Raw genomic sequence first — 144,179 nt, 5'->3', positions numbered from 1 at the left:
CACTCCTCTAATGGCTTACAAACACCAAGAAGCAAAAGGATAATTTGGAGAGAGGTTGTAGGCACAAAATCGGCTCTAGGAACTCCTTAGGGTTTTTAGTAGCCGATTTATGTAGCCCTTGGGGTGTTTAAATACTTGAGTTGCTAGGGTTACAGCTTGAAACCCTAATTGGATAACTTAGGCCTTAAGTAGTCCAAGGATCCTTCTAGAATAAGGATTAGACGAATCTAAGGAGTCCATACACCTTAATTTCATCCACCCTGTGATCCATAAGGATCCACAACCCAAAACCAACTATCACACAATTGACAGTTACAATCCCCTTTATTTAATTAATCTCTTTTCATAATAAAATTAATTCTTAATTAATTATTGTCCAATATTAATTAACCTATATGATTTCTCCTTTAATATATTAATCATATTATATATTAATAAATCATAATAACCTCTTTATTTATAAATCATCCTATCATGTTGCTTTAGTGAAGGCAACCCAAAAGGACCATGCACAACCGGGTCAAGTATTACCAAATATAGTTACGGGCTTAGAAACTAATCCAACAACTTTGTCTTAATATCATTTATATCATCCTCAAATTCACATACACATACACTTATATATATATATATATATATATATATATATATATATTGTAACATCATAAAAATCATAGTAAAAATTTTCATTTTCAAAACCATATAATAACTCATAAGTCATACAAAACATGTGTTCCAAAAGCCATAGTCATGAATCAGAGTATGTAACATCCTGTTTCGAGAAGTTTCTTGTTTTGAGATTATAAATAATAAATGGATCAAGTAGAGGCCTTGGGCTTCAATGGAATAGGGTTTAGACCTTATTGGATGTGGATAATATTGGTTATGTGTTCCAAGCTCTTGGTTTGTGTTTTGGAGTCTAAGGGTAAAATGGAAAAAATGATGTTTCAGGTTTCTTTCATGAATCAATGATTTCAGTTCGGTGTGTTTAAAGTTAAATGTAATTAGATAGAGTTGTGAGGCTCCTCAATACATTTCCGTTCATATAAAAACACTGAATACGGAATTGAAACGAAGAAGTTATGATTGTTTGAAGTTAGAGTCAAATTGGGTGAAAACCTGTTCTAACGGGGTGAGAAGTAATTCTCACGACATGAGAGTCCTCATGAGGTGAGAATATATTCTCACGACATGAGAAAATGTGCAACCCAAAGCCCATGGAATGTTTAGGGTTTTCAAGGTATTTAAAGGTAAGGATTCATGTTTTAGGGTATTTTCTTAGCCTCCATCATATGTGGAACCTCTTAGGAGAAACCCTAATCTCTATTTCAATATTTGAGCCTCCCCTTTCACCTCTCATCAATTTTTGGAGTGTTTGGTGGTTTTGGAGCAATGTTTTCATGCAAGATTGATCCTTAAAGCTTGGTAATTGAAGATCTCAACTTTCATATACCTTCTAGACCTCTGTAAGTTATAAAGTTCCAAGCTTTATTCCATTTCATCTTTGGATCTAAGTGTATTTGGTGTTTTGGTACATTTTAATGAGTTTTGAGTGAGAACTCGGAATAAAGTTTGCAAGTTTATTACTCTCCAAGGCCTCAAGAACATTGTATGTTTCAGATATGGACTCCGAAACCTTTTGATAAGTTTAGAATGTTTTCATGGACCTCTTGGACTACGAAAATTTTGATCTTTTGCCTTCCCTTTCAGCCATGCAAGTTATCTTGGTTATTTAGGTCATTTTAGGCTATTAAAGTTTTAGATATTGGAAGCTTAAGACATTATTATGGATAAAGTTGGAAACTTTATCCATCTATACATGATGTTGATTTAGATCTGAAGGTTGGAGACTTGGACTTAATGGATTTAGCTAGAAATATGCATTCTTGGTCCTTTAGAGACTCAAAGATTAGATCTTGGTTGTTTGGACCATCCTAATGGATAAATTTGGAAACTTTATCCATTATGAAGCTAATTAGGAACTAGATATGATGTTATGAGACTTAGTCTGAAGTGATTAAGCACTTAATGAGGATTTTGACTTGCTAATAAGAAGTCACAACGTGACATAAGATGTATCACGACGTGACAATGGACAAAATCGCGATTGTTTTGTCGTTTCATTATCACGACGTGACCAAGGAATGGTCACGACGTGATGTTGACTTTGACTAAGCTGACCATTAACTTTTTGACAAGTTTGACTTTTGGGAAAACTTGGGTAGAATTGAGTATTTGACTAAGGATTGGTCTTTGGGTTGGTTGTTCAGATGTTGAGGTAGCTGTTGGGCTTCTGTTGAGTAGTTCAGGTGAGTCTTATCACTATAATTGACTGTATGGGAGTATATATGTGTTGACTAACTGGGTCTTATTTGCTGTTACTATGTGTACTAATACTCCGGGTAGTCTCTAGGGTTGCTGATAACCCATAGGGCATGGTGTTTGTCTACTGAGACTTCGAGTAGTCATAGCTATTATTTGTGTTGTGTTGTATGTGATATTTGGGGAACTCACTAAACTTTGTCCTTATAGTCGAGGATTAAATATTTTGTAGGTACTTATCGGATTGAAAAGGTGGGACTGTACACACACATTAACAAATTATGATTTGAGATTCCGTATTATCTTCTTATTAACTCTGATTTTGGAATAATGGTTTATGAATAAATGGTTGTAACTTTATTAAGAAGGGATGTTATATTATTTTAAAATGATAAAAATAAGCCCGGGCTTTTGGGATGTTTCAAGTAATGGTATCGAAGTTAGGGCATGGGTCGACGTGTTCGACAGGGACGTCAAACCCTATAATGGGGGGGTGAAGGTGGGTTGCACATGATCCCACATCGGCTTGGAATGAGGACAGAACATTTCCTTTGTAAGGTCCAAAAACGGATCTTACCAGAGATCAAAAGCAAACACAATCACACAAAGCAAATAGAAACACAGAGAAATAACAAACCAAGCTTGCACACGTTTTATAGCTATAAACGTCTGGTACAACTTGGTGGGAACCGTGAATACAAAAGGCATCAACAACCAAAAACATCTGACAAACCCACTATTTATACACCTCAAGACCGAGAAGAGTTAACGGCTGTAAACTCTTTTACAACCGTAAACTATAGTTAATGCTAGCTACCAACACATCCCTATCATTAAACTGCAAAACCTAGACCAAACCACTAAACTAAGCCTCCCCAATCAGTCTGCTGCTATCTTAAATCTGCTGAAGCGATCCAGAATATTATTTCTCTCTGATGTTCTCTCTGAAGATTCTCAAGCTGAAAGCGCCATCTTTCAAGAATCAGTACAAGAAGCCTCCTCACCCAATGTGCGTTCAATGCCACATTCTGAAGAAAAGCTCAAGGGCTCAAGATGAAGTCATTCATGGAAGATTCATATGTTCATCCTGATGCTGTGAAAAAATCGAAGGTTAAAGCTGAAGCCAAGCTCCCAATGAAGATTAACAAGAAGAGCCAGATATTTTTTTTAGGGGATCTTGTTGTGTCATTTAGAAAAGAAAGTTATAAACCAAGGGGGATATTGTTGGGTCAAAAATATGGTTTATACTTTACTTTTCTAGAAAAATGTATTTTTGTGTCTTGGACCGTAAACAACTTGGTGTTTACGGCCATGTTTAGGGCCGTAAACCCATTTACGGCCCATGTCCACCAAGCCCATGTTCCCTTTGTATAAATATAGGTGTTAGGGTGTGAGGAACTGATTGATGTACACGAAGAGAGTTTACGACCAGAGAGAAGAGAGAAACTAGAGAACATTTTTTGTGTGAATCTTTTGTATCTGAAACTTTAATTCTAATCAATTCATACAAAGATTCATATTATTCTTCTTCTCCTTCTCTTCTATTTGATCTGACATCATCCGTTTGATTGAGATTCCGTACCATCAAACGGATATGATTGATACACAGGCAAATTAAGGACTTACATCCTTATAAGGGGTGTCAATACCTTCCTTGTCACAACGCATTTTAAAGCCGTGAGGGCAACAAATTCCATAAGAACTCTGTAGTTAAGTATGCCTAAGCGAGAGCAATTAAGGGATGGGTGACCCCCTGGGAAGTTTCCTTATAAGGATTTTCCAAGGTGTGGAATTGGAAGGAAAACGAAACATTTCCTTATAAGGGGTGTCGATACCTTCCTTGTCACAACACATTTAAATTCATGAGAGCAGCAGATCCCATAAGAACTCTGTAGTTAAGCGTGCGCGACCAAGATCAATTCATGGATGGATGACCCCCTAGGAAATTTTCGTGTCAGGAGACAAAAGCGGACAATATTATGATATGTGTGTCAGATGGGGATGTTATAGAGTATCCCAAAATCATTTTATTAATATAATATTTGAGGATGATGTGCATAATCATGCCTTTGCCCTGCCCCTATCATCTGAAGTACATGAAACCGTAAAATAAAACTATAAGCCAAAGCTTAGTGAGTTTCCCTCAATATACCACACAAAACTAAACAGATAACAACATGCATATATGAGTCTTCATCGTGACTGGACCTCCTCCCAAGGCCTACAACCTATCTGGACCGCTCTGCGGTCCTAGGACCTGACTGGACCGCCTCGCAAGGCCTATAGTCTATCCAGAATGCCCCAATATATTGGCCTTCAGCAAAAAGCATGACCACCTCAACCCAAGCATCACAATATATCGACATATACACATAATCAAATAAAAAATAATAACCAACAAATTAGGTATCCATATAAATCTACCTACTATCCAATTCCTACAACATACCATATTCCTTATACCAAGATACATACAAATCTAGAGGGCCGACATTGGTGACTTCGATCCCCGAGTACAGTGAGGAAAAACTCACCTCAATGCCCAAAAGATAGTTGAACTGACCATTGCTCCAAATATCGGCTCTACATGTCACCTAAACATCAAACAGGGACCAAGCCTCAATCTACCACTCAAATTACCCCATTTAACCTAAAGTCAAACTTGGTCAAAGTCAACAATCAACAGTCAAAAAGTCAAAAGTTAAAAGTCAACATCAGCCAGGTTACGCCATGTGTAACAACTCTACGCCTTGCGTAGAGCATAAAATCATTTTTATAGGGTAAAACAAGGCTAAGCGCTGCGTAGCCAAAAGTACACCATGCGTACTAATGCTGAAGCCAAACTTTCCATTAAGAGCTTAATACAGAAGGACACCACGTCTAACTCGCAGATGTTGTCTAAATAAATGTCCTAAGTGATAAAGTTCCAAACTTTATGCAATTGCATTGCTTATCAAGGCTCAAGAACAAACCCTAAACTCATAACAACTTTTATGGGCCAAAACTCATGCATAGATGGTTAGGAATGGCCAAAACCACATTTTATGACTTAATACCCTCAAATACACCTAGCACTCTACAAGATCTAGAACAACTCACACTCAAATGGACTAATTTGAGGGACAAAAAGGAGATAACTTTAACACTAAAAATAGATCTAACAATGGAAGCATAAATGTACAAACTTTATACCTTCTAGAGGTGAATGAAGGGAAATGACTTCCAGATCCAAGGCCGATTCAAGCTTCCAAGCAACTCCACGACCTTCTTCTTTCTTCAAAATCACCCAAAAAACACTTTTTAAGCTCACAATGCACCAAAAATGGATTTAGGATTTCCAGGGAGACGTTTGGGAGAATGGAGGCTGAGGATGTAAGGGTTTCATGAAAGTTTAAGTCCTTAAATAGGGCTCACAACCCCAAAATTAGGGTTTGGGATCTGGCCAAGTACGCCATGCGTACTAAGATCTACGCCTTGTGTACTAAGATCTACGCCCTGTGTAGATCATTGAAGCCTCGACTCTAAGATTCATTCTACGTAGTACGTAGAAGGCTATCTATGCCCCGCGTAGATCAAAATTCAACATTTCATTTTAGAAGATAACGAAAGGAATTTGCCTGCAAGGATCGGGTGTTATATATATATATATATATATATATATATATATATATATATATATAGTTAATCTCTTACGGACATGGCTCCCCATGTGGTTCTAAATTGGTCAGAGTAGTCAATATGAGTTGTCATTTTCAAAACACGGGGTTCGGAGACGTGTCATCTGCAATCTTGAACGAATGTAAAGTTCATGTGGTTTTGAATTGCTTGCCTGTGACATGCTTCGAAAGATCTCCTTTTGAATCATTGTGATATCATATGCCTCTCTGGTTTCTAGATCTTTATGTAGGTATGAAACTATGGTGGTGAACATATGGCAACAAATGTCGATCGAGTTGCTTAGTTGGTTATCATACGAGCTACTCTCAACTCTAATAACTTATTCATACTTACTTGGGACATGACCATTAAATATGTAACATTAGTTTTGCTGCAAGATAAGGATGAACAATTAGTACCAAATCCCGATCCCATATCGGTACCGAATTTAAACATATGAAATAGTACTCGGTACTCTAAAATCGTAAAATTCGGGATTCGGTACCATCAAAACTGATGCTAGTACCAGAAACTGATACCATTCTAGGTAATGTTAGCTCAATTCATTACTCGGTATTGAGTTTCCACCTATTTCAGTACTATGGATTCTTGGGTCGCTTTTGACTCCATCCCATGTCCATCCATACTGCAAGATAAAACCATGCATTACTAATAGCTCGTTGTCTTTTTAACATAATTCCTTTGTAATTTAAGAAAAACTAAAGCTATGTTTGGTATGCCAAAACTAACTTATAATCTAATTTATTTTTCGAGTTTTTTAAGTTTGTTATGTTTGACAAACCAAAAAAATACTTATAGCAAACCTATACACTATAACTTAAAAGACAAAATTGCAAAAATGGTCCCTATGGTATGCATATTTTATGAGGTTTGGTCCAAACCTCGACTTTTTAGGGTCCATGGTCCTTTTAGTCAGGTTTGTATGTGAAAATGGTCCCCCGACTAAACTCCCATTACATTGCTGCTGTTAACCCCATCATGTACCTCCTACGCGAGGACATTTTTGTCTTTTCAAGTTTTAGGGACCATTTTTGCAGATGGAAAATATATTATACCCTTTAAATGTACCCATCGTTGCTATCTTCCCCAACGTTTTCCTCAACGACTTTTTTCTTCCCCTTCTTCTTGTGCTCTTACACAAGTATCGGTGAAAAACGATACCAAATTTCACAACAAAAGCAATTTCTTGCATTGCGATGAAGACACCAACTTGAAGCTCAACATCATCATCATCATAATCCACTTTGTTCTTGCTTATCTCATACTCAACATCATCAGTATCAGTAGGCAACTCAAATTGGCAAATATGGCATGTGTTACGAATGTTTAACCATGGCAGGATGCAGTCACCATGGTTAAAGCAGGATGCAGTCACCATGGTTAAAGCTTGTTGTGCTTTGAAATACATAACCCAAATCTATAATGCCTTTAAGTGAATGTTTCTGAAAATCATGAGAGCGTAAGTATAGAGAATTTGAGTAACTACAAATAGATATGAGGATTTGAAGATTGGACCTTCAAGAAATCGAGATATAAAGATCCATTCTCAAATCACCCCTTCACCAATGGTTAATCTGCTCTGAAAACTTTGTGGATGGAGAAGATGAACCTCCTGAAAACCCATAACCATCTTCTTCCTAATTCACTTGCACTCAAGCCACGCATACCTTTGATAGATAAAACACATACACATGGAGTTTGAGATGGAAACAAGGAGAGACCCTTTTATTTCAATTAAAAAAAGAACTTTTATTTCAGTTATATTAATGGTGGTGTATAAACCCAGTTAAAAAATGTTTCAACTGCCATCGCTATTAATTATGCTCTTTTTCATTGACCTTGATGCCTGAGTATGAGAGAGAAGCGAGGAGAGCATGAGTAAGTCGATAAGTAAAGACTGTCATTTTTTTGTTCATTAGCTAGATCTCACCGTATCTTTTCACATTTTCCCATTCGTTTGCTGCTTCATCTCGATCATCTTCAGCCTCTAGATCGTTTGTGTTATGAACTAGTTCAACATATTCATGGCGAGGGGCATAATGGTAACTTGATGAAGCTTCTTGAAGATTTAAGTCTCGATATCTCTAAATTAAACTTCAAACTGATTGTTGTGACCCACTTCTGCTACTTGCTGTTGTGGGTTTTGGTTCTTCAAATTTTATGTTGTTATCATCGTCTCTTTCGTGTCTCCTACCAGAACTTTCATTAGATTTGGATTTGGAAGCAGGAGGACTACCTCTTATAGGGTTAACAGTTTCCACAAATTGACCAATTAAACCATCGAATTCAACTATGTAAACAAAACCCTCACCTCCTTCAGTTTCAAATTCGAGGTCTCTTTCTAGGTTGTTGACAGCTAGAAGGATCTCCCATTCCAAAACCGCAACGGCTGCGTCTCCTTCTGATGAAATTTCAGATGAAACGTAAATCTCTCCGATTCTATCAATCACGGAACTCACTCTGTCTCTCTCGTCAACCCTAGAAGTCGCTTCTGCGTCTTCAGATTCGATTCAGTGGGTTGAAATCTATCATTAACTTAACCTAATTCTTATGTATTGGAGTCCGATTCAATTCCAACGACTCTTAAACAGCCGCCGTTAAACTTGAAAGGGTATAAGATATTTTCAAAGGGTATGATATTTTCCATATGCAAAAATGCTTCCTAAAACTTGAAAAAACGAAAATGCCCTCCTCACATGGGAGACACGTGATGGATTTAACAGCAGCAATTTAACGGGAGTTAAGTCGGGGGATCATTTCCACATACAAACCAGGCCAAAAGAACCATGAACCTTAAAAAGTCGAGGTTTAGATAAAACCTTGAGAAAATATGCATACCGCAGGACCATTTTTGCAATTTTGTCAATTTAAAATAACTACTCTAACTAACATTTCTACGAGTTTATTAAACTTTTTTTTTTTAAATTCTTTTAAATATAATAATTATTAATTATAAAAAATTCGATCTAATCTTTTTTTCGTTATTATACTCCATATTTAGTTTGATCAAAAATCATTTTTTAACCGCCGAGCATTAGTCCAACCAAGCACAAAGGGCCTTGAGAAAAAAAAGATCAAACAAAAAGCCCCATAAACATAGTAAAATCCTAATGGCATCATCCATGGCGCCCGCTCTATCTTCGTCCCTCTGCTCAACCCCTCAAAAATCATCAATCATCACTTTCTTACCTTCATTTCAGACGTCCATTTCCCTCCAATTTAACTTCAAATTCCGCAAACCCATATCCAAATTCAAGCAGAAGAACACCATCACCCTATCGGCAATCACCTGTTTGAAATCAGGAAATATATATGCAGCAGAAGAAACGAATTCAAGTTTCGCTGTCACTGCGCCATCTTTAGCCGAATCAAATGGTCAACGAAACTGGATTGTAGTAGTTAAGGCTCCTCCTTCGCAACAAGCTGTTTCTAAACCAGATGTTATTGATTATTATGTCAAAATTTTGGAGAGGGTTTTGGGCAGGTGGGTTTGTTCTATTCCCTCTTTCGAACAAGCCCCTTTTTCTTTTTGGCTTTGAATGGGTTTCAAAATTGATGTTGCTTCTATAAATTTCCCAGATGCAATGCTGTGTATTGCGTTCATAAATCAATTCAAATTTGATTTTTTAGAAACCATGCTTGATATCAAAATTCAAACTTCAAAGTGTAGCTCACTCAGTTTCTTTGTTTCTGTTTTTGTTCTTCTGTTGAATCAAATAGTGAGAAGGAGGCTCAAGGCTGCATATACAATGCTTCTTGCGACACCCATTTTAGTTTCTGCTGCGATATGGACGAAGAAACTTCCCAAAAGCTCGCATGTACCCTCTTTCCTAATTCAACTCAAACAAATTTACAATTAGAAAATGTTGAATTCTTATACTATCGTATCAATATTCTAAAACAATGAAGAACAAGAAAGAAAAATATTTTCTTATTTGTGTTCAATCACAGGTTTGCCAGAGGTATTATCAATCAAACCCGATCCAGATTTCAACTCTGTACAAAAGGGTTATAGCAATGAAAAGACTGAATCGAATTCCTTCAATAAAATCTTATCTCCATTATTTCCTTCCCAAAGCTCAAAGCATTGGCTTGTTCGTGTAGAGATGCCAGCATCAGGAGTCTTAACTAGGGCACACTTAGTTGATTATTATACTCAGATACTAACCAAAGTTTTGGGAAAGTATGTATTTATATTTTTCTTGCAAAAATGATACCTTTTTTTTTTGCTTTATTTGGCCTTATAATCTTTAATTTGATTTTAATAAAACAGTGAGAAGGATGCACAGATGTGTATATATCATATTTCCTTACACTCTGACTATGGATTCTGTTGTGAACTCAATGATGAGTATGCAAAGGAATTATCCAGTAAGTTATCTTGTAAATTCATGTTACAATATTTGTTTTTTTCTTCTTGTAAATTACAAGTTTGTTGCAGGTGTTCCTGGTGTTATATCTGTTAGACCAGATGAGTCTTTCGATTCAGATGATAAAGATTATAGAGGTATTATAATATCTTTCATATTTTGGTTTTCTTTTTTCAATTTATGTTATATTAATTCTTGATTGTTTGTCACATATCAATCTATAATCATTTTCAGATTACAATATTCAAGATTCCTCGTTAACAAATCAACCAACAAATATCAAAACAAAGAAGCTTTTTGTAACTGGTAGGTCACATATTTTATAGAAATGTTATCAAATGTAGTTATTATTAAAGGCAAATTGTAGATAATAACAACATATTATAGGCAATATATTTTCTTTTACTCATAATATCAATCTACTTACATTCTTTACAATTGACAGGTCTGTCGTTCTATACATCTGAGAAAACATTACGTGCAGCATTTGAAGGTTTTGGAGAGCTTGTTGAGGGTAATTATGTCATTTCACTCTGAACATGAAACATAATTGATACTTGATAGTTATAGTGTTATACTCATATCTATAACAATCTAATTGGTTAATTCATGTTACAGTTAAAATTATAATGGACAAGATCTCAAAAAGGTCAAAAGGTTTTGCATTTATTGAGTATACTACTGAGGAAGCTGCAAGTGCAGCTCTTAAAGAAATGAATGGCAAGGTAACGAATTAAAAATACATGACTCATTTTTTAGAGTTTGATTTAATTATTTAAAGCAATTATTTAACTTGTTTTTATTTCTATGTACAGATTATAAATGGTTGGATGATAGTTGTTGATGTTGCCAAAACAAACCCACCAAAGTACAGCAGAGGGCGTCCTATACCACCACAGTAATGTCTGTTATAGGGGTAGAATCGTCAAATTTCCAAGTTATATATATATTTTTTGGTATTGTTGTCGAGTCTTCTTACTTTTATTAGTAGAGTTGAGTTGCATGATAATAGCAGAATGTTGGTGGACGTGTGACGTGTCTTGTTAGTGTTATAGGATGATGTAGTGATAGTTACACGAAACTGTAAATTAGAGGAGATAATGTTTACATGGTTTTACAATTTTGTGATTGGAATTATTATAATATGGTTAGAGATTGGGTAGTATGTCAAAAAGGAAAAAAAAAAAAGTGAAAATTACATGAATGGTCCCTATGGTTTAGGGTAATTTGTGCATTTGACCTCTAACTTATTTTATTTTATTATTTTTTTAACTCGGAAGAGTCCATATTTTTGTTTTTGTTACGCACTTGGTCCCTGTCTTACCTAAAAATATTTTTTTCACTTGATTTTTCAATTTATTTAAATAAACACCCCAAACTCATCTCCACCTTACCGTACTTATACTATAATTGTTTCCTACTAAATTAATAGTATTTTTAGGTAAAATAAGGACCAAACACGTAACAGAAACAAATAGTAGGGACCAAGCGCGTAAAAAAACACATAATAGAGACCTTCCGAGTTAAAAAATAAGTTAGGGATCAAAAGCGCAAATTATCCAAAACGATAGGGACCACTAATTTACTTAAAAGAAAAGTAGTTTTTTTTTATAGGATAATGACTTAAAAGGATAATATACTTTATATATTTGGTCACATTTTGCCCCTTCAACTTGTTTACCTGTACACATTCAGTCCTTACGACCGACTATTCAAAGTAAGCCGGGAAAATGACTTAACAGGGTAGTATATTTATTATTTTGTACACATTTAGTATTGATCAGGGCCGGTCCTGAAAAATGAAATATTCTTAAAGGCTCAGGACGAACAAGAAAAAAGGGCCCTTGTTTTTATTATAATTTTGTATTTTTAAATAAAAATATATAATAAAAAAATTAGGTTCTGTGCAGCTGCCCACTTTGCCCTCCCTCTAAGCCCCCCATGGTATTGATTTTATATATATATATATATATATATATATATATATATATATATATATATATATATATATATATATATATATATATATATATATATATATATTCAAAGTAAGCCGGAAAAATGACTTAACATGGTAATATATTTATTATTTTGTACACATTTAGTATTGATATATATATATATATATATATATATATATATATATATATATATATATATATATATATATATATATATATATATATATATGGGTAAAGTGAATATACCTAACAACCTTATATAAACTTAGGTACCTAACCTCATCAAACTATGTTATTTTGCATTAAATTTTCATTGCAATTATCCAAAGTTCTTAAACTTCATACCTAGGGGGTGTTTATATATATATATATATATATATATATATATATATATATATATATATATATATATATATATATATATATATATATATATATGGGTAAAGTGAATATACCTAACAACCTTATATAAGCTTAGGTATCTAACCTCATCAAACTACGTTATTTTGCATTAAATTTTCATTGCAATCATCCAAAGTTCTTAAACTTCATACCTAGGGGGTGTTTGGGATTGCGGTTGAAAAGTGCTTATTTGCTTATTGGCTTTTGAAAAGCTAATAAGCCAAAAAAAGTGTTTGGCAAACTCAAAAGCACTTTTCAGAATGGCTTTTCCATAAGCTTCAATAAACACTTTTTAATAAGCATGGAAAACGTGGCTTTTATTCAATTCTATTTCCTACTAAAATTTAATATCAATACATATCGATTGAAGGCAAACGGGCAACAAGCTGCGCCAAAAAAAGTGGCTTTTTGAAACTACTTATAGCTTTTCAGCCAAAATAACTTCAAAAAGCACTTTTTAAGCCAAACACTTTTTAACTTATTGACTTATTGGCTTTTTTTACGGTAAAAGCTAATCCAAACACTTTTTAAAAAACTCTTTTTACCACCACTATAAGCAAATAAACACTTTTATCTAAAAACACTTTTCTAGTTAAAAAAGCACTCCCAAACACCCTCCTAAACTTGATTTACTTCAAATTTTTTTTTTTTAAATTCATCATTATATTTCTCCTACATCCTTACATTTCTATCGGTAGGATATGAAGCCTATCAGCTGGTATTCGATAGAAAGACATGATGTAAAAGAAAGATATTGGTGAAAGTCCAAAGATTTTGGAAGTAATCAAGTTATGGGGTTGAAGTTTAAGAACCTTAGGCAATTACAATGTAAATATGATACAAACCGATGTAGTATTATGGAGTTAGATACCTAAGCTTATATATGGTTGTTAGGTATATTCACTTTACCCTATATATATATATATATATATATATATATATATATATATATATATATATATATATATATATATATATATATATAAAGAGAGAGAGAGAGAGAGAGCTAGGTTCAAATGTTTTTAGCAACTATTGTGTGCCTTAATGCACCAATGAGAATTCAAGAAATAATAAATAATTAAATAAATCATTAAAGGGTATTTTGGACCTTTTGTACTTTTATTTAAGGAAGTTATTTAATTGAAATCATTCAATTAAGGAAATAAACTAATTATTCAATTAAGGAATTAAACTAAATATATTTGACCTAGATATGCTTGCGGCCGAACACTTCATCATCGACATTAACACCATCACCATCACCGATTCTACTTCTTCTACAATCGACGGATCCAAGGGGGAGCACATACTCTCGTCTCGCAATCGATGATGGATTATGGGGTCGATGAGGCTGAAGAAGGGGATGCGGAGGAGCAGTGGCGCTGTTGTGGGGTTTATGAACACGAATGAGAAGCGAGGAGCAAACGGTGAGGAAATCCCAACGATTGCAGGTACTTGGATGGAGGTATCCTCTGGCAGCCTCCTGTTCTTCTTTCTTTGGTCCGGTAATCCAACAATTAGGGGATATAACTGGAAATTATTTACCTCAATCGAGATTGATTTTATCTCGATTTTTTTTCAAGATCGAGATTGTGTTCATCATCTTATTAAATTTGATATCTTCAATGGTTTATTTTTGTTCGATTGAAGAAATATTCTGATACAACTTGCACTTCACAGTCATAAGTTGGATTTTGTTTCGAAAAAGTCAAAATTGGTGTTCATATTTCTAAATTGATAATGTAAATGTGTGTTTGTTTCTTAAATTCATGACTGGGAATGAATGCATGTGTGTTGATGATTCAATCACATCTATTGAATTCTGTATACAATCACACCTCTTGAATTATGTAATGTATTCTATTAGAATTTATTTTATATAAATGTATTCTGTTAGAATGTTTGAGAATAATTGTCAACAACAAGTACATTCTGTCAGAATTTATAGTTTTTATTATCTTAGAATGCATTGAATTTTTTAATTTTTGAATCTTGATTGTGTTTTCTTTGTGGATTTAGGTTTTGAAGAGACTAACATTGATGTGGAGAAGGAAGAGAACATAGAGAATGAGAGTGTATTATACCAGAATGTGTTATGTTACAATGTATAAAATGTTGCTAAAAAATAATATTCTATCAGAATAGATTAGTATTTTTGTTAGATTGTGATGTTTTTTTTCTTTTTTTCTTTCAGAATGTTGTTATTATTCAATGAATCACAATCATACAATGTAATTATTTGGTATATTGTTAGTTCAAGAATTGATTTTGTGTATTCTTTTTAGAATGTATTTACTAGTTTATGGCTGCCATTCTGTCATTCTGACAGAATAAAATCGAAAAATATATTTACTAGTTTATGGTTAACATTCTAACATTCTGACAGAATAAAATCGAATTTTTAATTTTGAATTAATTTAAAATATTCAGATTTTTAAAAATAAAGGAATTAATTATCCCTAAAAATCCGAAAATTTCCTTTTTTAATATAGGTTAATTGACTAAAATGCCCTTATGCTGAAATTTGTGTGATTATATGGTATATGTTATCATATTCTACTATCATAGACCCTCAGATCATGACCTTTGATTATATTCCATCCGATGGTCCAGATCTGTGCATTCTAGCACACAATAGTTACTAAAAACCTAATAACCTAACCCTCTCTCTCTCTCTCTCTCTATATATATATATATATATATATATATATATATATATATATATATATATATATATATATATATATATCATATAAAAACATGTACATACAAAAGAAAGGATTTTAAAGTGCCACATGTATAAAATGACTTTTTATTTTATTAAGATAGGTAGATTTTACATCTAAATCACGTAATATAGTAGTCTTTAAGTTCAAAAAAAAGATTGAAAAAAAAATATTCATCTAAACAAAAGCTATGTTGATCTTTGCAAAAATCAATCTTTAAAAGTTTCAAATGACCATAAGTGACGATTCATATAATTTAAAGGTTGCTTCATAATTTTAAAGATTTTAGGTTTTTTTGAGTGTTGTTGGAGATCCATGTAAATGATTGCTTATTCGTAAAGACACTTGTTTAAAGTTTTGTAGACAGTTGTTTAAAGTTTTGTATCCGTTCCGGTACCTCTTCTAATAGTCTTATAAATTATGTTGCAATGATTTTTTGTGCACCTATCCTATATATCTAGACTTGTTTGAGGTCTTGAAGTGATGATAAAACCATTGGTTATATCAACCACTAACACTATAGTGGTGGATATCACGTCATCACTACATTCTTTAACACTGACTATAACCACTAAACACACCACTCTACCTCATTTTTTATATTAAATTCAAATGAAAAATACATAAAAATCATATAACTTTTTTTTTAAAAAAAAAATACTAGTTTTCATTAATTTAAAATACCAAATTACATCAATTAAAATAAAAATAACATTAAAAATAAAAATTACATTAATTAAAAAAAAAGATAACATAAAAAATTAAATTAATTAAAAAAAATAAATAAAAATACCTTAAATTACCAAGCTTAACTAAAAAAAAGCTATCCCCAATTCCTACGTCGGACTCGAACGGACTCATTTATCGTGAGAAATAGCTGTAAATCTTCGCATTCGAGGCTGTTCGCTTTAATTTTCAAGATTTCCGTGTCGGTTTTTATTTGAATCACCGATTGTGTTTCTATCATTTTTTGTTCTACCTGACTCAATATCTTTGCATTCGTTTCTTGAATGTGCACATAATGATCAAATTTCTCTCCAAATTGATCCATAACACTAGATCACGAGGCCGTTGAAGCCGCTTTTTTTTTTTTTTGCTTTACTTCTTCCAACGGGTCAATGAAAAGATTGCTCGTCTTCAAGATCGAGCAGATCATCGTTGATGTCGAAATGTGTTCGTCCGTCCGATTGTTGATGCCTCGGCTAACTTTTCTTCTTCCTCTTTTATCTATGGGACCCTTTCTTGGGTGGTGTTGGGTCGGACCGTTTTTTTTCCCTTTTTTATGTTTAGGTTGAGGTGGTGGTGAATGTTGAGTTTCCGAAATAAAATCCGGCGAATGAGGGATTTGTGATGGTTATGGTAGGAATTGTTGGAAAGCTTGATATTATTGGAGTTGTTGTTGTTGGAAGGCCGGGAAAGTTTGACATTGTTGTTAAAAAAGCGTTGTTTGTTATATAGGTGAACCGGTTTGAAGCAAATTGACAAACCACCTTGGTGATTCCATGGTCGGGAATTGACAATGAGTTGTGTCTAACGCAAAGACATTATCGGGTTTGCGATTTCTATAGTTTAGAAGGGTGTTTTGGTTGGGATCCATGGTTTTGGTTGTGAAAATGTTGTGGGTATTTTGTGTATAAGAAAAGAATGATGTAAAAAATATGGTTTAGAATGTGGTATTTATAAGTGAAAATGGTATGTAAAAAATTTATATAAAAAAAACAATTTTTAAAAAAATTTGACCGTTCAACGGCTAGTCAAATAGTCAAAAAAGAAGTCGAGCCCTATTGGGCGTTTGGTTTTGTTGTCCGGAGAACGATCCACCACGACCAGCCGGGATAGTGTGCACCACCGTGATCGTGGTCCAACTCAACCACGATCCCCATGGTTTTGAATATACCGGTTGGATAATAAAATATTAATATTGTTTAATATTTTATTATCCGGTTAAAATGGTATAAAATATACTTTACATTTTATCATCAAAATGATGTATAGGCATATTTAGGCATATATATGCATACTGGACTTTGAAATATGAATTGATGGGCTTTAGTGCTATCATGATCTAGCTAAATTAAAAGACCTTGGAAATACGGATTGGTGGGCTTTAGTGCTATCATTGTCTAGCTAAATTAAAAGAGTTGGTGTCTTTGGTTAGGGGGGCAATATAAATAAGTATATCGTGCCAAAATTTGTGCATGAAATGTGTTTCTATACTAAAATGAATTTGTTGGAATAAGAGGTGGATATATAATTGGTCTACATTGCATCATGGTTGATGAAATAAGATACCCAGCATTGTACTCATGAATTCCAGCAACGAATATATAATATCATATTATGTTTATGCATTGAAACTTTTTTTGAAAAATTGTTTCCTATATAAGCTGTCCAAGGGAAATGCTAGAGATGAATAATTTATGCTTTATACATATCACAAGTTACAAACAGTTCATTCAATTTTGTTTACCAAATACCTTGAAAACAATAAATACCACTCAACAGTCAATAGTCAACAACTACCACAACCACAACCAAATTCAAAACCAAAATCTTTCCTCTATATGATCATACATGATTTATATATTTTAGCTTCGTAATCTCAAGATTCACTTGTATTCCATATAAGTCACCATTTCCGATGAAAAAGCAAGCATTATTTATGGTTTTCTTTTTCCTCTTGAGCTCCATTTCGGATGCAAGATTTGTAGTTAGCAAATCGACGAAAGTGAGGAATCACAAGCGCCAGAAATTAAAGCTCTTTGTGTTCGGAGACTCATACGCCGACACTGGAAACTGGCCAAAATCATACGGCGGTGCATGGGGAAAACCGTATGGTATCACTTTTCCGGGTACTCCCTCCGGCAGGTTTTCTGATGGCCGTGTACTCACTGATTACATTGGTGCGCCTTTCTTAACCCTTAACCTCTCTCACGAAACTTCCAATACATAACCATTATTTATATCAAATTATATATATATTTTTAAATGCAGCTGCAATTTTGGGTACGAAGTCTCCAATAACATATAGAGGGTGGAAATCTGGTGAGAAAAAATCAATGAAATATGGGATGAATTTTGCATATGGAGGAACAGGTATCTTCAATACATTCGTGAATCAACCAAATATGACCACCCAAATCGATTACTTTCAACACCTTGTTCAACAAACACATCAAGATTTGCATATAAATTCATCAACCATTGCACTACTTTCTGTAGCAGGAAATGACTATGCTACCTACTGCACATCAAATCACACCCTCAAGGTCATTTTTCTTTTATAATCATACATATATCAACTACACATTATGTTAAGTTTCCAAGTTTTAATCAGATTAAGTAACATAATATGGTATAATTATAGGAGTTGCCAGGGTTAACGCAATCAATAATCAACCAACTAGTTTTGAATGCGAAACGCATTCATGAGTTGGGAGTTGAAAAGATAGTAATCACTACATTGCAACCACTCGGATGCTTGCCTCAGTTCACATCGTCTGAATCGTATCAGAACTGTAGCAACAATGCGAATTCTATAGCTAAGTTCCATAATCAACTGCTCATGGAAAGCGTGAAGAAGTTGAACAATGAGAGTGATAATCACAACACATCACCATTTGTGATTTTAGATGTCTACCAAGCTTTCTTGTCTGCTCTAAATTTATCCGCTGGTACACAAACTTAAATGCTTGATATCGTTCATTTTACCTTTGATTAAAATGCATGAAAAACATCAGTTAATCTTTATCAACTTACTTGGCTAAGGATCACATTACAATAGTAAAAGAGAAAGGTATTGATATTGTGATTGTTTATAGGGGGTTCAAAGTTACTAAGACCGTGTTGCCAAGGTGTCACTAAAGAATACTTTTGTGGAAATGTCGAAAAGGGTACCGGGGTAATGAAATATAATGTTTGTGGAAACGTTAGTGACTCATTTTTCTGGGATATGATACACCCTTCGCAGCAAGGGTGGCATACAGTTTCTTCAAATTTACGCTCTTCTCTTCTCCAACTTCTGTAGCATGTAATCGTTGGTTGTGAAGACTTGATATGGGTGTTTGTTGCGTATTCTAGAGATTCTATATCCGATTTAGAGGTGGTAATCTTGAGGATATATGTAAGGGAATCCCTATCAGTGTATTGAATTCTATAGAGTTTAATGGATTGATACGCTTATTATTATATACTTTATCTTTTTTTTTTCCCCTTAAAATCGTACTAAATAAAATTCAATAAAACATATTTAAAAAAAATCATTTTTTACAAAACCTAAACTACATTGAATTCTATAGAGTTTAATGGATTGATACGCTTATTATTATATACTTTATCTTTTTTTCCCCTTAAAATCGTACTAAATAAAATTCAATAAAACATATTTAAAAAAAATCATTTTTTACAAAACCTAAACTACGACATATTTAAGAATAAAAAGTTTGTTTTCTCCATGAAGATTTTAATATCTGTTACTTTATATCTATTGAATTCTAGCTAGTTGTAAAAATGATATCTTATAATGGTTGGGTTTAATTCATTGAATATCAACTAGATATCATTTAACTATATATTGTTGATGCTCTCATATATACTTTTCTCATTCAAAGGGTAATTAATTTTATAGACATGCTAACTAATTAAAGATAAAGGTAAACATCTACTTCTGAAGGGAAATTAAGTAAACTAAGTTACTACGGTTATAAACGAGGTTTTCAAAGAAAATAACCATATTTTTTCAGTTTTTGAAAAATAACCATTTTTTCCAAGATGCTTAATTCCGAAGTATTGTTCATCTTTTCTTTAAGAAATTATTTTGCATTTTTTGGGATTCCGAATGCTACATTTCGTAATGTTTAATATCAACGTTTTCAATAAAATATCTAATTTTATGCACTCATATTGTATATAGTTAATATTACTCTGTTTGTTAAATTAAGAAAAAAATTGATTTTTTTTCTTGAAATTCCAAAATTGTTTTTCGGATTTCGGATTTGTTCTTGAAATTCCAAAGTTTTTTTTTTTTTCCCGAAATCCAAAATTTTAGTTCGGCATCCAGAATGTCATTCTAAAGCTGGTAAAAAAATGTTTTTTCTTGGTCGAGAATGTCTCATTCCGGACAAAGTGGTTTTTTGCAAAAAAATAAAAAAATTGGATTATTTTTTTCAAATACATACCAAAAAATAGTTAGACTACTTAATTTCTTCTTCTTCTTCTTCTTCTTTTTTTTTTTAAAAAAACATAATAGTACACAATGAAAACTAATGTAATTCCTAAACTATATCTTAAATTCACCTATATCCACAACAGGACTTGAACCCTCAACCCCAAGGAGGAAGGACAACACCAGATACCACTAGGCTAGAAGTTTTTTGGTAATTAATGTAAATGGTGTGTCATTTACTACGATTCATCATAGTTCATTATCTAATGTTGACTATTTAATCCTAGCATAGAAGCAGTTTCGAAACCCATATCCGAATTCCAACCATTTTTTATTTATTTAAATCTTTTTAACTACAACTGAACATTTTGTTGGAAATTTTTGTTAATTATGGGCGAAAATACTATACTATAAGTAGATAGAGATGATTTTAGTTATTTTATAAGAGATAATACTATACTGTTACAATTCATCATACCAAAAGGCCCAAGCTTAAGCTCAAGTCCAATATGAAGCCCGTACCTTGATTGCAATGGTTGTGCCGTTGGTGCGGACTATAGCAGAGGTCAAACATAGAGGTGCATAAAACGGTCTCGAGATGTTCGATCTTTTGGTCTTTGTTCTTATCGGTCCTCGACCAGTTCTTTTTTTTGTCTGGCCTTTTTTTGTACAACTTTTGAACCGAGTCTAGTAAGGTATTGCAATATTTTCATTTGTTTTATTATATTCAGTTTTTTTTCTCGGATTCTTAACGAGTTATGTTATAATAGATAGATTATAGATACGAGTTAGTTAAGTAATATATAATTTTTTATTTGATTTTTATCATCATTTATCATGAAAATGGACCCACTATCATTCATTCTCACAATTTGTATTTGAATATCTTAAAGTTTATTTATTTGATTTTAGGGTTTTTGACATAAAAGTCTTTAAATTTGTTAAGTTTTGATGATTTTGTCATTTTACCTTCTACAACAGGTCACAATTGCCTATATAGTAGATAACCACATCCACAATCTGCCATGCTGCCACTACCAGAAGCAACCACTCAGGGGTGGACGCAAAATTTCACAGTAGGGGTTGCCCGGGAAAATAAGAGGTTACACAGTAGTTGAAATTTTTTTTTGAAATTTTTTCCATTGCAGCTAAAAAAGTCAATGGTTGCCAATGCCACCATGGACCCCCTAGGCCCGCCCCTGCAACCCCCACCACTATTTGCCGCACTCACCATCATACTCTGAAAATCATCAAAACACACACAAACTTGGAAATCACCACCACCACTATCACTATTTGAAATAAAAAGACATAACAAAGATGGCAGTGACGACATCACCACCACCACCACCACCATCTGAAATTAAAACACATATTAGAGGTGGCGGAGGCTAGAAGTGGTACTGGCGACATGAGCGATTAGGGTTTACAGCGTAGATGATGTTGGTGGCGATAGCTAGAGGTGGTGGCTAGGGTTTACGGTAGTAGCTGAAAGTGGTGGTGGTAGGGGTTATGGTGAAATCAAAAGAGAGAGATAAAAAGGTTTTTGGTTTTCTGGCGGAGGGAGGAAGGTGGAGTATGTAGCTTTAGTGGTCGGAAGACAATGATGGTTGGTGGGGTTTGGTGATGGTTCCAGCAGTGTGTGCAGATCCGAAAATGACGATGGTTTGTTATAGCTTGACGATAGTCGGATTACAGCTGCACAAGCAGGTAATCGGCAAAGGGGTGATAGTTGCTTGTAGTGGTGGTGGTGACCAAATCATCACAAATATTAGTTATTAACGCACCAAAAATCATTGCAGAGACAAAACCGTCAAAACTTGACAAACTTAAGGACTTTTATGTCAAAATCCGTTGATTTTATAATAAATGATAACTAATATCTAAAATAAAGAAGGAACCATTGTGAAGCCTAGTATACATAACTATAAAACATAACATTTACTTTTGCAATTAAAATGAAGAATTAAGATATACAAAACAGAACCTTTCGCACAAAGACTCAAACTCAACACCTAAGAACTGCGAGACCTAACAATCTCCTTCTTTGTGTTGATTCACGAAAGAAGTCTTTACTTTACCTCTTCAAGGGCCAGCTGAGTTTGGCTGCTCATTTTTTCATCTCTCACCTGTATTGCATCGATTTACGTGCAAAGAAATACCCCCAAAGCCCTGATATCATCCCGTGACCCGAAGCAAGTCCCAAAGCCCGAAGATCCCGAGAAGAAAAGAGTTTCCGAACTGAAGCTCTGCCTGCAAGAAGCCCGGTGTGTGAAGATATCCCAGTTTCACCGAAGACTACTACTCTTAGAGTCGTAGTGTTGTCTGACCATCTTCTAATCAAGTGAGTGTATAGTCACTTTCAGCTTACACATAGATATGAAGTATTTTATAAAATACATGCTATGTGTATATATATTGTTGTTTATATGTGTGAGTATATAGTCACTTTCAGCTTATGCATATATATGAAGTATTTTATAAAATACATGCTATGTGTATATATATTGTTGTTTATATGTATGAGTGTGTAGTTACTTTCTTCTAACACATAGATATGAAGTATTTGTTATGAAATACGTGCTATGTGTTTATACATTGTTTGTTTACTTGAGATGGATGTTGAATGAATGTTTTATACGAGTTTTTAAATAGTTTTAAACTGTATAAGTAATTTATATATACAAATATGTTGGGTAGAACATGGGCAGATGAAATAGTTGGCGTGTGATGAAATAATGTGATAAGAGATAGGTGAGGATATAATGGTAATGATAATTAGGTGATGCTAATTAGGTGATGAATTACGAGTCCAGGCGATGTTGTGGCTGCGTATTCATGCGATGATAGTCTAACCCTTATTATGATTTACGAGTCCAGGCGATGTTGTGGCTGCGTATTCATGCGATGATAATCTAACCCTTATTTTGAATTACGAGTCCAGGCGATGTTGTCGCTGCGTATTCATGCGATGATAGTCTAACCCTTATTATGATTTACGAGTCCAGGTGATGTTATGGCTGCGTAATCATGCGATGATACCCTGACCCTTACTAGACACATATTGAGGGAGTGATCCCCGAATTAGTATTGTCTTGCGATGTAGGCGATCATCCTTAGTAAAAGTTCTTAGGAACAAACATATAAGGAAATAAGATGTAAGGAGATGAGAGGTAAATATGATATAAGAGATGACCCTTAGGATAATATCTTTAGGGAAGATTAAACGAAGATAATGGGGATGGGTAATTGGGTTGATTGTTTGATGATTAAATATAACAATTATATTATTGTAGGTTGAAAACCCTATATGCTCACCAGGCTCCCAAGCCTGACCCACTCAGTTTTCTTTGCATTACAGGTAATGGCACAAGGGTATAAGTTGGTGGACTTGACGAGAGAATTTTGATTATAGATCAGTAGTTATAAATAACAGTTGTAAGATATATTTTATATTGTTTATGCTTTTGGTCTATATCGGAACATGAGATCCCAAGGTTTTATTATTTAATGAAAATACATTCTCTTTGAGAAATGTTTTGATAAATGATTATCATATTTTGTTTTTGGGACAAATTCCGCAACTGTTTTCCTTAAAAAGGATTACTCTGATTTTAAAACAAAGCATAAACAAATCGGTCTTTTCCGGCCGTGAAATTAGGGATGACACAAGCCGTAAACTCATGTGGGTTTACACTTGGGCCGTAAACTCTAATGTGAGGCCCTACAACCCTTAGATGCAACCCTTTGTACTCCTAGCACTTGAATTAAAGTGTTTTCCATGTCCTAGGGTGTCTTTACTTGCTTAATTAGTTATTAAATCACTAATTAGATACATATATGTGTCATTATATGTTAAAATAGGATCTGTGTGTTCTCCAAGTCTTCACTTGACACTTAGCATCCTATCCAACACTTCCATCCAAACGACTCACTATAGGTGACTTCATACCCCCTTAATCTACCTTTTACATGATTTTAAATGCTTTTATGGGGGGGGGGGGGGATACAAGTTGAAACATTATAGTGTTTAGATCAATCACATGTGATTAATAACTATCAAACAAATGGATTTACTATACTTTCATTTGTTTTATCAAACAAACCACTTCAAAAGGTTTATCAAACTCTTTTTACATGTTACATTCTTTATCAATATTTGTTATTAAACTCTTCAAAAGGTTTTACAAAACTTCTTTTAAACTTATATATTGTCAAAACCATGTCTAATGCATAGATAGTTATATAAGTAAGGTTTGAAGGACTTAGGACTGATAACACACTTTATTTCCTGTTCCTTGTTTGGTTGTGGACTTAGAGTACCCTGTTGTTTGTCCGAGTGTCGTTGGATCCTTAGTTATATATTATGTATATATGTATAAGACAGAAAGGCTTTTATCTCAGTTCAATACATTCGGTTATACAAACAATTCTACTAGTAAACTATAATAAGTATAGTTTAGGGAGTTACTACTCATTACTTCTAGTACAATGAAGCATACAAAGAGTCAGTTCATACATGAGACAGAACATACTATATGAGAAACAGAACATACTACATACTAGACAGAGAGGACATATAATACTCTAGTACATACAATACAAATACAAGTATCCTATAACATAAATGTGAACCACTGTTTCGAGGCATGGAATCACCTATCATGGCTCGATTTGTAGCCAGAGTCTCCTAGAGGGAGAGCGTGAATTTGTGTATAGATGTATACTGGATTGACTATCCTACACCTTGCTGTTCACTACAGTGGGACTTGCAAGTCTACGAGTGCCAAATGTCATTTCTTCCGACATCTTTCATCGTCGTGTTATTAGTCGATAGTATGGTGCAATTATATCACATTATACCTTAAATAACAATTGGTTTAAGGTAGTTAGTACAATAGTAGTTACTATCATACAACATTACGGTACTATTATTATTTCCCCATTGCATTTCACATTGTGATCTTCTCACATGAACGGTAATGTAAAAGCTATATTTTTGGTTAATGGTAGTCTCATTTGGGAAACTGCACACTCATACAAGAAACAAACATACATAACATTTGATGCCTTGGTAGAAGGTTACGTTTAGTAGAAAATATAGGATTTTCTAGGAGATACAAACATTTACAAACTTCTACATCAATCATTTACTACAAACTTATACATCAGACACTTACAAACATTTTCATACAAACAATGACACTAAACTACTTATGAACTCACCAGATTTAAAGTTGATAAAATCTTTCGAAATAACTTGTATTCTCTGATCATCAGTAGACAGGTACCGATGCCAGGTTTTGAGAAGATGGAGCTCATTCAAGACTCATCTCTTATTTTGATTTACATTTTTGGTGTCTTATAAACTTTAAAGAACACACTTGTATTAAATTATATTATTAATGAAATGGATGATGCTGTTGCTTGTTTACTACTATGCTTTGTTGTGATACTATACATGACGTTCTCCACTCCCGAACGTTTCCGCCATTTCGGTTTTAGGGTGTGACAGATGTGAATTATTGAGATTTGTAGATGGATTTGATATCACAACTATTATTGTTGGAGTAGTGGTCTTGGGAATTTCTGATGACCTCACAGTATCATCCATATCTGTATCCATATGAAAATCGCTTATGGTGGCCTCATAATCTTCAACCTGGATCTCCACCTCATAATCATCATACCTAATATAAATATTCTTATTATTCTTTTTCTACTTTTTTAGCTTCACAACGAAAACATCCTCAATTACCTTGGCTTTTCCCTTAGTACCCCCTCTTTTCCTCCTCATATTCACACCAGTATCAAGAACATTTTACAGCTCAACTGGAACATGCCTCTTGTCAATTTTATGAATCTTCTTGTAAATATAAATCACCTCATTTGGTAATGGTAACTTCGCAAGCATTGCCTATGGAATGTTACCAATATAAGAAAGATTGGTATCTGAAGTGAATACAAAATTCGCAACATTCAATTTCTGAATCTCAACCATACGAGACATTTAAGGCACTTTGTAGTGGTCTCTAGCATGATTGACTACTATTGACCAAAACCTAGCACACAATATTTCGGAATCCTTTGTCGATGAAGATGGACTATGAAAAAATTGTGCCCACAATAATTGACCTAAGTTAGTTTTATCATCGGTATAAATACCATACATCAAAGTGTGAAATTACTTGCTCGCATTATCATATCCACACATCCTTTTCGAAAAACATTTAATGAAAATCGTAAACATTGCATTCCAAAAAGCTAGCAAGCACAATTTCTTAAATCTGGATAGTTAAAGAAGAACTAGAGAATAACCCATCCGATGTAATACCTAGAGAATATTTGCATATGAGACATGTTCAGGATTGGAATAACCCTCACCAACAGGTAATCCCAAAAGCTTGCAGAAACTTGCCTTTGAGATTGCAGTCTTCTTTCCTTGAATTTCAAAGCTCTTCACATATGTTGATTTGTTATAACTGGCAGTGGAGTAAGCCAAAATCAACGCTGATAAAGGAACTTGCTCATAGTAAACAAGAGCCTTTCTCAGGACTGAATGATTAAGACACATAATAAAGGGTTGAACAACTTCAGGGTATTTGGAGAAATCAAGATCAACGATTAAGTTCTGATTCTGCTTGACAACTAGAGTGATGGTTGATGCAGATTGGTCCATGACAATAACATGATTAGTTGAAGTTTCCATTGATGATTGCAAATGGCAGAGCATAAGAACACTCATATAATCAAAGGATTTTATGTGTATTGTTTGATGATATAAATAGGTGAATGGGAAGAGAATTGGGTATTTATATCAAAAGTGGAATGTAAACGGTTCAAATTTGAATTCGAAAAGCCCGGAATAAGTAGAGAGAAAAACCGCCAAAATATGCATTAAATGCCAGTCCAATCCCACGTCTGTATAATCATCTTGAAACATACACTCATCATCACGTTTTGAATGGCCTAATCACTGCCTTCTAGCTCATCATTTTTGTAACAAAAATAAAAAACTGTCTCCTAGTACTTTTGTAACTACCCATTCACAACTTCAAGCAAAATATGATCATCATAGTAATGATCACCATCACATTAGGGGGTGTTTGGGATATCTTTTTACCTTCGAAAGTTCTTTTTGTAAAAGGATTTTTTTTGTAAAAGGACTTTTTACAAAAGATGTTTTTAAAAATGTGTTTGGAATAGCTTTTGAGAAGTAAAAGTCAAAAGTTGTTTTTAAAAAGTGTTTGGTTTAACTTTTACATGTAAAATGATTAAAAAGGGTAATTGGGATTAGGGTAGTTGGGGGTATAAAAGTAATTTCAGTTTTAAGGGCTTCAAAAGTTACAAAAAGTCACGTTCCCGTGACTTTTCAAAATGCTCATTTTCCTTCTTTCTGAAAAGTTGCTTTTAAAAGATCTTTTCCCTTTGCTAAACATCTTTTGGTTCATTTTTAACTTTTAGGAAAAGATAAAGGCTAAAAGTTGGTTTAAAAGATAAAACAAAAACCCCCTAAGAACACCTTCATAGTGAAATACACTTTCACGACATGACTGGTTTTCGTAACATGAACTAGGGTAAGGTTTTGGGTGTTTCCACACAACCATTTTAATAATGATTGGAATCATAACACTGAGTTTGTAATGCTCTCAAATTCAGACTAGTCAATTTAAAGATAGTAAGTGTTAAAAATAACTTTTTGATATAAGGATAATAATCTCAACCAAAGTATAGTATATGTCATAAGGATTCCGTACATATAAAGAACGCTAAAATCCGACTTATAACGAAGAAGTTATGACCCGTCGAACTTTCGCGATTAAACCAACACGACTCCGCTTATCGTAAAAAGTAAATTTTTGATAAAATACTTTTTAGCCTTAGCAACCTAAATGAAACTCAGAGGTTTGAGAAGACATATTGGACTATTTTAACTCACACTGACATATGTGAACTTGAATCTCACAGTTCTATTGTTGAACTTAGGAATCATGGATATAATATTAGAAACAAAGATAGTTTAATGCTCAAATTAAGTTTAAGATTTTATGGGTGACTAGTAAGACAAGTAGATTCAACCTAGGTGAACCTATTAAGTCAAATGATGCTTATGGATTTGGGGAAGAGTTATAACACCCAAATTTATGATATGTACTTTAATTGCTTAAGTGTTTGGTTTTTGAGAATTTAGGATTTTGTGTTGGGTGTGGCACGTTGATTTTGGGGCATGGTTTGCTTGCTACGTGGTAGGGGCGACACAACTTTAAATATGCGCGACACGCTCTCGCTAATGGGCCAAATCCCAGGCCTTAGGATTTGAGCCCTATTTAAGGGCACTAATCCCTAGGGTTTTGTTATTTTCTCAGCCCCTATCTCCAGGGAACATTCCTTTGCAACCATAACACCCATGTATTGTGTTCTTGAGCTTCTTTATCATTTTTGTGAAGCTTGGAGGAGAATAAAGATTCTCCTCAGTGTAAGGAAGATTGTTCTAGCTTAGATCCAACTTCTTTATCATATATTTGGACCATTACAAGTAAAAAAAATTGCTACCTTGATACTTTCTTCATTAGATCTAAACTTTAAGTGCATTTTGGTCCCTTTTAGCCTATTTACATGGCATTCTTAGAGTTTAAAGAACTATATAATATTATGGTTGTATTCTTTGTCTTATGAATGTTTTTTATTAGGAAAGATTGAGGTTCAAGCATTTCCATTGTGTAATGCTTGAGTAATGGTCATTTTAGAATTAGGGTTAGAGTTTAGAGAAGTTTGAGCCGTGAGGATGGATAAAGTTGGAAACTTTAACCATCACGACACTGAGGAGTTTCAGATATGATATTTGTAGCTTTTGACTTTTCGGATTAAGTGCTGAATAGACAGAGGTTGTTAATCCATACAACACGGCGCACATATTAACTGTCGGACTTGCTTCTTGAGGTTTCTTGACTATTTTGTCAAGTAGTGTGAAGCAGAGATCCTAGTCTTGGTCACGACGTATCTGCCGTTAACTTTGGTTGTTGACTTTTTGACCAAAATAATTTTTAGTTAAACTTAGAAGGTTTAAGTTGTAGACTGATGTTTGACCTCTAATTGGTATCGTGGTGGTTTGTAAGATAGATTCCTATGAGCGTGTGCGTGTAGTTGTGATTCTTCAATTTTCAGTTCAGCTGAGTTATATTACTATAGTATGTGTTACATTATATATCCTTTGCATGATATTATATTGTTGTACTATAGTATATTGATTATACAAGTAGGGTAACATAGTATGTTTTATGTTGATTGCTTGATGATATGATATGTTGATATGTACGTTTGAGGAGTTGATGATTGATCAAACTAGAACCTAGAGCCTAGAATACTCGTGTCGATGACTAGACATGTACTAGAGTCGTTACTCGATGTTGATGACTAGACATGCACCAAAGTTGTTAGTTGATGTTTAATCAGGTGGATCAAAAATATAGTCGAGAGCCTTTGTTTGTATGCATTGTATATGTATTGCAGTATGTGGTATTTTAGGGAACTTATTAAGCTTTGTGCTTATAGTTGTTGATTAAATATATCCAGGTAGTTTATCTGATTGTGGGAAGACTCCAACTTAATTGTATCGTACCCGCATTGCAGTTGACTATGCTTTCAGACTTTCGATGTTTATGATGATTATGTTATATTATTTTTCATGACTAAGTTTTGTGGTTTTAAACAATTTGGTATTTTATCTTTTATGAAGTTGTTTATTTATGTTTTAAAAGAAATTTTTGTATGAAATTTAGGACATTATACAACACCTTCCTCAATTACACTTTTGATGACTTTACATAATTAGTCACTAATTTCTAAATGCTGTAATTTCAACATTTTTTCTTCTTATTCTTTTTTATTATTTATTTAATCATTTAATTATTGATTTATTTTCCTAATTAATTAAACACAAAAATCTAGCCATAAGTTTGGGATGTTACATAAAACTAAACCTATACCCATTCTTATTAACTTTCTTGTAAACAAAGACATCAACGACCTTACTATATATTTCTAAAGTTTTTCATAGAACCTTTGCTTCCCAAGTTACAAATTTAAGGAAATAATAAGTAGTAGCGAATTTGTTTAGGGGCTTGTTCAGCAACGACTTATGAAAGCTTAAATTTACAAGCCTTTAAGAAAAAGTTCCAATAAATGAAACAGCTTCGTTCCGGATTACAACCATAAATATATCTTTAAGTTAAAAAAAAATTAAATCCAAAAGCTTTTTGCTACGTCAAGTATTATTTATAACCAATTTACTAGAATACCCTTGTATTTCACTTTTAATTTTTTTTATACAAATATCATGTATTGTATATATTTCAATAATTTGTTATACATTAAAAAATTATAGACTAATTTTGCTAAAACGTTTTAAATCTTCTATTGTCGTAAACGAGACCTAGACACAAAACTGTAATCAATGAAAACAACATTGACGGTTTTGATAAGTAAAAAAAGGGCATTTTAGGATAAATCATATGTTTGGTGGAGATCACCTGAAAAATTGAATGAAGTTGTTATTTCCACGATATATATTGTAGGGACTGTTTCTGTCATTTTTGCTCTCTCTCTCTCTCTTTGGCGTGTTCGTTTGGATGGATCAGTTTGATCCGATCCAATCAAGTGAATCCAAATTGATTTCGGTTTTCAAAAGATAGATCCGAATAGTCCAAACCAAAATCAAATCCGATCCGATCCGATCCAGTTACAATTCGGTTGGATCGGTTTTTATAATTCGGTTTTCAAAAACCAAAACATTTTAAAATGACATACAATTATTATATTCATCAATTTTACACAAGATGTGAAAACAAATTATTTAGTTGTGATTTGAAATTTATAAACAACTAATAAAATGATATATTATAATTAAATATTTTTCAGATAGAAATTTTTTTGAGAGAAAATACATACTAATGTTTTTTTTATCAGGTGAAACGTTTTGAACCTATTTGAAAAAATAAATTACAAAATTAATAAATAACATAGATGTATATTATAAATAAATAGATAATAAATGTTTATTTGGTTTTTTTGGATTATTCGGTTCTTATTTTATAAACCAAAACCAATCCAAAATAAAAAATAGTAATTCGGTTTTGTTGAAAACCAATCCAAAGATCCGATTATCCGAACCAAATTGTCGAATTGGACAGTTCGATTTTATCCGGATAGTGAACAGTTCCTCTCTCTCTCTCTCTCTCTCTCCAAGAATATATAGAGTGAAAACTTATGATCATCTCCCTCGCACATTACACAAATGGTGTCATTTTTGACATTTCTTGCACTATCTCTCTCAACTCTCTTGTTCCTAGTCTTTTTAAAAAGGCAACTTTACTGCACATGTGATGTCTGCCATTGCTACCTCAAATCTCAATGGTCAACAAACTATAACAATCTGTGCGATTGGTACACTCATCTTCTCCAAAAGTCCCCATCTCAAACAATCCGTATTCATGTGCTACGTAACACCATCACTGCTAACCCTACCAACGTTGAGCACATACTCAAAACCAAGTTCCATAATTACCCAAAAGGGAAACAGTTCTCCATGATTCTTAGCGATCTTCTTGGCAACGGCATTTTTAATGTCGATGGTGATTCATGGTTATTTCAGAGAAAGATGGCAAGTTTGGAGCTTGGAAATGTGTCGAATGCCTTCGCGAATGTCTCTTGCCACGTTCAAAGTCGACTTCTCCCGTTGCTATCTTCGGCTACTAGAGAAAGCGATGGAGGTTTAGTGGATCTACAATCACTCTTTAGACAATTTTCATTTGAATATATTTGTAGATTTTCTTTGGGTTTAGATCTAAATTCACCCAAATTACCTTTTCATATTTCTCAATTCTCTGATTCGTTTGATCTAGCCACAACATTGTCGGCCAGGAGAGCTTTGTCTGCTTCTCCACTGATATGGAAGGCGAATAGGATATTGAATATGGGATCGGAGAGAAAGCTCAAAGAAGCAGTTCAAAATGTTAACTTTCTTATAGAGAAAGTCATTCATCAAAAGAAGAAAGTTGGGTTTACAAAGAACCAGGACCTTTTATCAAGATTCATGGTGGTATCCGACGACCACACCTTTCTTAGAGATGTGATCATAAACTTCGTTCTTGCAGGAAGAGATACAGTTGCCTCAGCCTTAACAAGTTTCTTTTGGCTAATCTTAAACCACCCAGAAGTCGAGTCCAAACTAAGGCTTGAACTTGATCAACTGATGAATGAGAATCAAGAATTTGCAACGTTCGAACAAGTGAAAAAGCTGGACTATCTTCAAGCTGCAATATACGAAAGCATGCGACTCTACCCGCCGATTCAGTTTGACTCCAAATTCGCAGTTGAAGACGATAAATTACCCGATGGAACCCTGGTTAAAAAGGGAACGAGGGTCACATTCCATCCATATGCAATGGCTCGGATGGAAACCATATGGGGTAAGGATTGCAAGGAGTTTAAACCGGAAAGGTGGTTGAAGGGTGGGATCTTCAATCAAGAAAGTCCATTTAAGTACCCAGTTTTTCAAGCCGGGTTAAGGACTTGTTTGGGGAAGGAAATGGCATTGATGGAAATGAAAACGGTGGTACTATGTTTGTTACCCCGGTTTAGCTTTAGACTTGTAAACTTCGATGGTGAGCTTCAGTTTGAACCGGCGTTAACGGCCACTGTGAAGAATGGGCTTCCAGTCATTGTTAGCGAGAGGAGTGTTGCAAGTCATTGATTTCTCTCTCTCTCTCTCTCTCTCTCTCTCTCTCTCTCTCTCTATATATATATATATATATATATATATATATATATATATATATATATATATATATATATAAGCATTTGTATTGTTTTTCACGCTTAATAAATATATATAATTGTATCAAAGTTGTGCTTAAACGTACTTCTACACATATTGAGCAACTTGCCATGTATGTCCTATTATTGTGACCATGTTTTAAGATAAAGAAACAATATTAATACGATGATCCAGAATGGAAGCCAAATTACATGCAACGTACATTTAGTTAGCATGTAATGGTACAGAAAAATTATTTAATAATAGCAAAGTAATAAGTGAAACAACAAATTTGGGCCGATGATTAATTAGGTGCAACCGCCATAGGCCACTTGCCATGAGTATGACGTAAGAGTTGTCGAGATCTTAATTTATCTGGACTATCCGTGGGTTTCATACCTTCTAATTAAGGTTCGAAAGTACTTATATTTGAGGTTGAACAAGTTTCTACTATATGCTCCAATTAATACATGTGTCAACTGCTTATTAAATAGATATGCTCCAAGTCATATAACACAAATCTAGATATTTGAGTAGGATTTACATGGAACAATGTTAATTTTAGGACCACATGTGTTGCATCACGTGAAGTAAAAAAGGAACGACATGCATATCATGTGACTTGCCATTTTTGGCCACCTGAAATTTTTGAGTAATAAGCAAATTAACGTATGGTGAACAATGGAACACATGAACTGCATGCTGGTGGTTGTCCTGTCGTTGTGGTCACATGTTACTATAACAGGGCCCTTTACATATGGACGAACGTTCCTTGTTATTAAGAGGCTGGAAAGTTGATAATCAATGTGACATTAATTATCAATGGGATACATCGTTTATAGAAAAGGTATTGCAGTAATTGCACTCTAAAAAATTATTTCGTCCTCACATGTGTTTGATTTCAATCTTTTTGTGTGTTCAATGAAAAACTTTGTAAAGAGTGCATGAAATCATTTTAATAAATGTTTGTTAATTTTTTTTTATGGGAAAATCACATATATATATCCTATTAAATTTCTAAGATTTACTCATACAATCACTTAACTTATTTTGTTTTTGTGGCTTTACTAGGGAACAAATTATTTGTAACCTAGCAATCTAATCTCTTTCACACATTGTAGCCAGTTTCCATTGCCACATAAACATAAGCGATTACAACAATCCAAACAACTGGTTTACCTCTTTCTCTTTCTCATCAAAAAACCCTCCTACCCTCTCTACAATCCAAAACCAGACATAGAAACAAGAAGACCGGTGATCGGAAAATACCCATCAATAAATGAAATGGTGAAACCAAACTGAAAATTGTAAGCACGAAGCTTAGTGAGTCTCCCCAAGCTACCACATACCATACACACAATCACATAAACTGGGCCTTCGCCCCTTCCTCAGGCCCTGCCTGGCATCGGACAGTGTCCGGCATCAGGCCCCGCCTGGCATCGAGCACCGCTCGGTATACAAATCTGTTTTTACCAGGCCCCGCCTGTCTCTAGGCCCCACCCGCTATGCACATACAAATGATAACATATAATCATGTTATTACATAAAGTCATACACAACACTATAATTACTAGTCTTAAGGCCCCGCCTATCATGTGCCCCGCCCCTACTATGCTAATAAAGAGATATGGAACCCCATCCACACTCAGCTAGTGATGAGATACGGGACCCCACCCACACTCACTTCCCTACCATGCACATAGAAGTATCAGGAAAACAAAAAGTATAACTAATCATGCATTCCTTCATCGGGTACCACCCGATATCGAATCGTAGTTCAGAAACATACATATAAACCTTCCTTGGGCCCCGCCCGGCATCGGACCGTAATATGGAACATGCTATCATACATAAATGGGTCGACATTGGTGCCTTCGACCCATTCTTATAGGAGAAAACTCACCTCACAAGTTTACTGTAGAATCTCGTGAATAAACCTCTCGCTGTTAGATGGCAGGTGCCCAAATTGTTGATCTCTCGACTCCCCAAGCTATCATTACCAACATAATACTTAGTCACAATCTAATAACCCCTTAGATATCATACCTTTCTCAAGACCCCCTTCCCGAGTCAAACTTGGTCAAAATCAAAGTTCAGGTCAAAGTAAACACCCAGTTAGAGTCAAAGTCAACACTCCGAGTTGACTCAACTCGTCGAGTCATCCCCCTGACTCGTCGAGTTCCGTTGCTACTCGTAGTCGTGAAAAAATGAGTCAACTCATCGAGTCCCTCCTCGGACTCGTCGAGTTATACCTGGTACAGCATCGTGACAAATCGACTCAACTCATCGAGTTCCCCTATGGACTCGACGAGATCCTTTGTCTGTTTGGGCCATCTTAGTGGATTAAGCCCCTACACTTCAAATCTAAGCTTCATACTTCACATACATACTGAAAATATCATTTTGATGGTAAAGTTTCAAACTTTACCCATTAATACTCTTACTTAATGGGTTTGGCTCAAACCCTAACTCCCAAGAACTTAGATCTTGGTCCATAAGTCATCCATACTCCAAACTAACAAATAGAAACAGAGATCTAGGCCTTAGGAATCATTTTCACACATAAAGCTTCTACCTTTTCCTCAATGCATGGCCTTTTGGGGTTTAAAATGAAAGGATGACATCTTCAAGCTTGCATGGGGACTCCAATGGCATAAAGTTTACGCCTTTATGCCATAACAGCCCTTAATGATTCCAGATCTGAAGGTCTACGCGCTTGGGACGTCCATGTCCCGAAAATCATGTTTCTTGGACCAAAAACCCCCCATATAGTGATAACAAGGAGATCTAACAAGCTACTAAGAAAGTTTAAGACTTTCTTACCAGAAAATGAAGAGGTTGGAACGAAGTTGTTGGATCTTTAATATCCTTCTTGAATTCTCAAGCCTCTCCTTCTTCCACAAGCTTCAACACAGTAGATTTCTCTCAAGGATGACTCACAACACTCAAACTAGCATTAGGATTTCTAGAATCAGGGTTTGGAAAATGGAGGTTGGAAACCCTAGAGTTTAAGATGTATAAACAGGGTGTAAAATCCCAGATTTAGGGTTTCCCAAACCCAGTCCAACTCGTCGAGTTGATCCCCTCCAACTCGTCTTGTTGGTCTTCCAAAAACACGTGTGGTAACGTTCTAAGTCGACGAGTTGACTTCTTGTTTGGAGATTTTCTTTCCTTATTTAGCCTTCTGGTTTCAAGGTGTTATAGTATGTGTGTTCGTTTGAGTCTATAAGGAAGGTAGAATTAGAGTCGATTTTTCAGATCCTTGGAATCAAACTCAATTTCGAGTAATGTTCTTTGTTCATGGTCGAATGACAATTGCTTGGAGTCAAACGTACTTTCTTGGCGTTGAAATCACTTGTGACTAAGTGTTGGTTGTTGAGTCCAAGTCAAATGCATGTATTTGGAGTTGTTCGAATCGTGTGTTGACGGTGTTGGTTGGAGTCGACATCGAATTCGACTGGTCACGTTCTTTGGTCTCGTACTGGAAACGAATTGGAGAAGAACAAAACAATTCACATTCAAGTCCATAATCTTTCAGTATTTTGGCTATTTCTACACAATTTCGAATTAGGGTACTTTTCTGTGAAGAGTGAAGGTGTTTCATTTTGAGTCCTTGAAGTTTAAGAGTTTTGGCAGAATATACCTATTTCAAATTGGGGATATATTTTTGTGAAGTGGGAAAATATTTTGAATGTGGTCCCAGTAGTTGACGCAAATTGACACTTTATGCCCATTTTTTTTATTTGTGATAAAGTTTCGCATTTAAAGCTAATCTGTCGCAACGGTCCCCTGTAAAATTTGCAAAAATGATAGTTTTTACCCATTTTTCGAAATTCTTGCAAATCTCATCGAACAAATAAAATTTTACAAAATTTGGAAATTTTCTCGGCTTTGAGTGATTTTTTTCGTGCAAAATTTTTATGGTTGCATTTTTGTCACACATTGAAGGGTAGTTTCGTCACGTTTATTCGTTGAGCGCTTCTCATCCTTTATGTGTTTAATAATTATTTGTTGTTTATAAAAAGGGGGAGAATATAGAAATGGGTATTCAAAGCTTCTCGGATATTCCTTTTAAAAGCAGAGTTGAAGACCGGTGTTACTTCAAGGGGGAGTTGGTCTTGATCGCCTAGAGCTCTTTTGGAAATTGAAGTTGGGACATCCAATCCTAACTTTGAGGGTGAGAATGTTAGGGTGAAAAGATATCATTGGATGTGGCTTAACCTCTTGTGATGTGTAATGGGTTGAGTCATTCATATAAATAGAAAGTGAGTTACCCCCATTTATAAAAGAACCATATAATGGAACCCATTTGATGTGAGATTTAGTTTAGAGAGAGAAACTATTACAAGACCCGATTTGTAAACTATTTCTATTCTAATGGAGCTTAAAAGATTTTATGACCACAAACACTCCAAAACATCTTAAAGGAAAGGTCGTTTGGTCTACAGTAGGCCATACTCATATATACCAAGATTATGGTACCAAAAGGCACAAAAACTCAAGAACTAGCAAGATCTAATGAAGCATTCCTCAAGTCCAAAAGTTTATACCTTCTGTAGGTTGCTAATGAGATAAAAGTTCTAGATCCACAAGCTTGATGCTCCTCAAACGCTCTCCAATGGACTCCTTCCATCAAGGATGAATATAAAAACACTCAAAATAGCTCAAAACTCTCAAATTGAGATTATGATTTGCAGAATATCGTTTGGGAGGATGGAGGCTGGAGGTGGGAGGGTCTCAAGGCAGATGATAACATTATATATGGCTTAAACCCTAAAACTTTAGGTTTGGTCACTAGCCTAGTACATCCAATGTACCAAATGAGTACACCCACGCTTTTAAATGGCTTACGCCCAACATACACCCCAAGTACGCATGGCGTAAGGACCTTTTTGTAATAAATGATACTTTGAGTCTAGAAAGGAAATTACCTGATAGTTTGGGTGTTACATTTTCTATCAACAAGACAATTGCTCTAGAATTGTCTCGATTGTCAAAACAAAAAATTCTATCCAAGGAGAGTCTTCCAGTATCAATCTTTGTCCATTGCGAAGCGTACACAATCACCTCCCCTTGTTGCAACTTCTCATACCCCAAACAAGAATACAATGTAGATACTTATTTTCCTTCTTTTAGATCTTTTTCAATCTTAGATAACTAATATCAATCCCCACGTTTCATCTATCTTTTAACAAATTAGACAAGAACTTACAAAGATGAGGAATTTGATCGAATAACCTGCATTTAAATAGCTCGTGAAGTTATGACAACATTTCCTTCAATACTGAATGAACCAACTAAAAAGGTGACCTGCCTTTAGGAGCCACACCAGGAACAAGGTCAAATGAGAGCTCTACCTAATGTGACCGTGATAAAACCGATAACTCTTCAGGGAAAACATCGTTATATTCCCTAACAAACTCCACATTAGAGTAACCCACTACCTCCCTTAAGCTCTCCATTACATGAGCCAAGAAGAAACCACACATGTTTGCTATAATCTTGCATGTTGTCAACACATAAATGATTGGAGTAGACCCTAGATTTTTCTCCTTATGGCATAGACATATGCTCCCTCGATAAGCAGAATACACACATGTTTTTAGCGCAAGGAATTTCGACCCGATTGTTGGAAAGCTAACCTATATCAATGACAACATCGGATGACTTGATCCCATTCATAATCAAGGTCAAAGGAAAAGTGTGTACCTAACAATAATAGAACACCCATAAAACTTTTCCCAAACTGGAACAAAATTACCTACCTCTATATCAATGCCTAACAAAAATTAATCATAGGAAGTAATGACACAAAAGGTCTACCATACATACAACTATTACAACTTGGAGTACCAACCACCAGGTCCATGGGTTTCCTCATGGTTACTCTAGTCCCAATTGTATATCATGTGCTTATGATAGTATTTGGCCCATACTAACATTCACGCCTATATATAACTGCTCTTGGCATTACCACAAAGCCTCCTATCTTACAAATTTAGGTTAAAGATTGGTACTTCTATTTCTCTTTCGAGATTCCATAACATGCTAGAATCCATAGACTAAAATAAAACTTCTCTTCCCAACCTACCATCAACCAATGATAAACCAACAACTTGCAAGGCGTTCCGAATACATACAATCCAGTCATTACCCCAAGATGATATTCCATTTCCTCGACATGTGCAACAGTATTCAAACTGTGAATGCTCTGATAACTAAGCTTATGGTTCATAAGCGATTCCCCTAACGTCAAGTGATATTTACGATTACAAAATCTGGGAGAAATAAGAAAAGATGTTTCGATATCAAAAAGAAATAAGTGTCCTAAAGGCATATATCAATTAACATATAACTCTCAATACACACACTCTCCCCCCTTAGGAGTCTAATACACTTAATTGAGCTAGTCTATATTATGAGGCTGAACACCGGCCTCTGTATTCAGCTCGCTCACATCATGGCTCTAATACCAACTTGTAACATCATGATTTTTCACCCAACTTTTTTTTTTATTTTTTCAAAAGCGCTTTTTAACCAGAATACAGTGGCATAAGTGTGATTTTGAATTTTATGAAAAACATAACTAATGTTACTATATTACGAAAAACAACCTTCATCAAAATTAAAGTTCATAAAACCAACTCAAATAAAGTTCTCAAAAACCAGGTGTAATAAAAACTCCACGGAATAACCAAAATGGTATCATTACTAAATATAGACTAAATGTAACCACCCAAGAGACCCATCCTCACCAAGCCATCAGACAATGTTATATGTACCAATGCAAGGCAAACAACAAGCAAAAAAAACAAGTGTTGGCATAAGCTAATTGAGAAAATCATAAGTACAATGTTATGGAATGAACATATATCAAATGGGTCAAACTAAACATCATATAATATGCATTAAAACACTCATATATCATGGAAATTGGTACATTATATAATCATCACAATAAGCTTAATTGTTATTCTTCTTTAGAATCTTAACTTTTAGTTACACTTCATTATTATTCTTTTTAACTAGTAATTACTTCATACATCGATATAATATTATAAGATAATATTAATTTTCATTTTCATCATTAACAATTACTTTCCTCTTAATCACCTTTGTAATTGTTATTATAATACTTCATATTTACTGGTCTATATATCAATCAGTAACCCCAACATAAGTATCCCATTCGCTACTAACGTGATCGGCATGAACCAATGCACTAAGTGAGGTATGGCTCCCACCCATAACATTATCCCTGATTATTGAGTGTTTGCTACTCTAACATTGCGTATACTACTACATGGGTTGCCGTTAGATATTGTCACAAGCGGTTCCAATTTCATCATGTTACAACTCCAAAATCCCACTGGTGTTTGCACAAACATTCCATTAATCATCAACACCACTCCAATCATGTAAACCATGAATCATGCCCCAAGTGGTTGTCTAGAAAAACCATTCGACGTCAGTGTTGGTTTAAGCTTTTATCCTACAGGTATCTTTCAACCGACTAGATCATCATATAATGTAGATAGGATAAACATGTAATCTATGTTTCTAACCTTGACCCTCTAAGTGTGTTCCCCTTGTTAATTAATAAGTTATTAATTCATTATACAAGAAAATTACACATTTAACCTCCCTAAGTAATCATGCATAATTATTATCAACTTTTAAGATCATATCACTTCTCAATTTACTCATTATGAAGACATGCGAGTTAGTTATTACAAGTTAACCATTTCATATCAACATACAATATCATACACATCACATCATCATTATGGCACATCACAACACTAGTATGATTTTTCCTAGCAACATAGACAAATATTTCCAAGAAATTATAACATACATACATCACATATAAACAACACAAAACCATTTTCCTAGCATGGAACTAACACACATCTCTCATAAAAAGAAATTAAGAATCTAGAATATAATGCATCCTAAATTCTTATACACAAAAAGGAATCATCATTACTAATAAAACATCATTTATAATAGGGGCACATGAAACCTATACAACCTAGGTTCATTCCAATCCCTCTAAGATATTGAAACCCCTAACAAAGTACCTAAATTCCACAACGATTAACTCACATTTGCCAAAAAAAATGCTATTTCCTTATTTCAAGTCACACAAACACTTTAGTTATCAAGATTTCCCTTAATAACACACAAATAAGTATATTGCTAGGTGTTTTTCAAGATTAAAATTTGATACTCTATAAACCAAACATGCAAATAAATTACTAGACCAAATTCCTAGATTTTAACCCGAAACAACAATGTAATTGTTAACACACTCTCGTGTGCATATTAAACAAATAAATTTATCACTGCTGGTTGTACTAAAAATATAGCACATGAAAGCAAGGTCGAATCCTCAGGGACACAGCCTAATGGTCAATGCCTTTTTGCATCAGGCACAATCTAGTCATGACATAAATTAATAAGAAGGGGGATTTTGATTAAACTAAAAACGAAAAATGCAGTGATATTAAATTAAACAAAAATAAATATTAAAAATGGTTTCAGTTCTGCTGCGACTTTCCTAATCATGCAACTAACCCAAATCTGATTATTTGAGTTGCGTCCTATCTAGGTTGGTACTGAGAAAAACTAACAAGCTCTAGTATAATCTCTTTTACCTAAGGAAAAAGGCTATGTGCTTACCTCCACAAGGGTTAGTAAATGAGATAAGGGTTAGTTCCCACACTCTACTCTCTCCAATCTCCTTCTCCTCCAAGCCTTCTCCTTCCAAAGATCCTCTTTTCAAGCTTCAAACACAAAATGGGAACACACACACGCGTATTAGGGTTTTAAGGGGCTCTCAAAGACTGCAAATAGGCCAAAGGAGGCTAAGGCGCCTTTAAATAGAGGTGCAAACCTTGGAATTTAGGGTTTCACCTGCCAGATCCTACTCGTCGAGTCCCAATATAGACTCGTCGAGTAGGTCACTTAACATGTGATCTCACCCCGCTACTACTCGACGAGTAGGTCAACCAACTCGTCGAGTAGTGATTAACCCAATAAATCTTATTTAAACAATACCTGAGAATCGGGGTGTTACAACTCTCCCCCACTTGAACTAGACTCCACCCTCGAAGTCCGCTGGAATAAACAATGTCGGGTAATGCTCGCGCATCTCCACCTCCGGCTCCCATGTACACTCGGATCCCTTCCGATGTTCCCACTGTACCTTTACTAAAGGTATTTCCTTGTTCCGCAAAATCTTCTTCTTCCTTTCCAAAATAGCCACATAGTTCAGGCACTCGTCGACCTGAATGTCATCCAACGATGCCACTGCCTCCTCGTCCATAATGCATTTTCGCAATTGCGAAACATGAAATGTGTTGTGGATCTGGATAAGCTCCTCCGGAAGCTCTAGCCTATAAGCGAACCTGCCAACCCTGGCAACAATCCTGAACGGCCCAATGTAACGGGGACCCAATTTTCCCCTCTTCCTGAAGTGGATCACACCCTTCCAGGGTGAGACCATCAGGAGAACCATGTCACCCACTTGAAACTACAACTCAGATCGGCGTCGGTCGGCATAACTTTTATGCCGGCTCTGAGCGGTCTGCAGTCGTTGTTTAATCTATTGTATCATCTCAATAGTTTGCAGAACTACCTCTATCCAACCCATCACCTTGTGCCCAACCTCACCATAGCAGACTGGGGTCCTACACTTCCGCCCATACAACAGCTCGAAAGGCGGGGAGCCAATACTGGAATGATAGTTGTTTTTGTAGGTGAATTCCGCAAGCGGTAGGTGGGAATCCCAACTCCCATCGAAATCAATGACGCACGCCCTCAACATGTCCTCGAGGGTCTGAATGGTCCGCTCACTCTTCCCATCAGTATGTGGATGGAACACTGTGCTAAAATGCAGTCTCGTATCCAGTTCCTCGTGTAACCTCTGCCAAAAACGGGAAGTAAACCTGACATCTCGATCTGAAATGATAGAAACTAGAACCCCATGGCGAGATACAATCTCTCTGACGTACAGGTTGGCCAACTTCTCTGCCGATGAACTCTCCCGTATGGATAGGAAATAGGCACTCTAGGTCAATCGATCCACGATGACCTATATAGCATTGAACCCCCTTGCGGTCTTCGGCAACTTCATTATGAAATCCATCACGATCTATTCCCATTTCCACATGGTAATCTCCAGAGGCTGCAGCTTACCATGCGGCCTCTGATGCTCGGCCTTGACCATCCTACAGGTTAAGCACCTCTCAAAAAACCAAGTGATATCTAGCTTCATGCCAGGCCACCAATAACTCAAACACAAATCATGGTACATCTTGATGGCTCCCGGGTGAATCGAAAAACGAGACTTATGAGCCTCCTCCATCACTGTCTGTCGGACCCCTCCGGACATCGGAACCCAAACCCGACCGTAACGGGTCAACAACCTGCGGCTATCCTGAAGAAACTGGGCGCTTTCTCCTTTAATCCTTTCCAAATTCTAGTTCTCTAGTCTCATACCCTCAATATGAGCATCCCTGACCAAACCCACCAACGGGGAATCCACCGCTATCCTCATACACCTGGCTGGGGTCGAGGACCCAGCTGACTTGCGGCTCAGAGCATCCGCAACCACGTTCGCTTTACCAAGATGGTAAAGGATCTCACAATCATAGTCCTTGACCACATCCAGCCACCTACGCTGACTCATGTTCAGGTTCGGCTTATCCATGCTATGTCTCAAACTCTTGTGATCCGTGTATATAGTACAACGGACCCCGTACAGGTAGTGCCTCTAAATCTTTAGAGAGAAAACCACCGCTCCCAAATCAAGATCGTACGTAGGGTATCTTATCTCATGTGGCTTCAGCTGCCGCGATGCGTAGGCTATCACTCGTCCCCTCTGCATGAGGACTTCCCCCAAGCATGTGATGGACGCATCATAAAATACCACAAATTCCTCAACTCCCTCGGGTAGTGTCAACACCGACGCCTCACATAAACATCGCCAAAGGGTCTCAAATGCCCTCTGCTGCTCAGGGCCCCACCGGAAATCCACCCCTTTCCTTATTATACGAGTGAGGGGTACGAAAATCTTGGAGAAATCACGAATGAATCTTCGATAATACCCTGCTAAGCCTAAGAAACTCCTGATGTCTGAAGGAGATTTCGGAGTCTCCCGTTGCATAACTACCTCCATCTTGGCTGGATCGACCAAAATCCCCTCCTGGTTAACGAGGTATCTGAGGAACTGGACCTCTCGCAACCAAAACTCACACTTCGAGAGCTTGGCATACAACCATTCTTGTTGCAGAACCTCCAGCAGCTCCCTGAGATGCTCCTCATGCTGCTTTCGGGTCTGGGAATACACCAAGATATCATCTATAAACACAATGACCGAGCGATCGAGCATCGGTCTGCAGACTTGGTTCATCAGATCCATGAACACTGTTGACGCGTTGGTGAGCCCAAACGGCATCACCACGAACTCGTAGTGACCATAACGAGTCTGAAACACAGTATTCTCCACGTCTTCCTCCCTCACCCTTACGTGGTGATATACTGATCTCAAGTCAATCTTGGAAAACCAAGATGCACCCTACAGCTGATCAAAAATATTATCTATCCTCGGGAGTGGATAACGGTTCTTCATTGTTAATTTGTACAGCTCCCTGTAGTCAATGCACATCCTGTGTGAACCGTCCTTCTTCCTGACGAAAAGGATCGATGCTCCCAAGGGTGAACTACTCGAACAAATAAACTGCTTAACCAGTAGCTCCTACAACTGAGATGATAGCTCTTGCATCTCAGTCGGTGCCAATCGGTACGACGTCTTGGCGATAAGGCCGCACCTGGCACTAGGTCAATCCGAACTCAACCTGCCTCTCCGCAGACACTCCGGGTAACTCCTCCGGAAACACATCAGCAAACTCCCTCACCACCGAGACCTCAAAAACTGAGAGATGCTCTATAACCGGCGTATCTACCACATACGCCAAATAACCAGCACACCCACACTGAATATATTGTCGAGCCCTGGCTGCCGAGCAAAACCCTGATCCCAACCTGGTGCCCTCACCATATACTACAAGTTCTCCCCCACTTGGGTTTTAAACCACCACCCACTGCCCCTCATAGTCGATCATGGTGCCAAAACGGCTAAGCCAATATATCCCTACAATCATGCATACATCCCCCATGGAGATAGGAATCAAATCTATCGGGAAGGACACCCCGAAAATCTCCAACTTGCATCCCCGGTAGACCGAAGAAGTATAAACCCTGTGCTTGTTGGCGATCAAAACTCGTAACGGGCACTCAAGATCATCCATCAGCACACCGAACCCTCTAGAGAAGGTCTGAGATACAAACGATTGACTCGCCCCCAAGTCAAATAATACCAAAGCGGGAAAAGAATTCACTAAAACGTACCTAATCACAAAGATAATCAATAAGCATAACACAAATACAATAACTGAGACAGAGAATAGAAACGTACCAGCAATCGCATCCGGTGCTGACATGGCCTCCTCGGCCGTGAGCTGGAAGGCGCGACCCTGAGCCTTCGGGGGCTCCACCTTGACAGGCCTCCTATCTCAAATGCTCACAGTAGCTGGCGCGTAACCCTGCGCTGGCTTGGCGGTGAGCTGCGGACAGTTGGTCTTCACATGACCAACCTGATGACACTGGTAACAAATCTTCATATCTGATGGAGGGGCGGACTGATGGCAGTCCCTGGCATAGTGCCCCTCCATGCCACATTTGTGGGACCCACCTCCTGCTCGACAAACCCCCACATGAGCCTTGCCACACTTTCCACATGTTCATCTCTGATGACCCCCAGACTGTGTATCAGCGGTCTTAGACCGCTTAGGCACCGACTGACACTGTGTCGGTGCCTAACGCTGCTCCTTCAGCTGCAGCTCTATCTCCAACTCACGCTGCCTCACGGCTTCCTGAAGGTCTAGGAGGGTATCACAATGTTGTGTAGCGTATATCCATCTTGAGCATACTCATATAACGAGATATCTAAGACTGCTCTGATGCAAACTTCGGGAAAAACATAGCCCTCTCAGTGAACGTCCGGGTGATCTCCATCACAGACTCCCCATCCTGTCTCAATGTCAAAAACTCCTGAGAGAGCCGCTCCTATTCCACGCACGGAACGTAGCGGGTTCGAAACATATCCCAGAACTGCTCCCAAGTAATAGCAACCCGCTGATCAGCAGAATGTGAACCTGTCGTCAATCTCCACCAGTCCTTTTCCCTGAGCCTAAGCAAGTTCAGAGCACACCTGACCTTTTGGTTAGCACGACATGAGCATGTGAAGAAATAACCCTCGACGTCAGACAACCACCACATAGACCTGATCGCATCCTGTGTACCATCAAATGTCGGGGGCTTCATATTATCGAACTCCCGGTACTGGAAAGCCCTAACGGCTCCTTCTCCAACCCATGCCGCAGTTACAGCCAAAGTGGCTGCAGCGACAACTGTCTCTGCTAGAGCTGCATATCACTCATCGAAGTACTCCACCATCGCGATCTTAATCGACCCAAACATCCCTGGCAGCTTTGCTCGGAACACAGCAGCAATCTCATCGTGCATGATCTCCTGGATCTTGGCATCCAACTCTTCGGTCCCTATCTGAACCATGGGCTCAGGTGCTACCGGCACCTCCAACCCTCCGTCTCCCGACCCCGATCCTGATCATGATCCTTATCCGGATCCCGAAGCAACATGTCTCGTCACCACCATACTGAAATATATATACAAGTCAACAGATAAATAACATAATGTCGGGAGATCAAAACCCACAAACCCTAGGGGTTATGATTTCCTTGCTACATGTATGGGTCCTGTGATTTCAGTAGTACGGTCCCATACTACCTTCCACACCTACCCATATTTGTCTCAAGTATCACCACAACGCCCTAACAATATCATCAACATAGGAAATGCGCTCAACCCCCACTTTTAGGGGAATACCAAATATCTCACATCTAGACTCACCACTTATCACAACTCACACATCCATGAAACTTCAATCGTCCCCTGCAGCTCCAGTGCACAGTAGCTGCACATAACGTTGGACCCTATAGACTTTCGAATATCCAATCCTACCCGAAGGCCGAATCAACATTCTCAGGCTATAAGGTCTTTATTATGCACAGCCGCGATGCATACACTAAATATCTACAGTTATGATGTCAATTCCACGTACAAGAAACCCTAGGCTAATAGGCATCATGTACTCAGGCAAACCTATCATGCGATTCCTGAAGATCCCTAGCCTAGCATTAGCATGTTGTTCTAACATATCAAAATATCAAATAACAGCATGGTATTTTGGGGTTTACTTACAGACTCCGGCTGATCGTACCCTCTGCATCCTCCATCCTTTATTTTGAAAACCATTTTAAAACTTACTTTCCGAAAATCTCCTTGATTTGAGACTGGATTCACACGAGTTTTCCTCCAATTCACTCAAACCAAGCCTCTGATACCAACTTGTAACATCCATAAATTTTATACCAAATTTAAACTTTTCAATCGTAAATAAAAACCAAATAGCATTGTTCACAAAAATGTTTTCAAATCAATATCCATCAGAGTGTCCTAAAATCATAACACAAGGATGAGGAGCGGTACGGTCACGCCTTCACCTCGCCATGATCTCCTGAAGTACCTGAAACAATAAACTGAAAATTGTAAGCCCAAGGGCTTAGTGAGCTACCCCTAAAATACCGATACCACACTGACAATAACATATCAGTAATAATCAATCAATCAACATGCATATTGGGCCATCGACCTGACTGGTCCGCCCTACAGGGCCTATAGTCTATCTGGATCTATCCCGAGCCTTCGACATGACTGGTCCGCCACGTGGACCTACAGTCTCCCAGGACCACTCATAGGGTGTGTTGGCCTACCTCACAAAGCAGGACTGCCTCAACCCAACCAATCAAGCAAATACTATGTGCGCATAACTATCATATACTGACATATGTAAACATCAAGCATATCTATCACTAGTCATCAATCATAGAATTCTCTCGTAACTAGAGTACCGACCTTGCATGCCACTAACATACCAATCCCCACAGATCATAAGAGCATAGCATATTGTGTACCCTGATTTCGATCTAACAGATCATAACCACATATAGCATACCATAACAATAACAACTAAGGGCTGGTCTTGGTGTCGTAGACCTTATCGATATAGTGAGGATAACTCACCTCACAGATGTCGGTACGGAAGGTAAACTCCAACTCTCAGATCACTTGACACCGCCTCCACCACCTATTATCATAGTACAATATACATGTAAGTCCTTAACCTTATAAGGTACTCCATAACCCCCTAAACAACCCCTGATCAAGGTCAAATCCCTCAGTTAAGGTCAACAGTCCATGTTGACCCCAACTTGCCGAGTACCCTCGGCTACTCGCCGAGTTCCTTGAAGTACAATCCAACTCGCCGAGTCATCGGGGTGACTCATCGAGTTCCTTCGATTCTCATTCAAACTTAAGGCCACCCTTCGAGTTCCCTCCTTGCAACTCGACGGATACACACGCATACATATTCTAGGGAAAACTCACCCGACTCGCATAGTTATTCTTCAACTCGTCGAGTCTTATGGTAATCTGCATCAGACTCGCCGAATTGTTCATCCAAATCGTCGCGTTCACGGTCATCTTCATGTGACTCGCCGAGTCCATTCAATCATTTTTCCATACGGATCTATTTTGAGCCATGCAGCGACTCCAAATCACAGATCCAAGCTACTAGGGCATGCTTTTCACATAAAGGTGCAAACTTTACGTGCATGCATGGCTATCAAAGGCTCTAAATGCCTATTTTAAGTTCTTAATGGAACTTCATGCTCAAGAGGGACCTTAATCATGACCAAAACTGAAACTTTATGCTTCTAGAATCCAAGAAGGGTCCAGATCTGAAGTTCCAACCTCAGATCTAGCCCATAGCTCATCTTTCCAACTTATTATCTCACCAAAAACCCTAAAACTCAACCAATAGAAGAGATTCACAAGGAAAAAGGCGATGTGGTTACCTCCAGAAGATGAGGGTTTTAAGGGGCTCTCAAAGATTGCAAAGAGGCCAAAGGAGGATAAGGCTCCTTTAAATAGAGGTGCAAACCCCGGAATTTAGGGTTTCATCTGCCAACTCCTACTCACCGAGTCCCAATATGGACTCGTCGAGTAGGTCACTTAACACACGATCCCACCCCGCTGCTATTCGACGAGTAGGTCAACCAAATCGTTGAGTAGAGTTTAACCCAATATATCTTATTTAAACAATACCTGATAATTGGGGCGTTACAGTGTACACCTTGCGTACCACTCTAGTACGCTTAGTGTACTACCCCTTCAAGCAGTACGTGTTGCGTGCGTGAAGTTACACACGACGTACAAGCAAGATGTGCACATTTAACCGTTAAGTGCTTAATACTTGGGATTTCAACATGCAACTTGAGATCTGAGTCCATTAAGACGTCTTAAGGCATAAAGTGAGTTTTTAATTACTATAACACTCCTATGGTGCATATACAACCCTAATGCATTGGATCTAAGTTTTCTCAAGTTATACATGCAACAAAAAAATTATCCAAAGCATGAAATCTATCTAGCATACAAATTTGGTACATGAATCAAAGAACTAGTTAGAAGAATACCTCTTATCTGTACCAAGTAGAATTTGGCATTCCAAGAGCTTAGCACCTCAAATGTGATGCCTCAAATAAGTCACAAACACCATGAACAATTAGATGAATATGAGAGACAAGTTATGAACCTAAAATCAGCTAGGATCTTCATGGAATTCACAAGTCACGATTTTAGGGTTTAGGAAATACATATATAGTTAGATCTAGTCAAATTTCATCTTTTGGGTAAAGTGGTGTCGAAGAAGGAACATAGACGATTGGAGGTGTGATGTGCGTTTACATGGGGAGTGTATAATCTTGACAGTTCAGTAATTATTGTTATAAAGAGTGTATGTGAACAAAATAAGATGGCCTGATCATACTTGGTATGACTTTATGGCATGGTTCTTGTTTGACTTATTTCTTTCGAATTGGAACAAGCATTTAATATTCTATCTTATTTTCTGGTTATGTACAACCATTTTTTCGTCTGATGATGTGTCAGTGGCAACCTGGAATATGGAAGCGTTTTATGTTATAGAATTATATGTCTCCTGTTGTTTTTAGCAATTATTGAATGGGGTGTTAAGTGGGATCCTACAGGTCTATGAGATGATGATCGTGTTCCTATAGGCCCATTGGGTGTTGGCCATAAGTCTTCATGCATGTGGTCAGATGATGGTAAGAACGATGTAGAACCATGAGCTTTTCATTCTAATGGTTACATAGTGTCATGATGTATCATGAACCATCATGGATTCTGATGGGTTTCGAGCCTCACTATATCAAATAAAATAGTAGCGGAAACAATAAACAAATTTGATCTAACACTCGAAACAATTAGATATAATCTATGTTAATATATGCAACTTATTTAGAACTCTATATGTCAAAAGACACAAACCTTTGACTCCACCATAGACTTTTTCTTTTGACAGACCAGCTGATTGAACTAGAGAACCCAAAGTAGAGTTCCTCTCTTATAATTGCACCCAAGACGCAAAACTTCAGCAGATCTGAACACCTCACCACGAAGCCACGAAGCAACATGATGCAAGCTTAAATCGACGACACTATTCATCGTCACGATGTGACTGAAGAGGTGTCACATCATGAGATAGAGCCTTCATGTTTTCTAGGGTTTCTCATGGGTTCTGACTTTTGTAGTAAGAAGGCTAAGTTTTCATCCATCAAAAACTGGATTTGACTCTTTTATTTATAGGGATGTGTTTTGAAACCCTAAAGATAATTACCAAATCTATTAGTAATTATCTAAACTTTCGATAATTATCCAAGAATCAAACCATTATATAATATTCCATATTCTCCATGTTTGATAACTAATTAATTAATCTATTAGTCAATTAACAAAACAAAGTCCCTCAAATAAATATCTTTTTAGTTCTGCTTTATTTTGTTCTTGATTGTAACCTAAAAGGACATTACTATTTATAGTAATATTATCGGGCTTGTTATGGATATGGGCACTATTCTCCATCATATTCCGCATACGCAAGTTAGACCCGACAGTTGTGTAATGGAAACCCTTGTGTTGGTTCGTTAGTTGTTTTGGCGTAGTTGGGTGTTTAAGCAGTATGAAAATACCACGAGTGGCTCAGTAGATGATGGGTTTAGGTCAGGCTTTGGTAGGATGTTGACTTGTAGGAAAAATTTATGGTTGTATATCAATATCTCCTTGTTAAGTTTTCTTATGGATTCTGGTTCATTTTGTGAGAGTGGTTTCGTGAGAGTTAACTACCAGTGATGGGTTTTGTTGTCGGTCTTTTGAATGAATTGTAAAAGGGTTGTACACCTAAGTTGTTATGGGTTATATGATTCAGTACGAGATTTAGGATTGGCCAATGTTATGCTCTTGGGAGCAGTTGGTTAGTGATGACTTATCATGAAGTCAAGTATGTATTGGAGGACTTCTAGGCACGATTTCCAAATTTGGGATGGGTCGGACTTCACGATCTGATTGATTGGGTGTTCACTCTACACGGTTTAGTAGATTTTATAGTTGGGAGTAGGGGTAGGTACGAAAAATTGATGATCATTAGTCATTCTTTAGAGATTCAAAGTTTAGACTGATGGGTTCCTGGTTTTGTGGAGCATGGTGACGGAAAGGGTCAACGGATCCAACTTTGACAGTTACCTAGTTTGAGTGTCTATCACTATGAGTTGGGTCTTACAGTTCGGGAAAGAAAGGTAGTTGTTCCACTTGCGTGTTTTCAAATGGTTAGGTTTCCTACTAGCATTAGTTGGCATCAATATCGTGTGTTCTCACTAGAGGATTGAATCTGCATTTGGGTCGGAAGATGGTCGTCTGTTTAGAGAAATGTTCCAAGTGCTTAAATGAATTGGATTTTGATCTTTGGGAGTTTTTTCTCAGGAATGGGGTATGCACATGGATTTGGAATCCATATGCTTATGGTTGTAGAGTAAAGTGTTGGAAGATGTGTTGTTTCCTATAAAGGAGAGTGGGTTTACAAAACTCACAAGGGGTTCAGAAAGTGTTTAAGGAATAATAGGTAAGGACGGATTTCGAGGATGGAATCTAATTCAAGTGGAGGAGAACTGTAGCACCTATTCCACATATACTTCCTTTAATATTGAATCATGTTAGACTTTCATAATATGGAATTTTGTGGTGACCACAACATGGTAGATGATGCACTACAACGTGGTCACAACTAAGTTGAACAACGTGCTTTATACGCACCACGACGTGGCAAGGTCTTGCCATGACATGGTGGTAGCCATAGTACAAAACCTAATTTCCCTAATTTTGAAGCCCTGTTTAAGGGATATGATGGCTAAGGTTTGCTCACCCTCAGCCTTCATCACCTCCCTTTCGACCTAAAGCAACCCTAGCCTCGATTGTTGACCTCTTGAAGATTTTTGGTCGTTTTTGGTTGTATTTAAGAAGAAGAAGATGTTCTTGGTGCATAGATCCAACAAGCAAATCTCCTTATCACCTTCTTGCACACATTTTGGACTTTTGTGGCTCGTAGTGCCTGTTTTTGCTTCGTATGAGTTGTGTTGTTGTCAACTAGCTTTCAATGTGAGTTTTCTCACTATATTTTGTATTGAACTATGTATCCTTGTATTTAGGATGTTGGTATGTTATAGTGACCTGTTATATTGGTAGACCTATTATGATTACAAGTGTTTTTTAATGTTAACTGTTTGTTTGAATACATTGACATATTATGGTTGGGTTGAGGCGATCTTGTTGTATGTTGAAGAATAAGATACACGGGCGACCCAATTTATATTATAGGCCCAAGGATAGTGGTCCAGTACTATGATGTAGGCTCAGAAGAGCAGTCCAAGTGCATTATAGGCCTTGTATGGTGGTACAGTTATAATGAAGGCTCATATGTACATGCATTGTATGTGTATTGATATGTGGGGTATTTTAGGAATTCTCTCTAAGCTTTAGCGTACGTTTGTGGATTTAACTGTTTTTCAGGAGTGTGAAGGTGGGAGTGTACTCATACACACACATCTATAGTTTTATGATTCGAGATTCCACATTGTTTTCCCTTATATGCCTGATTTTGAATTATGGTCTATGAACAAATGGTTTGAGTTGGATGTAACTTTATAAAATTGGTGTTTATTTTACTTTGAAAATGAAAATTTTATTTTGTAATTCGGGATGTTACACAGTCACTATGGAAGCTATTAAGATGCTTCTTAATGAACTGTAAGAAGAGAACCATCAAGAGATGAAAAGATTGTTGGATGCTCATTTAGGAGGCACCCAAAAAACCCTCACATATTGATGAGGTTGCACTGTTTGTTGTGGGTGCATCATATGTTGTAGGTGCACCATCTGTTGAAGGTACCCCATCTTTTATTAGTGCAAGGTTTGTCATAAACTTATACCGAACTCAAGGTTCATATCGTGTTACATGCCATCCAACACAGTCAAACAAGATGGGATGTTCTTTTAGATCATCCATGGCATGATAGCCAAATGAGTATGGGGGAGTCGTGACCCAAAAGTAACTATGAAGTGGATCACTGAAACAAATCGAGTTCTCAAAGCTAATGGATACCGGGATGATCAAAGAGTTATCTAAGTTTTACAAGTCCTTAGGGGAAATAACCCTTATTTGGTGGGAAAGAGTATGCCAAACCTTGGGAGATGATGATGAAGCAAATATGTCTTGGGATGAATTTGCTTAGTAGATAAAAGCTAAGAACTATGCTCCTTGTAATATTGAGATGGTTGATGAGTTCTTTGACTTGAAGAAATGGGACCTATCAATAGAGGAGTACATGAAATAATTTCCGGATAGGATGTTTATTATTAGAGATGTTCTTCTGGCTGAGAGTGATTGTATTAGCCTCTTTGTGAAAGGATTACTTGTTGAATATGAGGTTAAAGTGAAGAAAGTTGACACTTTAGATGATGTTATTGTGGTTGCTCAAAATATTAAGGATACGATTATGAGGAAGGTAAGAAATAAGCAAAGGGTAGAGAAGAAGAGAGCCCAAAGCAAGGTGTGCTACAAATGTGGTAATCCTAACCACGTGTCCTTTAAATATAAGAAGAAAGTTTGTGATGTCGATTGTTATTCTTGTCATGAAAAATGTCACATCAACAAAGCTTTCCTAAAGAAGAAGAGTGAAGTTATAGTGCAGAATATGGGGAAGAAAGTGAAGCCAACCGAAGTCAAAGCTCGTGTTTTTCAGTTGACTGCCGAGGAAGCGAGGGAGGCTCCGGGAATGGTGTCAGGTACACTGCTTGTAAACTCCTTGTCTGCAAGTTTTTTATTTGATTCGGGTGCAGATTATTCATTTGTGTCTCATGAGTTTAGTAAAAAATTTAGTAAGCCTTTAGTGTCTCTAGAAGAAACATATGTGATAGAGGTAGCATCTGAAGATCATGTTAGTATAGGTCACAGTTATCATGATTTTTACATAGAGATAGACGGGGAAAGGTTTGATGTTTAGTTGTTGTCGATTGGTGTTAGAGGGTTTGATGTGATTCTTGGGATGGATTGGATCGAAAAGAACCATGCCAAGATCGTCTGTTATAGTAAGTGTTGGTGGAAGCATCGGGCAGAAGAAATATAATTATATACGGGAAGAGGAACCAACGTATGCAAAGTGTGATCACAACAATTAAAGCTCAGAAGTGTGTAAGAAAATTAAAGGTTGTGAGTAGTTTTTGCTGTACATTATGGATTCGAGAAAAGAAAAAAAGAAATTTGAGGATTTGAAAATGGTTAGAGATTTAATGGATGTTTTCCCTAATGAGCTACCCGGTTTGCCCCCAGCAAGATAGGTGTAATTTAGCATTGATTTAATTCTCGGTGCTAGCCCGATTACTAAATCTCCTTATCTCCTAACTCCTTCGGAAATGCGAGAGTTAATGTCCTAGCTTCATGAATTATTAGACAAAGGTTTCCTTCGTCTGAGTTCTTCTTAATGGAGTGTCCCAGTGTTTTTTGTAAAGAAGAAAGATAGTTCCATGCGAATGTGTGTAGATTACCAAAATCTCAACAAGGTCACCATCAAGAACAAGTACCCATTGCCAAGTATAAATTATATGTTTGACAAGTTTCAATGGGCGGATTATTTTCTAAAGATCGATCTCTGATTCGGGTATCATCAAGTGCGGGTGGAGAGAAGCGATGTAGAGAAGATGGTGTTTAGAACCCGTTACGGTCATTATTAGTTTCTTGTGATGTCATTTGGTCTAATAAATGCTTCCACTATATTCATGGACCTCATGAATCAATTGTGTGTTACGGTTATTATGAGTTTCTTGTGATATCATTTGGTCTAATAAATGCTTTCACTATATTCATGGACCAGTTTCTTGTGATATCATTTGGTCTAATAAATGCTTTCACTATATTCATGGACCTCATGAATAGATCTTTCTTTGAATCAACTATGTAGGCCTAAAACACAGTTTTCACAAAATTTAACTACTAATTAATTGAATAAAAATGCATGAACATGTGATGATATTTGGTGACCACCTTAATTAACAACCATCTTTTAGTTTTATTCATCAATTCGAACCAACGACAATTTCAATGGCACCTTTGTTGTGATCACCAAAGAGTGCTTTCAATCACTAATAGACTTTCTTATTTATAAAGATAATAGGATCGGTTACAAAGGTATAAACCCATGTAAAATACCATATGTAACGATTTGCAATGATGAAGAAGGCACCCTTATACACCTTTAAATGTTCTTTTTTCATACCACCTATGGCGTCAAACACATGAAAGCCAAGCATTTTATAAACCTCCTCCTGCTTTAACCGATGGTTGTTCGATTATAAAACGGCCCTCAAACCAAAAACCAAATGCACCAGCAATCACACAAACATAGCAACGTAACAAATCTTACTCCTTTTCGATCAATAGTTAATTTCTGCTATGAAAATGATGAGTTCATTGAAGCTTCGGCTTCCTTTGTTGCTGATCATCATCTCTTTGACCTTTGAATCTCCGGTGGCAGGGCAGCAACATGCAATGGATATGCCGGCTCATTCATCAAGCTGGGAACCAACTCCCAAACCTTTGATACCAGGTTTACCTCCATTCCAAGTCCCCACGGCTAGACAACCGAAAAGAGTGAGATGCCTTCTTCCTTTTTTCCCGCTATGCTTCAATCTGTGGCATTCTTGTCCAATCGATTGCTCAAACCACTGTTTCATGGATTGTGTTTCCTGCAAGCCAGTTTGTAGTAAGTTGTTTTTAATTACATCTGTTCATGTCACAAAGAGATTAATAAACAAGTTAAGTTTCAATCCAATAAATTATACATATAGTAACTTGATCAGTTTATTACTTCGTACATATTAATTAAGGTTGCAATATGCCGGGAGCTGTGTGTCAAGACCCACGATTTGTAGGAGGAGATGGTGTCACATTCTACTTCCATGGTCGTAAAGATCAAGACTTCTGTCTTGTATCCGACGCCAACCTTCACATCAATGGTCACTTCATCGGAAAACGAAACCCTAAACTCACTCGTGACTTCACATGGGTGCAATCCATTGGAATATTGTTTGACGATCACAAACTCCTTGTCGAAGCCAAGAGAACGTCGACATGGGATGATAGCGAAGAACATCTTTTTATATTTTTCGACAATACTCCTCTATCCATTGAAGGGAAAAACTGGATTTATCGTAATTCGTCTCTACAGATCTCTAGAACAAGCCCGACTAATGGTATTGCAATTGAAGTAGAGAACAGTTTCAGGATTACAGCCACCGTGGTGCCGATTAGTGCGGAAGAATCAAGAGTTCATGGTTATAATATCACAGATGATGATTGTTTCGCTCATTTGGATTTAGGGTTTAGGTTTTTTAATCTAAGTGATGAAGTGGATGGGGTTTTAGGGCAAACATATGGGAGAAATTATGAGAGTAAGATTAAGGTTAGTGCGAATATGCCAGTTATGGGTGACAAACCCAAGTACTTGACGTCGGATATATTTGCTACTGATTGCCCTGTTTCCCGATTCGTTAGTCGGAATGCGATTCCAGTGTTGGATTCTGGAGAACGATTCTAGTCTGGTTTTTGAATGCAATACATGTACCAATCACAAATAAATAAAAATAAGAAATGCATTTTTAAATGCAACTCTCTCTTTTAAACCATTGTCTTTGCTTTCAAAGATAACTTTATGTTAGGGAAGAACTATACAATCAACAAATCTAATTGAAATAAACAAAAGAAATTCAAATATATATATATATATATATATATATATATATATAATACAAGAATTAGATTTATGAAAACATGCTTGAATTAATGTTGACTACACAGAAAATATATCACAAATATGTATAGACTGAGGTCTGCTTTTACAGTATCCTAAGACAAAAATTTCTCTATCTTGAGGATACAAAAACTAATTCAAGAACAAATCTTAAATCCATCGAAATTCACCATGATTCTTTTTGATATCAAGAACGATTTTTTAGAAAAAGTGTTTGTGGTTCATTAGCCTCTTAAATTATGTCATAAATCCTCCATTTATAGGCTTGCAATGGTGGTTATAAACCACCAATCGAAATTAACTGTTAAAAAACTAACTGTACTTAATCTTTTATCTAACAGAATTTGTTTTATAATTAATAAATATAAATTAATTAATGATTAATTAAATTCGGATTATATATATAAAAATATTATTTAATCAAGAAGAATCCAATGCCATATCTTTGACAATTAATATTTAATAATCCAAGAATACTTACCAACCCAATTTGACTAGTCCAACATTACAACTAAAACCCAATTTACATAACCCATTACTTGATCCATTTAAATAAATGAGTGTAACACGTCTTATAAAGTGGGATAAAGTTTTTTCTTCCACCAATGTGGGATAAGTCCCACATTGTAGTTTTGTAGACCAAAGTTCCAACACATTATACTATCTACCATTCCAACACATTATACTATCTACCACGGATAATCAACTAATCACGAGGTCTATAATACAATTATAACATAAAATCATATAGTATAATGATAGATTTTGTATTGAAATATTAGATGAGGATTCAAAAAAGATTTCTTTGAGAATCCATCAAACACAAATAGAAGTTGACATTCGATGGAAAAAGGAAAGGAACCGCATAAGCATAATAAGAAACCCAAAAATTCTGGAATAATGATCTTGTGTGCGGAAAGAATATATACCTTTTAATTTTTAAAGATCAAATGACTATTATACCCTCAAAGGCTCGAACTTATTACCGTTTCTCTTCCTTGTTTCCTGATACGATTCATAGAAACGCCTCAATTACAATTTCTTCTCCATCTCCCATCTTCTACTATCTACTCTCTAGCCACCGCCGCACCTCTCCGATCTCCGGCGCCACCTCTTCTCTACTTAGCCCTGCTCTACTCAGCTCTCCGATCAGGTAATGAATTTTACTCGACAACGTTTTTAGGGTTCTACAAAATAGTCGACGGATATCACTTTTGCTGAACTGGCCCAGTGGCCCTCAATCTGCAGCTGCTCCGGTGATCTCTTTCCAGAAACGGGTCCTTGTTTGGCGGAGACCACTTATCTGAGGTGAGTTACCCCGAATCACTGTTAGGTTCTTATTTGAGTAGACAAGGAATTTTGACAATCAATCCATCAAAAGGGATAGTGAGAAGTGAAACACTTATAAAAGGATTTTTTTTTTTTTTTTTTTTTTTGTAAGTTGACCACAATTAATGAAAACATTACCGACTCTTAATTCTTCGTTGTTTTTTCCCTCTTCGATAGTTGCCATGGCAGTCTCGTTTTCCAAAATTAACTGGTTTTCTGCTGTTTAAATTTGCTCCTCGAGTTTATTACAAACGATCCTCGTAGGCTCGTATATAATGACATCCCCTGTTTCTTTGTTCAATTTTATTGATTTTCAACGAAGATCATCATAATTACCGTTTGGATCTCCAAGAATCATGTTTTCTGAATTTGATTTTCAAGCAAGCACCCTAGCATAACAAATCAAGAACCTTTCTTTCTGCTACTAGGTGTTTGTTAAAATGCCAAAACCAGATTTTTTACATGTTACAACCATATTTGTAACCCTACACAAATTGTTTAACTGAACTCAATACAAAATCAATCTTTTAAATGTGCAAAAGTTCATATCGACTCTATGTCTCCCAGACAAAGCCGGCCATGGTCAAACCAATTTGGCACAACCAGAGCTTCTTCCTCCTATCAACATGTACACTCATCTTCATCTCTCTCCTCCCACTAACAACACAACAAGCACCTGAAGTCGCTGAAACATCCATCACCCGTTTCCAACAATACTTGAGAATAAAAACAGCTCACCCAAACCCAGACTACTCCACTGCAGTTTCCTTCCTCAATGTCTTAGCCAAATCCATCCCCAACCTCATAACCAAAACCCTCTACCTGACCACACCACAAAAACCTCTCCTTCTTATCACTTTCTTAGGCTCAAACCCTAATCTCCCATCCATCCTCTTCAACTCCCACCTTGACTCAGTCCCTGCTGAACCCTCAAAGTGGGCCCACCCACCTTTCTCTGCTATCAAAACCGATGATGGAAAAATCTTTGCTCGAGGTGCCCAAGATGACAAATGTATTGCTATCCAATACCTAGAAGCTCTCAGAAACATCATAAAAAGAGACCCTGAGTTCAAACCCATTAGGACACTTCATATATGTTATGTCCCTGATGAGGAAATCGGTGGGTTTGATGGGATGCAAAAGTTTGTGGAATCAAAAGAGTTCAAAGAAATGAACGTAGGATTCTTTCTAGATGAAGGACAAGCTTCAACTACCAATAAATATCGTGTGTTTTATGCTGATAGATCTCCATGGAATCTTGTAATCAAAGCTGTTGGAAAACCAGGACATGGATCAAAGATGTTTGATGACACTGCAATGGAGAATTTGATGAAGAGCATCGAGGTTGTGTCAAAATTTAGAGAGAATCAGTTTGATTTGGTGAAAACCGGGGTTTTAGCAAACTCCGAGGTTGTTTCTGCAAATCCGGTTTATTTAAAAGCGGGAACTCCTTCTAAAAATGGAAACTTTGTGATGAACATGCAACCTTCTGAGGCGGAAGTGGGTTATGATGTGAGGTTGCCACCAACTGTGGATCCGGATCTTTTGAAGAAACGGATTGCTGAAGAATGGGCACCTAAAACAAGGAACATGAGTTATCATATTGTGGAGAAAGGACCATTGAGAGATTATATGGGGAGACCTTTGATCACTGCAACTAATGATTCGAATCCATGGTGGAATGTTTTTAAGGATGCTGTTGAAGCATGTGGTGGGGTGCTTGAGAAGCCTGAGATTTTGTCTTCTACTACTGATGCTAGATATATAAGGCAACTTGGGATCCCGACTTTTGGATTTTCACCTATGAAGAACACCCAAATTTTGCTTCATGATCATAATGAGTATTTGGAGGAAACGGTGTTTTTGGAGGGTATTAAGGTATATGAATCCATCATCAAGTCATTGAGTTCCTTTGAGGGATGAATCTATGATCATCTTGATTACTTGTGTATTTATACATAATGTCATTTGCCCGAATTTTATGTCTCATTGTTGTATACTAACTTTTTGATACTTTGTTTCAATAAGATTAGTTTATGGTTGTGTTGTTGATGAACGTTAAGATTGAAGTTGTTGGGATCTTACTTTAGCAATCTTAATGTTATCCGAAGGGATATCAAACACTTGGTCTCATAAACAAGTGTAAAACCCAATCAACAAAGCATATAACAAACTAGAATATGAAAACACGATAAAATGACTAATAGTGAGAGCAACACATGCCAAGGCATAGGAAATGTGCATGACAAAAAAAAAATTAAAAATAAATTACTTACCAGACACGAGCATTTTACGTGGTTCCAACATTCGGAAGATGGTGCATATCACAAGGAGAAACATACGACTTATATTATTAATCAACAATAAAAAAGGGTTACAAATCACTTTCATGTGACCAAAATAAAGATACAAAACCATTCATCTACAAAAAATTGCCAATGAGGAAATACACCAAGATATATGTCAATAAAAATAATAATAATAACCTAAAAATGCCTTAAATCGTCCAAACAAAAGCTCAATCCTAGACCAAGTCATAGAACCAAGTAACCTTGAAGGGCCTAATTGGAAAATCAACAATTCAAAGGTTGGATAAGCTAGTAGCGCAAGTAACATAACTTAACACAAAATTGCTAGAATTTGTATGTCAAAACTCAAATGTTTGGATCAAAAAATTTGGACTCACTCCAATGGTCCGATACTTTGATTTTGTTGCAAGTTTGGTTTAATTTATTTTGAATTTTTTCAAAATTATGAATTTATCATATGTATTTTCATTTTCTATTCTTTATTTAATTTAACATTTTTCTAAATTAAAAAAAAAAAAAAAAAAAATCACCCCACCCCTACCGATTACTAACTCAACCACCCATTTCTCACTCCTAATAACTCCATCTCTCTCTTCATATTGTCATATAGAACCACCATCTCCAGCCAGACACCACCGCTAGCTGGAAAACCAAAACAACCGCTGACAGTCGGAACCCTAGAATTATCCAGCTTTGACTTCGTTAGAGAAAAAAATGAGAGTTGAATGGGGTAAAGAGAAATTGACATTTGTCTCCGACGATAGCTTCGTCTATCCCCTTCTCTGTCTGTGGCTAGGACTGTTTCCTCCGTCTGTACGTCATCGGTGAGAACAGGGTGAGGAGAAAACGACGATCTCCATTTATGAAGGGATGAAGCGAGAACGAAGATGACAAAACACCCAAACCAACTACGACGACGTAAAAAACCATCAGAGTCGTCCTTCTCCGACTTAGACCTTCTATTTGTTGTCATCGAAGGGGTGTTCGTTGACGGAGGCAACAAAATCCATTGTCATCGTCTGTAACCCAAGTGAGAGAGAGAGAGAGAGAGAGAGAGAGAGACGCCATTGTAGGATCTACAAACAGTAACTTGTTCAGATCTAAAACCTCCGTGGTAGGAGGTAGATCCGACTCCAGCATCTTCAAATCGAAGGGAAACAGATTTTGAGAGAAGGTGATGAATCTTCATGTCGACTTTCAGATTTGGAAGCCGTCATCAGAAATGTTTCAAGATCAGCGGAGAGTTTTCGGCGGAGGATCATCGACAGTACACCGATTGTCACATGGTCGGTCAATTTTCAGAGAGAGAGAGAGAGAGATTTTATCTTTGTTTTATTTTTAATTGTTTTTTAATTATTGTAATAAAAGAAATTTTAAAAATAAAATAATAAGGACAAGTTCATCATTATAAAAAATTTCAAAATTTTTGAATCAAACTACCAAACATATAAGTTATGAAATTTGATATACCATATGAACCATTCTTACAATTGTGTCTCATTTAAATTTCTTAAAGAGTTGTGAAAAGAAAGCGTTATGTATCATCAAAAACAACAATTTTGTGATGGAAGCCTTATCAGATAAACTTAACTCCATATTTTTAGGACAAAAGAAACATGTCAAATAATCTTGTAATTTTCAAATATATCATAAGGTGAATGTATGTATTTTCTTTCTTGGTTGTTTTTTATTGTTCCAAATACAATTTTCAATGTTCTCTCTTCCCTCTTTTGTTTAAACATTATGTTATAATTATAAAAATAACATAAAATTCGTAGAACACGACTACGCAATATATATATATAAATATATATATATATATATATATATATATATATATATATATATATATATATATATATATATATATATATATATATATATATATATATATATAAACAAGTAGAAGGATTAGTTAGAAAAGCTTCAAAGTTCAAACCGTTTGGTATTTGTAAAGGGAAGTACAGGTGTACTACATTCGTAGTAGTACAAGGTATGTGTTGAAGTTTTATTTTCATTAGATCCCAACTACCATCTCACAGTTAGGTAGATTTGGTAGTCTTTCCCACAGTTTCTTTTTAGCAGAAGTCTTTTTTTTTTTTTTTTTTTTATAATATATAAAAATGTATTCATAACAATGTGACTTTTTATTTTAATTATAAAGACATGTGGTAAATTAATTAGTTTTTGTGTTATGTTTTTGTCCACGGATGATGTCTACGTAGATTATATAGTTGTTGTGGCTTAGGCAGACAAACATTAGGGCAGGGCAACTGCCCCACAAAATTAATAACCATTGTTAAGAATTTTTATGACTTTTGCTGATAAGTTTGCAATTGTCCTTTTAAAAATTATAAGATAGAAATAGAACCTTTAAACTCAAAGTTTATACTTCTTAGACTCTTATAATTTCCATCACACCTACAAGAATTCAATATCGGTCCATATTAAAAACGTGAATCTACATAAACTCATTTGTACATTTTCATTTATATACTATAAATATCTACAAATATTTTTTAAGGGAACTGAATTTGCCACTCATGCTTTTTATCCATCTATGGAAAAACTAAGTTATTGGCAGAAATGTCCCTTATTTTAATTGAGAGAGAGAGAGACCTTGAATATGTTTCCAAATAACAAAGGCACTCCTTCGTTTTTCGTTCTTTGTTCTTCCTTCCTCACTTCTTCAAAAATTGCCATTAAATAGATTATTACGATCACAAAATATGAGACGATTTCCCTCTAAATGGCAAAACAAAATCCTCTTCAAACCCTATAAACAAGGGATGCACTAAATTTCAATCGATTAAACCATGGTTTGAATCGATTAATCTGCATTGATAGTGTGAAAATCAAGTCTATTTTAATCAGAGCTCAAATCAATTGTATTGAAAGTTTTTTTTGTTGTGTGGGATTTCTTCCTTTATTTTTTTAGCTGTGCAATTTCTTTATGTTTTTTTTGGTATACGGTTTTTTCATGTGCTTTTTTCCTCATATGCTTTCTTCCACCATGTATTTGTGTATGTTTCCCCGTCTAATACGTGGTTATATTCTTTTCATGCTTTTTGTTCTATTGAATTTAACAAATGAATGTAAGCAAACAATTGTTTTTTCATGTTCATTTTTGGATAAATCACTAGAATCCTTAAGAAGCATTATAATCAGACTAGAGAGTATTGATGACCTTCAGATGTGTTTCTTAATAAAGTATTTGTTATGTGGATGTATGAATGTTTCTTAATAAAGTATTTGTTATGTGGATGTATGAATGAATTACATGCATTGTTTTCACTAAAGTATTTTGTATATAAAAGTATATTTTGTATCAAATTTTAATTTAGTTTCATCGTTAGATTGTGACATATATATTTCAATAGAAGTATAACTAAAAAAATGTATTTATTTATTATCATATATTAAAAATCAAACAAATGTAATAAATGTAATAGTTGTTTCAACAAAAAAAATTATAAAATAGATAAGACTTGAGGTTAAAAATTATTATGCATTGCAAAAAAAAAATAGTATATATATACAAAAAAGCTACCATTGATATTCATTTTTGCAATTTAACCATCCAAACTTGAAACTTGTTATTGTATGTGTTTACCTGAAAAATGAATCAAATTGCAAATAATAACCGGTTTTAATGGTTAAATTGCAATAAATAAATAAATAACAAAAAATCAATGATAATTTTTTTATCAATAAAATCAAAATATAAAGATTTTTATTTATATTCAAAATGTCTTTACAAATATTGGATTACTCAGTTTTCCTAAAGTATAACTATTCTGAAATTAGTTTTGTTAAGAAAAATCATTTGAGATAATGGACATGTGGATTAGGGGCACTCTCTACGATTTGTAATTTCTTTTCTTTTTTTATTTTTATTTTTGTTTAGTGAGAAAAAATTGTTAGACTGCTAATGAACACAATCTAATATAATTCTTCCAATACAACAACTTACGACATTGTGCGTGTAATCCAATAGTGCAAAGTTATTTTTTATAGAATTAACATTGGGAACGACAAATTAGTATCTTAATTCTTAAACATCGTAAAGACGAAAGCCGTCCTAGATTTGTTTTGGTTTGAGATCGAAAAATATGGAATTATGTTAAAGTGACTAATTTGTCCTTAACAATGGTTTTACTAATATATCCTTTTCAATGTTTATTATTATTATTATTATTATTATTATTATTATTATTATTATTATTATTATTATTATTATTATTATTATCACATAAATATAGCAATATATTTAATTTTGTTTTTGGAAAATATGAAATTTTACTGTTCAATTGGGGTCTTATTAAAAAAAAAAAAAAAAAAAAAAAAAAAAAAAAAAAAAAAAAAACAACGGTACAGCGAAAAGTAAAAGTTTTGGGTTATATATATATATATATATATATATATATATATATATATATATATATATATATATATATATATATATATATATATATATATATATATATATATATATATATATATATATATATTAAGTTATAATATTTTTGTCATGCACATTAACTTTATTTTTTATGTAGTCGGCATCCTATATGAAAAATAAAAGACATAAAAACTAATGATCATAAATCAAAAAGAAAATTACAAATTTAACCAACTACATTAATTACTTTATAGAAAATAGCCATAAAAAACTCAAAATTGCAAATATAACTACTAAAATCGCAGATGGGAATAAGTCATCTGCAATTTCGCAATATCATCTGCGAACGTACAAGTGGGTAAAGCACGTTGTACGTTCGCAGGTGATGGTTTTATATCGCAGATGGATATAGTCCATCTGCGATTTTCTCTAAGTATCATTTGCGATTTTTCGTTTTTTTTTTTTATTTTTTATTTTTTTTTTATTTTTTTATTTTTTTAACGACGAAATTGTCCATCTGCGATTTTCTCTAAGTATCATTTGCGATTTTTCGTTTTTTTTTTGTTTAACGACGAAATTGATAGAGTTTGATTATGAAATTGATGGGATTTGACAACGAAACAACCTTATTTTATATAAACTTTTTCAAAAATTATCAATTTTGTTGTTATTTATTTAGAAAATTAATTTGTTGAAAACCTCTCTAAAAGAATGTATGAATATTTGATTTGCATTGTAACTAGTGGGAGGTGAAAAGTTTTTTTAAACAAATCTTGAATATGTATGCCCCTATTAATATCAGTTTCGTAGTGAAAAAAAAAATCACAGATGATATTCAAAGGAAATCGCAGATAGACATTATCTATATTCTATATGCGATTTTAGGATGAAATATGACATATATATACAGCGAAATTTAAATTAAAAAAAAAATATCAACATACAAGTGGCTAAAGCATATATGTCCTTTAGAAATGAGATAACGAAATCGTAGATGATTTATTCCCATCAGTGATTTTAGTGATTATATTTGCAATTTTGAGTTTTTTTTTTTTTTTTTTTTTTCCACAAACTAAGTGTATTTGGTTAAATTTATAATTTTCTATAAATCAAATCAATACACTAATAACAAATTAATTAAATATAGAATCCTACTCGAAGGTTGAAACTTTCGTCCAACGGAACGGATACCATAAGTCAACGAAACGGTCGTGATGGCTGACGACTACCCACCGTCACCAAACCCCCAACACCCATCCAAAACGTGTTTCCCCTTTCTCTATTTAAATATCATCCACCACCCTTCCCTTCATTTCACCCATACCCTCCAATCAATCTGTTTATCCCTTTTCAAAGTCAAATACTTTTCTTAGATTTCTTTCAGATTCATCCAACCATGTCTCAGGTATATGTAATTTTATTGTCAATGATGTTATTAGGGTTACGCGATTGAGCTGTTTTTATCCATGTTCCTTTGATGTTTTTTCTATTATCACGTTATCTGATTTCTAATTTTCATGCTCCGATCGTTTTGATTTGATCTTCTATTGGATTTTCCATTATGATCAAGGTTAACTTTTGTTTCGATCGGTCTTAAACCACTCTTAAGTTTCTGTTTATGTTATCGAGGTTTAGAGTTGGATTATTATTCAATTTTCATGGAATCAGGTAGAAATAATCTTGCTATTTGTCATTGTTTTGTCGAATAATTAGATGCTAATTTCTGGATCTTTATTTATGTTGTTTTTGGAGCTTTCCAATACAACAAGTCTCACAGACTTATGATCAATGATAATATCATTCAAAATTGACCTTTTGTTGTAAAAAACTGTCATCCTCAATCTTGATCCGTGTCAAGATTAGAAGCAACCCATCTTTTTGCCAATTGGTTTTAAACAGCTCAAATGATCCTTTACATTGTTAAATAAAATGATCTTTGTATTATGTATACAGTTTCTCTTTAACAAACAACTTACAAATCTATTTCAATGGGAATGCAGACTGTTGTTCTTAAGGTTGGCATGTCATGTGGTGGCTGTGTTGGGGCTGTGAAGAGGGTTCTTGGCAAAATGGAAGGTTTGTTCCCTAAATAACAATCAAGATTTGAAATTTGTAACTCAAGATATTCCAAATCAGATTCTAAGTTTGTTATAAAATTAATAATAATTCAGGGGTGGAAACTTTTGACATTGATCTTGAGCAACAAAAGGTGACAGTGAAGGGTAATGTGCAGCCAGATGCAGTTCTACAGACTGTTTCCAAGACAGGGAAGAAAACCGAGTTCTGGCCAGTTGAAGCAGCATCTGCTGTTGCTTAATCTACAAGTAGCAATGGATTCTGGAACTTGATATTACATTCTGTAGTTTGTTTTTATTTGTGTTTGTTCTAATTAATGTAAAGCTAAAACTATTATGTCACTATAACATTTGGTATTTTGAACTTGAGAATAAATGACAGCATAATTCTTATGTTGTGATATCTCAGATAAGCTTGGTTTCATCTTTATTCTCTGTGTGTTTAAATTTAATTGAAATTTTTATTAATCAATAATGTTGGATGTTGGATTTGGGAGCTTCATGTCATATACACCATTTGGCTTAGACCACTAGGGCCTAAGGGAACATTCTATTATATCCAAAACAAATGGCCAAAGGAATTTGAACATTTGAATATTTGATCAAAGACCTCAATGTGAAGAAAGAAAAAACACAAAAGGATAGATCATCTTCATCAATTGTTAGCAATAAATATGTGAAGGTGTTGGATTCAGGATCTTAGTGTCATTTAACATCAAAAGTCAGGGATCTTTTGTATGACTAAAAGGAAAGTAACACTACCGTTTTGGCAGATAATTATTGTGAGTGCGAAAAAAAGACGTGAAGAAGACGAAGATGCTGATGAACAAGATAGATGGTTAGAAGATGGAAAAGCCATCCCATGATTCCTATTAATGCTCTTGTGCATATTTGTATTGGGCAAAATATAAGGAAACAAATATACCACTAGAATAACTAATGGGCAGTTGCTAATATAGGCTCCTGTAAAATTTATAAATGACACCCCCTCATACTCAAGGAGGATTGTGAAAAATGACTAGAGTCTCGGCATTATTGGAGACCTAAAGAAGGTGAACCGGGTGACCAACAACACGGATGAAATTTGAACCCTCAACTTCAAGGAGGGAGGGTAACACCGGATACCGTTGGGTTAGAAACCCTTTGGTACTAGTCGTTATTCACATAGAAAATACTTACCACTCCACATCATCTATATAATTTATTTTTTTATTTATTTTAATTACATAATTTTAATAAAAAGACAATCTTTTCTTTAAAACAGCATAATTTTTTTAATTACATAATGTTAATAAAAACACAACCTTTTTTTAAACAAGATAATTTTGTAATTACATAACTTTAATAAAAACACAACCTTTATTTTTTAAAAATAGGAAATTTATCATTGAACAAAATAAAAATTACATTACTAAATGGAAAATAAGAATTACATTAATAACCCAAAAACGATAAAAAAAAATGTTATGCTAAAATTAAAAATTACATTAAAACGTAAAAATTGGAAACCGACTCGTCCCCATCATCTTGGTTATTTTTCCTCACATAAATGTGCGCGTATCGAGTGTTTTATATATTGTCATTTCTTCTTGAGCATACCAAAAGCCCGTTCAACATCCTTCATTGTAGATTCTTGTGCTAACTTGAACAATTTCATTTTTTCATCTTATGGATATGTATATATGATTTGACAGTAACATACTCTGGATATATCCATCTCCAAGGTAATACATAAATTTGTATTCATTTACATTCACAACATATGGAAATTCATGTGATTTCCCTACAAAATTCTATTGAATATCGATGACGCATATAGTACATTCAAGTCAAGTGACCTTGCCATGCCAAAGAAAGCATGCCAAAACCATAGATCGTTTAACACTAATGCTTTTAACATTATAGTCGGTACTCCATGACCACCCTTTGTGAATTGACCTCGTATGCATCCGAACAATTTTCCCACTCCAACTATGTATAATCAATGCTACAAAGCATTCCTAGGAAACTTTGTGTACTTTCATGTGTAGGGAAATTTAGGGTTTATGGTGGAGATCTGGATACCAACTTGGATCGTGATATCACTTTCCGAACTGATATTTCTACCCTATGCATGTGTTACAAGAAATTCAGCCTAGGAAAATCCAAGTGGACACTTACGATTCTAGGTACAGAAATCGTAAGCCAATATGCTAGAGGATTCTGTGAAAGTATGATAAAACGAGAGCTTAAGATCGTAACCCTTTTATGAAGAGGAAGAGTTGTTTATATATTAAACGAGATTAGGGTTGGGCCGTCATTAGTTGCTTTGGAAGCAAGTCATGATAATCCGGATTTAATGAAGATTTAGGGTTACCAAAACTCTGCCCCTTGGAACCGCTAGGGGCGCTGCCCCTAGACCCCGCCAAATGGGCGTTGCCCCGAACCCCCGACTAGTCGGTCGAACCAGCTTGTAATTCGATCTTATACATGCGTGCACTCCGCGCAACCCCGTACATATATTAGAGTACAAATTATGAAACCCCTTAGCTCACATGTTAATTCCAGTTACTTAAAATAACATGGTAACACTAAAATCACCAACATCATGTGCAACATACAACTATCCAACGTCACTTCTCATAGGCATCTACAAATATATTTCATTGTATATGTCTAAAATACACCCACTAAAGTTGTATACACATTCTTGGACAGTTCTTTCAAACAATCATCTTTTGCATCGGCGATGTTCCTGCATCCCAAAATCCTAACTACCACAGTACACTTTTGTATAGGACTAAAACCTAGTCTACCTCTAGCATCGTATCTCCATTGAAAGTATTTGTAATTCGCTTCTAAATCATTCATTATACACATGAATAAACGTTTATTGATACGAAAGCGACATTTGAATCAAGCATTGTTATATAGGCAATCATCAGCAAAGTAATCATGTACCAAAAGTGTGTGTGCATCCTCATGATTCCTATGGATTGAATTTCTAGTCCTCTTGATGGTGTTTGAACTTTCGCATTCTTGACACATTACGCAACTGTTGCATCCATTAATGAGTGAAAATACATATCATTGTCATCGGACGAAGAAGAAAATGACGAATTGCTCATCATTTTTTGATGTTTGACGAATGAATAATTTTGTATATGGAGATATAATTGGTGTTTTGTGGTGTATGATTCAAATGGTATAACTTGTGTTTATAGATTAATTGGGTAGTGTGTTATTTGATTTTTTTAAATCCCAAACGATCATATGACCATTTTATTTTCTCTCTTCATTGTAACACAACGTGCTTCACGGATCTTCATATTTACATAGCTCAAGGGTGGTGTAGCATGGTTACTTACGTGTGACTTAGCTATGCCATCACGCTACACATGTGTTTGCATAACACTTCATATAACCTAAAAGGGACCCGTATCAGAGAGAAGTCGACACAAATCTCAACATGTTTTGTGTGCTCATGAAAAGCATCATTGTTGGCAATATGGATTGCTCTATGGTTGCCGAATCAAACAACAATAAGATATGGTTGTGGGGCACCCATATCAAAGAGAAGCCACCATCGCCATAATAGTTTTTGAGCAGCAGGACCTCGATGCTCAGCTTCAATACTTTGGTTTTGGACTAAGGGATGCTTCTTGCTACATCATGAAACAAATGAGTCACCAAGAAAGAAAAAAATAGCATGCCGTCGAACATTAATCAGTGGCATCACCATCTTGCATCAGAAAATATATGAAGCTCAAGAGATGATGCAGAATGGAATATAACCTATGAAACATAGTGCATTTAATGTTTCTTAAAATTTTCAAATCAACACTATAATGAGAAGTCTGAGGAGCTACCATAAACCAAGTAAGACTATATATGACATATAGGCTCGTGCGAGCGACAATAAGATAAACTAGAGATCTCACCAACCGACGTAAGAGTATGGTATTAAGTATAAGGGAACCATCGTTGGGTGTGAGTCTAAATTTTGTCTCAAAATGTGTAAAGGAGACCTTAGAGTCGTTGAGACCCGCACGAGAAATAAGATTAGAAGCATATTTGGCTTGCAATTAGATGCCAATATCATGAACAAGCACATCTAGTCCTAGTAAGTAGTGAAGTGGTCCAAAATCTTTCATCTCAAAATGTTGGTGTAGAGAGTCTTTCAAAGAGGCGATGTCCTCAACATCGCTGTTGTAATAATCATGTCATCAACATATAATAAAAGAAACATAGTACCAATATCAATAGTTTTGGTGAAGATTTCAGAATCATAATTGCTAGAAATAAAACCTAGTGAACATACGTGTTCATGTAACACTAACTTTCTTGAACCAAGCCTAAGGGGATTGTTTTAGCCCATAGAGGGCTTCGTGAAGATACATGTTCATGCATCACTAAATTTCTTGAACCAAGACTAAAGGGCTTGTTTTAGCCCGTAGAGGGCTTTGTGTAAGCAACAAACATGAGCATGAAGATGTTGAACCTTAGTATGAGTGGAAAATAAAATAGAATAACAATAGTTATCAACGCATTAAAAACCTTGGCAGGTTTTTGAATAAATATATACCGAAGTATACTTTTATGTTCATTGTTGAACAATATGTTCGACTCATAAACTCCAATCACAAATGACTAAAAATGGCTCAATGGCTGACACTTGCTATACAATCTACACCTAAAAACAAATAAAACTTAACCCGAATAAAATCTCATACAATGTACGTCTTCTGGGAGCTCTTCGGACCCCGTTTCTTACGAGGGTTAGAAGTGGTCATGCAAGAAAACGCATTCACAAGTTCAGAATCCTCATCATTCATCAAAATCTTGGCTTTAGTAGGATCCTTAAGCAGTAATTTTGCCACAAGATATCCTGCAATTGTCCATGTCTGAAACAAACGCGATTGTTTCCCTATAAATCTTGCTCTTTTTGTGTCATAATATTCAGGCCATTTGTCTTTACCCAATCTCTCTTCTGCTATCTTCACTGCTCTTTCTGCTATTTCTGGCCTTCCCATCTTGATACATGCCACTGTAAGCTGCAAATCAAAACCAAAAACTCAGTTTACACAATTCATGTTGATATTATGTTGAAATTTAGTCAATTTGACCCAAAAAAAACTCGATACCATTTCAGAAACGTTTATATAATACCTGCCAGAGTAAAGTAGGCCATGAGCCTCCATTGTGGTATGACCAAGGCCTGAAAAACTCCACAATAAAGAATTATGAATTTTTCATAGTAAATGTAAATACAAGGTATTTTGTAGACTTTATCAAAAAGAATAACATTAGAACAGAGGTGTTACGTGTTCTTGGGATCAGAACCCGTGATAATTTGCCATTCTTGACCTTCAAGGGCAGGATAACAAATCTTGAAAGGCATATCTGCCACTAAATCTGCCCATTTTGCTTCAATAAGATCCAAAATCGCATGTGATTGATCAACTGTAACCAAACTACTCACAACAGACCAAAAATTCCCCAAAGAGAAAAACCTAAAATCCATATGAGCAGGTTGCAGGTTTCCAATAAGATATCCACCTCTATTTGGCATCCATTCCACTAACCATGGAGAGATTTGATCTGGATAAATGTTAAACTTATTAACAGCATCGTAAGAATACTCTTCAGTCTTGTATCGATAGATTTCATTAAGCTTTTTCATATCTATCCAGTAATATTCTCGTATATGAAAAGATAATGCAACAAGACGATTGTTTAAAGCTATAATCAAGTCTGTCGATCCTTCTTCTTGCGCAAGCATCTCTCGTGCACATAATAAAGCTGAGTAAAATAAAGATTGGATTTCAAGAGGGTGACCATGAATCCCCATACGCCTATCGATCATACAAGGTCCATCTGCTACTAATAAAGTAGGAAACATATCGAATCCATCAGCGAGACATAGCTTTAGAATCATCTTGATTCCAGTTTGAACATCGATTCTTTCCTGGAGTGATAAATCTCCGGAACTTTTTCCATATGCGCGTAACAGTATAATCCACCATAACCCTAAAAAAAAAGGGGGTTCGTGTTTAGAAAAGATAAAGAAATGGGCGAATGGCATAGTGGTAATTACCGGAATCCACAGGGGCAACACGGCCAATAGCAGCCTCTCCGAAATCAGGGTCTAGAACTTCTTCGGTTGCAGTGTCGTCTCCTTCAAGGGGTACTGTACGGACCTTGAAACTTGCAGGCATTAATCCTTGCCCAGGGCTATGGCAATCCATTGTTTTCTCCCAGCTCTAGAAACAAGAAATTTAAACTGAAATGATGATTGATCTTGAAAAACAGAAGAAAAGAAGATGAAAGATGAAATGTTGGGTACTTGGAGTTGAAGTGTGTGAAGGATGAAACTGCGGACAATGTCGTATTCCCCTTTTAATAAGAAAGCTATACCAGAAGGTATGAAGTCGCGAATGAAAACTTGATCGTAGTTAAGTACACTAGAGCTTGTGGGGTCTTTTGCGGCTATTGTACCAATAGGACTACCACAATAGTTTACCATTGAATCACGAAGTAGGTCCCATGCTTCGTCTTCAATCGTGTCAGATGTTGAATCGTCCTTTTCTTTCTTCAATTTATGAATGTCCTTTGAATCCGAGAGGTTTGGTGGATGATTTGTGTCTTCAATAGTGTTGAACTGTTTGGGATTATCCACAACCCATGTATCGTTTGCATCTTCAGCAGTGAGTCCACTAACACTTTCAGAAGTCTGGCATTTACAACTAAAATGATGAAATGATCGTCGATTTTGGATGGTTTCATGGCGGATGCTAGGAGTTGTAGGAAACTGGCGACAAGTATGAACATTTGAGCACCTGAAGAATCGAATGGCATTTGAGCGGCTTCTCTTTTTACATTTTGTGATGGACCCATGAGAATATGTTAATAAGTTGGAACAAGGGTTAGGGTAGAAGAGTCGAGGTGTAGCCCCACAGAAGACTTGAAGAATTGATTCAGAAGAAATCATGGCAACACCTAAAACAAGAGCATTGATTTAATCGCCTTTAACAAAATTTAGGGAACTCTGTATTTCGGCTATGTGCGTTGCATTAATTTATGACGAATCAATATATAAATGGGAAAAAAATCATTACTGCAATTGGAACAGAATCAACAAATCGATATATGAATATCTTTTAACCTAATTCAGCGCAAGATGCATGTACTTAAATAACAAGTGCAGAAAACCCCTTTATAATTCCGCCAAACATTACGATTTAGTTCGAGATTTTTCCCTTAAATCATCAAAATCCCATTTTCGAGAAAGTAAGAAACATCATTTGGGAGTTGGGTTCTGAACAAAAACAATGTAATCTTGTGAAATTGAAGAAATTTTAGGAAAAATACTACAAATTTACCTTCGTGAATAGATGTTGGATACTGAAATCAGAGACTTGAATCGATGGAAGAGTAACAATCTGTAATACCCAGTTAATCAATCGCCGATTTCCGAGTATATCGCGCAATCTATTGAAGAATGGGGTTGAAACAAGTGTAAAACGAGAAAAACGAAAACTTGAACGCATGAACAATAGAAGAACTAAATGCGCTAGTGTTCTGTTTCTGGCCATACATGTCTCCGTTCCGCACTTTATAAGAAAATTCTATTTTCGAAAATTCAAATATCGTTTGAGAAAAATCACACAATTAATATTTCGTATTCAAAAGCATTTAAAATCATTTTGACAAAATTATAATTTCTTTATTTACAACAATAAATGAACATTATAGATATCTTTCCGAATATAATACATAGTCCAATATTTTATATTGTATTAGCAAAAATGTTTAAAATGATCCAAATGAAAACACTATGAATGAACTTTATTATAATTAAAATAACTTTTATGAATTAAAAATAAAATAAAAGTATAATATCAACATACGTAGTATTTTGCCATAAGTAACTTCTGTTGGCAATATGAAAGTGATGGATATTCCACGTGAACAAAAAGTAAAGGGCAAGTTTAAGTAACGTGTAGAAATGTTATGGTCCACTCGTGTATGGATAAACTTGCTATTTTTGTCATGAAATTAGACCAATCCAATATGAGATTCACATCTTTAAGATTAAATTACCTGAGTGGTCCTATGGTTTAGGCAATTTGTATTTGCTTCATAACTTATTTTTCAAACTCAAAAAGTCGTTATTGTTTGTTTTTGTTATAACGCTTGATATTGTCTTACATAAAAAAACTATTTTCCCTTGATTTTTTAATTTATTTAAATAAACACACCCTCAACCTCACTCCCTCATCTTACCTTACCTACCCTACTTTTTTTTCCTATTTAAATAATTATCTTTTTACGTAAGATAAGGACCAAACGCATGACAAAAACAAACAATATGGACCAAACGTGTAACAATAACAAACAGTAGGGATATTCTGAGTTAAAAAAATAAGTTAAGGAACAAGCGTCCAATTATCTGAAACCATAGGGACCATTCGTGTAATTTACTCTATCTTTAATTTTAAATTTTAATTGATAATTGATGATTCAAATATACCTAACAAAACTTATACACTAGCGAGAAACGAGAAACGTATCTCGTTGAGACTCATGACACATCTAAAATCTAAATGTGTTTGGCACTAGACTTTTGAAAGTTTTTAAGTAGAGATGGTAACGGGGCTTTGGAATCGTGAGGACTTGGGATGAGCAGCGGACCGAACCCGGAATGGACCGGCCCGAAGACCGAAAACCCAAAGACCAAAAACCCTAATAACAAGAGTTCTACAACGAAAGAGAACTTGTGTGTATGGAAGGTGAAGAACGATTGAATAATGACCCGAACAAGTAATTCCAAGCTTTAAATATCTGGGTCATTTCCAACCCGAGGATCCACATGTTAACCCAAACACATATCAAACTTAGGGCCGACCCATGGGCCTGGGCGACTGCCCTGTCCCCCCAAACGCCAAAGGGCCCCGTATTTATACCTATTATTGGGTTATATTAGTTGCAGCCCATATTTTTTCAAGCCTATATTAATCACAACCCATATTTTTTTTAAGCCTATATTAATCACAGCCCATATTTTGTGAACTATTTTTCTATTTTGTTAAGAGTATAAAATGGAATATGACTTATTGATTTTGATTAAATAAACTTCTGTAATGTTGGTTTTGTTATGAATGATTATCAGATTTGAGATTTAAGAATTGAGATAATAAGACATGAAATAAATTTTATGATTTCTCTATTTAACTATTTTTTATGTTCAGATAACAAGATTTGGGATTGCTGAAAGATTATTAACAGCTAAGTAGAAGATTACAAGCTTACAACCTACAAGTAATTTCTTTTCAAAAAAAACTTTAATCTATTTTCTGTGATTTTGCTAATTCGAAATTTCTAATATTTAAGATTATTTTGTATTATTAATCTTCAGATTTCTCATTGCTTTTGGATCAAAGGATTGAGGATATAATGTTATAAACAAGTTGCAAGCAACAGAAAGTCAACTGCTTGGCAGCCACATTAGCCATCAGGTAGTTTACTTTCCCTTTATTTTGTTGATTTGTTTTTTTGTAAATCTGTGTGATTCAGTGGTTGTTTGTTATCTGTTATCTTAATTGTTATTTGTTAAAAATGCCTCCTAGAAAATATATGTTTGGAACTGAAAAATGAAAAAAAAAAAAAAAAAAAAAAAAAAAAAAAAAAAAAAACAAATTAAACAATTTAATGGTAATTTGGCATGATGGCCGAATACAATTTGGCTTTTCGAGGTTGTAATGAAAAACTTTTTCAGGAATCTAATGGTAATTTTTTGGGAGCAATTCAAATGATGGTAGAATTTGATGTTATAATGCAAGAATATTTTAGACACATAGAAAACCATCAAACTCATCTTCATTATTTAGGGCACAAAATTCAAAAGGAAATCATTTCTATTTTAGTTAATAAAGTTAGAAATTCTATAATTAATATTATAAAAGAATCAAAATATTTTTCTATTATCCTTGATTGCACCCCCGATGTTAGCCATCAAGAACAAATGACTATAATTATTCGATGTGTGAACAAACATGTCTAATAATAAAATAAAAGTTGAAGAATTTTTTTTAGAATTTTTGAAAGTAGAAAACACATCAGGTTTAGGACTTTTTAATGAGTTATTAAATGCAATTAAATGATATGGTCTTAATATTGATGATGTAAGAGGATAAGGTTATGATATTGGTTCTAAGATGAAAGGAAAACACCAAGGGCTTCAAAAACGATTAATTGAAATTAATCTGAAAGCATCGTTTATGTCATGTGCATGTCATAGTCTTAACCTCACGGTTAGTGATATGACTCATTCTTGTGCTAAAGCTATTTCTTTTTTTGGAGTTTTGCAACATATTTTTGTATTATTTTCGTGTTCAACTAAAGGATGGTCAATATTACTTGATAAAGTCCTTAACTTAACAGTAAAATATTTATCTAATACACGTTGGGAGAGTCAAATAAAAAAATGTCAAAGTCATTAGGTTTCAAGCTCCTCATATAAGGGATACATTGGTAGAATTATGTTCATCATGTGATGATGCAAAGTCTAAAAGTAAAGCTGAAAGTTTAATTCATGCTATTGAAAGTTATGAATTTTTACTTAGCATGGTAATTTGGTATGATATTTTATTTGGTATAAATAAAGTTAGTAAAAATATGCAAACCAAAACTGTGTATTGATGCCACAATTGATTTATTAAAAAAATATGATGATATTTTTTAAAAATTATAGAAATGAAGGTTATGCCCTTAGTATAGATAATGCTAGGGCATTGCATCAGATATGAATGCTGAACCTATATTTCTAAAAAAACGACAAATTATTAGAACAAAACAATTTGATGAAACTAATTGCGAAAATAAATTACTATCACCCGAAGAAATAATCAGAATCGAGTATTGTATATATATTGTTGATGTGGCAATTGCGTCATTAGAGAGTAGATTTGAGCAATTAACAAACTTTGAAAATATTTTTGGATTTTTATATGATTCAAAAAGGTTAAAGTCATTAGATGAAATTAAACTTAAAAAAAATTGTACTATTTTTTTAAATAAGTTTACTCATAATCATTTATATGATGTGGATTTAAATGATTTTATTACGGAAATTAAAGTATTAATAAAGACTTTGCCAAATTTTGTTATATCATCGATTGAAATTTTAGAGTTTACCAAAGGTAAAGACTGTTATCCAAATGTTTGTATTACATATAAAATTCTATTAACTATACTTGTTACTATATCATCAACAATTAACAGAAAGAAGTTTTTCAAAACTAAAATTATTAAAAAATTATTTGACATCATCAATGTTACAAGAAAAATTAAATGACTTAGCTATATTATGCATTGAAAAAGAATTGTTGAATAATATTGAAATTGATTCTATAATTGATGACTTTACATCTAAAAAAAACTCGTAAATATAAATTTCTTTAGTTTTTTCTTTGTTATGTTTATGTATTATGGTTCAGAGCATTTTTGGCCTTTTATTTATTATTATTATTATTATTATTATTATTAGTTGTTAGGTTGTTTGGCTTCCAGAGCCTATCCTGAAGCTCTTTTTTCCATATGTGGGGAGTCCCCAGCCTTTAATTGTATTATTTTTTTAATTAATAAAATTTTCCGGAGGCACCACCCTCTTTTACCAGAAAATTATATGGGTCCTAATTTTATTTTATTTTGCCCCGGATCCTAAAATATCTAGAAGCGGGCCTGATCAAACTGAAGTACTGAACATATTGTCCCCTGCATATTTACCTGAAATACCCTTTTACACATGTATCTACAAAATGACCTTATTTTAATTAACAAAATGTTAGTTTGTATATTTTAAACATTATTTGTTTTAACATTATGACATTGTGTTGGATACTTCTAAGTGGTTTTTTATGGTGGTCGGTTTAGGAAAAAATATCAATTTTTGATAGCATAGTTTTAAATTCTTTTTTATTTTTGTTAAATAATCTAGCTTCCAATTCCGACATAGCTTGGAATGCTTGGCTCATGATTCCTTTGTAAATTCTAGATTATAGTTATTTCCTAAAATATTTAAATATATGAGTAATGCGGTTGTTAAATAAATTGTGGCAAATTTGTGGCTGTTTGGTTGGTTTCGAAGTTTGTGGTAACACTATGTAGCTTATACGGGTCTATCGTTGCGACCATCACACCCATTAACGACAAATTAATTGTGCTAAAAGTTAATTTTCAAATAATGATAACCAAAGGTTACTTTTTTTTTTTTTCGATTTTAGATTGGGAATATATTGGTGCGTCGTGCGCATAGCCGCATGTAATCACGACATTTAACATATGTTAGAGGGGCGGGTGTGAGCAACGCCCGTATGGCGTTATCCAATGTGGCAGCGCCATAACGGGGGAACACGCCCCCTTCCTCCCTCTCGTTATTACACGTTATGTTATCTCGCGCAATGGTGGTAACGTATGTTAACGCGTAGAAAAGCGAAAGTTGCAAAGTCAAACCGTTTAAAAACGGTACAATTTCAAAAATCAACCGTTTAACTTTAATAAAAAAAAATTTACTAATTACATTTTCATTATTATATATACCTCATGCTTTTTACTACACATATTTCTCTATATCTATCTCTATTTCTATATCACTCAAACACAAAAATCAACCAACTATGGATCAAAACTCGAATACCCCTCATCCGAACACAAACAAATCCACTCCATTAGGTTTTGCGGGATACATGAACCTTCTAAACTCTCAAAAGTCACCACAAATTCCATATTCCGGCAATTTTTCAATCCCGCCTCACCCCACTACAACTCTCTACCTCGCCATTTATGCAATAAAATGCAAACATTCAACAAAATATTTTTAACACATTCGGTCCCATTCGCCAAACAATCACACAACCCCCACCCATGCAAGAAATCGTTGTCGAGACGCAAGCCGGGGGTAATCAGAAAGCATCGGGAAAAAAAAGGAGACCAAAAAAAGAAAATGAGAGAGGTCGTTTTCGGGGTGGATCAAACGGAACCACCTCCAACATGGTGGCTCCGGAGGAAGAGCATGCGTTGGCGGTGGCTTGGTGCGGTACTTCAAAACAGTCAACTATGGGGAATGATATGAAGAGATTTGCTTTTTGGGATGCCGTAATTGTCAGATTCCATACAATTTTAAACAGGGGTGACACATATCGCAAAATGATATGCTTAGTGGCAAATGGACTCAAATTAGCTATAAATGCACCAAATTCAATTTCATATACAACAAACTTTCTTCGCCACGTAAAAGTGGTGCGAATGATTTTGATGTGTTTAGAGCCGCGAGGGAGGAATATCACGCGCAAATGGGTCACAAAGTTTAGAAGAATGTGAGGAAAGATCCAAAATGGATGAAAACGCCAACATCATCGGAACAACAATCAAAAAGGTTTCGTGGTTCGGGTTCGGTTGACGTTTTCGACAGACACATGAACATCGACCTCAACGCGAACACCGATGAGATCCCGGACTAGTTTGATGACATCGGGGGCGACAAAGCCAAGCGTGCGCACACAACATGTGCAAGAGAATGAAAGTTGGCTTCGAGAGCATGAGGAAATGGAAAGAAAAAAAAAAAAAATTGACGCCCACATGGAAATCGCAAATAAAAGATATAAATTGCAACAGGAGCATTTGAGTTTCCTTTGTCAAGAAGCCGAAGAAGATCGCATATCGAAGTATTTGGCAATTCTTACAACAAACGAAGAAAATTTACCACTGAGACGAGCTGAAGTGATATGGAGGATGAAGGCAAAGATCAAGAACAAATACTTAGGCGAAGAATAATTTGTCGGTGTTTTTTTTTTTTTCATTATTAGGACTATCGTGTGTTTTTTTTCAATGTTTTTTTTTAAGTTTGTATGGTATTTTTAATTTACTATTTAATGAAATTATGTTTTATTAATTTATATGTTTTTTATAGATATATGATATAAATAAAAAAAAAATACATAAAACGAATTAGAAATATATGAAGTAAATAAAAAAATAAAACAAATTAGAATAATAGAAATTAAAAACATTAAAAAAAAAAAGAAATAGAAAATAGAATGTGTTATCCCATGTTATTTGGTGTTGTTTATTTCCAGTTTTGGTGTCATGATACTAAATTGTGACTATGATGATGAGGTGGACAATTTAAATGTGATAATATATAATAACATATTGCTCCCACCTAGTACAATAAACCAAAATAATTGAGACTTACAAAAGGCAATTCAATTAGAAACTATTAGGGATGTCAACGGGGGCAAACGGGGCGAGGATTGCATCCTTCGCCCCACCCCCGAAATTTTCCTGTTCCCCCGCCCCCGCCCCCGTTTGGATTGATTTTTTTTTGGACGAACGAAGGTGTTGTTTAAGCTAAAATAAGTTGTTTTTTGAGCTAAAAGAAACCATTTTGGATAAAAATAGTTATTTATAGCATAAGTTTATATATTTAAAATAAAAATATTATAACATCTTAAAAACGTTATACTATAAACTTAAAAACATGATATTTAATTGAATTTTGAAAGTTCAAAATCATTGTTATTATTTATTATATTTTTATAATTAATATATATTAATATAAATAATATATTAACGGGGTCCCCATTGGGGGTTCGGAACGGAACTACCCACCCCGCCTCCGCCCCCGAAACTAAAACGGGGGTTAACATTGCCCCCGCCCCCGCCCCCATCCCTGATTTTTTAAACAAACAATCCCATTCGGGATCAGGGCTCCATGGGTTCCGTGTCCCACGAGACTTTTTGATATCCCTAGAAACTATAGTAGATAAGTGAATATTTAAAAAAAAAAAAAAAAAAAAAACCATTATCTTCATACAAAAGTCTAATATCTTATTGGAACTTAACCGGTCATTTTATTCCTTAATTATCTCCTCTTGGAGGTAACCAACAAGCTGTCGTACTTATCCGAAATCTTCTTTTTGTTGAACCAAAACACGTTTACGATCCTAATTAACAAGCCCTAATCAAATCATTCTTCCACACCCAATCACACACCCTACAATTCACTGACTCATGGATTAGTAAATGAAATATTCTTACAGTCTTAGCATGCAGCCAAATTTTCATCAGGCAATCCGCCATTGATTTCTTTTTGCTACTCAATCACTTCCGACTTCTTCGTCCTGTAAGTCTTTTTATCTCATTTTTCTATGCTCATTATTATTTTTACAAAACGGGGTTGTTCTTGAAAGTTTTGAAATACCATGAAAAGTCGGTTTTTCTTTTCAAATAATATAATACAATATGTATCATGCAGCATACAAGTGAATGTGGATATTATATACCGTTTTAACATAGAATTCTTTGTTTGTTTGCTGAAGAAAACTATCTTTAAAAGTTACATTTGAAGCTAAAAACTAACTTCAACAAGTAGAGAGAGTTTTGCAGATAATTTTTTGTTAATTGTGGAAAATGCCTCCTTGAATTATAGTCATTATAATGCATGATATATGTACGTAGTATAATAAGTTACTAGACAAAAGTATCAAAAAATGTAACTTAACACAAGACTTTGTAAATAATATGTACAAACTGGTCTTCATGGAACATGTACAACACATGTAAAAACACGCATATGTCCAATGGCAACATGTTCCCTAACAAAATGTAATCTATTTCCACATGCATGGTAGCTTCTAGGTGAGGATAGGAGGAAGAGATGACAGCAGCTCATGGTGGAGATGAGCTGGCGAGGTCAGTGAGCCAAAGGTTGAGTTTATCGGCATCAAGTAGGAACTGGGCTTCAGCTAGCCTCAGAGACGCTTTCGCTGGAGCACCTGGAGGTGACGCTTTTGAGAAAACTGGAATACAAGATGATGAAGATGAACTCAAATTAGCTGCCATCGAGAGGCTCCCTAACTATGAAGGATCAAAGAAACAAATGTTGAAGCAAGTTCCTGACAATGGAAGCACCAACATCGCCAATATTGGTCATCGGGATAAGAAGCAGCTTATGGAAAGCGTACTAAAAATTGTCGAAGAAGATAATGAGACTTTTCTTCGCCGTCTTCGAGAAAGAACTGATAGGTGAACTATCAATTATCCATTATCAGTATCTCTCTTCAAAAAATTAAATTTCAAGAATTTGTTAACATCATATCAATTAACCAGGGTTGGGATTGAAACTCCAAAGATTGAAGTTCGTTACAAGAATCTATCGATTGAAGGAGATGTATTCATAGGGTCGAGGGCACTTCCAACTTTGTTCAATGCCACCCTTAATGCCATAGAGGTTTCCCATTTTTATTTTTATTTTAAAAACTCTTTTGTTCTAGACAGATTGCCAATTGTATTTTCTACTCGTTTTGCTTCTAATATATAGGGATTTCTCCAAGTCATTAGGCTTGTTCCATCCAACAAACAAGTTCTTAAAATATTGCAAGATGTGAGTGGAATCGTTAGACCATCGAGGTACGTATGTACATTTTGAAGTTCTTGAAATAGATTTATAATCAAGCATTATATGAGAAAACTGAATGATCCAAAAAAGGGTTTCAATTTCAGGATGACACTGCTTCTTGGACCTCCAAGCTCTGGAAAAACGACCTTTCTGAAGACACTTGCTGGAGTACATGAAAAGGATCTAACATTAAAAGGAGAAGTTACTTACTGTGGCCATAAAATGTCCGAGTTCATTCCTCAGAGAACTTGTGCATATATCAGACAACACGATGTCCACCATGGTGAGATGACTGTTAGAGAGACGTTTGATTTTGCTGGATGTTGCCTTGGTGTAGGAACAAGATACGATCTTCTGGCTGAACTTGTGAGACGCGAGAAAATAGCAGGAATTACACCAGACCCTGATATCGATGCTTTCATGAAAGCCACAGCAATGGGTTGTCAAGAATCAAGTGTTGTTACAGATTATGTTCTCAAGGTTTATATATATAGCTAACTCACGATCTTAGTTTTTTCGTTCTTTGTTATCTTCTTCAACTGATTTACAATCGTAGGCCATTTTGAACAGATACTTGGGTTAGATATATGTGCCGATATCATGGTAGGTAATGAGATGCGAAGAGGAATCTCTGGTGGACAGAAGAAACGTGTCACTACTGGTAATTAAGCAAATCATGCTTACGTGTGATCTAGATTTTCTCAAAGATTATCTTGTTAATTGATTTTTTATTTACAGGAGAAATGCTAGTGGGACCTGCGAAAGTATTTTTCATGGATGAAATTTCGACTGGTTTGGATAGTTCGACTACTTATCAGATTGTTACGTATATGAAACAAATGGTTCATATCATGGATATGACCATGATTGTCTCGCTTCTGCAGCCTTCACCTGAAACATTCGAGTTATTCGATGACATTATACTCCTTTCAGAAGGTCAAATTGTGTATCAAGGCCCACGTGTATATGTTCTTGAGTTCTTTGAAAATGTCGGATTCAAATGTCCAGAAAGGAAAGGAGTAGCAGATTTTTTACAAGAGGTTACTTCAAGAAAAGATCAAGAACAGTACTGGTTCAAGAAAGATGAACCCTATCGCTTCATCTCTGCACCTGAATTCGCTCATCTATTCAGTCGATCTTTACTTGGAGAGGCTCTTTCTCATGATCTTGAAAGTAATTACGAGAAAACCAGTGTGCATCCTGCTGCTTTGGTGAAGGAAAAATATGGTATATCAAATTTCGACCTTCTAAGAGTGAATTTAGCGAGAGAATGGTTGCTAATGAAGCGCAACGCCTTCTTGTACGTTTTTAAAACATTTCAGATTACAGTCATGTCGATTTTTGCATTCACTGTGTTCTTTAGAACAACGATGAAAAGTGGTCAGCTTAAAGATGGTGGAAAATATATGGGAGCATTGTTCTTTAGTCTCCTTACTGTGATGTTTAATGGTGCTGCTGAGCTGGCACTCACAGTTATGAGGCTTCCTGTCTTCTTCAAACAAAGAGATTCTTTGTTTTACCCTGCATGGGCGTTCGCCCTCCCCATTTGGCTTTTAAAGATTCCAATATCAATCATGGAATCTGTCATATGGATTCTTATGACATATTACACCATTGGGTTTGCTCCTTCAGTTAGCAGGTTTTTTAAACAACTTTTGGCTTATATCTGCGTGCATCAAATGGCTTTGTGTCTCTTTCGATTTCTTGCTTCACTTGGGAGAATACAGGTGGTTGCTAGTGCCCTTGGTACCTTTACACTGCTATTAGTTTTTGTGTTCGGTGGATTCATCGTAGCAAAAGGTTAGAAAGCCAATTAGATTAATTATTGGCGATATATGTATGTATGCATCTTGTTGCTGAATATATATATATATATATATATATATATATATATATATATATATATATATATATAAACAAGTTCGTATTTCTTACAGATGACATTGAACCATGGATGATATGGGGTTATTACGCTTCACCCATGATGTATGGACAGAATGCCATCATGCTCAATGAGTTTTTAGACGATAGATGGAACACTGTGAGCTTAACTGAACCTTATCGACTGAAGTTATGTTATTTGCATTGATTTGATTTTTGGTTATTATGATCATACAGCCGAATCCTGACCCACGAATTAATGAACCTACCGTAGGCAAGGTTCTTCTTAGTTCAAGAGGCATGTTCATGAACGACTATATGTTTTGGGTTTGTGTTGGTGCACTCTGTGGGTATTCGCTGATCTTTACTATCTTCTTCATTTTAGCACTCACTTACTTGAATCGTAAGTTCATGTTTTATGTTTTATGTTTTATGTTTTTGGATTTTCAGTGGAAGTTCTTGATTGATGTAATGTATGCTTGACACAAAATGCAGCTCTTAAAGATTCAAAAACTGTTGTTCCAACTGAAGATGAAGAAATTCAGCTCCCAACGTCACCCACAGATCAAGGTTCTTTTTCTCTTTCAAGGATGAAATGAATTGCGTTCACTTTCACATTGGTTAATATGCTAATGAAATTGTATTTTGAGGTACAGAAATGTCAGGAAGGAAGGCAAATGGGTCTAAAAGGAAAGGAATGGTGCTTCCATTTAAACCGCTGTCACTTGCATTTAATCATGTCAATTACTATGTAGATATGCCTGCGGTAAGTCCGATCCTTTTAACCATTTATATGTAGCGAAGATAAAAATATAAAGATCGGCATGTTTCTCAGGAAATGAAAACTCAAGGACTTGAGGATGATCATCTACAACTTCTACGAGGTGTAAGTGGTGCCTTTAGACCAGGTATTTTGACAGCTTTAGTTGGTGTTAGTGGTGCTGGAAAGACTACTTTGATGGATGTTTTAGCGGGAAGAAAGACTGGTGGCTACATTGAAGGGAATATCAGTATTTCCGGCTACCCTAAGAATCAAGAAACATTTGCTCGTGTGAGCGGATATTGTGAACAAAATGATATCCATTCTCCACACGTTACAGTTTATGAATCGCTTGTGTATTCTGCATGGCTACGTCTCCCTCCAGATGTAACTCATGAATCACGACACGTAAGGTTTTCTCCCATTTTTGTTTTACAAATTGATTATAACTTGTTTTAATTAATAGTTAATAGCCGAACTAATCACACACATTTTAGGAATCTTGTTGTATATTTGTTGGAAATATGATAAGCTAATTCCCATAGTTATCCTTGTAAACTTTGTGTGTGTGTGTATATATATATATATATATATATATATATATATATATATATATATATATATATATATATATATATATATATATATATATATATATATATATATATATATATATATATATATCGAGTTGTGTTAACGAATAGATCATCGCGAATTATCTACTGTCATAGTGTGGGAGCCTCTTTCCTAAAAACAATCCATCACAACCAAACCTCATGCCATTGTCGATGCCCATGAAATATGGAACAAACTTGACTTCATGGTCCTTAAGTAGCTAGATCTACGAGACTATCTCTCAATATCTACTATACATTATCCTTAAGCCCAACTCCACCACCTTTTAACCATGGGAGAGACTATGAGATACTAGTCTAATACTTTACTCTCCTATCAAGCCCTTAAACTTATCATCGACCGACTTGCCAACATAGGATCCCGAGTCTCCAACGAATGTCTAGTACTACAACTCATTGTCAGTCTTAGAATCCTATGATGGTGTCATTGCGACACCATCCATTGACGACCATTTGCATCCATTCCACTAAGCACATTCCATGCTTACTCTTGAAGAAACCAAAAAACTCTCAAAAGTCTCTTTCAAGTATGTCCACCTTGGTTTCTTCTACCATGTCGCCAAAACATAGCGCCTCCTTCTCTAAAGGTCGAGGTTATGGTTGTTGAAATAAGGTTGTAATACACCAAATAGATGTTGATGAAGTTACCCTTGAATGTACACATGGTTGACCCAACAACCTTCTCTACCAATGTGTACTTGTATACCAAGTAGCCTTGGTAATACCTGTAGGGTTTCCTTGATCTAGGATCCAGCCTCTTTCTCTCTCTCTCTCTCTCTCTCTCTCTCTCTCTCTATATATATATATATATATATATATATATATATATATACACACACACACTAGCCGTTTACTCGCGCCAAGCGACGGGTGTGACAATGGTGGTTGAATGTTGAAAGATGAATTAAACCCTAGAAATGGAAATGTCAGCAATATATATCCGAGATTTGTGAATAGAAATTGCGAGATTTGGGAAATACGGAGATAAGGAATTAACCGGATCAAAATAGCCTAAGAATAGGGGATAAGAGATTTTGACATTTTCAACTGTTGACCATATGTACTCTACTCTTTTTGTAATGCATAAATTGATTGTACAAATGCATTGTATGTTTGTATGATTTAAAATTCAGCATTTGACCAAAAATGCTTTATAAGGTAATTAATATATATATATATATATATATATATATATATATATATATATATATATATATATATATATATATATATTGTACTGCATCCTTGTAAAATATACAATTAATAAGATATTTTCACCCCCGGTCTTTTCTTGTTTACAAGGTATTAAAGTGAGGTTTAGAGTTGGAGGGTTTTTTATGTTAAGCACCCATTGGCAATTATTGTTCACAGTTCTGAGTTTTTGTTATGAATCATACTTGATAAGTCGGCAAGTTAATAGATAATAAGTATTTTATATTTCAGGAAGTTATCGTGTTTCTGTTTTTAAATTTGGTAATTAGGATCGTTTATTATTTGAGTCGATTTTAGAATCTTTGTTTCCTGATTTGAGTCTTTTGTTTATCCCTATTTAAAGGGTAGTCACTCATGAAATAAGATATGCTAAAATTTCAAAACAATCAATAGAGTAATATTAGTTTAATAGCTTAGTTTAGTCTCCTGTAAATAGGAGGCTATGTTACAAGGAATTTCACGGCTTCTTCAAGCACCAACACTGGTCTGTCACGAGGTCTAGATCCTGGGCCATAACAAATTTGGTATCAGAGCCGTTCGTGATGTCAAAACAATAGGAAGAGCTAATGAAGAAATTGGATACAAATACCAATGATTTAAAGGTGGCTATGGTAGCCTTGCAGATCAAGCAAGCAGCGATTACAAACCCTAACCCAAAACAAATCCAACTGACAAGAAGAAGAAGATGAAAGCGTGGACAAGATGTTCGAGTCTAATAGATTTGATGACTCATCGAAACATGTGTGTGGAAGAGGACGTGGCACCACCTTTGGTTCCAATCCAAACAGTAAGTTTTCATACCAAGGAGGCTTGGCTAGAAGATTTAAGGGCTTGATCCAGGAAGAAGCAGGAAGAGCATCGAGCAAGGCTTTTAAATCATGACGGATAGGTGAACCCTAACCTTTCAAACACCATTTAGATTCCCTCAAACCAGAAGGGTCAAACAGAAGGGATCAGGGGGCACCAAAAGACTGGGAAGAGACGAGAGATATGGGATACCGTAGGGGAAGAGTACCAAGATTCACGAAGATGGAGTTTCCCATATATGATGTGTAGGGTAATCCAGTCGAATGGCTTCAAAGATGTGAAGAATTCTTTGAAGAACTATAGACCCCCACTGAAGCTTGGGTTAGGCAGACCACCTTTTCACTACAAGGTCGGTCTAGTGGCTGGTACCATAACCTACGACAAATGAAAACCCACTTGAATTGGTTCGAGTTCTCAAAAGAGTGCAAAATCAGATTTGGACCCCCGACGAGCATGAACCCGTTAGGCGCGTTAACTCAATTGAGGCAAACAGATACAGTAGAGGACTATTGTGAAGGCTTTGAGTTGTTGCTAGGGCAAACGATGGGTGTGACTCTGGAGCAAAGTGTTTGGCATTTTTGTGCAAGTTTGACTAATGTTATCCGTTACGAAGTAGAGTTTGATAGACCCACCACACTATATTATGCTATGAACCTAGCCAAACAGATTGAGTTCGAACTTGTGGAGAAGGGACGACCAAGGAGTTTTGGAGCACCTTTATCAACTAGGAATCAACCCTCAATAGGAAGCAAAAACCGAGAGTCGGCGGGTGGTGGAGCCGAAACAATGAAATATGAAGTGTGGAACTCGGCTTTGAAACGCATTACGGCTATAGAGTTGGTGGAACGACGTGCAAAAGGATTATGCTTTAACTGTGATGAGATATTCTCGATCAGCCATAAGTGTGTGAAATTGTTCGATATCATGATGGAGGATGAAAAAGATGTTACTTGGGATGATCGTGTTGTTTTAACTGACGTGTGCCCAGGTTTTGAGCTAGCAGACAAGCTAAATGCAAATAAAGGGAGTAATGTTATGAATCATACTTGATAAGTCTACAAGTTAATAGATAACAAGTATTTTATATTTCAGGAAGTTATCTTGTTTCTGTTTTTAAATCTGATAATTATGATCGTTTATTATTTAAGTCGATTTTAGAATCTTTGTTTCCTGATTTGAGTCTTTTGTTTATCCCTATTTAAAGGGTAGTCATTCATAAAATAAGATATGTTGTAATTTCAAAACAATCAATAGAGTAATATTAGTTTAATAGCTTAGTTTAGTCTCTTGTAAATAGGAGGCTAAGTTACAAGGGAGTTCACGGCTTCTTCAATCACCAGCACAACACTTGTCATGTGATGAGGTCTAGAGCCTGGGCTGTAACAGTTTTCTGATTAGGGCACCATGTGAGTGTTATGTTTCTGAGTTCTTCAGTTTGGGCACCCTATGAGATGGTTCTTTTGTCTATGTGTGTCGAGTCCCGATCCTTGAAAAAAATGATTGTGTATCATCAAGAATTTCCTAATTCTGGTTCTGTTTCTGATATGACGCCTGAAAATACTGCTTCTAGTTCTACTTTTGGTTTTGATTTTGTTACTATATCTCCAAAAGGGAATGCTCAATTTTTTGGATGCAGAAATTTACATTCGTCGGTGGCCGCTTTTGCTGAGACGAACAATTCTACTAAATGTTTATTATATTCTGCTTCCAAATGGGTCATCGATTTATGTGCTTCAAATCACATGACAGCTAATCATCATCTTCTATCTGATTTCCATACTCATACATCAACATCCCATGTTACCATTGTCAATGGTACCATTCAAGTTCTAAGTTCTAGGATCTAGCATAGTTGATCTTGCCCCTATTTATTTCATTATCCTCTATGTTAAGCCTCATAAATTTCTCGTTTAATTTGTTATTAGTTAGTAAAATTACTCGTGGATTGAATTGTAGTGTCATGTTTTTCTCTGTTTATTGTGTCTTTCAAGATCTTTCAACAAAACAAATAATTGGTAGAGGATGAGAATCCGGTGGACTTTATGTATTTGAACGTGGGATACTGAAATCCATAGTATGATTGATGTCATTATCTCCGGTTGAATTACATTTTCACTTAGGTCATCCAGCTCTTCAAAGTTTAAAGAAATTATATCCCCAATTTAGTCATTTATAATCCATAAATTGTGAGTCGTGTCAATTTGCTAAACATCTACATGCTCACTTGAGCCCTAGAGCTAATAAACAAGTTACGTCCCCATTTGAATTAGTTTACTATGATGTATGGGGTCCTTTTCCTATTACTTCTAAAACTGAGTTCAAGTATTTTATGACTTTTGTGGATGATTATTCTCGTGTTACTTGGTTGTATTTGATGAAAAATCGCTCCAAGGTATTCACATGTTTTTGTTCATTTGTTGTTGAGATTAAAATACAATTTAGTATCTCTATGAAAACTTTGCATATTGATCGTGCAAAAGAATACACCTTAGAAATCTTTCGATCATACATGTTTCAGCAAGGTGTTCTCCATGAATCTTCTTGTGTTGATACATCTGCCCAAAACGGTGTTGTTGGATGAAAAAATCATCACATTCTTGAAGTAGCTCGAGCATTATTATTTCAAATGACCATTCCAAAAACATTTTGGGATGATGTAGTCTTTATTGCCTATTTTCTCATCAACTGTATTCCATCTGCAATTCTTGATGGTGATATTCCATTTTATGTTTTGTTTCGTAATAAACATTTGTTCCAGTCGAACCAAAGATATTTGGTTGTAGTTGTTCTGTTCGAGATTCTCGACCTCAGATCATCAGACTAGATCCGAAGTCCCTTAAGTGTGTTTTCCTAGGATAATCTTGCCTTCAGAAAAGTTATAAGTGTTTTTCTCCTACACTCGATCATTATATCATTTCATGAGATGAAAGTTTTCTAGAGAAAGGACCCTTCTTTCCAGTGACTAGCACCCATAATCAAGGAGATAATGATGATTTGGTGGTATACACTACACCTATTCCTAATTTGAATTTAGAGTCTCCCATGCCATCTAACTCTGAGCAGCCATCAGATCCTGTAAGGCCGCCAATAATTCACGTGTATAGTAGGCAGCGACGACCTACATCAGCTCCCGATCCGATACCATCTTCACCTGCAAGTCCAAGTTACTTTGGGGAAAATAGATCAACCACTTTTTTTGTATATATCTTTGGGGAAAATGACATAACTTATCTAATCATGTATGCTAGACATAACTTATTGAATCATTTGCTCTATCCACAATAGATCAACTACAATCTTAACTACGTCCTTGGAACTCTTATGCCTCTTAGTCTCTCACTTATCTTTAAATTAAGATGAGAATTTTTAACGGCCAAATTAGGTCCAATCAATTATTTTCTCAACATCGTAGTCATCCAACATAATGACCATAGTCTCTCTCAATGTCAAAATAAATGCACACAAGACAATGTCGAACAAATCTATATGTATGAGTATAAGTCTTCATAGTTTCATGTCGACTCTAAACCAAAACTAAGTGCCATCGTCTAAAAACCAATTGACAACCCTATGATACATTGAAGTCATTGCATTATCATAGGTCATTCAACGCCTCTACATTCGGTTATTGTTTCTTCTTTGTAGACAACCTCATCTCACGATCCTAAAAAAACAACCTAATTTGTCGAAATCAAGCATCGATCTGGAATATTAAGGAGTTGTTAACCTTGTCACTGAAAAAAATTCACTACGAAATCTTGTACTCGAGCTACATCCGTGGTGGCTGCCTTAAAAACCTATTCTGATGGCAAGTAGTTATGATGGCTCCTGACCCATCATGAAAGGCGAGAGCCACACTTTTCTATTGTGGTAATGTTGGCATAAAATATTTCTACAACAACCCATTATTACAACACAAACATGCTGAAATGGACGTTCATTTTGTACGAAAAAGAATTGCACGTAGTCAAGTTAGAGTTCTTCATGTACCATCAAGGTAGCAATATGCATACATCTTCACTAAAGGCCTCACACACCCAATATATATGATGGGATTTGTATAGTGATGGATCATCAAGAATTATACACTATCAATACTTTTAGATATATGTTTTAAACCAAATGTGCAGGTGTTTGTGGAGGAAGTTATGAATTTGATCGAGTTAAATTCCATAAGGAATTTGCTAGTCGGACTTCCAGGTGTAGATGGTCTCTCGACTGAACAAAGAAAGAGACTCACAATAGCCGTTGAGTTGGTTGCTAATCCTTGCATTATCTTCATGGACGAGCCCACATCAGGGCTCGATGCAAGGGCTGCAGCCATTGTCATGCGAACAGTCAGGAACACCGTTGATACAGGTAGAACAGTTGTCTGCACAATTCACCAACCAAGCATCGACATTTTTGAAGCATTTGATGAGGTGATACAACACTACATCTTGTCGTTAATTTAACTTTCTATTAATTAATTAAAACTTGCTAAAATTAATTTTGATAAATATGTTGCAGCTTTTGTTGATGAAAAGAGGTGGTCAAGTTATTTACACTGGACCTCTCGGACACCATTCCGACCTACTAATCGAATACTTCCAAGTGAGTGTATTGTACCCTTTAACAATCGCAACACCTCAAAAAAAACCTCCATCTTCTTATCTTTCTTTGCACCTTCATCCTCCTATATATTTTTCAGTCAATTCCAGGGGTTACCGAGATAAAAGATGGTCAAAATCCAGCGACATGGATGCTTGATGTCAGTTCTTCCATGGTTGAAGCTCATCTTGGTATTGATTTCGCAACAACCTATGCTAATTCAGAACTGTATAGGTATGTATTCGATCCAAATCTATATCTTCAACCCTACTTTTTCATGTTTTAGATCAAATTAAACCTCAACTAATCTGTTAAACAGGAGGAACCAGGAGCTCATAAAGGAGCTGAGCACACCAGCACCAGGATCCCGAGACCTCCATTTTAAGACAAAGTACTCACAATCGTTTTTCACACAATACAAAGCATGTTTTTGGAAACAACGTTTGTCTTACTGGAGACATCCACAATACAATGTTGTTCGGTTCTTAATGACAACCATAATCGGGATTATTTTCGGGATAATCTTCTGGAACAAAGGCCAACAAACGTAAGCATTAAACATCAAGAATTTAAAGCTCTTTATTTATTTTTTTGTACACATATCATCTCGATGATGATGGGTTTTAACTTTTAATTAATTTTCTTGACAGGAGTCGACAACAAGATCTAATGAACATGTTGGGAGCAATGTATGCTGCTGTTATGTTTCTTGGAGGAACCAATACTTCTTCTGTACAAGCTGTAGTATCCATTGAAAGAACCGTTTTCTATCGCGAGAAAGCTGCAGGGATGTATTCACCACTCCCATATGCATTTGCTCAAGTAATAACAACAATTAGAGTTAAATTTGTGATGTGTTATTGATTTTAAATTTTAAATTTTAAATTTAACTATCTATTTATAAAATTTCAGGTTGCAATCGAGGTGATTTATGTTTGCATTCAAACGTTCATTTACAGTCTTCTACTTTTCTTGATGATTGGATTTGCATGGTCAGCTAGAAAGTTCTTCTGGTTCTACTTCTTTGTGTGTATGTGCTTCACTTACTTCACATTATACGGGATGATGCTTGTAGCCCTCACTCCAAACTACCACATTGCTGCCATTACCATGTCCTTCTTCCTCAGTTTCTGGAACTTGTTCTCTGGCTTTCTTATCCCTAGAACAGTAAGTTGACACTCAACACTAACTTTATAAGTTATTAACTCTAAATTTGTGAAGAAAAATGTGATAAATGAAGGAATATTATAATTAATTTGCAGCAAATTCCGATATGGTGGAGGTGGTATTACTGGGGTTCTCCGGTGGCTTGGACATTGTATGGGCTTATTACATCTCAAGTTGGTGAAAATGAGAATCTTGTTGAAGTTCCTGGAGCTGGTTCCATGTCTGTGAAGGTGTTCATCAAGAGTTTCTTGGGATATGATTATGATTTTCTTCCTTATGTTGCCATGGCTCATGTTCTTTGGGTTGTTCTCTTCTTTATTGTCTTTGCTTGTGGAATCAAATTTCTTAATTTCCAAAAACGATAGATATTAAAGAGTGTCCATTTGGTAAATTTGTGTAACCAGATTTTGTTAGTATTAATAGAGGTTTTTGTATCTTTGTTTTTTTTTTTTTCTTTTATATAGAGTTTACATGTTTGTTTCTTAAATTTAATATAAAGAAAAAAACTAACAATCCCACAAACCAAAAATGCCACAAACATATTAAAACCATTTTATAATATTAAAACAAAGTTCTTAGATCAAAACGTGGGGATTATACAATCTCTTTGTGGGATTAAAACTAAGGAATAATAGCATAGATATGAAGTGAAAGCCAATAAAAAAAAGTATAATAAGCTCTAAAGAAGAGTTTTTTCTTGTTCTTTTTTCACTCAGGTTTCACAGGAGCATCAGCAATGTCCTTAATTTCCTTCTTGCTCTTAATGGAACATTTCCTTTTTGTATCAAAATCAACTTTATCCAAATCTTCAGCAATACCCATGTACCCAAACACTACTCTCTCACCCTCTTTATCTCCATTATTCCCATTTTCACCCTCCCCATTTTTGCTTTTCCCTTTTCCGGAAATTATTTGTTCAAGATATTTCCTTCCATGTTTATTCTTGACAAAATATTCATGAATCTTTTCTGCTTCTTGTAGCCCAGAAAACGTAGCCAAAAACTTCACCAACATTATGCTGCAATTTGCATGTTTCCCAAGTCTAACTTTCCCACCACTCAAACCTTTACCTGGATATAACAAAAAAGTTGACACCAAAAAAAAAAAAATGATAAAATCCGTTTTATAAAGATAACAAATTTGCAAAACTACTTTACCTCTCAGAAACTGTCCGAGTTCTTCAATGGATGTGGGTCCCACTCCGCTGGCATTTGAGTCATTGTTCAAGATTGATATGTTATGAACTATGACAAGTGGAGGCCAGATTATTAGATCTTCTTTTTGGGCCAAAGATTCATTAGAGGAAAGAGGTTCTGGAAACCATCTAATGGTTTCTTGAGGTAATAAAGAACCATTCCACCCTAACATATAACAAATCGCCTTGTGAAGTGCTAAATGTTGTGCTCTTAATCCAACTTTTCTTGACATGAAAGCATGCATTGCTAACCTTTGTGTGTCCATAAACTCTTTTGAAAGACTGAAACAAAGTTAAAAGCAATTGGAAAGTGAGATTGAGTACATAGAAACACACATCATTTCATTTTCAACCATATTATATTATGTAAGGTAATACTATGAAAGAGATAAAACGTTTTTTTAGTCTCTGCAAACTCCACCAAATGCCATTTATGATTTTTGAGCTAATAATAACACAGAGTCACAGACCTTCTGCCACAAACGATGCAGAATAAGCTACCTCCTCTCCCTTGCTCCATGTATCTTCTTCTCACACTTGAGTTTTCATTCAATTTTTTTGTGAAAGATAAGAAGAAATCATGTACAAGTTGTTTGAATTCTTGAGAGTCTTCACGTGGTTCTGATTTTGCAACATTTGACCAATCTTCATACTGATCGATTCCACCAGAGTACATGTCATTGTCATTGTCATTGTCATTCTCAATGTCAACTTCACTTCTTCTTGGTAGATTCTTCCATTTGGAAAGAGCATGCTTTTTGTTTTGATGGTGTGAATTAGAATTAGAATTATAACCACCAGATCTTGAATACCCTTTTGCATATTTATCTTCAAATTTCATAGGATGATGATGATGATGATGATCATGCATGAGTTCTTCTGTTTCATCATCGTAAATCCTGTCTACCCTTCTACTGAACCCATGGTCATGGATATGGTCCCTTCTTTTAGTATAATGTGAACCTCTGGTTTCTTGATCTATCCATTCCTCATCTACCCACTCCTCATCACTAAAATCTTGATTGTGTCTTCTAGAAGTAATTGGAATCCTATTTTCTTCATCATCCACTATGTATTTCCTCTTCATAAACCTACTTGATGAGTCATATGGAGAAAGGTCATGTCTTTCTTCCATCCTATGTGTTCTTTCAGTAGGTCTAATCCTTTCCATTTCATATAAGAATCTTGGTGAATCTCTTCTTCTTTCCTTATGAGATTCTATACCTACATCATGTTTATAATCATAATCTACTCTCACATGTCCTATTTCATGATCTTGTGGCATACCCATGTATGGAATTTCCTCTTCTCTAGATATTTTCCTCCCAATACGTGTGTGAACACTATCTGGATCAAGATACTTTGTATGTTCTCTTTTTTCAATGTTATGTGTAGCTGGTGGCTTCTCCAAAGAAAGATACTCCAATGAAGTTCTACTCCTGTGAGAAAAATCAGATGCTTCTGCTCGATGTGTGACATGTTCCAACATATTTGGTTTCAAGATCTCCCTATCCCTGTAGTCCACTCTCTCACGCATATCCATCTTTTCATACATGTCATCAGATGGATATAAGTAGTCATCTCTTTCTTGTATTCGTGGTTGAAGATGTAAAGAGTCAAGATGTCTGGTTCTTGGAGGACTAAATGTGTCATGATGGTATTGACCTGTATCCTCATTGTAGTCCAGATACGGGTCTCTTCCATGGTCCAAATGCTGCCTTTGTTCATACCTGGAGGGAGACAAAGGGTGTGAATGTGATGTATTTGAAGAGTTCAATGGATGGTTGTCTCTTGATAAAGGTATGTCATTTCGATAACCTAAATGATCAATTCTTGACTTTTGTGGAGATGTTCTTGTATAATCCTTCATGTGAGATGCACTCATTGATTCCTTAGACCTAGATGCTGGCAAATTTGAGTAAGGGGGATCCCTCAGAAGAACCATATGTTTATCCCCATCATCCCCATATTGCTTCATAGATGAGTATTTATCGAATGAAAATGAGCCTCGGGTATCTGGGTACCTAAATCTTTCTTTATCAGGGTGTTCTAAACCAATGTTCAGTGATGATGATGAGATATCTTTACTGCTTTCAGGTCTGGAGGTGGGTCCCATTCCCACTTCTCGGGTTGATCTGTAGAGTCCTGTAAATGCTGATTTCCCACTCACCATTTCACCCATCCCACTGTCGATCCTCCTACCTTCAAATTTGTCATCTATTATAGCTGTTCTGGAAGAACCCCGGCCATAACTGAACTCATTCCTGGTAGGAGAATCAACATCACCACGTTTCATGTCCATATGATCGAAGAACTCATATCTTGATTGTCGTTCACCAGCAGATAAGTTTCTATCAACAATCCAATCGTCGTTGTAGAAAGGGCGTGCTCTTTTGGCCTCTAGAATAGGAGGTGACCTAGATCGAATTCTTCTACTACCATCGTCCACAAGCCTTCTTCTCTCCATGGAATCACCCCTATGACGAATCAACACCCGGTCGGAGTAAGAAGGATGTTCCATTCTCCGAGGGCTCCAACTCCTCTTCGAGCGAGGCGACCTTATTAAGTAACCATCTGGAACGTGATCAGTGTTGCGACGGCCGCGTCCATAAGAAGATTCGGAAGCATAATCTTCGTGTCTTCGAGATTGCATACCTTCGTCTCAGAAAAACCCCAAAATGTCTAACCCTTAAATTCCTAATTTCCACTAATCAACTATATGATCTATGAAATGTTTTTTTTACTGCTGATCGTAAACGAGTACATAAACAAAGATTCCAAAAAATTCAGTCGGGAACAAACTAAAATCAAAAGTTCTAACACATCTAAATGACTAAACACACTGACATAAATCTATCTAATTCAAACCTTTTATGAGTTGATTCTGAGCATCCATAGTTGTATTAAGCATGTGATGTTCATATCGTGTAGCAATCTCATCCATTCTCCGATCGATTAGTATCTTGCAGAGAGAACTACACCCGTAAATCGTATGTGATCGTGTGGGACTGGGGGGTATCAATGGAAGAAGCCGAGAAGTTTGAGTAGCTGGCCAGTGGGCTTTGGGATATGGTTAGATTAGATAATTAGAATAGGATCGTTGGATCTAATAATGGGCCGGATTACTTCTCATTCCATGAAACGTATTTTCTTTGAAATTTGGTTCATATGATTTGTAGATATATATGGTTATAGTCATTGCAAATTTGCAATCTTAAAATTATAAATTTTATTTTTTAGTACGTTTTGTTGTGGTTTCATTCCTTAGAGCTAAATAGATAATCAGCATTAACTTTTATTCGTTAGCACACCCCACTAGTGGCGGCCCTAGGGTGTGCGGGTTGTGCAGTTGCACGGAGTCACCGATTTTTAAAGGCCTCCGAATTTAAGGATAAAATTATAGTTATAGTGTTGATATTTCCATAAAATACATTTTTATGTATTATCATAAAAGAAAATTATCCCCATCAAGTATATACATAATATAAAATTTAGTTGCAATTTTTAAGTCAATCTGATTATAAAAGAAAACTAACGAAAATAAATAAATAAAAATCAAAAATTGTATCCTTGCATGAATTCTAAAATTTATCTAAGGAAAGTATGTGTCATTGGATTGCTGGTATTACTGGTCTTTTGTTCGAAACTATCATTTTGCTGTTTTGAACCTTGATATCTCGTCAGGCAAAACTTCAATCTGAGATTATGCGTATTGATGATGTAATAAAAAGTATGGGATACTTATTGAGTTTTTTAAAGACTACCGAGAGAATGTGTTTGAGAAGACTTTGAATTGTGCCAGAGATATAGCTTCTAATTTGAGAATTGAACAAATGTTTCTTCATAAAAATAATAAAAGAATAATATTTAATAAAAGACATTTTGATGAGAGTGACCTTGGACCGTCAGAACTGATACATGAGTTTTCACCTCAAGAATCATTTAGGATTCAATATTCTGTGTACATATGCGATCAAGCATTTTGTGTACATAGGTGATCAATGTATTGGTTTACTGGATCGAATGTTTAAACAAAACAAACAATATGCAGACATTTTTGGTTTATTATTCATAGCAGAAAAATTAAAGTCACTGAGTACTAGTCAGGGACGGGCCTACACCCCACATACTGATTATGTCAAGGTTAGAATTTTTTTTTTTTTTCAAATTTCCCTTTAGCTCCATGTTATCCTTTATAATTTTAACGACTCATTTGATTTCACCAAACATTTTTTTTATTCTCTTCCTTCTTGTGCACACTTAAGGCATAAGGAAAATCAAGCATCGTTGTGCTTTAGTGGAATAGTCATTATTGTGAAAACTCTATAAATGGTGCTCAATCTCAACAGACAGTTTTCCACATAAACTAAACTCGTAAGTCAAGTTCTATAACTTTGTGGGTTTTTCTTACATAAAAGAGACAATATTTTGGTTTTCTTTCCCATGCCCTAAATGTTGTTATTTTTGAAAATGTAGGAGCTAAAGTGCGGATTTCATGGAGAGGTTGACCCATCAATGTGTGCAATGTCGATGACTATTATCCAAATTCTCTTAAGAACATTAGTAAGTTGGAAACATCCATCTAATTGTTGAATTTTGAAATGATTAAGATGAAGATTTATATGTTATACGACAAAACTGCAAATTTGGTCCTTGTGGTTTGCAAAAATCTTTAGATGGGGTCCAAAAAGTTTCCGGCTTGCACAGAATGTCTAAAATCAAAGTTTTCTTGGGTTTTTGATCCTAAACTTAACAAATTTTTGTATTTTTGGTCCATGGAGCATTTGAATTGATGGTTTTGCCCTTTAAATTTCTTTTTTTTTTGTATATTTATTTTATAAATATTAATGCAAAAAAGGAATTAATTTAGCTCACCCCATCTCTCTCTTTACCCACCCCACCGGAGCCCTCCCCTTTTCTCTTTCTTCCTCCTCCTCATCCTCCTCCTCCTCCTCCTCCTCCTCTCTCTCTCTCTCCCCCCCTGTAAATGGAGGGGGTAGATGTCTTTATTGTCTCAAACTTAGGTAGATTAGGGTTTATCGTGCCTTTGGTTATTTCTTGATCAAGCAAAGGAACAAAAAACGATCGAACGATCGCATTAAGAAGGAAGTGTGGAGGCAAATGTGATTTGGATCTGGTGGCTGCTGATCTTTCGTCAAGACCTCCAGTGGTTCTCTGGCGGTCAGAATAACAATAGCAGCAACACGTGGTGGCAGTGAGTGGTGGTGGATGGCTTTCGATGGCAGCTCCGCTGCCTCTTCTTTCTATCATCCAGAAGCACATGACGAGGAAAGGAAAGAGGGGAAGCAACAACTGTTTGACGAGAGAGGAAAGGTTTGGGTGGAGGGTTGATTGATGAAAACAGTGGGTGCTTGGCTGATTCAGTCGACAAAAAAAAGGGTGTCGTCCGATCATATGTTTTCTTCTTATTCTTATTCTTCTCTTTTGTTTTGTAAGAACTCGATGAATGGGAAAAGGGTTTTTGGGTTTCATGTTTGACAACCTCGTTGTCTCGCCGGATGCGGCTCCATCTCTAGAGAAGCTTCTTAACTAAAATCAAGAAGAAAACGAAGGGAGAAGTTGAAGATGTTGGCCAATTGCAAAGAGGAAGAAAGCATATCTTGTTCCCGTCTTCATTTGATTTGGAATGAAAGGAGCATGATTGAAATAATGGAAGAACGAACGAAAGGAAACAATCAAGGTGGATCGATCGTTATTCACAGAAATGGGGGGGATGCCATGGTGATCTGCTAATTAGGGTGGAAACAATAGCTTTGGCTATTTGCTGTTGCTGCTTTTTTTTATTATTAGATAAGAAATGAGAAAGAGAGAGAGAGAGAGAGAGAGAGAGAGAGAGAGAGAGAGGGTATCAGTAGGGGTGGAGTGGCGGTCTGTCCTTTTTGTTTTTTATTTTTATTTCATAAAGTATTAAAATAAATAAGAAAATAAAATACAAAACTGAAATTAAAAGCGTAAAAAGGTAATTTTAAATTTTTTTTGGACCAAAAACCAAGAAAAACCTTGATTTTGGACCTTATGTGCAAGTCGGAAACTTTTTGGACCCCATCCAAAGATTTTTGCAAACCACAAGGACCAAATTTGCAGTTTTGTCTTGTTATACGGTTAGCAAGGTTTTGAAAATCGAACCATACATTAAACCGACTATCTTACTAGTTCGATGGTTCAACTGGTCCGACCGATTTGACCGGTCCAAAAAACCAAAAAAATCGATATATATATATATATATATATATATATATATATATATATATATATGTGTGTGTGTGTGTGTGTGTGTGTTGTTTTTTTCTTTACAAACACACATATGTATCTATATTACATTATAAAAGAAATATCATTATTTTTAAAAATAGCTTGAATATAATTATATTTTTTAAGACGTTCAAATGTTTAAGCTTAAAGTACAACCAATGTTCTAAAAAGCTCTATGGCTCCGCCATGGGACGTCACGGCTCCAAGGCTTGCACCTGCCGCCAAGCTTTGCCAAAATGCCTCCTTAACTTATATATATGTATAAAAATGAATAATAGTTGAAAATACATATAAAAATATTTATTATATAGAAAATTATCGCCTTAAGTCACGCCTTACAAACGTTATGATTCGCCAACACTCGGAAAAGCTTGAGGTTTGACATTACCGCCAAGTCACGCTTACATTATCTAGAACATTGAGTACAACAAATCATTAATATAATAATATTATAATTTAAATAGTCCGAAATTTTAAACTAAATGTACAAATATTTAGTGCATAAAATAAGTAATAATCCTATAAAAAGTTATTATTCTTTGTTCAAACCATGACTTCTATCACTAATTGATAGCACAAATTAAGGATATATGGTTACATTCACTTCGGCTTTGAATTACAAAATTTCCTAATATGTCGTCTCATACTCTTAAATGATGATCACACTCTCTCATCTTTTCTCTCCAAAATCGAATGTTGATGCCCCTTTATCTCCGTCATCGCAACCACCACTCGCCTCCTTCTTTCTTCCTTAACTGGTGACTAACAACACCACACACCGCCGTCTCCACCACCACACACCGATGTCTCCACCACCTTTCTCACGTCACATGGATTGAATTGTAACCCCTCGCTTTCAATAATTGAATCGGTTAAAACCCTTTTGAACTCTCGCATTCGGTGACCAATGCCACCTGCTAAAGATGTAGACAACGACCACTTTTGTTTTGATCTATGTCACAGGTTAGATTTTTCTCATACATGTGGAGTCAATCGAACTTTTTGCAAGATTTGAAGATTGAAGCGATGTAGAACTATTCAACCGGTTTACATGATTTAAAGATTGTAGCGATGAAGAATTGTTCTACCATAAGCATTTACCATTGATTATTGTTATGATTTTCATTTCGTTTTCTGATGAACTCCCACTTGGAAAAGTAATATTTTCTAAAGACCTCTGCAAGATCTGGTTTGCTTTTAGCTAATTCAAGGTAACTTCTTGATACTCAATGTTTCTCACTTCCTCGCATCCATTCTTTCTTCCCAGACGAAAAATTGTGTTTTTTTAATCACTCTCAGGATCTGAGATGTCTCTATTCTGAAACCCTAATGCCAAAGTGTCATACAAATCAATTATACTTCACATAAACATCAATGTCGTTAAGGGTTCATCAATTTTTATTTTCTAGGCTTGAGTTTTTAGTCAGTGTTTATATTATCATTTTTTTTTATAAATTCCAACTAGAGTGTGCATCTTGTAGTGTCATTCCATTTATTCTGTTATTTTCATTCCTTATTGCTTCTTGTTACATTTGATAGAGTAGATTTATTAGATGGCGATGAAGCATTATTATTAATTTTCTTAATATGAAAGGAATGGTTTGTTAGTCGCATGATGATTTTTATGTGTTTTGGAATCATTAATTTTATCTCAATTCTTTATCTTATAATGAAACTATATACAATTTGGACTCGAATATGTTATTAGGAAACTGATTTTGATAATGTTTGTATAAATTTAGCACCATATTAATCCTTGTCTCCCAACATTATGGGTAAATCCATCCAAAACTAAAAAACACTAAATTCAACTTTTTTATGTAATATTCCAGACCATCTACATTAGGGACAAAACTGTAATTATAGGACATGTACATCTTGGCCTGTATGATATGTTGAACACGACTCTTAGTGTGGGAAACAACAAGACTTTTATTAAGACACTTAAGAAGACCTTACACTTTGTGAGACTACTACACACTTAAGAAGACCTTACACTTTGTGAGACTCCTTATAGGAAGTTTCTAGATCTACATACATTCATGACTATTCTAGAACTATCTACCATATTCTATATCAATTATAAGCTTTTATATGTTTCTAGAATGCTCTATAATGTCCTAGATAAGTATAGACCTTCTTGTGCCTTCCATAGTGTTCTAGAATGTTCCATAGCCTCCTAGGATCTTCCATCTCGTTCTAGAGAATTCTAGAATCTTCTGGCATCTTCTAGACTTCTCCATAGTATTCCATAATGTTCTAGAATCTTCCAGATCATTCTAGAACATGCTAACTTCTTCTAGACAATGACAAGATTCTATCGGGCTAGTGATGACCTTCAACACTCCCCCTCAGCACTAGCCCCCATTCTTCGTATCATGTTGAGCTGACATCTAAATCTTCACTTTTTCCTTTACTCAGCCCTTCGGTGAATAATTCTGCTATTTGTTTATCAGTCTTGATCTGTCGCATATTGACTTCTTCCTTGAGAACTTTTTCTCTTCCACATGCTTGGTTTTTTCTTAGTTGTTGCAGTCGTTGCTTCGTGTATTGTTTTCGTAGTTGACAACAACATTCGTGGTTGCATTTTCTAGCAGCATAATATTGTTCCTGACTTTGTTGAACTATCTTGTGTAGTTTCTTATGCCTCCCTTTGAGAAACTTGTAAGCATGTGAGTTGTCCCTCTTACAAGCCTTGGAAAATTCCCACAATATTAACATGTTATGATGTGATCCCTTATTGATCTGCTCATCTCGTTTAGATGTTGCTCTGTTGAGAAATTCTACTTTGCTCTTACGAATTAATGTGTTTTTCTTCTTTTTCGCCTTATCCAGTTTCTCCATCACATGTTCCATTTTTCGTCTAAGATGAGACTTTTTATGCAACTCTGGTGACGTCATGTTCTTATTCTCCTTTGGAATGTCCATCTTCAAGGGAATAACTTCCTCCTTCAAGGTTGTCATAAACTCTGTCTCACTCTTCTTGAGACCTTTGTCGAGTTGCATAGTTGATAGCATGCGGGATCCAATCATATTTCTCTTCAAGGGTACAATGTGAATTATTGAACCCTTGGTGATACGCATGGTATCGTCTTTCTCAAATGACCAGGGATTTTTGGTGTATTTGATGCCCAACTTCTTAGCTTCATCTTTAGCAAGGAAATTATGGGATGCACCTGTATCTACCAAAGCCTTGGTGAATCCTCCATTTACCCTAGCATCCACGAACATTAGCCTTCCTCATTTAGTCTTATTCTCTTCTATAGCACATAGTGCCTTAGCATCCCATTCATCCTCTACTTCCTTTTTGGAAGTTACTATATTGCTTTCCACAGACTTTTTCTTTGACCAACAATCCTTGTACATGTGGCCCCACTTTCCACAATTGTTGCAGTTGCCTTCGAACCTCCTCCCCCGAGAACTCTTATTGTCGGTCTTTTGAGATCTCCATGGTTGTGAGGTTCTTGGCTGACTCTTCCCTTTGTCAGCATTTTTGTATCCTTCTTTAGAAGGTGGCTTGAAATTCCTCCGACTTTTACTTGTGTAGAGTGCTTCTTCTTCACTCTTCAGCGTGATGCCTCCCATTCGCTTAGCCATAGCTTCTTGGCTGGCCAACAAATTTTCAAACTCTACAAGTGATGGTTGAACGGGCCATCCTTGTACAGCAGTAACAAAGCTTCTATATTCCGGCCTTAGTCCATGGATAATGATCCTCTTCATTCGAGCTTCTGCAATGACGGATTGCGGATCTAGTTCAGTAATCTCCCGACATATCGACTTGACCTTGTGGAAATATTGAGTAATCGTCATGTCACGTTGTGAGATTGATAATAGCTCGTTCTCCAAAAGTTGTAGTCTCGTATCATTCTTCTTTGAGAAAAGCATCACAAACGTGTCTCAAGCTTCTTTCGGGGTGTTCTCATCCCGAATATGCTCCAACATCTCTTCTTCGATTGTGGTCTTCAAGGCAAACATTGCTTTGCCTGCTTTGATTTTCCATCTGCGCAAAGCACCATTAACGTCTTCCTCTGGTGGTGTAGTTTCGCTTCCACCAACGACCTCCCATAGATCTTGTCCTTGTAAGTAGGACTTCATACATGTTTCCCACGTTTTGTAGTTGTTGCTGTTGAGTTTCTTGATTCCTCCGACGACTTGGAGATCACCCATCGTGTTGGCAGTACCTCGGTAATACCAAACAAGCTAGTTTCGACACTAAACTTGCAGAGTCACAAACTACTCACGACACAACGAGAATCACTCGTTCTCACTATCAACAAACCTTGCTCTGATACCATATTGTTGAACATGACTCTTAGTGTGGGAAACAACAAGACTTTTATTAAGACACTTAAGAAGACCTTACACTTTGTGAGACTACTACACACTTTTCTTTCTTTGAGGCTTTCTTGGATACTTAGATGTTGGATTGATTTGGAGCAAATGAGCTCCACACCTATTTATAGGTGTTTCCACCTCCTTATAGGAAGTTTCTAGATCTACATACATTCATGACTATTCTAGAACTATCTACCATATTCTATATCAATTATAAGCTTTTATATGTTTCTAGAATGCTCTATAATGTCCTAGATAAGTATAGACCTTCTTGTACCTTCCATAGTGTTCTAGAATGTTCTATAGCCTCCTAGGATCTTCCATCTCGTTCTAGAGAATTCTAGAATCTTCTGGCATCTTCTAGACTTCTCCATAGTATTCCATAATGTTCTAGAATCTTCCAGATCATTCTAGAACATGCTAACTTCTTCTAGACAATGACAAGGTTCTATCGGGCTAGTGATGACCTTCAACATTATACTCTCAAACATTAATGGAAAATTATAACAATCTTATTAATTGTATTACATATTTGGTTAACTTTTTCTTGCGAATGTTTGTATTTGCTATCAAGTTTGGATTCAAAATTTTTGATTATTTTATTTAGTATTCAAGTTTTCTCTCCAAAGTTGAACAATGATATTTGTATAAAGTACCACTATTTATGCACATAACACAACTATCAATATATTGGTCGGAATCATGGAATATATAATTGTATTGTTTATGTATAATTTCAATTATCGATTTGGATTATGATTGTAGAAAAATATTTGTCCTCGTCTCTTGTGTATAATATGTGGTTGTGGTTGTGGACTAAAAGAAAACTATTCCAAAAAAACTATTCATTGCCCTCTGTTGTCTACAATATGTGGTTGTGGACCAAAAGAAAAGTATTCCAAAAAAAACTCTTCATTGCCCGTTGAAAGAAACAATTCACCAAAAAAGAACCATTCATTATTTGCCAAAAGGAAGCTATTCCCCAACAAACACTCCTACACCGCGCCCACATGGTGTCTGCCGCTTAAAATCTATTTCCCGCTCGTCGATTTGAACGGGTTCATGACTAGTGTGTGTGTATATATATATATATATATATATATATATATATATATATATATATATATATATATATATAGTTAGATTCGTGTGAGACAGTCTAATTTTGTGAGACCGTGACACACAATCCTAGCCATTAATTTGATAGATAAAACAAAAAACATTTTTAAAATGCAAAATAATTGAAAATTTTCGAAAAAAAATTCAAATATTATTTTCGGAATTTATATTTTCCAAAAAAAATACCAAAAAAATATATTAAAAAAATATATTTTTTAAATATTCTAGTAGAATAAATAGAATATTCTACATATCTGAGAAATCTAATATATAATATTCTAACAATTTAAAAATCACATTAGAATATTTACAATGTAATATTTTATAAGAATATTTCACGTATTTTTCAAAAAAAATAATGTATTTCTTTTATTTTTTATTTTTTTAGATAATTAAAGTTCCGAAAATAAAAATTAATTTTTTTTTGGATTTTCCTTTTATTTTACATTTTAAATTTTTTTTTTAGATTTAGTCTCACGGTCTCACAAAATTAGATGGTTTCAAATGAACCTGAACATATATATATATATATATATATATATATATATATATATATATATATATATATATATATATATATATATATATATATATATTACGGAAGGGTTTATCTTGTAATTTAACAAACAAAACATATTTTATTGTTGTAGATACTTGGTTCCTTGATTTTTAATGTTCCATAATTCTGTTAAATCTTATTGATTTGTTCTTTAATTTTTCTAATGTTTACTAATTCCTGTGAATAAAGTTTATTTATTTTATGAATTGAATTCTACTATTGATGTAAAAATAGAGCAGCCATTAGCGAAAACATCCTTATTGATGGATGAATATAAACCATTAGAAATGTTTTATTTGGATTCCGATTGACACCCAAAATCAATCGAGTCTTTTACTTTTGAGTTTTGACCCAACAATCTAAAATGGGAAAATGACTTATGAAGGTAAGTAACTATTTCGATTGTCCACATATAGGTAATATTCTTTTTTTTTGTTCTCATTAATGGAACAAACTTGTTAGTTTTGTTCATATTGAGGTGATATGACCGGCTATTACCTGTTTTTGCCCGTTTTAACCGGTTGCATCGTTTTTACTCGGTGTTACTCATTTAAAACTAATTACGTGGATTCTTACGTGGCCATTACTCCCCTCTCTCATTTAATTAGGGTTCTATACGTTCAATTTCAACATAATCACCTCCCGATTGTAGATTCGATCCACCTAGATTCGATTCACCAAATTCATCATAATCACGTGTTGAAGTCGACTGTAAGATGGTGTCCCAATCACCTACAGGTATGTATTTAACTATAGATGTTCATTACAGTGGAGTATTTGCCCAAAATCCGTTGAAATACTTAGACCTCGAAAAGATAACAGTGCGTGATGTCGATTTTGGAGGGTTTTCCTACAAAGAGTTTCTTTTGTGGCTTAGGAATTTAACAAATGGAAGTTGTGATAATGTGTACTACTGTAGTAGAAAGGAAACCTTAGGTGAGGGTATTATAAGAATCGACAGTGATGCTGATTATTGGGAGTTTGTTGAAGCTACTTATACTCCTGAAGCTGAGTTGGATGTGTACATTGACCAACAAAATGATCCAATCCTTGATTGGGCTGAAAATGAGGTGTTATCAAATGGTAATAGGTATGATAGTGAAGAAGAGGATGAGAATGTAGAAGAGGATGATAGTGAAGAAGATGATAACTTGGATGGTATTATGGCATATGAGCATGAAGAGGATGAAGAAGTCCATACCTTTAACAAAACTGTTGGTGGCGATTTTTTAAACAAACTTTCAGGTAAGCTTAGTGATGATGATGAACCTAATGATGGAAAAGATGAGAAAGTTGTATTCCCTATCCATGATGAGAACCAAGCATGGGATAAGATGATGCCAATTCTAGGTATGAAGTTTGCAAACCCAATGCAATTGAAACTATGTCTAACTAATTATGCAGTGAAGAATGGGTATGACTTGTGGTACGAAAAAAGTGATCATAACAGGTTACTCGTGAAGTGTTGTAAAGGTAAGAAGAACAAGAATAATAAAGGTTGTCCCTTCAGGTTGTGGGCAACCTGGATGAGCAATGAAAGGTCATTCCAGATTAAATCTTTAATTGATAACCACAATTGCTCAAGAGTCTTCAAGTTTGGGTCCATTGTTACCTATAAATGGATAGGTAATCATTTCATGAATCAGATTCTCCAGAAACCAAAAATGAGTGTGAGGAAATTGAAGGCTAAAGTTAGCAAGACATTTAATTTGATTGCAAGTGTGGGACAGTGCAGAAATGCAAGGAGGTATGCATTTAAGGAGATAGAGGGTACTTTAAAGGAACACTATGCTAAAACTTGGAGCTATGGAGAAGAGCTAAGGAGGACTAACCCTGGATCAACAGTGAAGATGGATGTAGATGCCATGCCTGATGGAGCCACTTACTTCTCAAAGTTCTATGTATGTTTAAAAGGCGTGAAGGATGGATGGATTAAAGGTTGTAGAAGGGTAATTGGACTAGATGGTTGCTTCTTAAAAGGTGTTTGCAGAGGTCAGTTGCTTGCTGCAGTAGGCAGGGATGCAAACAACCATATCTACCCTGTTGTTTGGGCTGTGGTTGCAGTTGAGAGTAAGGAAACATGGAAGTGGTTTGTTGACCTTCTCCTTGATGACATTGGAATGGGAAATGGACATGGGTTGACATTAATATCAGACCAGCATAAAGTAATGATTTTATATGGTCTCTTTATTTAATACTTAATTTATATGAAGTTTATGTTTTGTTTGTAATGCTGATAGGGATTACTTGAGGCTGTCAAGGAAAGGGTACCTGCAGCAGAGCATAGACAATGTGCAAGACACATATGAGCTAATTTCATGAAAAAATTCAAGGGTCAACAGTTCAGTACACTTTTCTGGAGAGCTGTTGCTTCTACTACCCAGGCTAAATTTGAGCAACATATTAATGAAATCAAGAAGATAAAACCACTAGCATATGATCATCTAATGGAAAAGGACCCTAAAACTTGGAGTAAAGCATTCTTTCAAACTGATAGGGCATGTGATGCATATGAAAATGGTGTTTCTGAGAGTTTTAACTCAATCATTGCAGCTGCCAGGAAGAGACCTCTAATCACTATGTTAGAGGAAATTAGAATTTATGTGATGGAGAGACTGTGTATACAAAAAAGTAAGGGGAGTTCTTGGGGAGACTTAAACATATATCCTACCATCAGACTGAAATTGTCCAAGATTAAGACACTTCAAAGGTTAGTGATTGAATACCTTTTATATACTTACAACTTATATGTTTGACATTCAATTGTGTATACTTACATTTAAGTGTATGTGGACAGATTTTGGAGAGTTGTACCATCTGGTTATCAACAATTTGAAGTGAGACTTTTACAAGATGCATATGCTGTAGACCTTGGTAAGAAAACATGTGGATGTAGAGGCTGGCAATTAACTGGTTACCCTTGTGTACATGCATATGCTGCAATTCAAACCTCAATAGGGATCCAAAGGACTATGTATCACCGTGGTTGACCACAACAATGTTTTGTAATGCCTACTTGTACACCATTAAGCCACTAAATGGTAGTGATATGTGGCCTGATGTGGATTACATCAAACCATTGCCTCCCAAAATGAGAAGAATGCCAGGAAGACCATCAACAAAAAGGAAAAGGGATCAGATTGAGAATGAACTAAAGGGCAATAAGCATACAGTCTCAAAAAGGGGAATTGCTATGAGATGCAGCATATGCAGAGAATCATGGCATAATAAAGCAAAATGTCCTCAAAAACCAATTGGGGAATCCTCAAATCCAAAGTCAAAAAATAAAAATAAAAAAGCCAACAAAAAAGGTATTTCTCCTCATTTACCTTTTGATTACAATAAAACAGCTTCTAATTCTAACATTTGAGTTATTTCATAACAGGTAAAGTGAATGTTGAATTGAATCAAGAAATTGATTTGGAAAGTGATAGTGACAATGAAGTTCAAAGGGAGCCTGATAGTGAGGTGGAGTCTTATGAAGTTGATTATGAAGAGGGTAATCATACATATGAAGATGTAGACCAACTTGAGGTTGAAGCTGAAGAATAGGTTGAAGTTGGAGGGGTTGAAGAACAGGTTGAAGTTGAAGAACATGTTGAAGCACTTGTTGAAGTTGAAGTTGAAGAAGGTGAATACCAGGCTAGAGATGTAGATCAAGTTGAACAGGTTGAAGTTGAAGTAATTCAAGATCCAATTGGACAAGATGACCAAGGACAGGCTGTAGTCCAAGATCCAGTGGAAGAGGAGCATATGATGGAAGTACCAGCATTTCAGGTTCTACAGGGAAAGAGAAGAAGGAAACGATCAGAAAGAATCACAAAAATTCAAATAAGAAAGAAGTGGGAGGGAAAAGAGGGGAGTAGTTGTGATAAACTAATGGAATTGGATTAGAATTTCATAATTTGTTGTTTTTTTAGCATCATTGATTGGGAATCTTTTGTCTAGTAATATGTGTACCTTTTGGCAGTAATGCATCTGTAACTGTGTTAAATTCCACTGTTTTGCAAACAATGTTTCCTGGAATCCAATGTTACATTCACATGTTAGATTATATTATATTACATCCCAATGTTTCAATGTATACCATTCTAGTGTTTAATTACTTTTCATTCTAAACATGTAACAAAAACTTCAGAAGCAAAAACATGTAACAAAAATTTCATCCATTCATAACATACATAACCATACATAATAACAGGTGGACTACATCATTCTAATACCAATCATGTTTCAATCATGAACTACATCATTCAACCCTAATACATCATGAACTACAATGAAATCCACATTTTCACATACAATACAAATAACAAAATCAGTGCCAATTTGTGAGTAAACAACTCCCACTTGACTTTGTCCAATTCCTGTCTATTAACAAAGTTGGTGTTCTTTTCTTCTTCGATCTTCATTCTACATATGCTGATTTCATTCTCCAAAGTGCAAATTTTCAAGGTTAAATTACAGCTTTCTTCTGGTTTCCTCCAGTAAGGCTTTCTTCCATCTGTCCTCCCTTCATCCTCATCCAGCCATTGCCAGAATTTACAGCTTGGAATTTTTCCATTCTTGAAGAAAAATTAAAAAAATGTTAGGTTAAAGGATGAAAAAGAAGAAAGGGTATTCAACAAGATGGAGAAGAAGAAAGTTGGAACGTATTCAGCTTACCATCGAGTTTTGACAAACTCTAAATTTTCTTCCAGGATTGTCAGGGGTTCTTGAAGTCTTCACACGAGATGGTAAGTTGCAATCACATGGATGATCAGCTTGAAAATCATCTTGTCGTTTTGAAGAATAAGATGAGGAAGAAGAAGCGATCGTAGATCTAGGGTTCAAAATTGGGTGTAATTGAATGACTTCTTATATTGTAAACGAAGATGATATAAGCACAAAGCCATGTAGGTGCAACGTATTCAACTCATGTGCCAAATGGCTGCCACATAAGCAAAAACAAGTAATAGCCGGTCATATTACCTTAATATGAACAAAACTAACAAGTTTGTTCCATTAATGAGAACAAAAAAAGAATATTACCTATATGTGGACAATCAAAATAGTTACTTACCTTCATAAGTCATTTTCCCATATAAAATTGATAACAATCCGGCCAAAATTGAAAATTACTATAATTTCTAGTTAATGTTTGCCGAGGGTACAAACTATCATAAACTCCTAGTTAATGCTTGTATCATGCGGATATTGTAAATTATTAGTAATTTCTTAGGATAATGATTTAAGAGGGTAAGAAACTTTTTCATTTGTATATCTTTAGTAATAATGTTTTTTTCGTTTTTATTTAGACATTCAGCTTATTTAAATTGTACACATTTAGTCTAGTAGGATGTCAAGTCACCAAGCAAAATTCAACAATTTTCTTGCAAATAAAATGTAATATAATGATAAAAATTGATTGATCTACTGAAAAATAGTTGTATTTAATTATCAATGCAATCTAATTAAACAAGTAAAGTAAAAACTAAACAACTAAAATTAAACTAAAATAGTGGGTTTTTTGATTTGTTTGAAAACTAAAACACTTGAAGAATTAAATACTTGCAATTAAGCAAGATGGTAAGATGCTCAAATATGATAAAGTATTGGTCAACTAAAGCAATTCATCACCATTAGTACTTGTTTGTTTATCATTAGGATTCAATGTGTAAGTTTATCATTCAACTCAAATTGGTTCTAACAATCATGAAACACGATATGCCAAAATTTCTCAAAGATAGTTTGGAGGTAAGGGAAGCCTATAGCTGTAATGACTCAAAGATCTCAATTAATTTAGACTTTTCAAAACAACTCATTTACTAATAAAAGTGATTACAAAACATTGTTTCCAAAACAATATTTAAAATCAAAGCCTTCCAAAACCAGCAACATAAAAAATCAGGATGTGTACGGTCACGCATTCACCTTCCACGGTCCTCTAAAGTACCTGAAACCATAAACTAAAATTATAAGCACAAATCTTAGTGAGTTTCCCCCAAAGTACCATCACACAATACTCATATCATATAAAAACAAGCATCCTGGATCCAATCAGTCATCATACTGGAGTACGCACACGTCCACAACCATCGGGTTGGATTTCCCCTGACTCAGTCAGTAATCAGGTTGGAATACCAATATATAACTATAATGCACACACTAAGCGGCCACAATATTGATGTCAATTTCATCTACCATATAAGAAGTCCTCCTAGGCTATCAAGCATAATACATCAGGCAATTCTATCATGCAATTCTTGAAGATCCCTAGTCTATCATTAGCGTGCAGTTTCATCATATCATAACAAACAACAGTGTGGTAACTTGGGTAAACTTTTTTTCTCTGGATGATCATACACATCTCATCCTTCCTTGGTTAATTTTGAAAATAAATTGAATTTAATTTGAAAACTTTCACAGATCCTTAGTTTGAGTTTGGATTCACATGAATGTTCATCCAATTCACTCAAACCAGGGCTCTGATACTAACTTATAATGACTCAAAAATCACAACCAATTTAAACTTTTTAAAACAACCCATTTACTAATAAAAGTGTTAACTAAACATTGTTTCCAAAACATTATTTAAAACTAGAGTCTCTCAAGACCAACAACATAAAAATCAGGATGTGTACAATCACGCCTTCACCTTGCCACGATCCTCTGAAGTACCTGAAACCATAAACTAAAATTGTAAGCACAAAGCTTAGTGAGTTTTCCCCAAAGTACAGTACACAATACACATATCATATATAGAAAAGCATGTTGGGTCCAATGAGTCATCGCATAGGAATACCCATGGGTCCACAACCACGGGCTGGATTACCCCTGGCCCAGTCAGTCATCGGACTGGAATGCCAATATATAACATGTCCATTCAATCATGGGACTGTAATACCAATATACCACAGGTCCACTCAGTCATTGGACTATAATACACTCGGGTCTACAACTATCGGTCTGGATTACCCCTGAGCCCACAATATGAGTCTAGATTGCCTATCGGGCCCATAATTCATATCTGGCTTGCTCCTGAGCCAAAAACATACATCTGGCTTTCCCTTGAGGCCCACAACTTATGTTTAGCTTGCTCCAGGGTTTGTTGGTTACAACACAAAGCAGTATAATCTCAACCCAACATAATATGTCAACATTTACGTAACAGATAAACATATTACCAGTCAACAGCCAAACAATTAGTTCTACAAATCAGTGCCTCATAGCCAAATCCTATAAACTAAGGTACAGATCTAACAAATCACTACAACATATCAACATACGGTAAACCATGATATCAATCTAATGGGACAGCCTTGGTGCCTTCGACCCGAAAGTATAGTGAGGAAAACTCATCTCTGAGTATGAACAATAGTTGATGAGTCGCTAACTCTGAATCTCAGCTCTAACCGACACTTATCCATCCAATGACCAATTCTCAAACACAATCCAAAATACCAAAAATACTCTTAAGTCAAACTTGGTCAAAGTCAACGAGTCAACACAACCAAGTTGACTCAGGCCTCGTATGCGAGGAGTACTCTAGAGGTACGCGAGGCGTACAAGCATCCGAGGCATCGGGGTCATATATGTGCTCGTGCAGTGTACCCTGCGGTATGCCCAACGTATGCACCTGCCCTCTTGTTAACCCATTCAATCCTTATTTCTTTGACCTAATGCGTACAATTACATATCCAAGGCTAAAATATCCTCAAGATTCATAAAGTTTCCAACTTTATGACTTTGCATGGCCATTAAGTGCCCAACACCAAAGATCCAAACCTCTTAATCCATTAAGACCATTCATGAGAAGAAACTAGTGTCCAAGATTACATTTTTATGACTTAAGAGGCTCCAAAACCTCTGAAAGGACAACTCAATTGGATTAGAGTAACCCCTACTCATAATACCAAGCTTAGGGGACCAAAAGAACATAAAGTCAAGCCCAAAACAAGACCTAAGTTAAAATTTACCAAGTTCAAAACTTTATACCTCCAAGAGATGCCAAATGATGGTGTGATTCTCAATCTAATGTGCTTCACTCCTCCAAAATGGTCTCTACTTCCGTCCTTCTTCTTCAAAGACACAAAACATACACACTCAAGCTCAAAAATGCTCACAAAGTAGATAAGGGTTGCAAATTTTTTTTGAGAGGATGGAGGCTGATGAAAGGAACCAAGTTTGAGAGTTAATGAATAACAAATAGGGTCCAAACCCTAAATATTAGGGTTTGGGACTTCACCCTGTACGCCCAGCGTATGCTAATGTTCGCCCAACATATGTAGCTCCGCCCCATGATTCCAATTGTGGAAATAATATCCCTTACCATCCACAAGTCTTACATTTTATGGACCAAAATGTAATAAATCTCAATATAAGGGTCAAAAGTGAAAGTACCTCAAGACAAGATGTTACAATAACACTCCTGCTTAATCAAAGTCAAATATTCGATTGAAGCAATTGAACCCCCAAAAAAATGATTACCCTTAAAAATGAAGAAATTCCCTATTCCTAGTGGATGTCAATACTTAGACAACCATAAAGGAGTCATGATCCATAAGCTAGAGATGACTTCTACCACAAAACTTGGTCAAAATCAGTCAAGATGGTTAGAGTTGGTCGTGTATAGACCATATGTGTCTTCTAAATGTTTCCCACTTTAGAGCCATAAACCACATTCTCGAACAATTTGAAGTGCGATTAAACCTTGTTTGAATGAGGCAATCATTAGATTGTACAAGAAAAAGGAAACACAGGATGTGCCCCCAGTGAGGACATTCTGAAAACATCAATGCAAATCATAATGCATGAAGAAAGATGCCTCCATACAAGATGATTCCTACATTGGACATGCTAAAGTGTATGATAAAAAAACAGGGTTTACAGCGCAGACCTCTAGGAAAGACATCCAGTTTTGAGGGTTTCTCCATTATACTATCCTTTACTAACATCTCACTGCCATGACCATTCCTCACCAAAATAAAAAAGAAAAAATCCCATCTCAATCTAAGAAATAGACACAAGACATCCTAAATCTTCATTCTTAAACTTTTGGTTTTCGATCTTCTTATTTCTCTCCACTTTTTCTTTTTCTTTTTAATTTTTTATTGTTTTTAAAGGAGAGAAAGCTTGAACTCTTATGCTTATTGTTGTGTTGATTCTTTTATTCAATTTTCTTGTTTTTATCTTTGACTTTCTTTTTTGTTGCATTTCTTGGAATCTTCTTTTGTTGTTTCTTTTTCTTTGATTTTCCAATTTTCTTCATTTTTTTGTTTTCTTTTCTTCATGTCTTTATTTTTAAAGGTCCAAGGACTTTCACCATACAACATATTAATCCATAAATATGAAAAAAGGGTATTAGGTAGAGGCCAAAATGAACACCTATTGATCATTAACAATATGTCAAGTTCTATTATAAAAGGTGGGATATGACTCAAAAGTGGATGTTACCAAAAAGTTGTGGTCCCAAAAATGTGAATTGGGGGACCAGCCTCAAGGGGTACAAAGGGGTATTCCCCCTGACCGAGATGTGACTCATCCTTATCTTTAAATACCATATCGGGCTAATCTTTTCTTGCACACATCGTCATGATTAACCACTTCCATCTACATCTAGATGCAATTAGAACCATGCATCTGACCCCCACACAAGTAGTCTAAAAGTGGTATGTGAGGCTCAAAGTGTGTCCTATTTGTCAAACACAAGGAGTTCCATAACAAGACCCGAGGCCAAACTATTATTCAATACTTATGACTCGATGCTATGGTACATATATGGATGATAAGAAAAGAAAGAACAAAAATGCATGAAGTCCTAAACTATAATGCAATAAAAGTATGAAAATTTAAAAAGAAGTAAACAAAATATGCAATATTTTTGAATTTTTTATGCAATTTTTCTAATGACATAAATGAATTACTCTAAATGCACCTATATACGACCTAAATGCAAATAAAATAGAGAATATCACACCCCAAGCTTAAAATTAAACATTGTCCTCAATGCTTAGGATGAGAGTAATGATCATATCGAGGTCAAGGTGGTGGAGGTCTACGAGGATAGTATCACCATTGGGTTGTCAATGACACCAAAACTTGGTGGGATGTCAAGCCACCAAACAGATTCCATCATTTTGCTTGCTAATAAAACGTAATGTAATGGTAAAAAGTGATCAATCAATGGGGAAATGGTTGTATTCAGTTACCATTGCGATCCAGTTGAACACATAAAGTAAAACTAAACAACTAAAATTAAACTAAAATGGGGGGTTTTGTGATTTGTTTGAAAAATAAAAAAGACTTGAAGAATCAAAGTACTTGCAATTAAGCAAGATGGTAAGATACTCAAATATGAGAGAGAATTGTTCAACTAAGGAAATTCACCATCATGAATACTTGTTTGTTTATCATTAGGATTCAATATGTAAGTTTATCATTCAACCCAAATTATTTCTAGCAATCATGAAGCATGATATGCCAAAATTCCTCAAAGGTAGTATGGAGGTAGGGAAAGCCCGCAACACTCCTTCTTAATCAAAGTCAAGGATCCAATTGAAGCAATTGAACCTAAGAAAAATGATTAGCCTTAGGAATGAAGGAATTCTCAATTCTTGGAGGATGTCAATGCTTACACAACCATAAATGAGTCATGATCCATAAGCTAGAGATGATTTCTACCATCATAAGGCTCTTGTTCTATACTAATTCAATGATCATTTACTTAATCTAAGTAAAATACTGACAATTACTTATCAAATACCAAGCTCATGAACAAAAGTATTAAACAAGCATAAGAATGAAGAACTATGGATCATAAACATGAGCTAAATAACAAACATAATTGAATCCTTCAAAACTTACAAATATTCTGGGGTTTTAGTCCAAGTCAACTAAAGAAAGTATCTAGCCACTCATGACAACAAAATAATGATCATAAAAGTGTTTTAACATCAAGAGATTAGAAAATACCAGCAGAATGAGACGATGAATGGTTCAAGCTCTCCAAAATCGTCCAAGTTGCTCCAATGGTGTCTAAAATCAATCTAGGGGTCGCAAGACCTAACCCCCGAGGTAAATGATGGGAGTAATCTAAATGATAATTGTAGTAGATTAAAATACGAACGTATGGATATAAAAATCGTTAAAATCTAAGATCATATGAAGAACTTTTGATGTTCAGAACACAAGACCTAAGCAACCAAATAGTCGAGGTCGCGGTGGGCATAAGCATCAAGAACCTCGAACACCTTATTAATGATTTTCCTACATAGGATGTCGTGAAAAAGCATAAAAAATCGGTCATAAGTACTGAATGTGTACAAGAACAACAATTACTTATTTTGCAACAAAAAAATATTAAGGACTAAGGTGTTGTTTGTTTTTTGTAACGTCCCAAAATTCCAGACTAAAAATTTCGTTTTAATTAAGTTATTACATAAAACCATCAGTATAAAACATTCATAATAATATCTCATGTGAAAACCAGTGTGTCAATAATCAAGCATGCAATCATAAAATGATATCCGAGTAAAATCCCAAATACCTACTGTACGGAAAACATAGTGTGATGCATTGCAATCGAGCCAACTCCTTTCCTTTGAAAATGAAGTACCTGAAACCAAACTATAAACCGTAAGCACAAAGCTTAGTGAGTTCCCCAGAGCATACCCCACACACAATCCACATAACCATATCATATTAGCTATAAAGCAATCTCTACCACATAACACATATCAATTGGCTATAAAAGCTATCTTTATCACACAATACATATCAGTTAGCTATACGAGCTACCTCTACCACATATCACATATCAACTAGCTTTAGAAGTTATCTCTACCATTAGCCACAAAGGCTATCTCTACCATCAGGCACAAGGCTATCTCTACCATTAGCCATAAGGCTATCTCTACCATTAGCCACAAAGGCTATCTCTACCATCAGCCATAAGACTATGTCTACCATTAGTCACAAAGGTTATCTCTACCGTATATCATCCATACATACATATCACACAACTCTACATAGCAAGTATACCAACTAGTATAAAATGGGTCGGTCTTGGTGCCTTAGACCCATTGGTATGGTGAGAAGACTCATCTCGCACTACTGAAGTCCCGCATATAAAACTCTAGCTGCTGGTTGACAGGATCCCGAATTCTCAACATCAAACAGTACCTAATTAATAATTGAGTTCCAAGCCCAAGGTCCAAATCATACTCCAAAGGCCCAAAGGCCAAGTAATGGGCTAAAGCCTAATCATATGGCCCAATTTTCTAAATTAGGCCCAAACCTTTATATGGACTTATTTTAAGGCCCAACCTATTATTCTAGTCCAAACATTGGGCATTCCCATGGCTCAACCTCTCATAGTCCTCAAGACCTAACTATGACTCAATTATGGCCTAATTTTCCGAATTGGGCCCAAACCTCTCTAACAGGTCTTATCCTAAGGCCCAAGGATTTCCTTAGTCCGTAACATTTTCCTAAATGGCCCATTAAGGCTCACAGCAACTTAGGTCAATAAGTGGCTCAATAAGAACCCAATTCCAATTAGGGTTTTTCACATAAAATGTCGATTAGGGTTAAGTGTTCCCACATACCCCATTAGGGACTTAACCCATTAAGTCCAATATAGCCTTTAGGTTAATTTGCTAATGTTGTAAATTAATATTTTAAGTTTATTAATCAAGACCGGAAAATCTAACAGAGACATTACTGCGGAGATTCTTACTAAAAAATGAGACATTCCATGCCCTCGGAGAGTGCTTTGCCGTGCTAGGTCACTGACATATCCTTTTTTGTCTTGATTTTTTCCGAAGAATGGATTGGATCGAAACTCCTTTCCTGTCGAAGCCCTTTGTGTCTGTATTAATTTCTGACCGCACGAAATCTCCATAGCCAATTTTCCATTTTTTATTATGAAATCTATAGCGGGTCCCGATCAATCCCCAAAATTAGGGCTTCATGGCAATTAGGGCTTTCCAAACCCTAATTGGGGTTTCCAACCGAATACAATCCGACTAGGCCCAAAGTTAAGTCATTAGGCTCATTAGGGCTTCATTGGGCCCATCAGGGTTTTAGTCCCTTTGTCCAACATTTCGAACGAGTCACAATCCAAACAAGGCACACCGCTACCCGACATCGCGGCCGGTGGCGGAAGCCACCACCTCACGATGGTGGTTAGGGTTTTCTTTTTATTATTCTAATATCTAATTACAAATTACAAAGCTTTAATCCCAAAAATAAAACACATACACAACCACCCTTGTGGCGGCCGGTGGTGGTAGAAGGTGGTAGCCACCACCTCACGGTGGTGGCGATGATTCCTTTTTGAAAAATCCGGCCAAGCAACACCCAAACACCACTTCATTGTAATACACACACACACACTCGTGTCTTTTACTAGCAAAACGAACCCAGCCACCCACATAAGGTGAGCGGTAGCGGTAGTGGCGCAATAGCCGACAACAACGATGCTTAGATCGATGTTAGCGGTGACAGGAGCGGCTTCGTTATCTTGGAATGAAGCGTCAGCAACAAGACATGGATAAGGGAGGTAACAGTCCAACCCCGACCCACCATAGCTCCTTAAATTCGTCGGTCTTCCGGTTTCCCCACGACAGATACACAACACGTGGCGGCGTTTGACAACCCTAGCGACATCGGTGATGTTGGTTGAAGGTGGAGCAGGAGAAGGAGCATCTGAGAACGCCATCATGCCACCCAGAAGTCGCTCTCGGTGGTTTCTTCATTCGTGGATGGCGTCCGGCAGTAAGGTGTGACGACATCTCGATGTCGAGGCAGCAGGTGGCGGTCCTTGGAGCTCCATCTAGTCGGAACACAAGAGAGAAACAGGTGGTGGCGGCTGATGAACTTGAGTGGCGGTTGTGCACATTAGGGTTAGGGTTGGGAGGAGATGACAGGTTTATAGTCCCGTATCCAATCAAACTTTTCTCCACAACAACACCTTTGTTTCCTCCATTTCCTTATTCTTTCACAATGAGTCTGAAGTTTACCTTTTTAACCCTGATTCCATAAATACTTTACAAATTAAGTCTAATACTTACCAAATATCCCCCCGTCTTCTAAAATCTTTACAAATTCAATCTCGAATTTATACTTTAACCCCCGAATAAACCAACTTATGACATTTGGCTTCCCAAAACCAACACCTTGCTATATAATTATTTATTTCAGGGTTATTATTCGTTCATTAATTTGTTTATTTGTTTATTTAATGAATCGGATGTTACATTTTTTCTAAAAACCCTCTTCTAACCACTTATTATTGTGCCGCGCAGCACACGCGCAATACTTGACCATTCGTAACTGTTTGTTTTTCGGAAGAGTTCTGACTTAAAAACTGTTGCGTGTGTGCTGTATGACGCAACACTTAACCCTCTGCTTCAAACATCTTCACACATTAGTTTAACTTATTGCAATAGTCTGCAAAGTTTAAAATACAAACAAACTTTTTATTACATCTTGCAGTCGTTTGTTCCCCCTCTTCTGGTACAAAGGGTTGTAGAGGTTGTCTGCAGACTTCAGACATTTTCGCTTCGATAAAACAAACATCACCTAAATGTGCAAAAAATAAATAAATAAATAAATAAACGTATACAAAATAATAAATATACTATCCTATTAATTCATTTTTCTCGACTTATTTGGAGTAGTCGGTCATAAGAACTGAATATGTATAGTTTAAATAAGTTGAAGGGTAAATGTGAGTAAAAAAAAAACACAATGATCAAATACATAAAAATCGAAAAATACCCATAATTTCTACTTTATGTTTGCCAATGTTGAAAACTATCCCTTGTGATTAATGTTAGCCAAAATTTGAATTAATAACTATTACTAATGCTTGCCAACATTGAAAACTATCTCTAATCGCTACTTAACAGGCAAACAAATATGCCTTAAATATCCTATTTGTAATAATGAAATTAGTGCATAAATTGTGGGTTCAAATCCAACCGCCCATTTCTTAAGTACAAGCCTTTCATTTTTTAAACGGCTGTCACATTAGTAAAAATCCCAATCATAGTCATATAGATTAATGATTATAAGAAGTAACGTGTATCATGGTACGAAGAGTGGTGTAGCTGTTACGAAAATATCTAAGCCGAGTTTGTTAAACGTGACGTTCAAATAACGTATCAATGCACGCCGTATTGCGCTATGATACGAGTTTTTTTTTTCAAGATGCATATTTTTTTTTTTTTTTTTATTGGGCCTAAAATAATTGGGTTTTATTAACTTCTAAAAACTTGATATATTTGATAAAATTCAATAATTATATAATTTATCTTTTTAGTGTATATAAAATAATCACGCATTAAAAAACATTATAGCTTAACTTTGATATTGTCGTCAAGCTCACGTCTAACATTATATAGAATCTTGCATGCGTTAAAGGTGACCTGTTGTAGAAGGTAAAAGGGATAATAACTTAAGAGGGTAATAAGGTTTTTAACTTGTCCGTATTATGTTACTAAGGTTTTTTTTGTGCATATTAGACCAATATGGTTGTTATTACCGTTTAGAAATAGTCATTTTACTAATTTTAACGGGTAAAAATGATTATTTCTAAACGGTAATAACAACCATATTGATCTAACACGTACGGAAAAAAAAACTTTAATGACCTAATACGGACAAAATGAAAACTTTATTACCATCCTAAGTCATTATCCCAAGGTAAAACTAGCTAAATGGTAAATATGAACAAAACTTCACAAATACAAAGCATTAACACATCAAACATCGTCACACAACAAAACTCACAAAACTTTTCAAACTTCAAGATTTTTGGGTCAAAAACCCTGTTTTTCTATTTTCTAGCTACTTGCTAGTTTGAGTTTTAATCAAATTCACTTGTTCAATAAAATAAATAAATAAATAAATAACTTGAAGTTGAAGAGTGAAATAATGTTCTACCGGTCCGTAGATCAAGCAGCAAGAGAGAACACAACACAAAGAGAATTTATATTCATTAAAGTGATTTAACTCAAATATAAATAATATAACTGATATTATTATGAGCATATAGATCATTTTGGTGCTCGAATAAATTATTATTAAATTCAGAAACATGCTGACGTATTAATGTACTTTTGCAATAATTTAATAAATGTTGTCGCAATTTAATTGGGCAATAAATAAAAAAGCAAATAAAAAAAATAAACATATATATATTGGAAAGTAAATGTTTTTTTTTTTTAAAAAAAAAAAATCTAACCTACTCTTAAACTAAACATTAAATCCACCTATATCCACGATAGGACTTGAACCCTCAACCTCAAGTAGAGAGGGCAACACCGGATACCGCTAAGCTACAAACCCTTTGGTGGAAAGGAAATGTTATCTAGAAATTATGTACATGTTAATCAAAAGTATTGATTTTGGTAACCAAAGTTGGAAATGTGTGCTTTTAGTTTTATCCCTTTCATTTCCACCTCAACCTACCTACTTCCTTTATATATATAAACGACGTCCATACATAACTTATTTCACAAATCAAACTAAAACATTAAAATGGTGATATGTGTTCCAAGCAATACAGTTTTATTCTATGGTTGTATATTATTTTTATTGTTTCGTACCAATATTCATGACCTCATTAGAATATTTAAGAGATTTGTGAACAGCATGTTTCATGGTGATCATCTTCAAGGTTTGACATTTTTGTTGGATCTTCCTATCATTCAATTTGAAGACTTGCAGACCCGAAGGAGACATAGTTCTTTCGATGAGACATGCTTTATTTGCTTGAAGGAATATGAAAAGTACGATATATTGACTCAACTCAGGTGCAATCATGTCTACCACACTGAATGTATTGGAACGTTAATGAATGATTATGAGTTATGTTGTCCCTTTTGTAAGTCCTCAATTTTTAAAGTGATGTGTATCACTTGATTTCAGAGATTTAATTTATTTTATTCTATATCTAACATATTTATTTCTATTTCAACAGTTAGACAAGTATGTGAAGTTATATTGAACAAGTTTTTTATGAATATGATGATCATTGTAAATGTTACTTTGACTTCAAAATCGAGGCCCTCTTTTTCCTTTTGTTAGGTTTGATAATCGTGACGTGTTTGAATTAATGGGTTGCGTATTGGCGGGTCAAAATATATCAATCCAAACACGACCCATTTAACTATACAGGTCACGGGTTGGCGGGTTTAGAACATAAACTCATATATCACCCGTCAACCCACTTATTTATACGTGTTCACAGGTTGACGGTTTTGTGGGTCAGATTTGGGTTCTTGTGTTCGTGGGTCAGATTCCATAAACAACATTGATAATTAAATATGAATAAATTCTTGATGCAAGCATATCCGAATTTTAGAAACTTAAGTCTTAAACATCCAAATGAAAATTAAAAATATTCATGAAAACATTTTCACACCAAAACATTAATACAAACATAGATAAATTCAATAGTGAACGTCGATGTCGTTCGATAATGATTCAATCATTCATGTCACTGTTCTTCATAAGTTCGTTTTATCGTTCATTACAAAGGGGAGACCGGAAGAGGGCTTATTCGATTTTGTATTTGAGATACTGAGATTATTCAGGGCAAACGTCAAACATGTTGCAATGCAAATCAGTAAATGGTTACCTATGGGTCAAATGGTCAATGGTATCGGATATCCTATCTTAGTATAAAATATAAACTCTATAGTGTATAATACTTAATACATTTAAAAAAATATATAATTTTTTTTATTAAAATTATTTACGGGTTGGTGGGTCAACCCGTAAATATTTTGAAACCCATAAATATTTTGAGAAACTCATATATGATCTGTTTAATAAACAAGTTGACAGGTTGGTGGCTTGAAAAACTCAATCTAAACCCGTTTATTTCGTGTCGTGTTGAAAATTGTGATGCTTATTTGTGGTACATCAAAAAGCTCACCTACTAATTTCATCTCAATAACATATACAAATCTTAGTTAAGAATTATGTTTAACTAGGGTTTGGACTGTCCGAACGATGCTGCGGAAACCTAGTATGTTGAAAAACACAATTCATAGATAAAGTTTTTGGGAGAAATTTTTGCACATTGCGGCGGATAACTTCTTTTCAAAGTGAATAATAAAAGTATAACATAAGGTTTGGAAGCAAACAATTATGCGTGAATGAGACATACAGAATAAAGTATAAAAATGTATTTTAAACATATTAACTAACATTTAAATAAAAATAATATTAATAAAAAATAAAAACTATAAAAATAATTATGTAAAGAACTAGAAACGTAACTTAAAATTACCAATAATTTAAGTTTAAAATTATGAAGGATAAAATATGTTAATCAAAATTATTTTAGGAGAGAAAATATAAATATAAGAATATTTTATTACGGGAAGCAAATTTGCTATTTTTAAAAAAATACTTATTTTAGAACTTATATTATATTTTATATGAGTTGTAATTTAATATGGATTTAATTGCTTTTGGTCTCACATTAGTAAAAGCAAATGAAGTGAATTCAACCGTTGGTTAAGAAGAAGAAAGAAGAAAGAATTGAGAAGCAAAGGAAATCCAATCGCTACAATCAAAAGTTGAAATGAATAGTAAACCTCTCACAAATCAATTTTGGTAATATATATATATATATATATATATATATATATATATATATATATATATATATATATATATATATATATATATATATATATATATATATATATTGGAATAAGATTACATTTAAAGCTTTGATAGGCGTATCACAGCTAATTTATTTTTAAAGTGTTTTTTTTTTTTTTTATTTTATTTTATTTTATTTTATTTTTTTTTATTTTTAAATTGTCATGATAAACTAAAAATAACTTTAAAAAAAACTATTTATACCATCTCCAACCCACTTCTATTTTTTTTCTCAAAAAATGAGATAAATATTGTTTATCTCCATCACTACTCCATTTTTTACTCAATTTTTACCACCAAAAATATATTCCGAATATATTTCAATCTTCCAACTTATATAAATTATCATAACACCCTAGTAATTTGGTTTTAACAAATATATAATCTATATTTGTTTTCATTACAATAATATTAAATAAATAAGATTATATTTATAATACTTAATTATAAGTTTTTGTATATGTTAACGTGTTTTAAAGTTTCCATATGTATTAAAATTTTTATTTGAATTTGATAAACAAAGAACAAACTTTATATTTATAATTAATTAATATAATTTAATATATTAATTATTAATAATTTTAAATATTACATTTAAATTATTATTAGTAGATAAAAATAAACTTAAAATGTATAAATATATAAAAAAATAGACTAAAACCGACAAATCAAAGTTCATTCTCATTTTGGAAAAAATGAATAGCATAACACCATATTTGGTGTTATACTATTTATTTACCTAAAATAAAAGAATAAATGGAATAGGATTTGTGAGAAATAGAAAAAAATGAAAAAAATAATAAAAAATGGGATAGTAGCATTTCAAAAATCTTTTTTTTTTTTTTTTTTTTTTTTTTTTTTTTTTTTTGATATTATTATTGGGATTTAATCAGTCCTTATTCACTTCTAGGTACTTTTTGTTGATTTGTCCTGATAGCAAATATAAATTAAAAAAAACACCATACTATGAGAACTATTTTTGTAAAATCACCACTACAAAAATAACCATCACCAACAACCGCCATCATCACTAATCACTCACTCCACAACCACCGTCAGGCTAAAGGGAGTTGTAACATTTGATAGCATGTGCTAAAAGATTGTCAAGTCATATTTTTTTGGATACTAAGCATAACATGATGATATGGAGTGATGATGTGTTTAAAAGGTAATTTCTTTTTTTCTTTAATTAAATAAATGTTTATTTAAATATTTAAATAACATAAACTTTAAAACAGTATACAAGTTGCTAAGTTGGAAGTACATGCATCTAAAGCTGGAATAAAGAAAAGGTGAGATGAGACCACTTTTCTTCTCGTCAACGATATGGCGCACATGATTTAACAAATGGGTTTAGCGAACTTTTAGGGTGTAGTAGCGAGGATGCCACATAAGCTTAGCGAGGGAGCGGCGAGGCCACTCCTTTAGCCTCATAATGACCCTACTACCACCTCACTGCTACTAACAGCCGCACCACCATCACCGCAATTAGCATCTCCAATCACCACCAAGTGTCAATTTATGTTTCTCATGTTATATCAAGATTAGATTTTCACAAATTCAGAACGTGTAAAAGAATGAAATCAGTTTTGGAAACCACTCATTAGATTCTACTTAGACCACACAAGGATATGTGATTCTGCATATAGCATATATAATAGAAACCAATCTTGCACACCATATGACATATATAACATACAATGCTACATTTCCCTTCCATTAATGGTTCCTGATAATAATGTTGTTTGTAAATAGAAGAAGAGGAAAAAATGGATAATATTTCACTGCTGTTTAAAACTGAGAAATTACAGAGCTTAAATAGGAAACAAAAACATGAACCGAAAGAAAGAAAGATAAAAAGACAGACTAAGACTCTTGACTTTTGTAACTGAAAAACAACTTTTAAGACTCTACTAATGCAGTAATTAAAGACACATGGCAGTGATTATTTTGAATCAATTAACCAACACTCCCCCTTGATTCAAAGTTGCATACTCCGAGCTGCATTCTAAAGAGCTCATGTTTGGCTTGAGGAAGAGATTTAGTGAATATATCTCCTGTCTGCTCATTTGTTCCACAAAAACTCAGTTTAATCTTTCCATCAGTGATCAACTTGCGAATAAAATGGTAATTCACATCTATATGCTTCGTACGAGCATGGAAAGCAGGGTTCTTGGCCATTGCAATGGTTGATCTGTTGTCACAAAATACCTCTGTTGCATCTTCTTGCTCAACACACAAATCAACAAGAACTTTTCGCAGCCATAAGGCTTGTCGAGCTGCTGCGTTTGCTACTATGTACTCAGCTTCTGATGACGATAGAGCCATTGTATCTTGCTTCTTAGAACTCCATGTTACAGCTCCGGAACCAAAGCTGAAAACATTGCCTGATGTGCTTTTGCGATCATCTACGCACCCAGCCCAATCACTATCGCTGAAGCCAACCAACCTAAATTCAGAAACTCTTGAATACCAGATGCCATAATTCTTGGTACCTACTACATAATGAAGAATCCTCTTGGCTGCACCAAGATGCAATTTTGTAGGGCTGTGAAGAAACCTTGATACTACGCTAACAGGAAAAGAAATGTCCGGTCTACTATGTGTCAGGTAGTTCAGACCACCAACTAGACTTCTAAACACACTTGAGTTTGTTTTATCGGATCCATCTTCATGTTGTAGCTTCTCATTGATGTTCATTGGTGTTGTTGATACTTTACCACCAGTCACATTGAACATTTTGAGCAGGTCCGTAGCATACTTCTTTTGACATACAAAAATTCCATCTTTTCTTTGCAGCACTTCAAGCCCAAGAAAATATTTTAACAACCCTAAATCTGTCATCTCAAATGTGCTCATCATGCAAGATTTAAAATCATCAATTAAGGACTTAGATGTTCCCATATAGATGATATCATCCACGTAAAGACAGACTAACAAGAATTCTCGATTACCTTGTTGCATAAGGTAAAGAGTGGGCTCATTCTCACTTCTTTTGAATCCGTTTTCTTGAAAGAAAGAATCAATCTTACTATACCATGCACGTGGAGCCTGCTTCAAACCTTACAAAGCCTTTCGCAACTTGTAGGCTTTATTTTCAGCATCTTTAACAACAAATCCTTGAGGTTGAGCTACATACACTTCTTCACTTAACTCACCATTCAAGAAGGCGGACTTCACATCAAATTGAAAAACAAGTAGTTGAAATTGTGCAGCCAATGCTATAATTATTCTAACTGTCTCGAATCTAGCCACAGGGGAAAAGGTTTCCTCATAGTCTATACCGTATTGTTGTGAATACCCTTTCGCAACAAGACGAGCTTTGTGTTTTTGAAGACTTCCATCAGCATTATACTTTGTTCGATATACCCATTTAAGTCCTACAACATTCTTGTCTTTTGGAACATCAACCAACTCCCATGTTGAGTTTCTTTCAATGGCTTGTATTTCTTCTTTCATAGCTTTCTGCCACTCAGGTTGCTGAACAGCTTCTTCATAATCGGTTGGATCTGTTGCATACAAGGCAAATGTACAGGAGTTGTAAACATCAGCCACAGATTTGAACTTCTTCGGTGTATCATCATAAGTGTCTCTCGGTGGTGGATTATTTGATGAATTGTCATTATCTGAATCTGAACTTGAAGAATCTGAACTTGAAGAACCTTGATCGCCCTGGGGTATTTCTGCATTATCTCCTGAACTTGTGGATGGTACATCTTCAAAGTTTATAACCTGGTCTCTTTCTTTTTGGGTATTAGATATCCACCTTGCTTCTTCGTTAAACTCAACATTCCTGCTTATTATCACTTTGCCACTAAGAGGGTTATATAAACGATATGCTTTGGATTGAGGACTATACCCAATGAAAATACATTTTAGAGATTTTTCATCAAGTTTTGAACGAGAATTTACCAAAGCATATGCTACACAACCAAAGACTTTTAAGTGACTTACTGTGGGTTTTCTACTTGTCCAAGCTTCATATGGTGTGCGATTCATAACAACTCTAGTTGGAGAGATATTTAGAATATACACGGCAGTTGCAACAGCCTTTCCCCAAAACTGATCAGACAGTCCCTTCGCTTTCAGCATGCTTCTTGCCATTTCTTCTACTGTTCTATTTTTCCTCTCTGCTACCCCGTTTTGTTGGGGTGTTTCAAGTGCTGTTAATTGCCTGTAAATGACATTTTTATCACAAAAATCATTAAACTCATTAGATAAAAACTCGCCACCACGATCAGTTCTGAGAGCCTTGATGTTCCTGCCACTCTGTTTCTCCACAAGTGCTTTGAAATTATTGAAACACTCAAAGGCTTCTGAATTGAGTTTTAGGAAATAAACCCAAATCATACGACTGAAATCATCAGTAAGCAGGAAAAAATACCGACTTCCGCCAAATGTCTCAGCTTTCATAGGACCACACAAGTCAGCATGTACAAGTTCTAGGCAATCTGAAGCTCTCCAAGAACTTGCAACGGGAAACGACTTTCTGCTTTGTTTTCCATAAACACACCCTTCACAAAAACCAACTTCACCAATATTTGGCAGCCCGAAAACCATCTCCTTTCTGCTTAGCAATCTCAGCCCATTTACATTCAAATGCCCATATCGTAGATGCCAAAGCCTGGCCTCATTATCACAACTAACCGTTAAGGCTTTATAATCTTTTGTAACATCGAGAGGGAACACTTGATTTTGAGTCATTTGGACAATTGCCATAGGCTGCCCAGATTTCTTGTTAATTATGGAACACGTGTCATCATCAAATACTACACGATGTCCACTTCTCATTAGCTGTCCAACACTCAGTAAGTTGTATGCTAAACTTGGTACAAATTGAACATCATGAAGAACTTTAGTATTACCTTGCATGGTTTCAATAGTGATTGTACCTTCGCCTTTAACTTCAATCTTTCGGTCATTCCCAAGTCGGACTTCACTTTTCTTTGTTTCATCAAGATCTCGAAATGAAGATCTTGAACCAGACATGTGATTCGAACATCCACTGTCTATATACCACACACGATCTGAAACATTAGTAGTTGTAGACATAGTCATAAATAGCCTACCTTCTTCTTCCACCTTTTCAGTAAAGTTAGCTTTATTTTCATCTTTTTGCTTAGTCCAACAATCAGCTTCAACATGTCCAGATCTATTACAATACCGACATTGCATGTTGCTCTTTTGGTAACGTTGATCTGCAAAGTTTCCTCTTCCTCTTCCACGACCACGACCTCGAAAAGTGCCTCTTCCTTGCCCACGACCACCGGAAGAACCACCAGATTTTCTGGTCTGCCTTTAAAAGAATTGCCTCTTACTTGGAATGCTTTCTCATCACCTTTTTCGCTGCCCCTGTTTAACCTTTCTTCGTGTGCAATCAAAGAACTCATCAACTCATCAAACGTGTAAGTTGATAGGTCCTTAGATTCTTCAATCGCGACAACAACATGATTAAATTCCTTGGTCAGGCTTCGTAGGACTTTGCTTACTATTGTTTTTTCACTAACATTTTCACCATAAGTTTTCATGTGACTGACAAGTCCAGATACTCTAGAAAGAAATACTTGCACAAATTCCTTTTCTTTCATAACCAAAGTTTCAAATTCACGACGAAGTGATTGAAGTTTCACAGTGATTACCTTTTTATCACCCATATATTCTTGCTTCAAAATTTCCCATGCCTCCGTGGATGTTGATGCTGCAGCAATACGAGGAAATATATCATCATCCAACGCCGGTTGAATGTATAGAAGAGCCTTTGCATCCTTCTTACGAGTGTCCCGCAACGGTTGATCTGGTTGAGCCGGTGCTGGAGTTGGTTCTGTGTATCCATTCTCCACCAATTCCCAAAGCTCCTGGGATGTGAACAAAGTCTTCATTTTTAGACTCCACAAACGATACTTTTCTCCTTTGAAGACTGGAATCAGAGGCTGAGTTGCAGAACTGTTGTTGTTGCTTGCCATTGCTATCTCTCTTAGGTGTTTCACTCAGTTACTCCTTTCTTTTGCTCGATAAAGAAAGAAGCGGATCAGAACCTGGAACTGCTCTGATACCACTGTTGTTTGTAAATAGAAGAAGAGGAGAAAATGGATAATATTTCACTGCTGTTTAAAACTGAGAAATTACAGAGCTTAAATAGGAAACAAAAACATGAACTGAAAGAAAGATAAAAAGACAGACTAAGACTCTTGACTTTTGTAACTGAAAAACAACTTTTAAGACTCTACTAATACAGTAATTAAAGACACATGGCAGTGATTATTTTGAATCAATTAACCAACAAATAAAAGTTAATTCTCATCAAACCATGCCACTAAACAATGAGTGCCTTTCCACTTCCACTTCAACACGGACACAAATTGTATCATGTCGAATGGAATTTCACACAAATCAATTGCTAAACGTCATTATTACATTGCAATCTTTACGTTCATGAAAAATTGGAAGATTGAATATTCGTTCACATTTATTATCAGAATGCTGAAATAATGGTATAAAATACAAATACAACAAAAACTATAAATCCTAAAAAAAAATCCTTTCATACAGATTTCAAACGCAATTTCAAGTTCAAAAATTTACCAAGAGGGAAGCTGGCGGTGGAGGTGGGTGTAGTTGGCAGAGGGGCAAGGCGGCGATGAGTTTACTAAACTTCCGGTGCGAAGAAGATATCCGTGACCTCGATTTACTTGGAGAGTTTGCCGTATAAGGTGAATCGGACCACTGTATTTATCGATTACTAAAAGATAGAGAGGAGAAGAATAGGTGTCGCCAGAGGTGGCGGAAGTATAGAAGATCGTGGCGGGTGCTGAGTGGAACTATCTATCATGTGGGAAGAAGAGGTGTGGTGAGGGAAGCATGACGTCGGTCGTCGGAGGGAGCTTTTTCTTTGAACGGAAAAAGAGCAGCAAGCAGTGGGGAGGTTATTTACAGAAAGGTCCTTGTAATTTATAGCTTTTATCAAGTTTAATCTGAGGGTAAAAAAGTTTTTTTTTATTTTTTTATTTTTTTATTTATAGTATTAGTAACGGAACTGAGTGTAACGAATCCATGGACCTCCGTCCACCGGTGAGGCAAACCCTCCACACTCCAGAGGGACTACCCATGATTACTAGGACTAAAAGTGATATTTTGGGAAAATCACAGGGACCAAAACTGTATTTTACTCTAACATGGGTGGATTGGTCTATTCACTTAATGTGTTGCTTTAAAACGTCATATTCGTACGAGATTAACAGGAAGAAGAAAAAAAAATTATAGCTAATGAAAACGTAAATCCAAACGAAGTTCCATGCCATTTTCCTTCAAAACGACACCGCTTGACATGCAGGCACGGGCCCACTTTTCCATTTAAATCCATCAACTTCATTGCAAATTTCAACACAAGAAAGAAAATCACAGACTGAAAGAAGAAATATCAGATATGTTGATGAACATCGTCTTCTACCTCTGTATACTCTTTCCGATCATCCGTATCAAGCACGATTTGCTCAATTTAATCACGGAGTTCTTCTCCTACTTGTTTCGATACGATCACAATACTCCATACCCAAGCCTCGTCGATCTTCCCGTTATCAGGTTCGAAGAGCTGCTGGAAAGGCGAAACAGATCTGTGGAGGAGATGTGCTTCATATGCTCTGCCGATTTCCATCTCGAAGACGTTGTTTGTCAGCTCAGTAGGTGTCGTCATGTCTACCACTCCGACTGCGTCGCTCAATTGCTTCAACAGAAACAACCGACTTGCCCGTTCTGCCGCTCTCCGATCTTCTCCGGCCTTTCACCGATGGCTTGTGAAAACTTTTGACCGTCGCCGTCGAGCAGAAGAAGATAAAGACTCCGAATCAGTCCCATGTGTCGTTCCTCTCGTTTTTTGTAAAAGCGTGTGCTTAACTGCTAATCTTTATGCATGGTTTAGAAATATTATAAATTATTATTAAGTTTCACATTCGAATTAGAAGTCATAACGTACGTATTTGATTTTGGGGCTACAAGACACAATATCCTATACTTCGGTAGAGGATGATTGAATTTGAAGATGTGAATATGTGATCTCTCTTGGAAACTCTAAGAGGGTTAAAACAAAGTTATTGGAAAACGATAAAATGCGCCTCAAACTTTTTTATTTTTCCCGTACACCACATAATTCAGGGTGAATCTAGAAAGATTATTTGTTGGGGGTGCTAGTAGTCAATGTCAATCTGTATTAAATTTTGTGTGTCTAGATTTCAGTACTTTATTAACAAAATAAAACTTATGTTTGAATCCCACGTTCTAAAAAAACTTACATGTGTCAAACTTAATTAAGACCGCCGAATAAACAAATCGTATTAGTTGGGTTATCGGATTGCGTCTTGATGATATTATTTTGATCTTTGTAGTACTAATTTTGCTCATAATAAAATCGTGATTCAAAGAATTCTAGTCTATAAAGGATTAATCTAAACATATAGTAATTGATGGATGTTATTAAACATACTTTCCCTTTAGATATGTGGTGCAACTCTCATATCTATGAGTATCAATAATTGGGAGTTTAAAGGAAGAATTGAATGATGTGGCATGCTTACTTGTCATTTAATGGATACAACCCTATCATTGTGAAATGTTATATTGATATTTAATGGATTTGGAGTTGAATGGGAAAAAGAAAAAATATTTAAATCTTAAATTTTTTTTTTAATCTGTTTCATTAAACTTGTAGAGTTTAATGCATTGTGGGATAAAAATAAATAGAGTTGTATGAAATAGTGAATGATGACGTGTCACTCCATTGAACTCTATAGACTTTAATACATTACGAATGCCCTAAGGCTGCATGGAATAACGATGTAATGCCCACTGAAAAATGAGGTGGCAAAGCCACCTTACACATGAACACTGTCCTCGAAGACGTAAGTAGGAGGTGGCGTAGGCCGACTTATGTTGCATTACAAGGGAGAGCAAGAAAGAGTAACACTCTTGTGATCGTTTTTTTAATGTTGGCATTAAAAAAACAACTTAAAAAAGTATCAAATATTTACTTATAAATACCATCTCATTTCATATATATTTTCAATAGTCACCAATTTTTTTTTCTCTTAGACAGACTATTCCTCATTCACAAAACATCCAGAAATTGATCAAAATTCAAACGCATCGACTTCATCCACTGGCCCATGAATCACGATGTTGAGGGTTCAAAACATGCTACTTCCACCACAAACTCACCTATTCCATAACCACCCTCTTTCCAATTTGCAACAACCAAACATCACACAAATTCCAACAATTTCAACAACCTAAAACCCCATCTTCCCAACAAATAATCACCTTCCCAACCCTAATCTCCTCACGATGATGTCATTAAAAAAGGTTTCGAAAACACGACCACCAAAATCTTCGAGAAGAAAAAACAAAGAAAAGAGGGAAAAGGGCAAATTTATTGGACTGGGGATAAGGAAGTGACGCTTTCAAAAGCTTGGATTTCAATATCTTTAGGTAGGAAGATGGAAAACGCCCAAACCACGACGACGTTTTGGAATCACGTTCTAGTACACTCCCACTTGTAAATGGGAAAGTGCGCGTACCAAACTTACGATGATGTAAACAAAAAATGACACGAGCTAAGAGCTACTTAAACAAATTTTAATAGAATCTACATTAACCTCACAAACATGCATCAAAATATGTGTAATGAATTCAACCTTTTAAGCACTGTTTTTCACCAATACAAAACCACACAGAGTGGTACACCCTTTGGCCATAAAAAAGCATGGTGTATCAGGCGAGTTGGTTCGAAGTGGGTCTTTGATCCAAGCTCGTTTAGTCAATCGCAATCCACCAGCTCTAATAAATAAGGGAGAACTTCATAGTCAGATGAGGAACTACATGAAATCACCCTTCGACGCCTAATAGGAAGTGACAAAGCGAAAAGGGTGGCATCATCGTCAATAAGGGACAAAGGAAAAAGCATCACTGAAACGAATAATGTACTAGTTTTTCACTAAAACCTGACAATCATTTTATCTTTCTTAAAAACAATCATCTTATCTTTCTTACAAAAGCTCAGAGTTCAAAAATTCATATCGAGAGGAGGAGCAAATGCTTAAGGACTTTAAAATTATAAACATGACTCTGCATCCGGATTTTCACCCCATCAATTCGACCTTTTTAACAAGATCTAACATAAAATGATTACAAATACAATGATTATAATTTTTATGTTTTAATGTAAATTTTAATTTTAGCATAACGTTTATTTAAAAAAAAATAGGTTTATAATGTAATTTTTACTTTTTGTTTTAGTAATTTAACTTATATTTGGTCCACAGAAGGTAAGTAACATTTTCCTTTTGTTCCTTTTGTTTCTTTAGGTTACACTCATAATGAAGCCTTGTGTAACTCCCGCAAATTCATGGTAGACACTTAAGATATAATAAGTAACAATTATTCATCGTGCGGTCGATAAATAGATGATTTTGATAGAATATTATTTACGATTAATAATCTTATCCAAAATTATAGTAGATATGACAATGATTTCATATATATAAAAACTGTGAAATCCGATTTCATATGAAGAAGTTATGCTTCTTCGAAGTTTCGCGATTAAACCAACACAACTATACGCATCGTAAAAACTAAATTTTAGATAGGTTGCATATTAGCCTAAGTAATTTAAATGCAAGTCGTAGTAATCGTAATAGATAAAGTGTGCATCTAGAGAACATCCAATCTAACTTCGTATGAGGAGTTATGATTTTTTCGAAGTTTCAGCATAGCAATGTGCGATACATAAACCGAAATTCAAATGGCTCTACTGTTAGTGAAAACAATCTAAACGAGAGTCGAAGATCTTCTTGATATGATTCCTTCAATATAAAGACAGTCGATAACGGATGTTATACAAAATACTTATGATTTTTATACATACTTTAACAGTCTTAGCTTGTTAAAGATATATCTTTAAAAAAATGAGAATTAGCTGACAGAATCTGAATGAAAGTTGTAGACTCTCTCACGACCCTAGAGAATTAATCAACAAAGTAAGTTTAAATGATTCTAGAGGAAGCAAGATTTAGTCTGAAAATATAACTTTTGATCGAGTAAAGTTAGCATCGATTAGCCATGAAATATTATGAAATTGTTATATGTAAACTTTGAAAAATATTTTTTATTGTTCCTTATAATATGAGATACTTACGTGTTTTTTGTGTTTTTTTTTAAATGAAGATTAACAATCATATTGCATTTTTCATATTTACTAAATATATAATAATTAAATATAATTTATGAAGCCTATATTTACACTTTATAACCTTGTAAAGGATTTTTTTTTACAGTCGCATGTATTCTAAACACGTCGGGGTCAGAGATGGGTGGACTGAGTTCGCCGGAAGAAAAATCCAGGTGATAAATCGAAGGTCGTTACAACCTTGTACGTTACAAATCTACAGGTTGATGTAACTGTGGAGATGATTAGGAAGTCTTTTCAGTCCTTTGGGAAAATGGTAGACGTATACATTCCGGGGAGGAAGGACGAAGGAGGTATGTTTTTCGCATTCATCATACGTAGGAATCACAGATACCGACTCTCTTGTGACAACACTAAACCAAGTCAGATGTGGGCATAGTATAGCAAAGGTCAATATTGAAAGGTATGAGAAGAAGCCTCCCCCCACCCAGAAAAATACCCCCTCCAAGTTCTTACCACCCTAGACGGATGTCGGTCCCAATTGCTAAACGCAGCAACATTAGTACCGGGAAAACTTTCGCCGATGCTGTCATCGGGAGTCTTAGGAAACCTGATACTGTGAGAACCCAAGATAGAGTTGGATTTCAATGTGAAATGTTACATTGACATTTAATGGATTTGGAGTTCAATAGTCATTGAACTCTTCAATGGGAAAAAGAAAAATATTTAAATCTTTAAAAAATTATTTTTTTAAATATGTTTCATTAAACTTATAGAGTTTAATGCATTATGGGATAAAAATAAATAGAATTGTATGGAACAGTGAATGATGACGTGTGACTCCATTGAACTCTATAGACTTCAATTGTAACGACCCATTCCCGGTATGTTGATTTATTGGTAATTATAGTGAGTTTTCTAGAGGGACTCAGCGAGTTCTAGCCTGACTCGCCGAGTCTGGTCGCGTCTGAGGGCACGCGTGAGCCGGGGACTCAACGAGTCCATGTCCCCGACTTTGCGAGTCAATCTGTCTGGGTGAAACCCTAAAATCCCCGGGTTGCCCACTATTTATACCACCTTATAGCCCCCCCATTCTCGCCTCCCTCACCCTGAGAACACAGTGTTAGAGCCCCAAACCTCCATTGAAGAGCTTATTTGTGTTTGGTGCCCTCTTTGTGAAGGTGTGAAGAAGGAGAAGAAGGAAGAGGCAAGGAGAAGGGTTGGAGTGCAAAGATCCAAGGCCAAATCAGAGTTTATTGAGGTATTTTCGGAGTTCCATCTTATTATATGCTTTAAACTTCCATTAGGGCTCTCCTAAGAGCTAGTTGGTGCTTGTTTCAAGCCTTACACTTGCATGAATGTCTTATTAAGTCGAAATATCTATGGATCTGAATGTTGGGGTGTTGTAGAGCCCAGATCTACTGTCTTTTTGGGATTATATTGCATGTTAGCCATAGATTTACTCATTTTATGCATCTTTTAGCCTTATTTCCCTTATTCATGAGGTTGTGCACGTAAAGTTGGAAACTTTACGTGGTAAAACAGCTTATTGGACTCAGATCTATCAATTGTATGCATTGGATTCAAACAAAATCAAGTAAAAATCTGTTGCATGGCGGCGACTCACCGAGTCGGAAGAACGACTCGACGAGTTGGGTCGCGAGTCCCGAGTTCTTCAGTTTTATCAATGTCGAGTGGACGAGGTGAGTTAGGGAGTGGACTCAGCGAGTTGAGAGTAGACTCAGTGATGGAGGGACTCGGCGAGTTTGTTCATACAACTCGGCGAGTCCAAGGCAATCTTCTTGGGGATCAAGAACAACTCGTCGAGTCTGTTCATACGACTCGGCGAGTCGGATGAAGATTGTCTGGGTTCTTGGATCCAGAGGGTACTCGTCGAGTCGATGCCACACTCGACGAGTAGCAGCGTGAAGAGCTGAGAGATGAGACTAGGACTCGGCGATTTGGGTAGCCCGACTTGGCGAGTCAGCCCAGAGTGAGTTGACTTTGACCAAGGGTAAAAGAGTCATTTTACCCCCAAGTGTAGTGTTAGTATTTGATTGAGTGTGTTTATGGATTTGTAGCCGAGGAGATTCAGGAGCAGCAGCCGTTAGCTTTCCGAGCCACACACTCATCAGCTAGCTTACGAGGTGAGTTTCTCTCTAGTAAGGACGGGTCTAAGGCCACAATGCCGGCCCGTCCAGTTAGCAGTAGTTTCCGGACTTTGGTCCGATGTAGTAGTTAGTATGTTTGATGCCTTCGTGGTTCAGACAGGATTTATGCGCTATGTGTTATGTGTTTTATGTTATGTGTTCCGGGCTACGGCTCGATGCAGTATGCAGTATATTTGTTCATGCTAGATGATATGCTATGTTATGCTCAGTCAGTTCCGGACTTCGGTCCGATGCAGGGGACACGGTCCCAGTCAGTTCCGGACTTCGGTCCGATGCAGTCAGTTCCGAACTTTGGTCCGATGCAGTTAGTTCTGGACTTTGGTCCGATGCAGTTAGTTCCGGACCTTGGTCCGATGCAGGGGACAAGGTCCCAGTCAGTTCCGGACTTCGGTCCGATGCAGTTTCCGGGCTTCGGCCCGATGCAGTGGGCATGGCCCAATATGTGTTTATATGTTATTGTATGGTATGTGGTATTTTGGGGGAGCTCACTAAGCTGCGTGCTTACAGTTTCAGTTTTGGTTTTAGGTACTTCCGCAAGCAAAGGGAAGAGCTCGGGGTGACAGCATCGCACACACACTACAGCACAGCTTTTGTCCTGGGGATAACTTTTTGATATTTTGGAATTGATGTAGTATGATACAATCTTCCGCACCGTATTTTATTATGTCTTAAGGATACACCGCGTATGATTTACGTTATGACACTTACATTATGGTTTGATTATATTGAAAAATGAAAATTTTTGGGTCGTTTCAAGTTGGTATCAGAGCCCTGGTTTGAGGGATTCGGATACACTTTCGGGTGTATCTGAACTCAAACTAAGGGAAATAAAAGATTTTAATAAAATAAAAATGTTTTACAAACAGAATTTTGAAAACACTTAGAAAGAAAGAATTGTTTTAACAAGATAGAGGTGTGTGCATGCGGTCAGCCGAGCTCAAGTAAGTACTCCCAAATTACCCATACAAATTATTTGTTCAGTTTCAGTTTCAGTAGAACAGCATGCTAGTGTAGGACTAAGGATCTAGGGTATGCCTTATGTGCCTGCTTATGTGTTACAACTTTATGAATATTGCATGCTAGAATTGAGCAGACAGCAGTAGGATAGCCTGTTTAGGTTATGCCTGATAGTATGAGCTTAGCATCCTATGCTAGTACAGTTTCTTGTTATAAGAATAGTTTTGCTGGAGTCTGTTTCCCTTATCCGAATGCTGCTTGCTTCGTGCTTGGTGGGGTTCCGAGTAATGGGAGTTAGCCATTAGGTGGACACGTTACACCACATGTAATCAGGTTTGAATAATCCCAGAGTGCTGGAACTGGCCCTACTACGCAGCTCTTGTTTGAGTCCAACCGTTGTAGGGACGGATCTTTTACTTGAAGGATTATCCAATCCTCATCACATGTGATGGTGTTCAGGTGGTGGCTAACTGGCAGTACGAGGAGACCTACAGCAGCTGAGGACCAGTCGTATTGAGCTTGAGTTTTCTCTAGGGCAAGCCTAGGATGACAGTAGCAGAGAATAGCAGCGGTAGAAGTGACTTGGGGAAGTCAAGGCAGTTCTTGAGGAAAGTACGGATAGATGTGGAAGGTAGTAGGGGCCCATTCTACTGAAAGCAGAGGATCCGTACTCGAATCAAGGAAGGCCAAGACAAGACCAGGAAGCTAGTAGTCGTATCATGATCCCTTGAAATATTTCAGTGTTCTGATGTTGTTATGATATGTTTCAGAATGGTAGTTTTGCGTCCGAGGCCAGCAGCCGGCAGTTCAGATGCCGGAGGGGGATCAGGGTCGGGATCAGACCCAGAGGTCGGACAGATGGATGAGCAGACTAGGGAGTTTCTTTCTTCTGAGGTTACTCGCATCATACTAGAGCAGACTCCTGTGATCTTCGGTTCGATCAAGGAGGGCATTTTGGAGATGATGGATGAGAGACTGAGTACTTTCCGTACTGAGATGGCGGCCGTGATGGGGTCGCGCACACTCACTTTCAGGGAGTTCAGGGCATGCGGGGTTCCTGACTATCATGGGGCACGGGACCCCATACCGAGTACCAGGTGGTTGGCAGATGTGGCCAACGCATTCTGCACCAGCAGATGTCCCGAGGGGGACAAGGTCAGATTGGCGTCCTGTCTTCTAAAGGACAGGGCACGAGACTGGTGGGAGGAGGTCGGACATGCCATCGGGGATGATGCGGCACTGGATGCCATGACCTGGGCTGATTTCTCTACCAGGTTCAGAGCGGAGTTTGCACCGGTCATTGAGGTGCAACAGTTAGCTAGGGAGTTCCAGGATCTTACCCAGACTACCGAGACAGTGGCAGAGATCACCGCCAAGTTCAGGGAGAGGGCCCTTCTTGTTCCACAGTATGCAGCCGATGAGGAGATGAAGAAGGCCCGTTATAATGAGATGTTGCAGAGTGACATTCGTATGTTTGTGAGCCGGTCCAGTTGCAAAACACTGGACGACATGATTGCTAGAGCCAGAGAGAGGGAGATTGATCTCGAGATGGAGAAGAAGAGGAAACCGGAGGCGGTTTCGGGTGTAGGCAGTGTGGGCAAAAAGCCCAAGGTTTCAGATCACAGGTCCAGGGGTCAGCAGAGCCACGGTCGGTGTGGCAAGTGTGGGAGGTTGCACGAGGGGGCGTGCAAGGCAGGGAGTTCCGGCTGCTACAAGTGCGGTCGGACCGGGCATATGAGTAGGGATTGTACGGCCCCTGCCACTACGGTTACAGCATCGGATCTGATTTGCTTTCAGTGCAATCAGAGGGGACACAAAAGGTCCCAGTGTCCCAGTTTAGCTGCAGCAGGGAAGGTGCTTGCACCCGCCCCTGCCACCTTGAGGATCACGGATGGCCGGCAGGGCCGAACTGATGCGCCAGTGGCGAAGAGCAGGGCATTTCGGATGACAGCAGAGGAGGCGCGAGCGACTCCTGATGTGGTGACGGGGTCGTTCTCGGTGAACGGCATCCCTGCTTTGGTATTGTTCGATTCGGGGGCCACCCGATCATTTGTATCGCTTGCGCTTAGCAAGAGATTTAGCAGAGCTCCAGGGGAGCTGGATTGTCCATTAGAGGTTGAGATAGCAGATAATAGGACCGTGAGGGTCGACAGAGTACATAGAGGGTGTTCCCTTCAGATATTTGAGGAGCAGTTTTCAGTGGATCTGGTTCCTATTCCCCTGCGCGGGAATAAAGTTATTGTGGGCATGGATTGGCTAAGCCC

General features: G+C 35.8%; 9 protein-coding genes across 12 annotated transcripts; 7 read left to right on the top strand and 2 right to left on the bottom strand.

Moving 5' to 3' along the window:
* Positions 1-9,050: 9,050 nt before the first annotated feature.
* On the top strand, positions 9,051-11,526 carry LOC145008227 (RNA-binding (RRM/RBD/RNP motifs) family protein). Its single transcript, XM_078966850.1, has 9 exons — positions 9,051-9,484; positions 9,721-9,818; positions 9,952-10,183; positions 10,274-10,371; positions 10,442-10,507; positions 10,605-10,676; positions 10,816-10,884; positions 10,989-11,095; positions 11,186-11,526. The coding sequence occupies exons 1-9, from the start codon at positions 9,111-9,113 to the stop codon at positions 11,270-11,272; spliced, it is 1,203 nt and encodes a 400-aa protein (XP_078822976.1). The 5' UTR covers positions 9,051-9,110; the 3' UTR covers positions 11,273-11,526.
* Positions 11,527-17,977: 6,451 nt separating this feature from the next.
* Positions 17,978-19,647, top strand: LOC145011552 (GDSL esterase/lipase At5g03610-like). Of its 2 annotated transcripts, XM_078970292.1 has the most exons (5): positions 17,978-18,362; positions 18,454-18,555; positions 18,682-18,728; positions 18,827-19,133; positions 19,281-19,647. In XM_078970292.1, the coding sequence occupies exons 1-5, from the start codon at positions 18,101-18,103 to the stop codon at positions 19,484-19,486; spliced, it is 924 nt and encodes a 307-aa protein (XP_078826418.1). In that variant the 5' UTR covers positions 17,978-18,100; the 3' UTR covers positions 19,487-19,647. The 2 variants fall into 2 exon arrangements, with proteins under 2 accessions (XP_078826418.1, XP_078826417.1); XM_078970291.1 differs by having other exon boundaries at positions 17,979-18,362; positions 18,454-18,728.
* Positions 19,648-31,888: 12,241 nt separating this feature from the next.
* On the top strand, positions 31,889-33,436 carry LOC145012644 (cytochrome P450 94C1-like). Of its 2 annotated transcripts, XM_078971437.1 has the most exons (2): positions 31,889-32,391; positions 32,524-33,436. In XM_078971437.1, the coding sequence occupies exons 1-2, from the start codon at positions 31,917-31,919 to the stop codon at positions 33,372-33,374; spliced, it is 1,326 nt and encodes a 441-aa protein (XP_078827563.1). In that variant the 5' UTR covers positions 31,889-31,916; the 3' UTR covers positions 33,375-33,436. The 2 variants fall into 2 exon arrangements, with proteins under 2 accessions (XP_078827563.1, XP_078827562.1); XM_078971436.1 differs by having other exon boundaries at positions 31,889-33,436.
* Positions 33,437-56,439: 23,003 nt separating this feature from the next.
* Positions 56,440-61,247, top strand: LOC145009481 (uncharacterized). The gene is made up of 6 exons (XM_078968171.1): positions 56,440-56,815; positions 56,940-57,648; positions 58,091-58,103; positions 58,834-59,015; positions 59,111-59,170; positions 59,725-61,247. Exons 1-6 carry the CDS (start codon positions 56,506-56,508, stop codon positions 61,112-61,114), a joined length of 2,664 nt encoding a protein of 887 aa, XP_078824297.1. The 5' UTR covers positions 56,440-56,505; the 3' UTR covers positions 61,115-61,247.
* A 5,942-nt stretch (positions 61,248-67,189) lies between these two features.
* Positions 67,190-68,390, top strand: ATX1 (homolog of anti-oxidant 1). Of its 2 annotated transcripts, XM_078971613.1 has the most exons (3): positions 67,190-67,307; positions 67,903-67,978; positions 68,074-68,390. In XM_078971613.1, the coding sequence occupies exons 1-3, from the start codon at positions 67,299-67,301 to the stop codon at positions 68,217-68,219; spliced, it is 231 nt and encodes a 76-aa protein (XP_078827739.1). In that variant the 5' UTR covers positions 67,190-67,298; the 3' UTR covers positions 68,220-68,390. The 2 variants fall into 2 exon arrangements, with proteins under 2 accessions (XP_078827739.1, XP_078827738.1); XM_078971612.1 differs by lacking the exon at positions 67,190-67,307 and having other exon boundaries at positions 67,882-67,978.
* A 4,104-nt stretch (positions 68,391-72,494) lies between these two features.
* Positions 72,495-75,559, bottom strand: LOC145008754 (alkaline/neutral invertase E, chloroplastic-like). Its single transcript, XM_078967363.1, has 6 exons — positions 75,339-75,559; positions 74,303-74,955; positions 74,054-74,219; positions 73,281-73,986; positions 73,126-73,174; positions 72,495-73,010 (listed from the first exon to the last, which is right to left on the bottom strand). The coding sequence occupies exons 2-6, from the start codon at positions 74,945-74,947 to the stop codon at positions 72,684-72,686; spliced, it is 1,893 nt and encodes a 630-aa protein (XP_078823489.1). The 5' UTR covers positions 74,948-74,955; positions 75,339-75,559; the 3' UTR covers positions 72,495-72,683.
* Positions 75,560-83,674: 8,115 nt separating this feature from the next.
* LOC145008706 (pleiotropic drug resistance protein 2-like) lies at positions 83,675-95,901 on the top strand. The gene is made up of 18 exons (XM_078967303.1): positions 83,675-84,042; positions 84,127-84,247; positions 84,338-84,426; positions 84,520-84,895; positions 84,986-85,076; positions 85,154-86,215; positions 86,353-86,456; positions 86,534-86,699; positions 86,792-86,866; positions 86,947-87,062; positions 87,132-87,464; positions 93,841-94,131; positions 94,220-94,303; positions 94,401-94,534; positions 94,620-94,847; positions 94,951-95,122; positions 95,213-95,467; positions 95,563-95,901. The coding sequence occupies exons 1-18, from the start codon at positions 83,675-83,677 to the stop codon at positions 95,830-95,832; spliced, it is 4,335 nt and encodes a 1,444-aa protein (XP_078823429.1). The 3' UTR covers positions 95,833-95,901.
* Positions 95,902-96,007: 106 nt separating this feature from the next.
* LOC145008707 (uncharacterized) lies at positions 96,008-99,708 on the bottom strand. The gene is made up of 3 exons (XM_078967304.1): positions 97,133-99,708; positions 96,625-96,944; positions 96,008-96,537 (listed from the first exon to the last, which is right to left on the bottom strand). The coding sequence occupies exons 1-3, from the start codon at positions 99,313-99,315 to the stop codon at positions 96,176-96,178; spliced, it is 2,865 nt and encodes a 954-aa protein (XP_078823430.1). The 5' UTR covers positions 99,316-99,708; the 3' UTR covers positions 96,008-96,175.
* A 9,956-nt stretch (positions 99,709-109,664) lies between these two features.
* On the top strand, positions 109,665-111,938 carry LOC145009480 (uncharacterized). Its single transcript, XM_078968170.1, has 4 exons — positions 109,665-111,113; positions 111,189-111,215; positions 111,282-111,658; positions 111,746-111,938. Exons 1-4 carry the CDS (start codon positions 109,665-109,667, stop codon positions 111,936-111,938), a joined length of 2,046 nt encoding a protein of 681 aa, XP_078824296.1.
* The last annotated feature ends 32,241 nt before the right edge of the window (positions 111,939-144,179 follow it).

This window comes from Lactuca saligna, chromosome 8, assembly GCF_052625555.1.
Source record: "Lactuca saligna cultivar CGN05327 chromosome 8, ASM5262555v1, whole genome shotgun sequence".
NCBI lineage: Eukaryota > Viridiplantae > Streptophyta > Magnoliopsida > Asterales > Asteraceae > Lactuca > Lactuca saligna.
The sequence above is the reverse complement of the archived record's forward strand: the minus strand, read 5'-3'. Positions and strand labels throughout refer to the sequence as shown.

What these genes read in the sequence shown, in the direction of transcription:
- LOC145008227 (XM_078966850.1), top strand. Translation starts at nt 9,111, where the DNA reads ATGGCATCATCCATGGCGCCCGCTCTATCTTCGTCCCTCTGCTCAACC. An exon ending in AACTTCCCAAAAGCTCGCAT is followed by an intron (nt 9,819 to 9,951) that starts GTACCCTCTTTC and finishes GTTCAATCACAG; the next exon opens with GTTTGCCAGAGGTATTATCA. An exon ending in AAAGAAGCTTTTTGTAACTG is followed by an intron (nt 10,677 to 10,815) that starts GTAGGTCACATA and finishes TACAATTGACAG; the next exon opens with GTCTGTCGTTCTATACATCT.
- LOC145011552 (XM_078970291.1), top strand. Translation starts at nt 18,101, where the DNA reads ATGAAAAAGCAAGCATTATTTATGGTTTTCTTTTTCCTCTTGAGCTCC. An exon ending in CATCAAATCACACCCTCAAG is followed by an intron (nt 18,729 to 18,826) that starts GTCATTTTTCTT and finishes GTATAATTATAG; the next exon opens with GAGTTGCCAGGGTTAACGCA. An exon ending in TGCTCTAAATTTATCCGCTG is followed by an intron (nt 19,134 to 19,280) that starts GTACACAAACTT and finishes GATTGTTTATAG; the next exon opens with GGGGTTCAAAGTTACTAAGA.
- LOC145012644 (XM_078971436.1), top strand. Translation starts at nt 31,917, where the DNA reads ATGGTGTCATTTTTGACATTTCTTGCACTATCTCTCTCAACTCTCTTG.
- LOC145009481 (XM_078968171.1), top strand. Translation starts at nt 56,506, where the DNA reads ATGAAAATGATGAGTTCATTGAAGCTTCGGCTTCCTTTGTTGCTGATC. An exon ending in CTACTCAGCTCTCCGATCAG is followed by an intron (nt 59,016 to 59,110) that starts GTAATGAATTTT and finishes CTCAATCTGCAG; the next exon opens with CTGCTCCGGTGATCTCTTTC. An exon ending in GCGGAGACCACTTATCTGAG is followed by an intron (nt 59,171 to 59,724) that starts GTGAGTTACCCC and finishes AATCTTTTAAAT; the next exon opens with GTGCAAAAGTTCATATCGAC.
- ATX1 (XM_078971612.1), top strand. Translation starts at nt 67,891, where the DNA reads ATGGGAATGCAGACTGTTGTTCTTAAGGTTGGCATGTCATGTGGTGGC. An exon ending in GGTTCTTGGCAAAATGGAAG is followed by an intron (nt 67,979 to 68,073) that starts GTTTGTTCCCTA and finishes ATAATAATTCAG; the next exon opens with GGGTGGAAACTTTTGACATT.
- LOC145008754 (XM_078967363.1), bottom strand. Translation starts at nt 74,947, where the DNA reads ATGATTTCTTCTGAATCAATTCTTCAAGTCTTCTGTGGGGCTACACCT. An exon ending in TTCACACACTTCAACTCCAA is followed by an intron (nt 74,220 to 74,302) that starts GTACCCAACATT and finishes TCTTGTTTCTAG; the next exon opens with AGCTGGGAGAAAACAATGGA. An exon ending in GGTTCTGATCCCAAGAACAC is followed by an intron (nt 73,175 to 73,280) that starts GTAACACCTCTG and finishes GGAGTTTTTCAG; the next exon opens with GCCTTGGTCATACCACAATG.
- LOC145008706 (XM_078967303.1), top strand. Translation starts at nt 83,675, where the DNA reads ATGACAGCAGCTCATGGTGGAGATGAGCTGGCGAGGTCAGTGAGCCAA. An exon ending in GAAGAAACGTGTCACTACTG is followed by an intron (nt 85,077 to 85,153) that starts GTAATTAAGCAA and finishes TTTTATTTACAG; the next exon opens with GAGAAATGCTAGTGGGACCT. An exon ending in TAGACGATAGATGGAACACT is followed by an intron (nt 86,457 to 86,533) that starts GTGAGCTTAACT and finishes ATGATCATACAG; the next exon opens with CCGAATCCTGACCCACGAAT.
- LOC145008707 (XM_078967304.1), bottom strand. Translation starts at nt 99,315, where the DNA reads ATGCAATCTCGAAGACACGAAGATTATGCTTCCGAATCTTCTTATGGA. An exon ending in TGCATCGTTTGTGGCAGAAG is followed by an intron (nt 96,945 to 97,132) that starts GTCTGTGACTCT and finishes ACTTTGTTTCAG; the next exon opens with TCTTTCAAAAGAGTTTATGG. An exon ending in ACTCGGACAGTTTCTGAGAG is followed by an intron (nt 96,538 to 96,624) that starts GTAAAGTAGTTT and finishes TGTTATATCCAG; the next exon opens with GTAAAGGTTTGAGTGGTGGG.
- LOC145009480 (XM_078968170.1), top strand. Translation starts at nt 109,665, where the DNA reads ATGGTGTCCCAATCACCTACAGGTATGTATTTAACTATAGATGTTCAT. An exon ending in TAATATCAGACCAGCATAAA is followed by an intron (nt 111,114 to 111,188) that starts GTAATGATTTTA and finishes TAATGCTGATAG; the next exon opens with GGATTACTTGAGGCTGTCAA. An exon ending in TTGAGGCTGTCAAGGAAAGG is followed by an intron (nt 111,216 to 111,281) that starts GTACCTGCAGCA and finishes AAAAAATTCAAG; the next exon opens with GGTCAACAGTTCAGTACACT.